Source organism: Lytechinus pictus, chromosome 10 (genome assembly GCF_037042905.1).
Source record: "Lytechinus pictus isolate F3 Inbred chromosome 10, Lp3.0, whole genome shotgun sequence".
Classification (NCBI taxonomy): domain Eukaryota; kingdom Metazoa; phylum Echinodermata; class Echinoidea; order Temnopleuroida; family Toxopneustidae; genus Lytechinus; species Lytechinus pictus.
The window spans coordinates 6,944,347-7,078,740 of record NC_087254.1 but is presented as its reverse complement, the minus strand read 5'-3'; the positions used below and the strand labels follow the sequence as shown (position 1 = coordinate 7,078,740).

Genomic DNA, 134,394 nt, shown 5'->3' with positions numbered 1-134,394 from the left:
CAATACAGCAAATATTGGTTCAAGGCTTGGCCGTCTTTCCCAGATTTTATGTTTTCCCACATACGTATTCGTATATATTAATCTCACAAACGTGACAAAACCGATTATGAATTTATCAAATATTGTGTTCGAGATTTTGTTTTTTGTATGAGGAGTGATATTGACTGTACGTTGTAATTCACTGGAAAAGATATGGTGCTGACATGTGCGTACTTATTAAAAATTGAAAACTTGTCAGATTATAACGCATTTGTCTACTGCTTATATATAGTATGAATATTAACATACATTATAGTCATTTTCTTTTCTTTTTAACCTATCATTTAAAATTACAATCGCTAAATTAACATACTTTCTCTTTTTCTTTCTTACACCCATTATTCTTTTTTCTTCTCATATCTCCTTGTTTTGTTTCTGACTTCGATGCTTTTTTTTGTCTTTTAAAAAGGGAATATTTTATCCGCGTATCTGCGTATTTGATTTAGTTTGATTTGTTATGTGAGCGACAAAGCTCTCTTCGGCTGCTAGACTTTTATGTTCGTGTAAAATAACCAAAAATAAGCTTACATGACACTAAAGCTATCATAGAAATTAAGAAAGAAGAATTACCGATAACTCGATGAGCAAAGAAAACCAATTTGTACATGAAAAAATAGATTTAGTAACGAGGGAGTTTTCACATCCAACACGCAGGACAAATCCAAGAACACAGTAAATACATTAAAAAATACCGGTCAAATGACAATGAACAGCTGGGAGGTCTTTGTCGAAAATTGGTGAACCGGAACAGCAGTTTCGTCCTAACTTTCGGAGCTGTCGAAGATGGCAAATATGTCGTTTATTCAGAGTCCAGGACGAAACTGCTGTATTATTTCACCAATATTCGGCAAAGACTCCTTGGCTGTTCATTATCATGAAGGGCATTTTTACAATACATTTTATATGTTCTTGAGTACGTCGTTCGCTGTGGAAGCGAAAAACTTCCTTTAAATCTCTATCGATCTCTGCATAACCCTTCCCCCTTTCGCTCATATCCCGCCTCTCTCTCTCTCTATTTCTTTGTCTTCATTGCCTCACTCATATTGCGTCACGATCCCCTCACTCCAGACAGACGAACAATAAACATCTATGATTTCCCATCCATGCCATCGTATACACCGCCATTTTCATAAACACCTTATACCTATAGCTACCTATCACTTTCATGCACGATTAAACTGTGCCCTTAATCGTGGCGTAACCGTATTCATCAGATCATATCAGATCAGTCGTGGCAATCATATTGATCGTAGTAAATTTTGAATGGTCAAAACAAAACTCGCGATCAGTTATACCCAGTTCCCACTGTCACGATTCGCGCCAAGATTGAAACGGTGGTCTCAATCGTGGGGTAACCGTAATGGTCGTATCAGAACGTGTAAGATCGTATCAGATCAGTCGAGGCAATCGTATTGATTTGTCATAGAAATATTTTGAATGGTTCACAAATTTTTGCGATTAGTTATGAAAGGCCAACCGTTGCTTTTCGTAAAGGATCGCATGACAGAGGGAACGAAGCCGATTCCAAACCTACCAATGAAATCACCTAATAACTCGGTCGGGAGTCCAGTGGCGTAACAGGCGGGGGGCAAGCTGCCCCCCTGGCGGAGCTCACCGGGAAAATAAAAAAAAAACGGGAAAAAGAAAAAAAGGGAGGGAGAAAGGGAAAGCGAAAGGAAAGAAAAGAAAAAGGGGGAAAGGGGATGGGGAAAGGAAAAGGGAAAAGAAAAGAAAACTAAGAAAAAACATAAAAAAGGGAAAATGGAAAGATAACGGGAAAAGGAAGGAAAAGAGAACAAGTGAGAAAGAACAATTCGCCCCGATATAATACATTAGCATGATTAGTAAGACAGGGAAATAAATTAAAGATGACAAAAAGGCAAACAAAAGCGGGAAATAAAGGCAGAATGGAATTAGCCAAAATCTAAGTTATTGGAAAATAAAGAATAGGGACAAGATATCGTACACTACCGGGCTGCCGAGGATTGAGATAACGAGCGGGAAGAAAAATGGATGGTATATAGCATAATGTCGTATGAAAGTCTATCATAAACTTGCTAAATCTCCAAAGGCTCTGTCCAAGAGTCAAGACGCCGTGCAGTGGGGGCTCTTCATCTGTAACCTTTAATGGGTTCTATAACGGGCCCCTATATGGACCCTTCCTGCATTAAGCTTTACGTTGAAGCACTGGCGTACCGGGGGGTGGTTCCACAGCCAAGGGGAAATAAAAGAAAATAAAGGAGGCAGCGAAATGAGATGAATGAAAAAACATATATGACACGATATTTGCTATAATGATGTAAAAATCTATCACATAATTAGAATTCCATTTTAACACGCCATTTTTTTCTGGCTCGCTTCGCTCGCTGGCGACTTTTTACAAATTTTCCCACATTTGCTATGGTGTGCCCCTCACAATATTTGGATGATTACGATACACAACTGCATTGAATTTATGTGTTGTGTTAAAGCTATATAAATATAGGCCTACACGCAATTTGATTAAAGTAAGTGGCCATATGTAAGGTTTAAAATGGCTTTGATATCAAGAGGTTCCGGGGCTCTGCCCTGGACCCCACCCATATGGATGAGTTAGACCATGGCCCCCCAAAAAAAATGAGGAAAGAAAGGAAAGTGTATTATATTTTTCTGAATATCACGTTAAAATCTATCTTCATGTTAGATTCTCATGAAAACGTGATTTTTTTATCTCGCTCGCTTCGCTCGCTCGGGACCTATATTAAGCTACTTCTTGCCAGAAGCGTCATACTCGGCCCCCTCGAGCATAAAGATCTTCGCCCTGTCCCAATCATAACAAAAATCCTGTTCACCGTGGCGTACAAAAAAAGGAAAGAGAGGAGGGTGAAATATGATATCATCTTTTTAACATTATGTCAAAATCTATCACAAAATTTGATTTTTGCAATAAAAATGTCAAAAAGTTTTGCTCGCTCGCTTCGCTCGCTTATATATATATTTGCCCGATACGCCATATCGCCCCCTCAAAATTTTTGCCTTATGACGCCATTGCCTGTTCCATTTTATATGACCGGGAAATTTTTGGCTCTTGCCCCACTGGCCACCGACCCCTGTTACGCCGCTGCGGGAGTCTAGTCATCACCAGTGTGAACGTTGCAGTCCCCCCCCCTCAATCCATCTTAGTCCATTTTCGAATGACAAGGAGGAGGAGTGGAATGCTGTACCTTAATTTGAATTAAATGTTTAAATGTTTGGAAAGAATGCGATGGAGTATAGCATGCGCATTCAGGAGGACAGGGGGCTAATTGCAGATAGATTTGTTTTAAAGCAGATACGAACGAGCAGCCTTGATAGCACCACCTCATGTCCTCAGCTACTCAAATCTGGCCAGATTTCTTACCCATAATGCAACATTGTGAGCAGTCTATTGTATCGGCCATCTGAATGATAACATGCTGATGTTAATTCATTCGATGTTTACCGCATTAGTTACGTCACCAAGTAGTAAAACAAGTGCTTACCTCTCAAATATATTCTAGTTTCTCCATATAAATAGAATTATAGGCACCCTCCCACCTATATTATATATGTCAGTGCTAGTGGTGATGGTGGTGGAGATGATGATGATGATGATGGTGATGGTGATGATAATAATAATAATAATATAGGGTATTTATATTGCGCACATATCCACCTTGTTAGGTGCTCAAGGCGCTTCTATATTACCCGGCTATATAAGCTAGGCGTTCACAGCGCACACATCTTCTTGAGGAATTACTATACCGGTACCCATTTACCTCACCTGGGTTGAGTGCAGCACATTGTGGATCAGTTTCTTGCTGAAGGAAATTATGCCATGGCTGGGATTCGAACCCACGACCCCCTGTTTCAAATTCCGGAGACTAATCCACTGGGCCACAACGCTCCACATGATGATAGTGATGATGAAAATACTATCTATAATACTACTAATAATATTTGTAATCAGGTTTAAAAAAAGACGAAATATGAAATGAGATCGCAGGTAAGGAGAGAACAAATCAGAAGAACAAAAAGGAGAGTAAAGATGGAAATTCAGTAAAATAAGTAACAAGTAAATTTAACTCATATAATACGTTTATATGTGACTTTCTGGTCACATTTTCTATAGAGTCGTAAAAATGACCATTCCTCTAAGCATTGTTGATAGAATCATGCAGGGTTGTTAAATCTTTCCAGTCTTCGAATCATTCATCTCGTGCTTTTATTTCTAAATGGGCCTACTAGAAGTACATCACTCGTTGCTTCAGGCCTATATCGGCCTTCCTGTCTCGGAGTGGTTGTTTTAACTCTATATGGATTATTACTAATCTTCTAATGTGGGATACTGACCAGTGATGAGAGAATGCTAACATAGTCAAAAGGTCCTTGTTCTCTCTATATATATTTCATATATTTCTATATTTTCATATTGTCCAAGTCCAACGATGAAAAAAATACTCGTATTATAGCAATTAGCAAATTCCAATATTTCGAAATTTCAAATTGTACATTGCCTACTTTGAATTGTTAAAAATATACAATTTTCTGATTGATCTTTATTAATAAATGGCTCATACAACGGAAGATTGTCAATGGATTTGCTGTAGAATAATAAACATTCGAAATAAGCGTAATTCGTGTCTTTGCTTTTATTGCTGCTTTGAAATAAGTGAATAAATCCTGTGTAAATAAATCTGCGCATGCAATATACATAAAAGATATAATTCATTACATTTACGATCAAACAAGGGTGTAAAATATATACTGTTCTTTGAAGAATATTATGTAATTAATGAAAGATGGAGAACGCACAGTTCACATTGATATCTTTTGAACAACGAAAAAAAGAATCAAGCATCGATATACAGGATACATTACTTTTTTGTATATAATTTCTATAAACCTGTTATGGTATTTATTGTATGCATGTTTCAACATTCAAAATCACATTTAACATAGGCAAGAACAAGAAAATCAATATCCAAATTATGTATGAGACATAAAGAAGGAAAAACTCACAGCACATTCATACGTTTTGATAGGTTGTGATACTGCCTCTCACTATTCATATCTTCTTTGGTTCTTTTACAAATTTCTTTTTCAATAATATAAATATGTTCCATTTGTATAGCGCAGCTACTACAATTGCATATCTGCGCTTGATACTCGGTATCATTATTATTACCCCGGCTGTAGCTGAGCCGCCAAATAGGCGCTATAAGCATTCAAGGAATAAATCCTACCGGGTACCCATTCATCTCACCTGGGTCGAGTGAAGCACGATGTGGGTAAATATCTTGCTGAAGGAAACACGCCATGGCTGGGAACCAACGTCCCTCTGATTAAAAGACGAGAGTCGTAACCACTAAACCACGACGCCCCCTAATATGACGCCCCCAAATAAGTATTCCAATTTGAATTTACGACAATCTTTTCCTGATTGATTTCTTAGTATATATTCTAAGTATATATCTATAAATAAACCAAAAGGCATTATGAAAATATCATATTTGTATTCATTTTTCATAAATTATGAATATAATTTTTTTTTCAAAGAAAAATACATTATGAATATATTAGAGTTTTCATCAAAGGCTTCAGTGTACAGGCAGATTTGATGGAAAACATAAAGGAAAACAAAATTTCTATGAGATCATTTACAAGAGGGTATTTAATGAAGATGGACTGAGCTCGTTAAATGACGTCATCAGTAAAGCCTTCATCAAGGACATTAATCCTCATCCGTTTCTTAGCAACAAGAGCTCCAACTTCTGATGCTATTTTGCAATCTAAGGCGTTAATCTCGAACATATTAACGGCTCTGCAGTCATTATTGTAAAGAGAGGGTCTTGCGCTTTCTGCTGTCCGTGTATTTGACAGAAGCGTCCCTGATATACGATGAATACATAATGCTCAGTGAATTGAGAGGGCGAAGGAAGAAAAGAGATGGGGGATCGACGGAGACAAAGAGGGAGGGAGAGAGAGAGAGAGAGAGGGGGGGGGTGAGATGGGGAGAGAGGGAGAATGATAAAAATGAGAAATAAAATGAGGGGAAATGAGACACAAATTAAGAAAAGATCAAGAAAAAGAAGAAAGCATATAACATAAAACCCCCAGATATAATGACATATATATATATATATATATATAGTGTGATGATAAGTTTACTTCTACCAATCGCTGTTGAGTTGTGAATATTAAACATAATGAGATGAGGCGAGGCCAACTCAACAGATGACGCAGGACACCATTATATATATAAATTGACTTGTATGCCAAATAATGAATAAATATATATGCATGATTGGTACTATAAAATTATCTCACCTTTTGTCAAATATTAATATAAATGTTTTCTTTGTTGAATGTATATAATACAACCTGTATTTGTGTTTTATAATATAAGGTATTCATGTTGCCATGCAGGCTAATATTGAATCATGATTGACGATATTTTGTTTTCGTCTATTTTCTTCATAATTATTATCACTCTCTTCATCCTCCTTCGCCATCCTCTCTCTAATGAATATTCATGATGACGTGCATATCTCTATTTTCACAAAATATTGCTATACTTTAGAATTCAATAACTTCGTTATTTGTGATCCGATTTCGATGAAATTTTCAGCATTTCGCTCGATGAATTTTACATTTAACCCCCCCTCCCCCAAAAAAAGGGAGAAAGAGAGAGAGATACAGAATGGAGGATGATATAAGATTTAAGCAGGGAAAAGAGAGATGCTAAGAAATAAGAGAGGTATATTATGTACTATTATATATTATCATAATATGTATCTGCTCAAGGTGACAAGGATGTAAATATATAAGAAAAGTGGGACAGAGAAAGAGAAAATAATAGGTAAGGAAAGGGATGAGGCAAGAGAGAACGAGAAATAGAAAGAGAAGAGAGCGAGAGAGAGAGGGGAGACTACGTTTGTATAGCGAGATGCGGAAAGAGGGTAATCAGGGGAAATGCAGATGCTAAGAACGAAAGGAGTATTATGGGTTTAAGATGACGAAGATGCTGAACAAATATATTGAAAAGTGGGATGGAAGCGAAAAGAATAGGGAAGGAAACAAAAAGGGGAAGAGAGAAATAGAAAGAGAGGAGGAAGGGGGAGAGAGGGGGGAGGAGGGGAAAGAAAATTCTAGTCCGTCAAGACTCATTTATCGGCTAATAACAGTCTGGCGGGAAAAAAAACAGACACTGAACTATGGAACTGAGAAGTGCAGCGGCGTAAGATGTGCGCACTTCGGCTAGTCTCTCGTCTTCTTTCGCTCATAATTTCACGTCTTTCTTTTGCTCATTGATTGATAACATGATGAGGGAGAAGGAGGTGCTTTCTCGCTCTTCCTTCTCGCTTGAACACGTCTCATTTCTTCCGATATAGAAGTTCTGCATTTTAATTATTGTTAATTCATTGTTACATCATTGATGACATGTATGATGTTTTGTAGAATTGAAAACTAACTTGAAACTCTCGAACCAGTCTTCCTTGGGGAGTTTATCGCATGCCAGAAGATTAATTATTGAGAATAATGACCGAGATGTACTCATTTTTTGTTTTGGAGTCAGATCGTTTTTCAATGAGCCTGGCGATAATGTGAGCATCATTACATAGGAAGGTTGCTTGATGGTGAATATGGATGACAAATCTCAAGCAAATCAGGAGGAAAAAAGTGGATGTGCTGTACCAGACCTTGCTTTTGACACAAAGGACAAAACGCTTGATGATGCTGGTCAAGAAACTCCTATGGAAGATGCAAAGCTTAGTGAGGAAATAGATGAAAGTGTTGGTGGGAACTTTCAAAGCAATTCTGTAACTAAAGATACAGAGTCTAACATCCAAAGGATAGCTGAGGAGGAGACTGAAAATAACGATCACGACGATGGCGAGAGTGAGCGAGGTGGTGGTGGTGGTGACGACGATGGCCATGGTGGCATTGACGGAGGCGCCGGGGATGAATCTACTGAAGATGCCAAGAACTCGAACAATTCAGGTGACTCGCCGTCATCAACTATGGACAACAACTATCAAGAAAGTAAAGAACAAGATCGTAATGATCATCTCGATGATCAAGATAAAGGGAAAGGTACCTCAAGCATATCGCAAATGAAAGCGGACAAGGATGAATATTCGACAGCCAATCTTTCTGATGATACTGCTGGTGAAAATGATAAATCAAACCAATCTAGGGTTTCGGTTCAATCAAACGAGGGAGGTTCTACCACCGACAACGACGTGAAACTTGTTGACAGTTTGGAAAATACAACAGATGATAGCAAGCATGTGCTTGCTGATCAATCCTTACCACCACCCATCCCCGAGGAGAATCCGGGAGATACAGGTGATGGAATCGCTGGTGGACACAAGGATGTTTTTTCTCTTTTTAAACAAACAAATGATCCGAAGAAGAAATTACAAGCCAGTGCGTCTCTAGATACAGGTCTAGGAGAAAATCCACCTTTACAGAAACCACTGTTTTATGATAAATCCAGGAGAATCGGCTTGGCTGAAAACTCGAATCCTGCATTCTACAGTCCAGGAAGCGTCCCAAACGGTGCGGTGCATTCTCTGAAAGAGATAGCAAAAGTCACCAAGCATGGCGTGAAAGACAGTACCATTCAAAACCGACAGGTGATGTCTGTGAAGACAAAGCATTACCCCGATAGATCGGCTCAGAAGCTACTCAGGGATCGCAGGGATCGTGTCATCGAATCTCTCATGAGGAAAGAGGGTCAGAGGAAAGATGCACCGTACGCGTATGGGAAATTTTCACCGATTAAAACGGACAAGCTACCAGAGTTCAGAAGTACCGCAGGGGCTCGGGGAGGACCTAAGAAGTCTCCACTGTTCAATCTGATGAATGAACCTTTCAACGTTGCCACCAATAAGAGAACACTGGAAAGGCGGCGTCTTAGGCTCTCTCGGGAAATTGCTGCACTTGATATGCTTCCCGAAGGCAACATCATCAAACCTGATGAACTTCTGAAACCTGTTGACAAGGATGCAACTCGCGGGGTAACTACAACAGCGAGGTCTTCGCTATTGGGGAAAGTTAGAGAGAGGAAGCTGAGGTCAGAGACCAAGAAAGAGTTGCTACTGCGGCGAAGAAAGATGCCACGGATCTCCGATTATAATAAGTATATACTCGAGCTGTCCTCCACGGGTTATCGTCCGAAGCGAACTGTGCCGAAAGTGTTGCCCAAGTTGGGGCATCACATTAAAAGGGACGGTTCCGACAAGAAGGACGAAAAAAGGACGGATGACAAGGAAGAAGACATTGAAAATAATCAACCAAATAAGAAAGAAGGTAAGCATGTGTCGTTTGGACCTATCTGTATTCTGAACATCGATGAAGAGTTCGCCATGTTTATCCAGGCCAACAGAACGCCATTTAAGAACGCCTATCGTGCCAAACTTCGTCGGCAGCAAGCCACTGACAATGGTTTCGCCGGTGGCAAGTACGGCCAGCTCTCCCCTGTCAGGAAACAAACCAAGTCTACCATTACTGATAAATCCTTCTCGACGGAAAAGAAAGAAGTGCCACAGTTCACGGCCAAACCAGTGTCAACGCTGCCTAAAATCGGACAATCAAAGCCCGACATCAAGGTCTCGGAAAGTAAGAACACCGAGAAGGAGGTGCCGATACCATCAGGGGATGATGTCAATGTGCCTAAAACACAAGCAATGCCTGAAAAGAAACCAAACAAGTCCATCTTGAAGATCGCGAAGTTCCAGCCACCGGATGTGACTTTGAATGCTAAATGCAGTCCGGAGTTCAGGGCCATTATGGACAGTCTACACGGAGTCAACCCGTCTCCGTTTCTTCTCAAGTAATTACATCACGTCAGCACACGAGATCAAAGAGCATTGAAACGGGTGATTAATCATTAAATAACACTATTTTTATCATGTTTACAACTAATGATCAGGGTATGCTTATGTGTTGAAGAATCAACGTTCCCTGTATATCGCTAACCATTTATGCATGCTTCATGCGGGGTATGCTCCTTTGTCTTTGAAAGGAACAGGGAGTATAAATGGCAAATTTTGCCTTTCTTTGGCATATGTAAGGTTGTGACGAGTGGATCTATCCGAGAAGCCATACGAGAGTTGCGTATGGTCATTTCTGGCATCATCAACAAAACAACTCAAAGGGAATCCCTCCATGCCCTTCTAACGCGTCTAATGAGCCTTAATCAACATGGAAAATAATAGGGGTTTTATCTTCAAAGGACAGTCAACCATCTGCAGAATTGATTGTATGGCAGACCCCCCCCCCCCTCCTCGGGTGCGGCTTCTCCGAAAGCGAAATTCTCGCTCTTTGTCCTGTCATCTGTCCCCTATCTTAAGAAACTTGTGATTTATCCAATCTTAAATTTTGCAAATATGTATGATGGATATCCATCAATATCTTAACGTGTATCTCCACTTTGTTTAAAACAAAAATTGAATTTGATTGGTCGGAACAATAATGCATTCATTTTTTTGAAATACAGATAATTTTAATAAAAATGTGCATTGTAGATGATGGTGTAGCTGGCTTTCTTGATGAATCACAGTTTTAAAATAAGATGTGGTCCCTTCTCCTCCCTCTCTCTCTCTTTCTCTCTCTCAATTTCCCTCTTTCTCCCTCCATCTCTTTCTTTCTCTATTATTGCTACATGTAATTCCTATTCGGACCCATTGCACAGGGTTTACATCTGTTGCACTTTAATTGTTTTTTTTAATCTTCACCATCTTTCGTATCCATAATTGACTTTAGAATACCAAACAGAGGCTAAATCGTTAAAGCTTCTCCCAAAAGAAACTGGTTTTGAAAGTGCATCAAGAAGGGTCTTTATTAATAAGTGAAAATTATATAAGAACAAAGACTTTAATAGCAAAAAAATGATGAAAGTGCAATTTTCATGATTCTGTGCAATATCGCTTTTTTTGTATAGAGGTCTATTATAGCTTTACCAAAGATTTATTCATACAGCAATCGCACAAACGTCAACACTTCTAGCATTTAGCGTGAATTTCACTTAGTTTTGTGTCACTCTGTTTGTGTATCTTCGCAATTACACTTGAGAATATTAATGTATTTTGTTTAGATTAAATAAGTCATACACCGTCATAACAATTTTCACATCGGAAAACATAAAAAGGTTCCATGTCTTGCTATGCTGCATAATTATGAAAGACTGCCATTGCCTTATAGCAATTTACCCTGATGAAGCCTTAAATTACTTCTAAAAACATATTTTTATTAAGTCCAGCTTATATTCAGATGAAAAAATACCACTGGGGTTTATCCTGATAAAATATTGTTGGAATATTAATTAACTTTTAATGAAACGCTTTTGTGTATAAACGTAATGCTGTACATAAACCCCTCGCGCTGCTTTCTCGATAATTTTGTATTGAATGAATATTGTAATTTACGAATTACTGGAACAGGTCATAATGAGTAAATCTATATAGACTGCAAATTTTGTTCATTTTATTATGTATTTAAATTATGTATGCATTTCATCTCAAGATGTACTACGGATTGATGCAGTTGTTTCAAAACATATTCGGATGGTACCTCATAAAACGTCAGGCTCTGTTACCAGTTTGGAAATTTTGTTTAATTTCGTATGTGCAGAATAACCTGTCAATTTGAATAGCATTTCCATACTGATTTAAACATTGTGTTTGGTTTACAATTGCGTTTTTATCAATTTTTAAGCAGCACAGACGTTAGAAAATATCTTCTTCAAACTATGTTTGATTTATGAGATATACTCTCATGTTTGGTTTATGTGTAATAGTAATACAGCACTGACATACATATACACATAATTGATATGATCAGAACAAAATTGTCTCATTTTTGCTGCGGTATTGAAGCATATTGTTTTCATCAGAATTAATCTCTAGAAAGTCTTCAGAGATATAACTTTTAGGGGCCATAATGGCCGCGCGATGGTCGTGATTAGAGGGCAAATATCAATTGCTCTTCTATTGGCTCGTCCACGGCTTGTTTATCATTACGATGATAGATCTACTCAGTATACTTCAGCGCAGTAATCACGACCAGGAGCGGTGCCAGGGGTATTTTATTAAGGGGGGGGGGGGGCAATACGACCCCAATTTGACGTCATTCTTTTCTCAACGGGGGTGACATAGAATTACACGACCCAAACTTCCCCTTTAAAACACTATTCTTTCTTTTTCCACATTCTCCTTTTTTGTTCATTTGTTTGTTAACTATTTGAAGTATCGTAGCCCATCGCCCCACCCCTTTGTAGCGCCGCGCCCCTGATCAGGCCAATCCCACGTACTGTTGATAAGTTTAATGTATAGTTAAATGACCCAAACATTTTTTATTAACACCCTCTTTTCTCCCTTCTTTTCGTTTCTTCTTCTCCTTTCCTCCTTCTTTCTCCTTGTTTGTTCACTACTTGCAAATCATAGGCCCTCACCCCCCTTTTGGCGTCACACTTTCCATTTTCTTCTTCTTTCTATTTATCCTCCTTTTTTCATTACTTGAAAGAATGGGAGGTCAACTGCCCCCACCCCCTGAATCACCGCCCCTGATCAAGCCTATCTCAGGTGGTCATTTGTCTTAGTGGCATTGGTCTCAAAATGTCAGGGTAATCGTGCTGATTGCCGCGGTCCGTGAAAGAATATCAAAGGTCGCGTTTAAAATGAAGAAGAATATTTATATGTTTCTTGTGATTGCCCCCTGTTTGTTCTTTCAATATGTAACTTACCAATTTTAAAAGATTTATGTTGCAACATTTAGCAGAAAGGTAATACAGTATAGCAAATATCCGATTTTAGAGCAAAATCATTTTATTCGAGAATCTAATTTTTAGGGCCATGTGCGCGACTACGCAAACAAATTCTGAACAACGCTGGCAAAGGAATATTGTTCGTGTATTATATAATAAATATTTTATAGCGATTAACTTCTAAGATAACAGATATAGATTTATCTTGTGCATGTAAAAATAGAAAATGAAAGATTGATAGATCTTCCACACAGGGTGCTGCTGATACAGATCTTTAAAAAAAATCTTAATTATTGTTATTTTTAGTGTTTTTATGGGGGGGGGGGGGTCGTCCACTTTTCAGAATATTTAAAAAGAAATCATGATCATAACAGTGTAAAACTTCGTATAGTACAATATTCCGCAGCTGAAAATAATCTTTGAATAGAAAATGCAATGGCACATTGCATAATTTCACCACAGAAATCGTTTTAATCCTGTTTCAGAATTCAATATTCACAAAATTGCACACCTAAAACATATTTTGGGTAATCTACAAATGATAAATTATAATGACAACAAGTGATTTGTAGATTATTCTGTATTTTCTATTAGGTGAATAATTATTTCGAATGTAAATATTACCATTTCTTTTATGTTCTTTGTGTTTTGTGTGATTTTTTTTTTACTCGAATACCGACCATGCTGTCTGACTGCTTTTCATACTTTCATTATATCATTTGAATATATATTTTTAGATTGGTACGCAATGAACCTATTTTTACTGTCGTGTTTACTTAATATAACTTTTTTCATATTCAAATTGAACCATTATTTATATTTACATTGTTATTGTTTTGTGAAATATAAGAGATAATATGATACGCAAATATAGTCTGCCAAACTAAATGCAAAGTGAATGAACAAGTGTTAAGTATACTGCAAAAAAAATCGGCATACGGGATTGATGCAATTTAACTTAGAAGTGTTCATGTCGAAAAAATTTAGTACGATGTCCATTTTACTGTTTTCCGAAAATGCAAAGTACTACACAAACAATTGTATTTTATGAAACAAGAACAAAATAATGATATATAGAACAATTAAGAGCCTTCATATCTTGCCTAGAATATAATGACTAGAGACGTGCCTAAGATGTTTATATAGACAATGATGAAATATTCAGGAATAAAATAAAGTATAAAGTAAGATTGTTGTCGTTTCCAAATTCATTTAAGATGTGTGTTGTGTGCTCTACATGTAAAATCTTTATGTTAGACAATTTAAAAATCATCCATAATCCGGACGATCCTTGTTTCCTTTATTAATTTATTGCCTACGATCTATCAACATTTTGCTGTTATACTTAAATGATATATAGGAGCATGCTATAAATGTCTTTTTATTGCAAAAAAGAGACAACATAACTATTTACCTTATTTTGCCTCGACCTTTTTATTCAAACACTGAAATTGCAAACCTGATATATGTTTTGATCACATTGCCAGGCAAATTATTTTACATTTTTTCATATCATCAGAAAACAGAATAAAAACTTTGAAGAATGAAAAAATTCTTCAGATTTACTAAAAAATTAATAAATCCCTGCTTTAATAACAGAGAAAAAAACTAAAAATAGACACATAAATAGTGTCGCAGGGGAGGAATAAAGATCGAGAGAGAGAATACATAATGATTGGTATTTGGTAAATTCACATGAGAATTTACATTTTCATGACTAATGTACATATTTGAAATGCAGACAGTTATGAAAGTCACTTGGAACATGGTGCAGAGAACATTACCGCCGGAGCAATTTTTATTTGCCAACTAAATTTGCAGTGCATTAGATTTGAGAACGGAGCATCATTTACTCAGTCGTCATGAAATATCGGCGTCCATTGTGGGGATGATTTGGACCATGTATGGAACAAATTTCTTGAAAGCTTGCTGGATGTATGTCGAGCAGGGCTATAATAGAAGACGCGAGAATGAGAGGGAAGACAGCCGATATGTCAAGGGCAATAAATATGTGTGCCTTAATAGAGAGAGTGTTTGCGCGTGGTCTCCATCACGAAGCGAGAGAATTAAGGGCGTAACCAGTGATGACGGCTTTCACATCTTGATCATTGGTGGGAGAGGAATATAGCCCCCCCCCCCCCGGTTCTCGCCCTTTCTGTGTCCCTCTCTCTTTATTTTAACTTGTTAATATTTCTATGTACTCTAGTAATTCTTATACACCACCACCCCTTTCTTTATCTAGCTCTTTCACCCTTTCTTTCATTCTATCTTCGTATCCCTTGCTTAACTAATTATTACTTATGTCTACTCTTATCGTTCTTGTGAACCACCACTACCACCATCATTAATATCATCATCATCATCATCATCATCATCATCATTATCATCATCATCATCATCATCATCATCATCATCACCACCACCACCACCACCACCATCATCATCACCATCATCGTCATTATCATCATTGCCATCATTTTCATCTACATCATCGTCATCATCATCATCACCACCACCACCACCATCATCATCATCACCACCACCACCACCACCACCACCACCATCATCATCACCATCATCATTATCATCATTATCATCATTGCCATCATTTTCATCAACATCATCGTCATCATCATCATCACCACCATGCATCACCACCACCACCACCATCATCATCATCATCATCACCACCACCACCACCATCATCATCACCATCATCATCCTCCTCCTCCTCCTGGTATCCTGATTGCAGATACTTTCAGAGGACACTGTCATGACAAGGTATATTTCAGGGTACATTGCACAAGGTTAATGTTAAAACTCTAATAATCCCCTAAATATTACAATATTAAGTATGGATCTAGACATCATCACTTTTTACACGTTATAGATTGTTGACATTTAACAAATTCCTCCGGATTTTGCAAACTTTTGATACCCCTTGTTACTCTTACGCGCGTAAACATTTCCCGGTCTTAAAAAAACACTTTTCACGTGCTTAAATGGTGTCCAACTTGTATTGGAAGTGCCCTCACCCCATGCTGCTGCTAACTGCTCTGCTTCAATACCCGCGCTCCGTGTTCTTCTTCTACCTCAGCAACTCCAATTCTACCAATGATAAAAGACTATACTAATTTCATATTACTTGAGGAAAGAAGCACATGTTCACTCAACTATGCGTTAGGCCTTCCTCACATTTTACATAATATCAGTTTATATCATTTTGACTTAATTATCAAGCCTGTTATTAAGCTACCACGAACAAGAAGCTTTTCTGAAAGCATTCAGTCTCGAGGGCCCTGTCTTACAAAGAGTTGTGATTGATCCGATCAATCACAACTATGGACGGCCAGCAACGTCAACATCTATAATAAATGTTTGTTCAAAATCTTCACTATGATGTATATTCATGCATTCATTGTTTTTTCTTGAAAATTCACTGTGCTTTTTGTTTACAAAGGACATTGTGCAATTTTTTTGTAGAAAAAATGATGACACTGATGGATTCCCATAGAGTTACGATGATTTGATCAATCGTAACTCTTTGTAAGACGGGGCCCTGGTTTCTTTCTTTAACTAGATTTCACTGCTTGAATACAGTGTATTACAACAGTATAATTCGTATAGGGTACATAGCCGGAAATACAGCATATTACATCTTGTCTTGAACAGAGACATGTCTGTTTAACTTAATTAGTAGGGTCCAATTCTATTAGTCTACTCCATAAAGCGAATTCTTATTCAAAGTGGAGTATGAGAGGTTTGTGTAGCCATCTTTCTCTTCCACTCTAGTCGGTTTATTTCCGATGCCTCGTATGGAGGATCGCTCTTCTATACAAACTTTCAGGGGCTTGAGATTGTAGGCCGACACTTGAAGGCCTAATTGTTCCTTCTCTGTCCTCATACCATACCCGAATCTTTCTGAGCGCATATATCAAAGACTCGAATGATTCTATTTCTTGTTTTGCCATTATATTCCATACTTGCTGCAGTAGATAAGAAGAGATATCATCATTATCATGACACGGTTGTTTGTGCATTTATTGATTAACAAAATAGGTCGCTCCACGCACAAACTTGAGGGAAAAAAAACGGTTTGATTCTGCACCTTAAATGCAACCTTTGCGCCACATTTCGGAATACACCTTGCAATTCAAGTGAAAAACCACCAATTTCCCCAGGACTTTTTGTTCTGGTCTACACCTGGGAATGCCCATTTGCATTCTAAAAAGGTGCATATTTGCACCTTATCTAAAGGGTAGAATTCTGTATCCTTTAGAGTGCAAAATATATGTAGCTATTAAAGTTTTAGATCATGGTGCAAGATGATTTTAAAATATAGAGTTGTAGCCAAAAAGAAAACTCACAATGTTTTTATTTAGGTGCAAAATTGAATGCCATGGTCAGGTAGATTTATATTCTCATCATTATTGTCTATGATCATTACAAAAAGTAGTTTCAAAACAAAATACATATATTAAAAAAAAATCAAGCTGTCAACTATAATAGTACGTTGTACCTTTTATTTATCAATTTCATTCTTTCTAGGAATCCTTTTACACCCCCCTCCTCATTTTACTTATAGTTGCGCTAATTCGGTATAAGTAGGGTACTTGGTAGATAATTATAATCCAATCTTGATCATTTACGTTCTTGGGAAAAGTACTTTCCATGTAGGCAATGATCATCGAAGTCAATATCCACATCAATAACGCGCAATAATACACTAAAATGTAATTTTGCACTAATTCATTTCTCATGGAAAAAAAGAATCTTGGAATGTAGGCAATGATTATCGAAGTCAATATCCACTTCAACATCGCGCAATAATACACTAAAATGTAATTTTGCACTAATTAATTTCTCATGGAAAAAAGAATCATGGAAAGCAGGCAATGATTATCGAAGTCAATATCCACATCAATATCACGCAATAATACCCTAAGATGTAATCTTGCACTAATTCATTTCTCATGGAATAGAATTATGGAGAGAAGGTTCTAAACTTCAGGGCAATACATTTAAGGCATAAGTCCTGGGCCCCGTCTTACAAAGAGCTACGATTGATCCGACCAATCGTAACTATATGGAAATCCATCAGTGTCATAATTTTGTCTACAGGAAATTTGCACAATGTCCTTTGAAAACAAAGAGAAGCATACTGAATTGTCAAAAAACAACAACAACCAGTTAATGTATGAACATACCTCAAAACAAGAAAATATTTTGAACAAACATGCATTTTTAGATGTTGACATTGCTGGCTTTCCATAGTTGCGATTGATTGGATCAATCGTCACTCTTTGTAAGATTGGACCCAGGTTGACGCTCCGAACCTTTCGAACACGGGGCTGTATCTGCCCGTATTCTCTGGAGACTTCGTAAAATGAAGCAGTCCATTGAACCACCCGACATCAACGCTGGCAATCAATTGGTTGCCAGTTCAATAAGCAGAATTTTAATTCATCACGAAAATTGTTCTTGTCTTTCATGACTTGTTTTGGATTTCGCTGAGATGTATTTCAATTCTCTCGAGTCATATTTGCCTCCATTTATCTTATTTTATCGTCCATTTGTTTAGATGACGTTACAAGTCTTTTTGCGGATCTGATTTTTCCATTCTGAAGTATTTATTTCCCTTAATATAAAACTAGGCTTATCAAAGCTACCCGAAAGGATTAATCAAAACGGAAACGATATTTTGCTAGCTTCTGCTCCGTGCTCTTTTTCAATTCAATTTCAATTAACAATTGAATTTAATGAGTGTGGTAAAACATTTGTGCATATATATATATATATATATATATATATATATATATATATATATATATATATATATATACAATGACGGTCGCGAATAAAAAAAGGAGCTAAAACAGTAACAACTACAAGGAAATTCAAGTTTTGATGTTTATCCTTATATATGAATAGAACCTTAAAATGCATGCATAAATCACATGCTAGCATCATTATCAACATTAACATTATCACCATCCATCATCTTCATCATCATCATCATCACCACCACCATCATCATCAACATCATCCTATAACCACCACCATCATCATCATTATCATCTTCCTCATCAATATCATCATAATCATCATCATCATCATCTTCGTCGTCGTCATCATCATTATCATCTTCATCATCAATATCATCATCATCATCATTACCACCTTCATCATCATTATCGTCGTCATCATCATCATCATTGGCATCTTCATTAACTTTATCATCACCATCATCGCCATCATCACCATTATCGTCACCATCATCCATCATCATCATCATTTATTTTATCATCACCCATGATCATGATGATGATGATCAGCATCATCATCTTCCACATCATCCTATGTAGTTTGCCATCTTCAACGTCGCTGTCGCTGCCGTCGTTGTTGTCACCATCACTATGATCACCATTATTAAGACAACGTAGTCTGTTTAATCATTAATGCACCATCTTATCTTTTACACGTTCCTTGTCTAATACGAAAAAAAAAACATGTATATCATGCATTATCATATCTTTTGCTTTTTAGTTACCTTGGCTATCACTTCACCATCATGGTTATGCGTGTTTTCCCGACATACAAGTTCCATTCTCGATTAAGCCAAAAACTTGATTTTGTTTGTGGTTTAAAATGCTTGTCATGTATTTTCTTTACACTTGTCTGCTTCTTGATGTGCATAATATTATTATAAATATAGCGTCACATCTTACGTAAGAATCCGATCTCGGAGCTATTTGTTGAAGAGTTACCATGGAAACACGAGCATGATGACTGCGCCAATATATCGAGGAAAAACTGATAAATGAAAATAATGCACAGCAAGAAAAGTGATCTACATCCAGTAAAAATGCCAAAGAATGTCTCATTTCTACTTGTATACTATACACACAAAATGACAAGAATGGATATGCGGTTTTATAACCGCGATGTGTACACTGTAAAAAATGATGTGCTAATTTAGCACTTACAGTGCTTGTACAGTGACTGCACTACGAGTGCTGATTTTCTAGTTTAAATTTGAACTTGAAAATCAGCACTCGTAGTGCAGTCACTATACAAGCACTGTAAGTGCTAAATTAGCACATCATTTTTTACAGTGTAGTGCAATGCTGACATATTGATGATAAGAGGAGTGTATGGAAATCATAGATAACGTATTTTCAATTTCATTTTCAACAAAACATCTGCTAGTATACTGCTTCTTTCTTCTTCACTTATGTCAATATGTTAAAGCAGTAAGAATATATGAATTTACATAGTAAATTGGTACCGAAATTTTCCTCTTAAAATTGAATTTTCTATTTAAACTTTATGTTATTATACTTTTTTTTACAGCATGTCAATATTACTAAAAAAGTTTCAAATTCTACCATCGAGTGGAGTATATATGAAAAATAAAAGAAAGATATATATAGTGCACATGACTAGTGACCTAGTCATTTTGACTAGATGATTTTTAGAATGTATATGCACTGATGATTATTGATGACGAGTTTCGTCAAGGAAACATCCATCTCTTGCATGTAGGCCTATATAATATTCTGTGGTCTCGCTTTGAAGAGATACATTACATTCACATGCATGTCACATGCATGATAGAACAATCTCAAACGACTGCGATCCTATATATAACACGCTTCAAAGAGTGAAAAGACCGCTTTTATTCAGTCGTGAAAAACCAAACTTGATTTAAAAGAAACCGGTTGCCATGGTAATATGATGTTGAACGCGTGGTTGCCTTCCGCTTCCTATATACGGTAAGCAGTGAAGAATATAGAACTTTGTATTTCGTGCGTCAAATCATAGCGCGCTTCACTTCATTCGTAGCCGCCAAGCTCTTTACTTTATTGGGTTTGAAATTTCCCCTTTTTCAATCTCGAATTTTTAATTCGATAATTCATCATTTGTACTTTTAGCTTGTAAACGGTATGACAATTACCTTCCCCTATTATTTTACTCTGTCTTATTGTTGTAATGTCTCCATCGAACGAAAATGCACTTTGAAACTTTTAATGTCTGTAAATGATAGTTGGGAAAGTTTTGAACTTTAAACCATGCAGGGAGCCGCCAAGGTGTTTTGATACTTAAACTATTTGTCTCCTTTAAACAAAACACATGTCTGATCTAGCCCTCTTTATATTCCTTTTCACCTTTTATCACTCTCTTCCCCCGGGTTTTATCTCCCTCGTTCGAAATCAAGTTTGGTTTTCTTGACTGATTGAATCCGATGACCGGGTTAATAATAAATCTGTAAAGCGCTTAGACACGTCGTTCCGATGTATTAAGCGATATATAAAAGCGGACTATTATTATTATTTTCTCGAAACACAATTAATAAAACGGACGCCCCTATCCCCGGGCACCGCCCCGGCCTGCTTTAAAATTTACATTCCAAACTAAAATTTGATCTAATATGCTTATAATACCAAATTCGTCTTTTGGAGTATACTTGTCCAAAATCTTCATCATTCTTTCCTCTTGACTATTCACCCTCTCCATCATTCTTTTCAACCACCGTTTCAATCATATTCCCCTATACACATCACTTCCGTGTAAAATTGCCTCGAATGAGATTGCGTGTCTTGGTCCCCGGTATAATGTTGGTTTACAAAGCATACGACAATACGCCGTGATCGGACCAATAATTTGCTGGTTTAGACAAGCACGAACACACGTCAAACTCACACACAAATAATTATATAGCCAAATTCAATCTTTAAGGAGTCGACTGCTCTGTATGAAATGAAAATCTGATCCTATTAATGATTTATGTAAACACATATGCCAATCAGACTGAAAGCTATGTACATGTAGTCAGCAAATCATATACAATATAAGCGAGCATAATAATATATGGGAGAATTAAAGCACCACGCACAAAACAAGTCCTTCTCCGAATGTCTATCTCCCTCCCTCGATCCTTACCCTTTCTCTCGCTCGATTCATATCTCTTTGTCGACTTTTATGAAAATTAATTACTTCACTCCAAAGAAGCAGAAGAAATAAGTATAGCGGTGCTTATAGCAAAGACGGTATTTTGTGAAAAGGAAGATTTCTTCCCGCTATAATTTAATTTCAACGATTTCACTCGCCAATGAACCACAATGAGAGAAAACACATTTAGCAAATTTCACGGGGGAACTATTTGCATCATTAAAGATGAAATATGGATATCAAACAAAACATGTCGAAAAGGGCATATCAATTAGGTCAGTAACATACTGCAAATAAAAAATATCATAATACTGGCTTGGGCAAAGGACAACAAAACCTATTTTTTTCTTGTCATTGTCAAGAAAGAGGATATGTTTATATATCACAGGAATAACCGTTTTTTCTGGGGATATATTTAATGTTTCTGGCATTTAACTCTAATATTACATGATTGTATGCACTTGTGAGTGTATAACCAACGAACTGAGTTCAGCTGAACAACCAATACAGAGACTGAAGCTTTTAATTGGTCTAGCCTATACATGCAAATCAGCTGATAACTAATAATAAAAGTTCAATTTATTCCACGATTATAAGCTTTATCATCATCATCATCATCATCGTCGTCATACATTACGTTCCATGACGCCATCATCAGCACCATCAGAGGTTGTGCTAAGTGGGGGGGGGGGGGGGGGGGGGCAGGAGGCGACTGCTCCCCCACGCCTTTTTAAGTAGTAGATGAAAGGGGAAATGCGGTTAAAAGAGAAAAAAGGTGCAGAAAAAAAGTACAAAACATTGGATATGAACGAACATAAATGCAGTGCTATTATTTTCGAAGATGTCGTCTCCCGTTTTCTCTATCTGCCTACGTACCCCCTCTCTCAACATCTAATATTAAAACAACAAGTTTCAAGTTTATTTTACTGATTTCCAATCCAAACATAGAGAATTGCAATAAAAGATAATTAACCATTTTTACAAATTATCGAACAAAAAGTTAACATGATAAATGAACATTTTTTTTTACAATAAACAGAGTCACGAATTAAACAAAACGAAAACAAAAAAACAACATTAAAAATACATGAACACCAACGCATTACGCACGTGTCTCAAATTAATATAGAGGAAAAAGTAAATCCTGCTTCGCTCAAGGAACGTTGGCTTTCTGTAATATGCTCCTGCTTGTTTATCGCAATATCCTAAATTTACTGTGACCCGCTGAGGGATTTCCCCCATTGTAGTTTAGGTAATGCAACCAATTTATTTGACCATATCTCTTCATTATCATTTGAGAACTAGGACATGATTTTCATGTTTAGTATGTGGGTTGAGGATTGAAGCGTGGTAAATTTCTATTTATCTTGTGTGGTGAATCCACCCCGTAAGGCCCGTATTCTGAAGTCGGGTTTAACTTAAACTCAGATTTCAAGTTGAGGTTTAAGTATGGATAGCCAATTGTTACATAAATCACTAACAGTAGGGAAATCATATTTCAGCTCATTTGGCTTTCAAATCATTCATAATTGTCTAGGAAGTATAAATAGATTAGTCTTCACCATTGAAGAATGAGGACAGAGCGCAGTAAATATAAGAAATATACAACTTAATAAAAATTGTGTCACTTTTGGCTTCCCATAATTTTAGCACAGTTAGACCATGGTCTAAGTTAAACCTGACTTCAGAATACGGGCCTAATATAAGTGTCTGTCATATACGAATCCGAATCATTACTCAGGTATAATGAATGTGCATATACCCTACAACAGCTGATGTGAAGGATATAACTTTAAGTGGGTTACATTAATTTAATGAACTCTGCGATTTTACAGTAAAATAATAACAAATAATAATAATTAAAACGATACCGTAGTAGGAACTGAATGACCATCATTGTCCCATTGTATATTCAATTCATTCAATTCAATTCTTTATTCCATTTCCATTCAAAACATAATACAAAGTAATATAAAGTAATACAAATCAAATACAATTTTACAGACAAGCATTCTTACTTCGTAAAACAAAAAACAGTATAATATTGAGCATAAATGGAAATGAGGAGGGTCCACTAAAAAGCAAAGCTTGTAAAGTGTGGATCCCCCTTGGAAATAGTACATAACTCTCATTATATTTGCTGTACATTTTTAAATTATATGCAATGACAGATTAATTCTACGTATATCTTCCATTCTAATTTAGAAATTTGATTAAGTGTTTTTTTTAAATATGATATAGTAATGACAGCTTTAACTGATTAATATCCTGCATTTATAGAACTCCAAATAACTTTCTGTATTTGTATGTGTTACATATTGTATTTACATTTGTTATATTGCTGTATTATTGATTTGTTTATTTCATATGAAATGGATGTAACCTGTGTAATGTCAATCGGAAGAAAATAAATGTTTACTTGAATTGAACATATTGTAAGACTGGAATGTTATATATTTTCGACCATTTACCAAAGGTTTAGATGGGCTTAACCAATATGAATATAATTAAAATCAATTCATGGCTTTTATTTTGAATAATATATCAAATTGATATCATATTCACGGTATCAGGGATGGGTTGATGACTGAAGGAAACATTCAATATTCCTTTCTGTTCCCAGCTAGATCAGGATCTCGTGTGAACTACACGTAAAATCTGGGGCCAGTTTCATAAAATCCATTATAATAACAAACTTGTAACATCAATCAAAAGCTACTGAAATCATACAATTTGATTGGCTGATAGTATACTCATAATAGGAATAGTGCATTTGATATAAAAAGTCTATATTTGAAACAGGATCCAAATGACAATCAGCTTTAATGAATACCAATACCCACATGTGTGTACGTAACTCTCGATTTTATCAAGTGATCAAAACATACCAGGGGCCCGTTTCATAAAGATTTACAACTGTTGTAACTTTGCCATTATGGCAACTATCATGGTAACCTTGATCCTGATTGGCTGCTATGCCCTGTTGCCACGGTAGCTGTCATAATGGCAAAGTTACCATAGTTGAAACTCTTTATGAAACGGGCCCCTGGGTCCCGTAACACAAAGGTTAGCGATTAATTGGATGCTTGATTTTTACGATTGATTGTACATTGTAGTCTATGGAATCAATCGTAGAAAAATGTTCTACGATCATTGCTAAGCTTTGTGTTACGGGCCCCAGATCATATGTTGGTGTAGTTTTTTTTACTCTACAAATACTCAAGTGCATAAACCAACAACCTGATAAAACACACCTGCACGTGGAATACAAATTCAGTCAGATAGAAGCATTTATGTTGACAATAATGGCAAGATGACGATTGATAATTAATAAACTAAGCCAGAGAAATTAAGGATGTTTCAAGAACACTTTTATTGAAATTTTTGATGTAATAAGCTACAAATTCTTTAACTTTGTAACATTTTAGTCAATGAAAAAAAAAAAAAATATATTCCAACATAAAATTGATTGTATTTAGGATCTAAAAAATGCAAAATATCATTGGATTTATAACTTTATGGACAATTATTTTGCATTTTAAATATCGCTTATGTAAAATATACACATTTATATGTTTATATAATATTATATATATATATTTATATGATCAGTCTTGAAAGTCAATTTTTTAGACTGAAAAAGAACCAATATCAAAGTAACATCATTGCAATTTTCAATAGTATATATTTATTCATAGATAATGTGTTTTTAAGCTATCATATATTAAAGTATTATTTTCCTATTTAATGCTTGATATATTAACATATGTATTGTATAAGTTTATATACGTATAGGTTATTCAAGTATGAATTATATTCTATGAGTTTATATAAATAGATAGATTGATAAAACAAATAAAAAAGTAAAATAGTTTGAAAGAAGAAATTATAAAATCAATTTGATCAGAGAAAATTATTTCTTTTGGAAATCTGAATTTGAAGAATACAATTTTGCAAATTCGCACTCGCACATACACAGACGCCATGGTACAAGTACTACTGCATAGTGTTACCAAATGAATAAAACACATTCAATGTTCACCAATTTCAACAACATTGACATATTCCATCCAGCTCCCTTCCCCTTCACTTAATGTCTTATTCCAATACAGGCGTGAAGGAAGCGGTCAGAGTATGTTCCATAAAAATAGGGGCTTGGCAAGTCAATATTTGTCAACGCTAAAATGGGTGGAAAAGATTCTCTGCATTTGTGTTCATGCCTGAATTGAGCACATTGTTTAATGTCAAGGAAATGCACAGTTCCTCACTCAACACGGCCACCGATCATGCTTCTGTGTTTGTTTGTATCAAGAGTGCGTCATGACTATTTTACATTCCTTTAGCACGCCTATTCCCGCCTTGTTCTGTATCATTTTTTGTTGATTTTCATCTGATTAATATCTACTCCTCTTCTCCAAGGGTCTGGCTATCAAACAAGAGGGTTCTCGGAGCGTAAATTTGCTTTTTTAATGCAGCATGCAAAACATTCATCCACTTCTGTATATAGACGTTCACGAGAAGCTACATTTGTTAGCCTTATTTGATTATAGAAATAATTTTCACCATTTCCATATTGTTGATGCAGTCATATTCAAGCTTTTTGCTATCTTTATAAGAAAATATATGTTTAGACAGTGAATTAAAACACCTTAAACACAAGTCACTTCCAATGCAACATATCCAAATTAAATACATATTTGAAGGAGGTCCCTCTATACACGAGACAACTTGGGCATTGAGGGTTTCATTAAAAAAAAATTATAAGCTACTGAAAATCCTTGCATCTGATTGGCTGAGAGCACATTAGTCAGTGAATATCACCGACAACGACAAAACTCTTCATGTAAAGCTCCCCAGAGCCATTTGAAGGAACACTCTTCCTCCATAGTTCCCAAATAATCAAGATGTGTAAATAGTCAATTTTTTGTATAGCGCTTTTCCCAGAACGGCTCAAAGCATTTTACAGCATATTATTACCCCGGTCATTGGATTCATTTTAATCCCGCACGAAAAGTGCACAATTTCCACTCCCTGGGGAGCATTCCTTGCATTCATTGCAGCCTAATTATGGCATTGGCAAATTCAAACATACAATATCTTTCGCATCCTACCTGGTACCCATATAGCACCTGGGTCGAGAGTAGCAAAGTGTGGATTAACGCCTTGCCAAAGACGCTAGACCGCGATGGGATTCGAACACAGGACCCTCTGTTTACAAGGCAAGAGTTAGAACCACTACACCACGGCTCTCGACATTGCAAATATTGATAATGATTGCTCTGTAAAGTTCTGCCTACGAGTGAATCTTGCATTGACCAAACAGATGGGAAATACACATTTTTAAGAAGAAACTCCTTTTGTTATATAAAAAAACATACGATGTGAAGAGTCCATATTTTGGCAGAAATCAAATTCTGTACGGAATTCGGGTTAAAATGTTATAAAAACACATATCTTTATTCTTAAGTATATATACTCTCTTCCCATAAAGAATACAAAATGTAGTCCTCCATATCATATACTTACATAAACATTTCTTAGAAAACATATTCACTGTGCATCAAGGTATTTACAAATAAAATGTTACATTGAAATTAAAAAGTAATTCTTTTATGAGGTTAGGAAACTTAGATTGTATTTAATATTTGAATATGTATTTTAATATTACATACAATTAACCACATTAAAAATGATTATAAAAAGCAGCATATTATTGATCATGTTTTAGTACATTGTTCCTTCTTTGGCATACAACATAGATAAAGCATTTCTTAAAATGTTATAAATACATACCTTTGGTTCAATATATTATACATTTTTAAATATGTTCAATAATAAATGAATCTAAGCCATTTCTGCAGGCTATAAGAAAATCAATATTGCCATTCATTCATGTATTGAAATTACTTTCAGATTGTTATTTAAATAGTGCAAAAATAACTTTACAAATTTCAAGATTGTCAAAAATGTCATCAAATCTTTTCAGCCAACTCTGAAAGGAAGAAATGGGATCACTTAAAGATATTCTCTTAAGGAATGGGGAAAATACCTACACCATACACAAGTGGTATATTCAGGAATTTTAAATAAAAGGGGCGCATAGCGCAAATTTAAGGTAGTGTAAATGACACTTTTGTTTGATTTAGTTACACTGTTTTTTTTAAATATGTATATATATGCTCAGTGGATGATTATCAAAACATAGAGGGTGCCCTCGCCTCCCCCCCTCCCCGGCATGGATCCTCCAACTGCCATTTAATGTTCAAAGTTACAATGACAATGATGGTGGAAATCATTAAATTCCCCTTTTCAGACAAAGTTGTACTGTCCTTATTTCATAAAGCAGAGGGAAGAAATGTTTCAGTCACTACAAAAATGACTCCAAACCGAACAATCGTATGTCATTTGAAATGATGGAATATCTTTGGTTGCTCTGGGTCCCGTAACACGATGGTTAGCGATCGATCATACGCTTGCTTTTCACGTCTGATTGTACACTGAAGTCAATGCAATCAATCGTAAAGAAATGTTCTACGATGATGGCTAAGCTTTGTGTTACGGACCCCTGGAGTCTGTTCAGTTAATGTGACTGAGGCACTACTGTACATGAGATGCCTGTGTCTGTCTAGACCTGATGTTCTTGAGTACCTCATCGGGTTCAGCTCTCTCGCAATGCAATATCTTGAGAAACGAAGAAGAGCCGTTGACGATCCCGGGTCTCTCCTGAATCTTGAAGTACACCTTGCACCTCTCGAGAAGCCGCTGCCATTTGATCCTCGTCAGCTCACCTTTGGAACACTTGGAGAAGTCCTCAGCCTGCCCGGATCAAGAGAAGTGCAAGGAGATTGTATATTACTTCTCGATTGATCAAAGGCATTACACAAACCATGTCAATGGTTCTCAGCAAGGTGAAGCATTCATGCAAATGCCCCCAACCCCCCCCCCAAAAAAAAAAGACTGGATATAACAAAATACATTTCTCTCCTTTTTTCAGTTACAAAGTATCTATTCAGACTAAGATATATACAAATAATTCTGTTGAAGGGCTAACACCTAAATTCTAGGTAGTAAAGGATTTGCTACTTATGTTGCCCCCAAACTCATATAGCTTACCGCTTGAAGTCAGGACCAACTTCAAATCAAAATTTAAAATACATTCACTTATATAGCGCAGTAGAATATATACTTTGTTGAATAGTTTCTGCTCTCTATGAATAGATACTATATCATTATTATTATGAAGTGAGACTTAATGTCCTAACTACCTGTTTACTTTTCATTTGGGGCTGATGTAAAAATTGGCCCAACACCAACAACATCCAACTTGAATCACCCAATCTCTTTTTCAATCTACCATCCATCATCTTAACCCTTCCTTTACAAAATCATAATAATGAAATAGATAATAATAATAACGGTATATTCACCCAGGGTAGCCACTTTAGTTCCGAAAACTGTTCTCCCAGCGGGCCCTGCTATTACTGCCCGGCTAAACTAGGCTACCTATTCAGGTGCACTCAGCTTTTTGAGGAATTACTTCCTGCCTGTACCCATTTACCTCACCTGGGTTGAGAGCAGCACACTGTGGATGAATTTGTTGCTGAAGGAAATTACGCCATGGCTAGGATTTGAACCCACAACCCTCTGTTTCAAAGTCCGGAGACTAATCCGCTGGGCCGCGACGCTCCATAAATTCCATTTCTACTTACCGATTTTCCAATGATTTGCTCTGCCACATATCCTCCGATAAAGACCCCACTGATAGTTCCGGACAGGTCAGACAGACTGACCCTGAGGTCATAGTTCAAAACGGCCTGGGATTGGTCAGTGAGGGCAGCAGAACAATTGCTATTCAAGCATGTCCCTGTCTCCTTATCTACTCTCCACCGACAGCTTGTACTGTAAGGAGACATTGAGATATGATTATAAAAATATGACTTACATCAAAATATAGATTCTCACAAGAAAAAAAAATTCTGAAAAAAAATCAATAAATTAATTTATAAATGAATGAATGAATGAATACCGTGATAAATAAATAAATAAATTAATTAGTTAATTAATTAATTATTAATCAATAATTAAAATGAAAAAAAAATGATAGTATTAACAAAAGCAACAATAATAGTTTCTGTAAAAGGGAGATTAAACAATCTTTCTTTGCACAGATTGGAGTAATGTATGGCTCTTTTAACAATATCTTACTAGTATTTCAATTCAGGGTTCTCAGTTTCTACTCTCCTGAATGAAATTTTAATTTTTTATAAGTTTTAAATATTTAATTCTGAAGCAAAAATGATCATCCCACACTATCATCCCCTCCAAAGATATGAATGAAAAGACACACCATGATACTATGCCCATGTGACCTAATATTAAATATAAGATAGGACGTTTGCCCTCTTATTAGAACAGGGGTCCATTGCAGAAAGAGTTGCGTTTAAACGCAAGTCAAAATATCAATCGCAAGTCCGAAATGCGCGCTGTTGATTGGTTGAAAATCAAGTTGCGCATGATTTTTAGAGTTGCGATTGATTGCAACTCTTTCTACAACAGGCCCTAGATCAGTTATCTTCACCACATCCCAAATGAATGAACTTATTTTCCTCATTAAAAAAATTGGAGATTATTCATATATGCAACATATCCAGAGGCAAATTACTAATAGAGCAAGGATAAGCCCTCTGAAAACAATTGAAGATTTGCGCATCCACTCATGTGCCCGGGATGAAGATGTTTATTGACGGGGTAAGAAGTATTTTCAAGGGGATAGCATACACGTCTGTCTTTCAAGCATCGAGTTCAAATGAATTAAGTTTCTGTCACACTTTAGTGTCTACCTATTAGTTTGACTGTTGGTGTTATGATTACTAAGATTATTATTACCAGCACTCTTAGTTATCATTGCGATAATTATGAACTGTATTAGCTCTTTCTCACCCTTTTAATTGTTATCATTATTATTACTATTATAGTTTTTTTTCTATTATCATTATCATCAACATGATCATTATAACTATAATTGTCACCACTACTTTTCACCATAATAATTAACTTGATCGTATAATGCCTTTTTCAGACATAAAAACGATGAAAGGAGAGGAGAATGAAAGGAGAAGAACGATAACAAGAAGTAGTAGAAGATGAAAAAGAAGAAGAGGACTGAGAAAGAAGAAGAAGTAGAAGGAAGAATAGAAAAAGAGGAAGAGGAGGAAGAAGAAGAGGAAGAAAGAAATAAAAGAAATAAAAGAAAGGAAGGAAGGAAGGAAGGAAGGAAGGAAGGAAGGAAGGAAGGAAGGAAGGAAGGAAGGAAGGAAGGAAGGAAGGAAGGAAGGAAGGAAGGAAGGAAGGAAGGAAGGAAGGAAGGAAGAAAGAAAGAAAGAAAGAAAGAAAGAAAGAAAGAAAGAAAGAAAGAAAGAAAGAAAGAAAGAAAGAAAGAAAGAAAGAAAGAAAGAAAGAAAGAAAGAAAGAAAGAAAGAAAGAAAGAAAGAAAGAAAGAAAGAAAGAAAGAAAGAAAGAAAGAAAGAAAGAAAGAATAAAAAGGAAAATAGCAAAAAAGAGGAGCAGGAGGAGGAAGAGAAAAGGGCATGACACCCGAGATGCAGATGATAACAATGGAATCTTCTTAACATCTCACCATATCATAGATAATACAGCAGAGGACGGTCCATCTAGATCATAGGATGAAAGAGAAAGAAGAGAGGAAGGAAAGGAGAAGAAGAAGGAGGGGGAAAAGAAGAAGAAGAAGTAGAAGAAAAAAAAGAAGAAAAAAGTAGAGAAAGGAATAAATACAGCAAACAAAATTGCAACAAACAAAAAATCAGCAAGAAATATGAACAAGAACAAGTGGAGGAGAAGGATGCAAAAGACAAAAAAGGTCATGTCACCCTTTCAAGGAGAGATGCAGATGATAGCAATAATCTTCTTTACCATCTCATAGATAACACAGCAGAAGACGGTCCATCCAGATCATAGAATGGAAGAGAAGGAAAGGAGGACAAAGAGAAGAAAAGGAACAATAAGAAGCAGAAAAGCAAGAATAAAAAACAAGAGAAACAACAACAACAAGAAAAACAAAGACCAAAGAAAGGAGAAGGAGAATTAAGGTGGAGGAAGAGAATAAGGTCATGCACTCTGTCAAGGAGAGATGGGGATGATAACAGTATAATCTTCTTAACATCTCACCATCTCATAGATAATACAGTAGAGGACGGTCCATCGAGATCATAGGATGAAAGAGAAAGAAGAGGGGAAAGGAAAAGGGGACAAAGAGAAGAAAAGGAACAATAAGTAACAGAAAAGCAAGAATAAAAACAAGAAGAGGACAACAACAACAAGAAAGACAAAGACCAAAATAGGAGAAGAATTAAGGTGATGGAAGAGAATAAGGTCATGTTGCTCTGTCAAGGAGAGATGCAGATGATAGCAATAATCTTCTTAACATCTCACCATCTCAGCAGAGGATGGTCCATCCAGATCATAGGATGAAAGAGAAAGAAGAGAGGGAAAGGACAAGGAGAAGAAAAGGATCAATAAGAACAATAAAGCAAGAATAAAACAAGAAGAGGAACAACAACAACAAGAAAAACAAGGACCAAAATAGGAGGAGAAGAAGGTGGAGGAAGAGAATAAGGTCATGTCACTCAAGGAGAGATAGGAATGATAACAGTATAATCTTCTTTACATCTCACCATCTCATAGATAACACAGCAGACGACGGTCCATCCAGATCATAGGATGAAAGGAACGCATAGACAATGCCATAAGGTGATTGCATCATCATCGGTTGCTTGTCATTCATCTTAGCCTTCAACTCGTCTATCATGTATACATCATGGATGGTTTGTACTGTCATGACGGGGGAAAATACCATTAAACAGCATGGGAAAGTGCATGGTTTCAAAATATCAGATTATTCACTCAATAGAAGTACATGTAGTATACCTTTTCTGACAAAGTACTCTTACAGACAAATACATTTGATGACATGTTTGCTTTCACTGTCAAGTCAAACTTTTTTTGGGGAACACAGTATTATGGGAAAAAAAGTTTTTTACTGAAATCTGAAAAGAAATGGTACAAATATCTTCCTGATAAATCCATTTGATGCATGTATTAGCATTTTTGTAATCAAATATACTGGATGAAGCAATATTAGGGGATGTTGCAAGTAATCTACGATTGGTCTTTAGTAAACTCCTGCATTTTAAGTGTATAGCCAATCTGCTTTGTACTGGTTGAAACTAATCTTTCCTCTTTTTATGTTAAACATGAATTTAGGAGAAAACTGAAGAACAGTTTGGACATTTCCAGGGACCTGGCCATGAAGGATTATTACATTGATACTGGGGGTGCCTACTGCTCAGAATCATCCCAACACCCCTAGTAACAAAAGATCATCCTCTATGGCAAGATCTGTGGAAAATTCAAAACAAATTCTAGATGCAAATTTTCAAATGAGCGATAAGCATATCAAGACAGCATTTTTGCATTTACTTTCCAAAAGTAAGTAAAACAGAAAGATTACACCAATTTTTAAATATTAATTTCAGTTAAATTACTTTTCTCTTGTTCCTGATTGCCTGGCACATGAAACATATGTCACTTCACCAAAATACTGAACATTTAATAATCCTTGCTATTCAAAACCGACCAACAAATAAACAAACAAAACAAAAACTATAGAATGGAATTGGGGCAGAAAAAAACATTGAAAATAATTTAATTTATAGAGGTGTTGTGGCTCAGTAGATGTCTCCGGACTTTAAACCACAAGGTCCGGAGTTCAAATCCCATCGCAGCACTCACATCCTTTGGCAAGGCGTTTATCTACACTTGCCACTCTCCACCCAGGTGTAGTAAATAGGTACACGGTAGGAAGGAATTCCTTGAATGTTCAAGCGTCCAATCAGGGTAGCCATGCTAAAGCTGGAGTAATAATATGCAGCACTTAGAAACGTTTGTATTAAGCACTGTACGTATAAATGTTGCATACTATTATTATTATCAATTAGAATTCAAGACAATTTCTTACAATCAATGCTCTCTCTTGTGTCTTCTGAACTCTCTTCATCAGCTGTACATGATTTACCAAACTTGTATAGAGAATGTGCCTCCCGGGTATCTGGAAAAAGTACAAAAGAATTGGAGTAAAAGCTTGAAGACACCATTCAATATTCAAACTAAAGTGAAAATGAACAATGTTATAGAGTAACTTTCTTACTATGTGTGTCTCGCAAATAATGGAAAAATTAATCAAATACTATTAGAACCTCTTTTTTTCCATGTTTTTTTTTATTATAGAAGAAAAAGTTTGCAATTTTATGTACATTCATTAAAGAAGAAAAACAATCTTCAATATTTTGACATTTTGACATTATCATTATTACTATTATAATTATTATAATTATTATTATTAATGATGATTATTATTATTATTATCAATATTGCTATTATCATCATTATTATCATTGTTGTTTTTATCATCATACATTTTTCTATTTGTTCATTTATTTTGCATTATTCATTTTTCCCTTTTTTTAGGGGAAATGGCACTGATATTGATTAATCGGGGGTTTTCAATTCAATCCACCAAACACATTGATGATATATATACATACCAGGATTGACTGTGAAGATGGATTTAGAGTCCACACTGGCTACCATCGTGTTCCGGAAATCATCATATTTTGCTACAATATCCACAGCAAATATCACTGCATTGAAATAAAATGAATTAGGCATTATGCTATGAGCATTGATAAACACTAAATACAACAAACTATATCTATGTAAAGTAATGACAATAATGATGATATTAATAGTAATAAACAATACACAGGGATGGTAATATACAAATAATGCACGTAAGCGGGTGCACGCAGGGCCAAATAATGAAAAATGTGCAAGAAGAGCCAATGGATATACTGCACCGAGGTTCTCTGGACCGAGTGCGGTATATCCATTTGGTGAGTCGAGCACAGAGATTTTAATTTAGGTCCTCTATGCACAAGAATGCGTGCATTGTTTGTTTTATACAACCCCCTCCTCCCCTATGTTACCGAGTTGCCCCGAATGCTATATTTGATCTAAATTCTAGATTATTCCAGACCTCGCACTATCCTGCACTCTGACATCAGAGTGCAGGGTGCCAGAGTGCAATTCGCTGAATATCATGTGATCCGATTTGGACCAATCAGATTACAGAACATTCTTGGGTGTTGTATAATAATGATTATTTAAATGAATGACTATGTAGTGCATTATCGTTAGCAGCAATCACAGCAAGGGGCGATGATGGGTCCCTTCACTACTCCCCCCCCAAAAAAAAAAAAATGTACAGCAACCAATGTAAGGTTTTCTAACCACCCTGGGAAATGATTTTTTCCATGCATGCTTGATTCAATGAAATTCAAGTACCTACATGTACTCATCATTTATTGTATTTTATTAAAGATTATTATCAAACATGAGTGCAAAATTTGTGAAACAACAGATCCTGTTGGGATGAGTTACCTGTTTCCTTGGGTTCCCATTGCTGCACCAGATCTATAACTTCTTCATCCCAGCTAGAGAGAGAGAGAGAGGGGGGGGGGGGAGAAGGGGAAGAGGAGAAAGGGAATGGAGAAATGCATACATGATACAGAAATATCAGAGATTGAAACACACAAAATTTGATCATTATGTTTGTAAATAAGGCAGATATTAATAATAACCTGGTTATTTATAATGTGCTTAAGAATGATTGTATTACAATGATGATTGATTTCACAATAACGTACTGTATGTATGTATGTATGTATGTATTATTTACCTCAGGCATGTGATTATTTTTTTGATGTATTTTGGAATTGTGTTATAAAATTCCCGTTTTTCATTATGTTGTAATTTTTATGTATATTTGTGTATTTGCTTTTATGTATGAAAATCCGTAATTCGGCCTTTGGACCGCAAATGATTTGTTTTGTTCAATAAACCATTTCTATTCTATTCTATACATTGCACATATCTAAGTGCTTACAGATTTATTAATTCCCCGGTCATCAGATTCAAACAGTCATTCACACAATATATGCACATCCTCTACTCCCCGGGAAGTACTGCACGGCATTAAGATAGCATTAAGACACAATGTGATATAGATATTCATGTAAAAGCGGAGATATATTCTCTTGCATCAAAGATTCTTAAATGATGGCCAATTGCTCAGCATAATAAACATGAAAAAAAAAACTCACCCCCCTATTCTATACACTTCGCCTTTTTATTGATATATATATTGCAAATACATGTATAGACCTGATATATTTTCATGATTTTAATGCAGAATGAAGAAGTAAAACGATGCTTCCCTACTTACATGACCATAGAAAAAGAGGAGCATGTCTCATCAAAGAGAGACACCTCGCATCTCTTTGTCTCCCGACCTCCTTTTGTTACAATGTCTTTTGGAGCACCAACCTGAATGGAAGAGAAAACACGAGGGCACTTAAGGAGGGATGGCTTAAGAAGACATGGATGACGATAGGATGCATGCAAAAGCAATACCCTTAAGAAAGAATGAAGAAAACAAGGCAACAAACCAGATAAAAAAAACACATAAGATTCTTACTAAATAGCAGTTTCTCTGTGCTTCCAGTGAACAAAAGAAAGAAGGAGAGAGGGAAAGAGTGAGTAAAAAAAATATCATGTTGTTCCTCACATGCAGTCTATCTGTACTTCCAATGAACAAGAAAAAAACACATGTATATAAATACTTTATTTGATGTGCATTAGTTTGTGATTATTGGCCTATATCCTGTTGTATTTTCACAAGTCATTTGCTCCAAATTAGTGTAATAAATATGAAAGCGCAAGCAAACAGGATTTGCTGCGTCATTCATTGATTTTTACTAGCTCCCACACATACATAACAAAACAAATCCAGTTAATTACTAGTATAAGATGTTCAACACAGAAAGAGGGAGAGAGAGAGAGAGAGAGAGAGAGGGAAGGGTATGAGTTAGGTAAAGAATGAACAGTATCCATAGATCTAGTTGCAACAGTATCCTCTTGTATAAAATTACTGAGAAATTAAACTTTAAAAAAAAATAGTTTCACATCGAACGTAGATCAATGTGACAATTCTAATATGTCATTTCTTTGAATTAAGAATTTCCTACATTTAAAGAACACTACCATAAACTGAACTACATAATTAATACAAATATTTGCAATGTAGTATTGAATATTTGTTTTTAAGATAGCAATGAACTTCAACTCAAAATACAAAACCTAATTTAGTCTAAGAAACAAGGTGTATCCCATTATCATAGTATACATGTATTTCTTCACACAACAGAATAAGCAAATATATTTTGTCAAAAGCTTTACATAGATAGATCTAAAATGTAAAAAAGTATAAATTGTCTTCGCATTAACATATAACTATTAGAAGTTTTCATTCTAAGAATGCCTATTGAGTATTGGGTGACGTGGTAAACTTAGAATGACACATACACAACTAGAGATGCTCGGCGGGTCAAGTGGCCGAGCACATGTATCCTCCGAACCCACCGCGTCATCCGTCATTGTAATATATAGAGCTCATACAAAAATTAGACAAATAAATACAATTATCATGGCGACAATGACCCTGCCCACATTTTGCCTGTGGGTTCCAAATTTGACAACAATAATATGACGTAGCAGCGTGACTCTGCAGAACCTAAAGTATTGTCCAGTATCACCTGTTGGGGAATACAATTATAGAGTAATCTGGATATATTTTGTAAACCTAACCCTAAGACCCCCCCACCAAAAATGATAGGCATCTTCGCTTTACCTTCTAATATTGCTTCTGTGTGCCAACTGTTATGACAAACTGGAAAAAAAGCAGTTACAGGTTTTACCAAATTTTCCACAAAAATATGGTTACCATGGCAACCATGTCTCCACCCACTCCAAAATCATTAGGCAGCTTTGCTTTACCATAATGGACCTTCATGACAAATTTGAAGATAATTGGAGAAGAAATGCAGCTGGTAGAGCGCTTACAAGGACATCTCTGCTATTCCACAAAAACACTTGTTACCATGGCAACGATGTCTCCGCCCACACCAAAATCAATAGGCGGCTTTGCTATACCATACTTAACCTTCATGTCAAATTTAGAGATGATCGAAGAAGAAATGCAGCTGATAGAGCGCTCACAACAAAATCTCTGCGGCGGACGTGGCGCGACGAGGCCACATTCATAGTATCCTCCGAACTCTGTTTGGGGGATACAATTATTTTACCTAGGAACTTCCATAAAAGTGAATATGATATACCGGTATTCTTATACCCTTTGTCAATTTGAATGAAATATATACTCACATATTGCACAGTTCTGGATTCAGAGGTATTTGACATACATTTTTTTTAGTGGTATATTCACATCTTCTTTAGATTGCTATAGTAGATAAAATTGTTTTTATCCACTTGGTCCAATAGAAGATGCTCTAATACTCAAATCGTCTAACTCCATCATGGCTAAACCTACTTGGTCTAACTAGCAGATGGTTTAATGCTCAAATCATCTAATTCCATGATGGCTATACCCACTTGGTCTAATAGCAGATGATCTACTAAGTAATACTCACAGCATCTAATGCCATCATGGCAAATCCACTTGGTCCAATAGTAGATGCTCTAATACTCAAATCATAAAACACTATCATTGCTAAACCCACTTGGTCTACTATAAGATGGTCTAATACTCACATCATCTAATGCTATAATGGCAAAACCCACTTGGTCTACCAGCAGATGGTCTAATGTTCACATCATTTAATGCCATCATGGCAAATCCACTTGGTTCAATAGAAAATGCTCTAATACTCAAATCAACTAACACCATCACGGCTAAACCCACTTGGTCTACTATAAGATTGACTCACATCATTTAATGCCATCATAGCAAATCCACTTGGTCCGATAGAATAGAAAATGCTCTAATACTCAAATCATCTAATACCATGATGGCTATACCCACTTGGTCTAACTAGCAAATGGTCTAATGCTAAAATCATCTAATGCCATCATGGTAAAGCAAATGGTGTAATCCTCAAATCATCTTATTCCATGATTGCTATACCCACTTGGTCTACTAGCAGATGGTCTAATGCTCAAATCATATCATACCATCACGGCTAAACTCACTATCTATTTGGTATAATTACAGTATGGTCCAACAGTCAATTGCTCACTTGGTACCATTTAGTCTAATGCCCAGATGGTCTAATTTCCAATTTGTCTATTCATTGTTTTCCACTTTGTAAAATGAAAGCTTGGTCCATAGACGAGTCACATTATCATATAGACTAAGTGGTACTGGACCTAGTGGATATTGTACATAGTGAAAGGTATAGCCAATAACTGAATATTAAACAAAATTGTGATTGGGCTAAATTATAGCAATGAGACCAAATGGTTTGTAGAGAGCAGTTTTAGACAAACAAGGGTCACATTGTGTGTGATGAGAATAAATGGAAAGTAGGCAAAGTGGGTATAGACCAAGTGGCAATTTACTCATAAAATACATGTACTTCTTTTTTTAATGCAATTCACTATCAGTAAATGTGGATAGCAGCTCTTTGGAAAACCTTATATATTATTCTTTAGCAATACATAGTTTTATTTTTCACTAACAAAATATCTTCCAGCCAAAAAACTGCTTGGTAATAAAACAGTGACTTTGAATATTCTTATGTAATCTATTATTAATGGCAGTTGCAAGAAATCGTGCAAATATTTATATCTAGATTTTTTGTGCCTCTTGATTAATTAAAGTTAACATCTTCTCAAAGATTATACAACCATCTTCCTCTTCTCCTTGTCCATTTCTTCTCCTCCTTATTCTTGTCTTCTCTTTCCCTCTCTTGCTCTCTCTCTTCTTCTTCTTTCCTTTTGTCTCCCCTTGTCCAGAGTTGCCAACCTGAACAAGAACATTTCAGTATTTTCAAGGCCGAAAATCAGTATTATGGTGAGGAATTAAGTATTGTCAAAGTAATAACATAGGACAGCATATTATGCTCAAATTTTAGAAATCAGCATTTTGCATGAAAATTGATGAAACCATCAGTATTCTTCTGACTTTTCAGTACTAAATAATGAAAATCAGTACTAATTGGCAGCCTTGCTTGTCCCTTTTTTCAATGAAATAACACATGTAGCAAAGATTGACTCCAATTTGAATGGTTTAACAGTCAACAGCATGACCTATAACAATTACATAAGCCCGGGCACCAGGTGTGTTTACACCGATACAGGGTAATTATACCTTCTTGACGAGTGTTAGGAGGTTGATGTGCTCTCCGTGAAGATTGCGCCCATTAGCCAGGACATCACCCAGGGTATAGTAATCAGTGCTCTCTCTAATTGGCATGTGCTGTAAGGCTCCGAACGGCTCAGCATGCCATCCGTCATACAGGTTCAGCTTGGAGTAGCGTTCGCTCACGTTCAGTTGGAAGGCGCTATCAAAGGATTTATGAGAAATGGGTTAGTGCAAACGGAGAAGCCGTCTTGAAAGGTTACTCCCGTCAGGTAACTTGACAGAAAATGCAGTGGGACCAAAAAATATGTCAAGAATACACAGTATGGTGAAAAAAAAGATTAAAACCATTTACACATATTGAGAATCTTTGCACTTTGGCTATTTTTGTTCAACCAAAGTGTGCTATGAATTAAGTTTAACAATGATAACAAATACACCTTTTATTTTTCATCAGAACCTTCAATAATTCATTCATGAATGTGATTTCGTCAGCAGTTTTGTGAATCTTTTTTTTTAAGTACTATAAGTGTCTGCTGTGGTCTGCTTGAGGTAGTTTAAAATTAAACTTTACCATGCATCTTGCAAAAGTTTGGAACAAGTAGGTTTTAAATAGCATTAACAACCTGATCAATGAGACCGTCATTAAAAAAAGCAGTGAACATGACTTGCTATATATTGAAAGTTCTATTGTACATCAAACAAAAAATCAGAGTACCGGTAGACTTGTTTAACTACATGTATGTACTATTATTTCAAATAGAATAGTAATTTCTTCTCCTGTGATTTGTAACACAAAGGTTTGCAATCAATCACTAAATACGAATGACCAATTAAGATCATCCTTGCATGAGCACTCTGTTTAAAATACTGACCAAGAACCAATCAGTGGGGTTCTTTCATATTTGCAATTCATCGCAAACCTTTGTGTTATGGAGCCCAGGTCACAATAAATGTTCTCTTCACACAAATTGCTAAATTGTTTAGTCATATATTTATACTAAACACAACTAAAATAAAGGGATCATGCTGACCTTGGAGTCCACGGTCTGCATCTCTCCTCTATTTCACTATTTGACTTAGTCTGAACTTGTGGGTTCTTCAGCTCAACTATATCAAAATGTCAGAAAAGAATACTTTTATCTTAGTTATTCATCTGATAAAAGACGGCACAATAATGATAATGATAATTATGATGATAAACATTATGATGGTGATGATAGCAATGAAAAAAATATAGAAACAATGCTAATTAAAACAATAATATCCATTGATCATAATAAGTATAATTTTGATAAATTAATGATAACAAATTTGTAGATTTAATGGCTAATAGAAAGTAGAATGTCGAGGAACATTAACGGTGATAGCCTATCAACGATCATTTCTCTTTACATCAATTGAAGTAAAATGTTTACTTCAGAGGGAATTAAACTACTGTCAGATATATCATTAAACTTGAGCACTCATAGGAAGTTTGTACTCTCCACAATAAACTCAAGCTCCACCAGTTGGGATCTTGAGCCACCATAGAAAGTGGGGGTAAAGTTGAGAAATGTTGAGTACTCTGTCATTATTATTGCACTATTTTCTCCCTCTGTGGCTACTTTTTTTTAAGAACATACTTCTATTGTTTGTTAATCTTAATACTTTTTATTCATCTATTCATAATCAAATGAAATATACACATTCATATTTCTGAGTCATTTCTCATTTTTACCTACATGTCTCACTTCTTTATCTATATAGTCAAAATATTGAATACATTATTTCATCAGAAATCATCTCTGATGATAAACATAACACTATGCCTGCTGAAATAATCTTGTTGAACAAGCTTTCATTTGTTATATAAATCCACTTGAGCAAATTTTGAATAAACTCAGTGACATGGAGTGGGTAAAATTCAATATCTTACCAATATCCCCAATTCTGAATTTATTGCTGAGTTCCAGCACATGTTCGCTTGAACCCCAGCAAGACGCATTGATGAAATCAACAGGAGAATCGCGGAGGGTGAAACCAAACACTGAACGATCAGTACCAGGATCTACAGAGACACAAAAATAATCAAATTGAGTATTAAGTTCAGTGTAATCAACTTGTCAATTAAATTATAATTGCTTTTATTGCTTTTGGTTTGTTTTGTGGAAGGGAGCACCTTGCTTGACAAACATGAACTTCATGAAATGATCATACCCATAAATTTTCTTTTTGTATATTCTTATATTGCAATATCTGAAAATACCTAAAGTAGGAGCATTTTGTTTCATAAAAGTGATCTAAATTTGACACTGTATGTGAAGTGCTATTAAATCTAACCTTCTATTCTTATGAAATAAGTATTCCTATTAAATCAAAGTAATCTAAGTCTTACTATAAATGCACCAGTTATTCATACATTGTAAGCTGTAGTCCATTTGATTATTTTTCATTACAACCATTAACAGCTGCTATGAATTATAAAATTCATAAAATAATTGATTATAAAAAGTATATATTAAAATAAGATGAAAATATTACAAAAATCCTCCAGTTATTCCAGCAGTGTGCACTTACTTGTTTTACTTTGCACTTGTCTTGGTTTCTGTTTTGCAATTACAATGCCAATGACAACCTGCAATTAAGAAATGGGTAAATCTATGCCGGCTGAAGTAATCTTATTGAACAAGCTTTAATTTGTTATATTAATCCATTTGAGTACATTTTGAACACACTCAATGACATGGAGTGAGTAAACTTCAATATCTTACCAATATCCCCAATTCTGAATTTATTGCTGAGTTCCAGCATGTGTTCGCTCAACCAACAGCAAGGTTAAAGTATTCATATGATGATGAAGATTTTCTGTGAAAGGTATTATTCAAATCAAAGACATTAAAAACAAAATCCCAACAATAACCAATCTCTCAGCTTACTTAAGAAAGAGGGAAAAGGGAAAAGTGTATTCTATTTTCAAATCAACCTAATAGGTGGATAATCATGATACACACTCAAAACAAAGAAGACAAAAACAAAAAAGTCATTGGTCTTGATCTCATTTAAAAAAGATAGATATGACATTAACATTTTCATAGAATGGGAATCTTTATCTAAGTTAGATGTTAACTTACCACATTGGATGCCTGTGCAGTCAAATCTTTGAGGTTCCCCTTCCTCTCTTCATCACCAGCACCGTATGCTTGGTTTGATGCTCTTTTTGATGGTCCAAGTCCAAGTCCATGCTTGATAGGTGTCCCATCTGGCCAGGTATTCTGGGAACCAAAGTCACCACCGATATTGCCTGCCCATGCCATCTATTTGAGCAATAATGAAAAATGGCAATTATTTTTAGGTAGGCCTAGGTTATACAACATACACTATAGCTAATGCAGCAAATTTACAAATTCTTTGATCTAGAGTATAGAGCTAAATTAATTTTGATCTACCAGCTTAAAACAGCCAAGGTGATCAAGTATTAACCTAACATTAGTGATACTGACAGCCCCACTGTCATGCATAGTTATTGATTCAAAAGTTAACATTATAACTTAGTGTTTAGAAAACTACTAAAGTTACTAGTTAGGGCCTAGGCTGAAGAAAATTATCAAGGCTCTGTTCTATAGTAACATTCCTTTATCTGTTAATTATAAGAAGATCCAAAAGTTATAGATCTAGTCTAGTCTGATCTCCATTTCCAGTTCTATTATCTAACTAAGTAACTGTGTAGGCCTAGTACCGTAGCGTAGGTAATGTCAGTGTTACACAAAAGTCATTAGAATTAAGACAAACTAAGTTTTAAAAAAGACTAAGTCTAGAGAATGACATAGGGTAATGAAAATAAAATTGATAATATTCAGTGACAGATTCAATATTAGATATACTTGATCTAACGTTAGACCTAACTTTGAGTTAGATTAGCATCCATAAAGACTTAAGTTAATACTATAGTACGGATAGTTTGGCCTAACGGTTTACGTTAGATCTCTATTATTAACTGTTTAGTGTATTAAACGTTATCTTCTATCGATTATTAACCCAGAGAGCTCCCGTCCGCGCAGCGGGCGGGAGCCCAGAAGCTCACAGTGTATTCTACCATTGCCACCGGACAAGGGTGATTTATGGTCTAAATATTTCTCCAAATGAATTGTGAAAACAAAAAGTGTACAATTACCACGATTATATGGATGAAGGTCTAGCGAGTGGCAGATTCCTGACATCTGAGCACAGTCTGGAACCTCAAAAAAACGAAAAGTTCTCTGCTTCTACCCCGTCTCGATCGGCCATTTTTGTTAAAAATCGTAACAAAACGGCCGATCGAGACTGGGTAGAAGGAGAGAACTTTTGGTTTTTTGAGGTTCCAGACTGTGCTCAGATGTCAGGAATCTGCCACTCGCTAGACCTTCATCCATATAATCGTGGTAATTGTACACTTTTTGTTTTCACAATTCATTTGGAGAAATATTTAGACCATAAATCACCCTTGTTCGGTGGCAATGGTAGAATACACTGTGAGCTTCTGGGCTCCCGCCCGCTGCGCGGGCGGGAGCTCTCTGGGTTAATCGATTATAAGACAATAACTAGTCTTAAGTTCAAGCTAAACTTCTTCTCAGTGAAACAGTCAACACACACGCCCCATCACAAAAAACCGAATATATAGCCTTTAATAGGCCAAGGTCTAACTGTTAATTTTTAATTTAGAATAGATCTACTGAATAGATCGTCGTATGTCGTAGGAGTCGGTTGGGAGGGACCCCGGGGTCGGGGAAGGATACCGGCACAAGCTGGTCTCCAACACCACAAGGCGGCGGCGCCGCCGCAGGACGGAGACCCACGCTAAACTAGCCGGGGCCAAGTCAAGAGAGAGGGGACCGACTGGAGTCAGAGAGAATGAGAGGGGGTCAAGAATTAAGTGACTTGTTAATCTATTTTTATTTATTACATTATCGTATATACATTTCGACCCTACCTGGTTTAATATGGATCCTAGTTACGTTGTCGAATTCTTCTCTGAAATTATAGATTGGTTATAACGTTTCTGGATGAAAGAAATTGTTTATTTATTTTTGTCGAGTCCACGTTCATCCTCAGCTGGTTTGTTATCGATTTTGCATTTGGATTGATCGATCATATCGATACCATTTCCCCTTTGTTATAAATTTCATTCAGTTTCATCAATGTTGAGCGATGAATTTTCTGCATAACTATTGTATGATTTTGTGAATTTATATTGGTTATAAATGGTTAATATTTACTTTTTTTGTTTCTGAATTTATCCATTTTATATGAATATGTTAATTCTATGACATTTTGTACGATTATTTGTATTATGGATAATTATTTGTCTTTTGTGAACAGTGTTTTGTTAATATTGATATTATAATATTTTGCAATGTACCATCACTTTTAGTTTGAACTGAATGATTTGATAAATATTATTACAAAACAAAACAAAAAATATCGACGAAAATGGGGAGGGCTGTAAGTGTGTCGGAGGGGTCCGAAGATTTATGAATATTAAATCTTCTCTCATAAATCTAGTTGAATTCTTTAATTTACAGGATTCAATATTTTGTGTGCCCGTGTGAAACAACTATCAAGAAATGGTGAATAATTTGTTTGATTTGTTTTTACGTTGTACTGCTTTTCAATGTAGATTTAATTACAAATATTTATTATGTATATTATGTTATGTGTATAAATGTAAGAGAATTAAATAATTATGGAATCAAAAAGTTATTTAAAAAAATGTACATCAGGTATTTTGAGCACAAATTGAACTGATTTAGAATTTATTCATGACATTGTTTTACTTCATTTTCGTTAAGAATTGTCAAAAAGTATGGATGTGTTGATCACAATAATTGTACGTTAAAACCAAGCTTTGTTATTTATGGTGTAATTTAATTTAACACCGTTTTGAATTGGATCATGAATGTAATATTTTGCTATATGTTCAAAGTTGTTTGATTAGAGAAGAGAATAAAAGACTATTAAAAATACAGCCTGAGATCGAGGAGGGAGGGGGGTGGGAGTGGTATGGTGGTTTTGATAGAGGGAGTAGTCAGGCGTGTAGCCAGGGGGCGGTCGCCCCCTCCCCCCCCCCAAAAAAAAAAAGGAAAAAAGAGAGGAGAAAAGGAAAATCGAAGAGAGGAATGGGAAGAAAGGTAGCTTTTTGGGTTTTTCTTTTTATTCTTTTTTTTTCTCAAAAGAAAAACTCCTTCACTCTTGCTCTAAATTTTTATATATGAATTTTGCTTCGGCGCTGTGCGCGGTTAAATGACAATTCTCCTTTGTTTCCCTCATCCTTTCTCTAACCCTGTTTTTCCACCTCAGCTATATGTGTTTCTTGCCAGTTAAAGTTCAAATGTATACATTAGGGCATGGAATTAGAGTAAGGTTAGGCCGAAGTGTATGAAGTTATCTTTTTTCCCCAAATTGATCGCACAACTTCTGGTCGGGTCGACTCCGGGCGGGGAAAATCTTTATATCAATTTCTGCCGTCACCTACATATAGGCAACTTCTCCCGCTTTTCAGCTCATTTCTAAACAACCATAATTTGGGGGAAAACAGGTTCCTAATTTAAAAAGAGGAGGGTATAAAATTCGTGTCGTATTAAATATATTAAACTTCATGTCATTTCCCTGCACATTCATCTCCTGTCCAGTTTGAAATTTTGAATGACACTTCAGTTTCCTTATCATTCAAAATGAAGCGCATCAGGATAAGTCAAAGAAATTGTACATCATCCTTTTTTATATAATTTCAATAAATCACAGAAGTTTCCACTTTTTGCGCACTATTTTCCTTATTTTCCTTTGATGAAGTTCAATAATCTTTAAAAAAAATCAATTGAATTAGAGCCAATGGGGTATTAGAGATCTAGATTTGATGAAACATCCGCCCTTTGAAATTTCAGAGTTTCATTGCTCTGCGCGGGGAGGAATAGCTTCCTCTCGGCATATACCCCTTTTCTCTGTTTAGCGAGTATATGCACTATCGCTAAATTGTTTGTAATCATATCTGATCTTTCCAATGAAAGCATCCAATATGACTAAGAGAATACCTAGCTTATCTCGGGACCCCTTTCTTTGGGAAAAAACTTGATAAAACGATTTAGCTTCTGGTCTTTGCGCAGAGTATTATTATTTTTATTTCCTCCATTTTATCCTTTTTTGTGCGTTCACAATATACTTTTGAAAACAAGGTTCCAAATCACAATATAGTCCACTGAATTGGAGCTGATATAGGTACTAGAGACAAGAGAGACAGTTCCTTTTTATTTTAATTTATGAAACACCGAAAGCTTCGCGCTTCGCGCAGGAGGGTGAAACTCCCTCCCCCTGCACCCACCCACTAGGGAGTGCGCTTCGCGTGCTCTGTATGTGTTGGCACGCTTCGCGAGCATTTACCGCCCCCTTCAAATTGAAATCGGTTGGGAGTAGTGTTCATTAATTATCATACCTTAATTTTGAAATTGAATTAGCTACATTTATTCATAATTTGTGTTTCTTTAATCCTTCCTTCCTTTTAATGCAGCGATTGTAAAGCCTTCTTCTGGGCCTATTCATGCCCGAACTTTCTTTCTTTTTATTCTTTTTCTATATTCTTTCCTGTCATTTTGAAAGTAAAACAAATATATAATTCAACATTTCTCCTGAGCAAAATTAGCCACTCAAATGCGATCATCATAAACACTACAATCAGTATAGTGGCGTACGCAGGGAGGGGGGGGGGGGCGGGGGTTACAGGGGTTCAATCCCCCTTAAAATTTGTTGATACACAAACCAATTTGTTGAAGTACGAAATGACTAAAAATGTGTGGCGAAGGCCTTTTTTCTATTTGCCTGTTAATTTTTGTTGGGTATAAAACGACCTACAATAATTGGTGGTGAAGACTTTTTTTTTTTGGGGGGGTGTCAACATTTCATTCAGCAAGACCCCCCTTTAAAAAATCCTGCGTACGGTACGCTACTGGTATTCCTTTTTTTTGGGGGGGGGGTGTTGTTGCTTTTTATTATAATTTCTGTCACTTTTATAATTTTGGACAAAATGACGATCTTTTATTTCAGTTTTTCCTTTACATGTATAAACTGAAAAAAACTGTTTTACTAAGTAAACAATCGTAAACAGTTTATGTATTTAATTTTGTACAAAGTTTTGGAAATTATTAAACAGCAATGTTCAATTTTGATTATTGATTGCTTAAAAACTGCATTTTCATAAAGTTTACCAGACAATTGTTTTTTTTTCTAAATTCAGTAGGTTCATAATGGTTGACAATGTAGACCCTATTATATACAAGTTGAGGCTGGATAAAATTCTCCAAAGGAGTGGGCCGGGGTAAACGGTAAAGTCCTCGTCAGTCTCAAGTCAAGTCAATTTGACGGCATGGAATAGCTCTAGCATATGCCATCTCGGTTTCCATGAACATAGAATGGTGAACAGGACATAGAAACACTTCCAGACCTGAGACCTCTCTCTATCCAGCATGGCTGTCCTCAGTCTATGAATGATATGCCTGAGTCTTCCTTCTTTGAGTTCTTTCAAAACATTGATCCCGACTTCTCCCTCTTCTTGCTGTGCCTAGGCCCCCAGAGGATAAGTACTAATCGTTATTGATGATTTTATAAGACTAAATTATATCTATCAACATTTTGAAGAAACTTTCCTAATTAATTACCTATTCAATCGCGTTTTCCCCCGGGAATATGATCGAAGTGGAGGCAATCTAGTAGCTAATCGCGTTCTTCCAATCGTATTTCTTCAATAATTCTATTTGAGATTTTATCTTCCCATTCACCATACTGTAACAAATTATTCTGCGACTCGAGCTTGACCGTCACTGATAAAATGTCTTTTACGAGAGTTCCATTGACCATTAAGAGGTAAATATGATGATCTTGTGATCGAATAATTTGTCCTTTATTTAAGAATCTGAAATTAAACTGTAATAGTGTTTGAATATGTTCATGTTCGAAGAAAACATTTACTAAACAGTATACTGGCGCAGTCTGCAAAGTGTAGTCCCACACGTGCTTTTCTGTGTAACGTGAATGCGTATTGCCTCAGGCTCTAGCTCGAGCCACTCTAACTAAGTTACACTTATTTTCCATGCTTAGTATCAGTCTCAAATTGGTGATTTAGAGCCAACATGAAGTTCCTCAAACGTATAAATAATTCGCTGCCGATTTCAAAACATCGCATGCGCAAGGCTTGGCAAGGGTCTCGGCATTCGCCACTCACACCACTGTCACTCATTCAATGAACAAGGTTATGATATTATTATAACCTAGACCAAAAGCTTCGGTCTCTGTTAATGTGTTATGTTGGTTGTTCAGCTGAACTCCGTTGGCTTCACTCACCAAATACAGAGACCGAAGTTCTAGCGCGATCTGTACAGGGGACTCAATGGCCATATATATGTTTATGTACTTAAGATCGGATAAAACGGGGAAGTGAATTTGCGCGACAGCCGAGGTAAGTCACTGTTTTTGTTCCTTTTAACTTGATTTTTCTCCATTTTTGGGCAATTAATGCCAAGAGGGAATATTAATTTGCATTTTGGTCGCGTTAATTTTCAAAATTTTTATTCATTAAAGACAAAAATTGAAGAGCCCCGACGGGGGGATTTCGCATTGCAAGTCCCCTAATGGTGGCTGCACGCTAGCGAGCCGTCTGTGTACGAGGAGAATAAAAAATTTAAAAAAATGTTAAAAAACTCCTCGAAACAGACGGCTGCCAGCTGTCTAGATATAACCTTGTTCTCAGTTGTATCTCCATGTGTGGCAAAATAAGGATGGCAATGTTTGGCTTATTTTCTCTTTTTCTTTGGGACAAATTTTTTTTACACTGACAGTTTAAAATACACCCATTTGTCATACAACTTGGTCCTTAAGTAAATTTGATTCTTTAAATTATTTTTTTCTTAATTAAAAATAGAGATAAAAAAATGAAAATTTTCTTGCCATATTATTTTCCACCAATAGAGGGCGTACACAAAAATATGCCCAAAATTAACGTTTTTGAGCGCTCTAGTGAATACAAAAATTATTCCCAAGTTTCTAATGAAAAATAAATTGCAACTGTATTGAAATTAGTAATATTGGTCACAAAAGTGATATTTTAATCATTTTTTAAAGTGTGTGCTCTGTACAGCATTGGCATGCCATAGTCCAACCTGTAGATTCCCCACAGGCAGGGTGGTTGCAGTGAACAAGTGACTCACACTAATATGAGGTTCGTATATATATTATATACGAACCTCGTACACCGGACCGCTTTTGACCGTAGATTTCGAAGTAGTCGGCAAACATTGCTTCATTGCTGAAGTAATATTTGCCGAAACTCCTTCTCGCTACGCACCGGGGCTCTTTCCGGTAAGTAGCAATACATAACAAAATTATACATATGATATTTAACTCATTTCATTTAAAAAGAGCAAATTTCGCTTACCTCGGCCTAGCAAGTGACTTCGTTTGTCTCTTCTATGGAAATACAAGGAAGCCCGTTGGTGGCGCTATTAAATTTCACAACCTTGATTCAGCTCCTCGGTAATTTTATAACTGTGTCTAAATTCTTTGAATGCGCAATTCTTATGATTAATTTACTAATTATGGGCACCAATAAATAAAATACCTTCAAAAACATAATTCAGGATTACTATTGGCGATGATAACACTTTTGTTGCAATTAATTTAAAACGATGACTAATATAATTTTTTTTTTTTAAATACACATGCCTGGAACGAAACCAGCAGTACAAGCAGTATTAACGAACGTCACGGTATACCAAAGTCTATACAATGAAAAGATTGGACACTTCACGGACTTCGCGTAATGCCTTGCGTCGATTTGCGTGTAAAATAGTGTAGGTTCCTAATCTTTCCCTTGTCGTGTCTTTGATATGAATATAAATCGCGCGCCCTCTTTAGGCGAAAATTGATATCTACGCTGACCAAATTTTATCTCCGTGAAATCTTCACTAAAGATCAAGAAAATATCCATTTTTTTAAGAAAAAACTTCAAGGAGAAGTCACGGAAGGATCTAAATGATTCGGTAAGTGTCATAGCAGAATGTGAAATACCAGATTATTGGTGATATTTTATGTGGGCAAAAGCCCACTATCTTTTTGACTTGTTGTGTGTGTCGCGTGCATATGACTGATATTCCTTCGCACGCGAGAAGATATGAACATGTGAGGAACTTCATGTTGGCTCTAAATCACCAATTTTGAGACTGATAGAAGCATTGAAAAGAGTAGACAGCTGGCAGCCGTCTGTTTCGAGGATTTTTTTAACTTTTTTTTATTTTTTATTTCTCCTCGTACACAGACGGCTCGCTAGCGTGCAGCCACCATTAGGGGACTTGCAATGCAAAATCCCCCCGTCGGGGCTCTTCAATTTTTGTCTTTAATGAATCAAACTTTTGAAAATTAATGCGACCGAAATGCAAATTAATATTCCCTCTTGGCATTAATTGCCAAAAAACGGTGAAAAATCAAGTTAAAAGGAACAAAAACAGTGACTTACCTCGGCTGTCGCGCAAATTCACTTCCCCGTTTTATCCGATCTTAAGTACATAAACATATTGCCATTGAGTCCCCTGTACAGATCGCGCTAGAACTTCGGTCTCTGTATTTGGTGAGTGAAGCCAACGGAGTTCAGCTGAACAACCAACATAACAGAGACCAAAGCTTTTGGTCTATGAAAAGAGGTGAAACTTTATGTAAAGTAAGAATATTAGTTTTAATTTTTTTTTTTTTTTTAAAGATCGTGATGTTGCATGAATTTTATATTTTCCCCCCATAAAAAAAATCCCACCTTTGTCACTCGGAATATCAGAACGAGTTCATGGTCTCGAAGTTCGGGCAGGTGGAGCGCACTCACACGTATTGCGAGGTTAGTATACTAACCTCGCACCATGAACCGCATTTGGCAGTGGATTTCTAACTAGTGGGTCGCGCGTGCTGCGATCCCACTTTTGGTGTCCACGATCCACAACACACGACTTCTATGACTATGGCTTGATTCTTCTGTGCGTGGTGGCATGTACTAATGAACCCTTGGGTGGGTGGAGCGTAGTGTAGCGGTAGTGAAGTGGAGTGGAGCCTGCACCACTCACACAACATGCGAGGTTAGTATACTAACCTCGCACAACGCATGTGATTTCATAGTGCATTTTGACGTTTTCATTCATCACACGAATGTGAGGGACTAAAACACGCCAAACCTTTCAATATTTTTCCACTATGTTAATCTTGATCGTATCATTTAAGTTCATTGTAAAAAGGAATTGGAAATTATTTATAAAAGTGTTTTTATTGCTTACCTCCAAATCTCAACCACGATACTTCGTTCGATCCGTCCTTAGTCATCCTTCATACTGCGGTGGAAATTACGCAAACAACAATCGAAATGCGAATTTTTCCTATCGAACAGTCTAGATTCAAGTCGCCGGCGCATAATAGGAAATTGTACCAAAAATCAACAGGTTGCATGTCACGTATAATCGCTGATGGCGCTACATCATAAAATAACGCTGAACAGCGAAAAAAATGCGGAGCGCCTAGAACGCAACCAGCAGTACAGCTGATCTGACGTAAACGACGTAAACAAGCAAATTTATTAAATAATATCGCGCGCCCTCTCTGTGCGTATAGAGAGAACCAGCGAATCGGCGCCATGCCTGCTTCGACATCAAGAAAAATCATTGATATAAAGTACCAGAAAGACAGAGAGGAATTGAAATTGGCTTCATATCGTTTTGTAAGTTTCATATCCAAAGCTTATCTGATCTTAAATCCATATATATTGCTAATTTAAAATATATAGCCCGAAAGGCATTGCAAGTGCCGTGCAAGTGGTTATCCTGTGGACGGCGGCGGTAATGTACCCTTGGGTGGCCTGCACGAACTTCACTTGAGGTACTCAGTCTCAAGCGATGTTCATGCAGGCTCCACTTCACTACCCCTACACTACGCTCCACCTACCCGAACATTGAGCCCGTGAACTCGCCCTGATATTCCGAGTGACAAAGGTGGGATTTTATGGGGGGAAATATAAAATTCATGCAACATCACAATCTTTACAAACAATTAAAACTAATACTAGGGTGATTGTATTTGTAGGCAGCGTAGCTCAGTCAGTTAGAGCGCATGTTTCGGATAAGATCGTAGATCTAAAACGTGAGGGGTTTGAGTCCCGCTCATGCCGAAACGGTCTAAAGGCGACCACACACCTTACGATTGATCTGCGACTCAATTTTGGAATAAAACGTAGTAGAATTTGATGCCAATATTGAGACTTGAAATATCTTAATGTTTAATGTTCGAAATCATCGTACGAATACCCTATGTTCAAATCTGTGACTATGCTATCATCGTTCTTAGAATAAGAGCAAATTTAATATCTAGTCGTAATGACGTCATAGCAGTCGTACGATTGGCTACGATTTGAAACTAATTTGGCTTTTACTCCAAAATAAAGGCTTGCAATCTTTCAAAATGGTTATACTAGTATTCTTTCAATTAATATCAACCTCAAATAAAATGATATGTTCCATTCACATTTTCAGAAATTGAGCAAAATGCGATTTGTTCCAAAATCGGATCGCGAACAGTCGTAAGGTGTGCGGTGGCCTTAACAAAAAATCTGATGCAGCTATTATATAGCGTTGTGTGTTAGCGTGCCTCACCACTGTATTCAGTGCAGGTGTGAATGCAGTTGGAAAACACTCTGTCCATCGGGAAAGGATGCAAATGTTGGTCCTGTGTATAGGAGAGTCATTACCTATGCACGTTAAACTTAAAACCAATACACTATTCGTCAAAGAGTAGGGTGTTCACCCGGTGTATTGCACCTGCCGGTCCCGGAAAAATTCAGGTCAAGTCAATCTTGACGTTCATATGCCATAATAATCAATATAATGATTGTGGGCATTAGCGGAAAGACAAGACAAGACTGCGCACAGAGCAAATAATTTCACCCTTTTCACTGCATTCACACAGCCAAAAATGGTCATGGTTTTGAGGGAAAAATCAACGTTCAACGCATTTCTGACATATGATCCCGTTATCCAAATTTAATGATTTTGGTATCAAATTAAAGCGAATAAAATGCTCCAAATAGCCTACTCAGTTTACATTTGGTTATTACCATAATTTTGATGTGGCATTAAAAAAGGAAGTTCAAAGTCTCGTATCTTGTGATTAAAAGTACCATATTTTTGTAAACTAGCGGGTTTTTGTAGTATTGATAATGGCAAATCCAATGGAAAAACAAATTTTTCACCTTTCCCTAAGGATCAAGTGTCAGAATTGCTTTAAAAATACCCTTACCCCAACTACTCCAGAAAGCCCAATGCAAAACTGCATACAAAATATCTGCACTCTGTGTGTGGCCGTGTGTTTCAGCTGTGTGTGTGTTGTGACAAATTATACTACAGAGCCTATTGGGAGCATTTGGTGGAATTTCATTCGAAATTCATTTGATTATTACTCAAAAACCAATTCATGGATTACTATGAAATTTGGTAGATTTCTATTTTGCACTATTTTTATCAAGATCTGAAAAAATCAGACAGTTTAATGAAGTGGTTGATGAAATAGAAAAATTTGCGGTCTCCCTAATTTACACAAATTTTCACTTTATATAGGCCTATTGTTTTTTGCAAATTCTTATGTATTTCTTTGGGTTTTTTTACCTATTGTTTTTCATTGTAAATGAAGGAGGACACCAGAATAGAAGGGTGTGTGTTGGAAGCTCAAGAAAAAGGGAAAGGGATTGGAGCCTGCACCACTCACACAACATGCGAGGTTAGTATACTAACCTCGCACAACGCATGTGATTTCATAGTGCATTTTGACGTTTTCATTCATCACACGAATGTGAGGGACTAAAACACGCCAAACCTTTCAATATTTTTCCACTATGTTAATCTTGATCGTATCATTTAAGTTCATTGTAAAAAGGAATTGGAAATTATTTATAAAAGTGTTTTTATTGCTTACCTCCAAATCTCAACCACGATACTTCGTTCGATCCGTCCTTAGTCATCCTTCATACTGCGGTGGAAATTACGCAAACAACAATCAAAATGCGAATTTTTCCTATCGAACAGTCTAGATTCAAGTCGCCGGCGCATAATAGGAAATTGTACCAAAAATCAACAGGTTGCATGTCACGTATAATCGCTGATGGCGCTACATCATAAAATAACGCTGAACAGCGAAAAAAATGCGGAGCGCCTAGAACGCAACCAGCAGTACAGCTGATCTGACGTAAACGACGTAAACAAGCAAATTTATTAAATAATATCGCGCGCCCTCTCTGTGCGTATAGAGAGAACCAGCGAATCGGCGCCATGCCTGCTTCGACATCAAGAAAAATCATTGATATAAAGTACCAGAAAGACAGAGAGGAATTGAAATTGGCTTCATATCGTTTTGTAAGTTTCATATCCAAAGCTTATCTGATCTTAAATCCATATATATTGCTAATTTAAAATATATAGCCCGAAAGGCATTGCAAGTGCCGTGCAAGTGGTTATCCTGTGGACGGCGGCGGTAATGTACCCTTGGGTGGCCTGCACGAACTTCACTTGAGGTACTCAGTCTCAAGCGATGTTCATGCAGGCTCCACTTCACTACCCCTACACTACGCTCCACCTACCCGAACATTGAGCCCGTGAACTCGCCCTGATATTCCGAGTGACAAAGGTGGGATTTTATGGGGGGAAATATAAAATTCATGCAACATCACAATCTTTACAAACAATTAAAACTAATACTAGGGTGATTGTATTTGTAGGCAGCGTAGCTCAGTCAGTTAGAGCGCATGTTTCGGATAAGATCGTAGATCTAAAACGTGAGGGGTTTGAGTCCCGCTCATGCCGAAACGGTCTAAAGGCGACCACACACCTTACGATTGATCTGCGACTCAATTTTGGAATAAAACGTAGTAGAATTTGATGCCAATATTGAGACTTGAAATATCTTAATGTTTAATGTTCGAAATCATCGTACGAATACCCTATGTTCAAATCTGTGACTATGCTATCATCCTTCTTAGAATAAGAGCAAATTTAATATCTAGTCGTAATGACGTCATAGCAGTCGTACGATTGGCTACGATTTGAAACTAATTTGGCTTTTACTCCAAAATAAAGGCTTGCAATCTTTCAAAATGGTTATACTAGTATTCTTTCAATTAATATCAACCTCAAATAAAATGATATGTTCCATTCACATTTTCAGAAATTGAGCAAAATGCGATTTGTTCCAAAATCGGATCGCGAACAGTCGTAAGGTGTGCGGTGGCCTTAACAAAAAATCTGATGCAGCTATTATATAGCGTTGTGTGTTAGCGTGCCTCACCACTGTATTCAGTGCAGGTGTGAATGCAGTTGGAAAACACTCTGTCCATCGGGAAAGGATGCAAATGTTGGTCCTGTGTATAGGAGAGTCATTACCTATGCACGTTAAACTTAAAACCAATACACTATTCGTCAAAGAGTAGGGTGTTCACCCGGTGTATTGCACCTGCCGGTCCCGGAAAAATTCAGGTCAAGTCAATCTTGACGTTCATATGCCATAATAATCAATATAATGATTGTGGGCATTAGCGGAAAGACAAGACAAGACTGCGCACAGAGCAAATAATTTCACCCTTTTCACTGCATTCACACAGCCAAAAATGGTCATGGTTTTGAGGGAAAAATCAACGTTCAACGCATTTCTGACATATGATCCCGTTATCCAAATTTAATGATTTTGGTATCAAATTAAAGCGAATAAAATGCTCCAAATAGCCTACTCAGTTTACATTTGGTTATTACCATAATTTTGATGTGGCATTAAAAAAGGAAGTTCAAAGTCTCGTATCTTGTGATTAAAAGTACCATATTTTTGTAAACTAGCGGGTTTTTGTAGTATTGATAATGGCAAATCCAATGGAAAAACAAATTTTTCACCTTTCCCTAAGGATCAAGTGTCAGAATTGCTTTAAAAATACCCTTACCCCAACTACTCCAGAAAGCCCAATGCAAAACTGCATACAAAATATCTGCACTCTGTGTGTGGCCGTGTGTTTCAGCTGTGTGTGTGTTGTGACAAATTATACTACAGAGCCTATTGGGAGCATTTGGTGGAATTTCATTCGAAATTCATTTGATTATTACTCAAAAACCAATTCATGGATTACTATGAAATTTGGTAGATTTCTATTTTGCACTATTTTTATCAAGATCTGAAAAAATCAGACAGTTTAATGAAGTGGTTGATGAAATAGAAAAATTTGCGGTCTCCCTAATTTACACAAATTTTCACTTAATATAGGCCTATTGTTTTTTGCAAATTCTTATGTATTTCTTTGGGTTTTTTTACCTATTGTTTTTCATTGTTTTTTGGATGAACTTTGTCGGGGACTCTTTTGAGATCATAAATAGCATAAAATGAATCCATTTAGACCAGCAAAACTAAAAATAATCATACAATTATGATTTTTGATTGAAAACACAATTTGCATTGACTTTGTGCATGAACTCACATTCTTGAGCAATTTTCTGTCTGACATGCATTTACAAAATGTCGCGTAATTTTGGAAACATGTACCCAGGCGCCTCAAATTTGCTGTCAAAAGATACGCAAGACTTTAAAGTAAAAAAATCAGTGAGCGGCGCCGTCAAAAAATGTCGCACGGCGAAAATATTGTGCGAATCGTTGAGGGGGGGGCTCCCGGCCCACATAGAATCTGAGGGGAAAATGCTGAGGTTTGACCTCATAATCTTGATATTGATGTTTTACAGTGCAGGACATTTGGTCTGGTATAATGCACGAGGTTAGGGGAGGATGCTTTTGATTTAAGTCAAAAAGGATAGGTGGCATTCTTCAAGATTAGTTTTACATTCCTCTAGTTATTCACATTTGAACTGTTTGGAAGTACTTGAGAAGAGAAGAATAAGTGTTTATTGGACATGTAAAATAGATAAACATACACTCAGAACTCAGAAGATTTAAATTCATTGCCAGATGAATATGAAAGCAATCTTTTGTTGTTTCACTGACAATATTAATATCTTGTTTGTTTGATTACAGACTATTAACGAGACACGTCCAATTACAGCTTGTTATTCAGAATGGAAGACGGTCATACTGCACTCACAGTAATGTATTGACTCTCCACCAAAGAGGGGTCTTCAATGATGTATTCCCACCTCAAAGGTAATGTCATTTCAACGAGATTTGATTGTAAAGGCCTTGTCACATTGTTCCGCGCAAGCCTTGCGGGTGATTGCCTGCAGCTCACCCGCAAAAATGTTTTGAGTATGTTCAAAACTTTTCTGCGTGCAAATCAGACTTGCGCGCAAGATACTGTCAATGCGGCTGACCTGCGGGTGCAAAAATAGTTACCCGCAAGTCACTCGCAAGGCTGGCACGGAACGATGTGAGAAAGAATTAAATGCAAAGGGAGGAATGAGAAAACAGAATGAAGAGGTTCGTTAATATTTTAGTTCCATCCAGGCCAGGTTCAAATTGAATGGAAAGATTCTTTGTAAGATAGTGAACTACGTGTATGACAGTATTATATTCTTGATTTTGGGTTTTAAAAGTTGAAAAAATTAAATTTCTTGAATACCTTTGTCACCTTTTCTGTAAATGTTGCATATATTACATTTTTGTTCTTAGTTGGTCAACTGTTTTAAGTCTAGCTTTTTTAACTTTCAGAGCCTTGTTGCATAAACAATATTTACTGTGTTAATAATAATTTTCATAGTAACTCTGTCCCTGCCCATCAGCCACTGGAAATCAAAGGTTTATAGCATGGATGGTTAGGTTACCATTAACATTAATGCTAAGTCGTGTATGGACCTGTATTCATTTGGTCTATTGGCAGGTGGTCTAATTCTCATACAATCTTACACCATTAGTCCACTTCTGCTACATGTATCAATTTTGTCCAACCATCACTTGGTATTTATAAAGACTCAGGGGTGTTGCAAGAAAACATTTGCAATCAGTTGCAAATATTCTACTGCTATTTTACAATTGATAGAATTTCAACTCTAGCAAATCGGATTACACTGCTTGTTTCAGGAAGCATATTAGAAATCAGTTACAAATTTGCAATTAATTTCAAAACTTGTGACTGATTTAGGGGCTGAAAATAGACTTGTAATTGATCACAAGTTTCTTGCAATGCCCCATTAGTGTGATGTCCAGATGGTCTAGTTTCCACTTTGTTTACTATTATTAATCACTATGTCAAATGAAAATTTGGTTCATAAACATTTAATTTAATCATATCGACTGGTGTTTGGCCAAGTGGATATTTGATTAAGTGGGTAAAGAGTAACTGGAAATGGGATGAAATGATAGATGGGTCGAATGTCAGTTTGACTTAAGGGTTAGTAGACAAAATGGGTTTATTTCCAATTGATCTAATGCCAATACGACCATTACCAATTCGTCTATCATTTGGGTAACCATCAAGTCGTCCACTTTCTACTTGGTCTAAATGCCATTTCGTCCACTCACCATTTCGTCTACTTATCAGTCGGTCCAAAAGCCTTTTACTCCATATACCATTTAGTATAATTGGACGAAATGAATGAAATGAAAATAGGTATTAGACCAACTGGTTATGAGACGAAATGGTCTTGGACGAACTGGTGATTAGGCAAAGTGATTATTAGACCAAATGGTTATTGGACCAAATGGCTATTAGACAAAATGGCATTAGACTATTGGAAGGTAGAGATGGATGAGATGGCAATAGACGAATTGGCAGTTTACCAACAAACTGATGGTGTACATACTCTGATTAGACCTTGTCAGATGGAACTACATAAAAAGTAGACAAGATGGGTGTCTAAGTGGCAATTTAGGCGTTTCATGAAGCTGTCCTTAAAATTGTGCACAACTGTATGCATCAGCAACTTAGATACATAGCACAAGAATAGATCACCAGGGCCCCGTCTTACAAAGACTTACAATTAATCCAATCAATTGATACATGGAAATCAATCAATGTCATGATTTTTTTCGACAGGAAGTTTGCTCAATGTCCTCTGAAAACAAAGAGAAGCAAACTGAATTGTCAAGAAAACAGCGAATGTGTGAATGTACATCATTTCTAGAAAATATTTTGAACAAACATGTATTTTAGATGTTGACGTTGCCGACTTTCCATAGTTGCGATTGAATGGATCAATTACAACTCTTTGTAAGACGGGCCCCAGTTATGTGTTAAGTCATTTGCAACTTACAAACAGCTTTATGAAACAACCACCAGTTGATGCATCAGTGCCATAAAGTCCCTGAGTAATAAATGAATGTTTGTTTGAATTTGGTGTATACAGTGATGAGTTGCCGAAGCTTCTGATGTCCAGCCCCCAGTGCATCTACTGTGGAGTAGATCCTACTGCCGATAGTCTTCACATTGGTAATCTTCTTGCCCTTGTAGCTCTCATTCACTGCCAAAGAGCTGGACACCAGTGTGTAGCTTTGGTAAGCATTACATTATTGTATACTAACCCCATCTACTGGAGGGGGGGGGGGGATGTTGCATCCACAAATGTAATATCACTTTACCCACAAATGTAATAATTTCACCCACAAATGTAATAACGCCTTTTAAAAAGGGAATATTTAACACCCCTGGAAAATTCATGCAACAAATCTGTATTGTTAAAAGTTTCTGCCTCAATGTTTCACGATTTTAAATAAACTATTTAATCCATGTTGCGCAATACATTCTGAATTTGCACATGCAGATCATAAAGACCAAAACAAACATTTCAATGCATGCTACAAGGCCTATGTGTGTGATAATGATTTATGTGTTATTGCAATTATTGACATTAGATTGGTGGAGCCACAGCGTTGATTGGTGACCCCAGTGGGAAGTCTACAGAAAGGGAGGCCCTACATCCAGACCTAGTAGAAAGGAACGCCGAATCCATTCACCAGTCTCTTCAGAGAATCTTTACCAACCACGAGAGACTTCTCTGGAAACGTGATAAGACACTGCCAGATATCAGGTACTATGCAAATAATGAATATCAGTTAGGGTATAAGTAAGAATTGCATGCTCGAGGTGGAATCTGTGGAACAGTTCCAAACATGCCCAAGGCATTGCCTAGGTTGTTTGGACTGTTTCAAAGGTAAAAAGGGTTTGTAATTATTCCAAAGCCCACGCAACATAATGTGTATTTTACTACGTAAGCCTCCGATTGAGACTACATGTCTCATCGGGAATAATATGAGATCCCGCTGATCACGTGCGTGTCAATTCGTTGGCGCGTGTTGTGATTGAGCGGAAAAGATTTTTCACAGCGTAGAAAAATCCATAGAATTTCGCAGAAATTCTAAAACTTGGAATAATCAAACTTATTATGAAGGATTTAAAGGATAAACGTTCCGCAGGCGTGGCCGTGGAAAAGGAAAAGGACAAGAATTCCGACCGCGTAGCGGCGGAAATTTCGAGTATGGAGTTGGAAAACGTGAGTCTGGCTGACCGTGCTGCGGCGGCCAAGGGGACGACAGGATCGGAGCGCACCCGGGGAGTTCCGGCGGTGCAGAAGTCTAGCGATCGCTCGGCGGTCGCGACGGCTCGGCCGAAAACGTCTAAGTCGAAGGATGAAATTGGAATGGTGAACAATCGTCTCGACAGACTCGAAGGCTTACTTTGCCAATTTATGGAGGCTCTTCCCAATAAACAAGATGATATGGCAGGCATGGGACATGCACAGCCAGAGCGACATTTTGATCTTGGTCGCAGTGAAACAGCCTCCACCGCAAGTCATACAGAGGGAATTATGGAAGTTGAAGATGAGAGCACAAGTGCAGAGTTGGAGTCTTGCACGGAGATGACTGAATCACTAAAAGTTCCAGCTTTTGCTGCTAAATTTGCGGTAGCATCAGACATTGGGCAACCTCTTGAGGAAGAATTGGCTAACTCTGTGAATTACTTAATGAGCCATCACTTGGAGGAAAAAGTGCTGGATGAGACCAGCAGCAAATATCCATGCCCGTCAAACTGCAGAGTCATTGACACTCCGAAAGTTAATCAGACAATTTGGGACAATTTGTCTGCCTCTGTCCGTACCAAGGATGTCAAACTTCAGAGGGTCCAAAAATCTCTTACGAGGGGCATCTCGGCTTACGTCAGTCTTCTTGATCCAAATAACATGTCCTCTGAACAACAGGACGTTTTGGCATTGTTATGCAATGCTAATTTTGAGATGAATGCCCTCCGCAAAGAACTGATAAAGCCAGATCTTAACACAAAGTTTACTCATCTTTGCAAGCCCACAAATCCAGTAACAAAGTACCTATTCGGAGATGATCTGGGCAAGCAGGTGAAAGACTTGCAAGACCAGCATAAAGCGGCAGCTGGAGTTATGAAAGGTGGTTATAAAAAACCGAAACCATCATATAGACCTTATCCAAGCCAAGGGCATGAACGTAGATATAAAGAAGCTGGTTGGACGTCGCGGACATCCTACTCTGACTCACCAGGCAGTGCGTCAAGACCTTTTTTAGGCCAGCGAACCCAGTGGAGGAGAAGAGCTCCACAGGTCCCTCACACATTCACACCGACAGCAGCTCGGGAGGGACATCAAGCCCCACAGTTCAGAAAGTCCAGCCAAGGGCAGGGCAGAAAGTAGAGAAACTACCAGATTTTGACAAGGTAGGAAAGACTTCCAATCTACCTAGATCTACACAGAATTATGATTTTCCAGTCGGAGGTCGACTGAAGCTTTATGCTCATAAATGGGGAGAGCTTACATCTGATTCATTTATTTTACAAGCTGTACAGGGTTACAAGCTTGAATTTGATCCACTAAAATTTCCCCCTAGAAGGGAAAAACCCCTTCATGAGTTTAAAAGAAATTCAGAGGAAACAGCAGTGATTACAGAAGAGATAAATAAACTGCTGGAGAAAAATGTTATAGAATCATGTGATCATATAAAAGGGGAATTTATATCGAATATTTTCACAAGGCCAAAGAAAAATGGCGGCCTGCGGATCATATTAGATCTGTCAGAATTGAACAAAAGCATTTCATATTGCCATTTTAAGATGGACAATATTAGAACAGCTCTACCCCTCATTTCTCAAGATGATTATTTAGCTTCAGTCGACCTTCGAGATGCATATTTCACGGTACCTATTCACCCTGAGTCTAGAAAATATCTGAGATTTGTATGGCAGGGAAAATTATGGCAATTTCAAGCATTACCCAATGGGCTTAGCTCAGCACCAAGGCTTTTTACAAAACTGCTTAAACCTGTCTTTGCGTCGCTCAGGGAGAAAGGCCATATTGTAATTGGATATCTAGATGACACTCTTATTATAGCCAAAACTGCTAAGAAATCAGAGGCAGCAGTTAAAGCAACTACTACATTGCTTTCAGAGTTGGGTTTTATTATTCACCCTGAAAAGTCTGTTTTAGATCCTACTTGTGAGATCACCTTTCTGGGGTTCAATCTGAACACCTGAGACATGAGTGTCAGGCTTCCAAGGGAGAAGCAAGAAAACATTAAACAATCTTGAATTGATGGGTAATCAGAATCCGCAAACTAGGAAAGTTGCAAGGGTAATTGGACAATTAGTAGCATCTTGTCCAGCTGTACAATATGGTCCTCTCTTTTACAGAGCGTTGGAGAAAGACAAGATATTTGCCCTTGCAAAGAACAAGGGACATTTTGATAGGCAAATGACACTATCAAGAGAAAGCATCTATGAATTGCAGTGGTGGATATTTAACATTGATTCGCAATTCAACCCCATGCAGAGGGCAAAACCAGATGTGGAAATTCATACAGATGCTAGTGGAAAAGGTTGGGGGGCAACAGATCTCTCCTTTTCAACAGGTGGTAGATGGAACAGTGAAGAAATGGCACTGGCCAATCAAAATAAAATTAATGTGCTAGAAACAATAGCTGTTAGCCATGGGCTGAAAGCCTTTTGCTCAGAGAAAAAGAACATTCATGTACTGGTAAGGACAGACAATACCACAGCTGTAGCATACTTGAATAATATGGGTGGCACAAAGTCGCCGGAATGTAATAGAGCAGCCATTAATATTTGGAAATGGTGTATCAATAATGACATCTGGCTTACAGCTGCTCATTTACCTGGAAGATTGAATATTGAGGCAGATCGTATGTCACGGAAATTCTCTGATAGTACAGAATGGATGTTGAATAAGAGGATATTCCAAAAAATAGTAGAGAGATTTGGCATACCAGAAATCGATTTGTTTGCCTCCCGCCTGAATAAACAGGTTAACAGGTACATTTCTTGGAGGCCTGATCCAGAGGCCTTGGCCGTAGATGCCTTCACTGTTGATTGGGGCCAATGGGAATTTTATGCTTTCCCTCCTTTTAGTATGATACCTTTGTGTTTGCAAAAGATTCAGAAGGATAAGGCATGTGGGATATTGGTTGTACCGAACTGGCCAACACAAGTTTGGTTCCCTGTTCTTAACAGTATGCTGGTAGAGGAACCCATGCTGGTCACAGGTACCCCACATCCTTTGAATAATCACTTATCACTTTTATGTTGCAGGCTTGGAGCGGACTCTATGCCAAACAAGGCCTCACACAAAGGACAATAGATGTTATAGCAGCTTCGTGGAAAGGATCCACCAAGTCACAGTACCAGGTGTACATAAGGAAATGGAAAAAGTTTTGTGCCAAGAGACACATTAATTATTTACAAGTCAAAGTTTGTGATGTTCTTGCCTTTCTCACATTTATGTTGGACGAAGAGAAGGTTGGTTATAGCAGCTTAAATACAGCTAGAAGTGCCCTATCCACATTTCTTATTGTGGATGATGGATGCCAACCTCTTGGGTCGCATCCTCTTGTTAACAGATTTATGAAAGGAGTTTTCCATCTGAGTCCGCCTGCACCCCGGTACTCTTCTATATGGGATGTCAAAGTGGTAATGAACTATCTCAGGAAGCTATCTCCAGCTAAGGCACTTAATCTGAAGCAACTAACGCAGAAATTGACTATGTTGATAGCACTTGTTTCTGCACAAAGAGTGCAGTCTCTACATGTCATTCACCTGGACAGGATGAGGTGGAATAAATCGTCAGTTGAGATTGCGTTTGAAAATACACTGAAGCAAAATAAGCCTGGAAATACAGGACTCAATGTAACACTTAAAGCTTACCCTCCAGATAGGAGATTGTGCATAATGAACTATATGAAAGAATATGTGCAACGGACAAAGAATCTGCGGGGCATGGAGAGACACTTGTTAGTAACATGTAAGAAGCCCCATCATCGTGCTACAAAGCAAACAATAGCACGTTGGATCAAGACTGTCATGCATGAGGCAGGTATCGACACAGAGTTATTTCATGCTCACTCTACGAGAGCAGCTTCTACTTCGGCAGCACAACGAAGTGAGGTACCTGTATCAGAGATTATGTCTAGAGCAGGTTGGGTGTCAGAGAAGACATTCCAAACTTTTTATTGCAAACCTTTGCAGAATACTGGTCAATTTTCGCAGGCAGTTTTGAAACATTGACTTCACAAGGTGAATTAGTCTTGAACTACATTTGTACAGGTACATGTAGGCCCATACTTTTGGGGAGTTTTTCTGTTGTTGGATGCCTTGATAGGCTTACAGAGGTATTACTACGTACAAGTCTACAGGGCTTTGAAATCTCATATTATTCCCGATGAGACATGTAGTCTCAATCGGAGGCTTACGTAGTAAAATAGGAAGATTAAATGAGAACTTACCTGTTTGAAATTTAATCTTTATTTTATAAGTAAGTCGTAGAGAAGAGACTACATCCCTCCTCTCCCACCCTGCGACTTACATAGTTTTATTTAGGCAAGTTCTCAACATCTTCATCTTCCTATAATTCACCTGTAGCCTTGTACTGCTTTAAAGATTGACACGCACGTGATCAGCGGGATCTCATATTATTCCCGATGAGACATGTAGTCTCTTCTCTACGACTTACTTATAAAATAAAGATTAAATTTCAAACAGGTAAGTTCTCATTTAATCTTCCTATTATTTGTTTTATAAGACAGTGATATGGATCCTTAGTTATTTGATAAACAATCATCTCACAACCATGACCGGTCATGATAAAATAACAAATAGCAAAAAATCATTGATAAGATAAGTTTTAAGAGGTAAGTTTTTAGCTTAATCTTAAGTGTTTCGACACACTTGCTCTCCCTGATCTCTCGTAGGAGGGAATGCCATAGCGAGGGACCCGCATGGATGAATGCCCTCCCCCTCACTTTGTTTTACATTTTGGAACTGTAAGAAGACCGGAGCGTAGAAACCTAGATGGTGTGTAGGTGTTAATGAGAGCAGTGTTGTACTGTGGAGCAGATCCATGACAGAGCCATCATGACCACTTACAGTATCACCAATCAGTAAATATGCAGTACAATCAAAGACTAGTCATATGCATTCTCGCAACCTATCATACCATTAGGATACTACGCATTGACAATTAGGATTGCCTTTGTCCAACAAAAAGAAATATCCCTTCCCATCTAAAGAAAAATTTCAGAACAAGTGGAGAAAATGTTTGCATTAAGGAAAAATATGAATCATATAGTCCAAGTGAACTCTTTATAATTATTGTGAACATGTTTTTCCCCTATATTAATTATGAGGGGCCATTAAGTGTCAAGATTCTAATTTCCTAAAAGTTTTATTTTTATTAAAAAGGATGATAAGTATACTCGGCTATTTGAGACCAGGTTTTTACTGGTGGAGGGTAAATTTGACCCTTCAGATGTGGTGTATTTTCAAAATATGCCCTGTGTAGAAAAGTGGCCTTGCTCTATTGAAATAATTTATCGAGATTAAAGGACTGATAAAAGAATAACAATCACAGATATTACTTAATCAACATATTGACTTCATTTTTCACAATTTTTTATATGAATATCACAAATATTTTGTCTTTGTTTTAATAGAATAATGAATAACCAGGAGTGGTATGAATCAGAAAACCTAGTGCAGTTCTTAGCGACGTATGGTCGCTTCTTCAGAATGGGCTCCATGCTTTCAAGACAGAGGTAAGCTTATCATCTAGATATGAAATTTGTGACATGTCAGTAAGAAATAAATAGATGATGTTTTTACCTCAATTTGTTGAAAACTATCATAATTTAATGGACATGAATTAAAAGTAAGGTACTTTACACCAATGGAATGTTCAGTCAATTGAGTATACCAGGGTTCCCACAGAAATTTGAAAACAGAATTCCATGACTTTTCCATGACTAAATTGCTGCTTTCCATGACTTCCTGTGACGTCTCAGGACTCGTGTAGAATTTGGGATGTCACAAAACCGGGAAAAATGGAAATCATGAACACCAATTATAATAGAGTATGATTACAGAGTATGAGAGTTGCAAGACACGACAAACTGGAAAGCTGCCATAGCCAAGAGGTAAATGCAATTCCATGACTTTTCCATGACTTTTCACAAATTTTCCAAATTCCCTGACTTTCCATGACCACAATTTTTTCCAGGATTTTCCATGACTGTGGGAACCCTGGTATACACAAGTCTACTCCTTTTTAGTGATCTATTTTTTTTTTTACATAATGTTAGTTTAACTTTGGGTTTTAACTAAAGTACTTATAAACAATTCATTTTATTTGACTTTTCTTATTGTTTATTGATAGTAGACAGTTTTTCAAAACTCAAGCTTAGTTGATAACCCATTCATTCTGTTCATTCATCAATTTATCATCAAATTGATAAAAATAAAGGATACTATTATTTACTATATATTATTGCTCTTAGTGATAATCCGTTATTACATGTATAATGTTTGATTTGATTTTGAGTGAGTGAAATTCAGTAATTGGTTACATTTAATTCATTTATTTTCACCTCACATAAAAACGAAAGCATATATTTTTAGAAATGTAGTGTACTTTTACTTCTAAAGTAATTGTCATGAAGGGTAACATAGTAAATCATTGTACAAACTAAGGCATATGCAAGCTTTTTGTCAAGACCCACAAAAATGTGACATCTCATACAAATGAAATTAGTGTCTGTGAAATGTGTTAGCATTATTAGGTGTACCTTAAAAAGGTTTAAGGATCTTGTGTTTGTAAAAATTATTTCTTATGTCAAATTTTACTTTTTACTTTTTTTTCAGTGTCCAGACGAGACTAAGCAGCCCAGAGGGTATGAGTTTCTCTGAGTTCACCTACCAAATATTTCAGGCCTATGACTTCTTACACTTACACGAACAATATGGATGTAATATACAGGTAAGTGGAATTTTGAATTAAGGAATTTTTGAACTCACATACTGAATATTCCAGGCTTATGACTTTTTACACACTCATTTATTAATCAAGGTTGAATTTATTTTGTGCAAAAAGATATTTAGGTCTTGCACTATATCCTTTTGATTTACTTGGTTTTTTTTGGTAGTGGAACAAGAATTTTGAATCCATTACACCCACACAGTTTCACGCTCTTGTTTAGTACACCCAATCAAACAAATCTTATATCTGCATTTGTTTAGAGAATATTTTGAAAAAACATTTCCATCTTGATTTATAGTTTCATTCAAATCTCTGAAACATTAATGAACTGATTTTTATATGTTTTACTTCTTATGTTATCAGATTGGAGGTACAGATCAGCTGGGTAATATGATGTCGGGTCATGATCTCATTAGAAGAACAACTGGCAATGACGTTTATGGTGAGTCACACGGATCGTTTTATCATGTTAAAAGACTCTAAGAGGTATGATGATTACTTTTGGAAAGTACACAATAAAGAACTGGACCTGTGGCGGAAAAAGTTGTCAGATTAAAAGAGTTGTCAGATCTGACAACTTTCCTTGATTCTGATTGGCTGAGAGGCACTGTTACAATGGTAACTATCGTATAAAACAGTACAAGTTTTATCCGACAGTTACCAAAGTAACATTGCATCTCAGCTAATCAAAATCAAGGAAAGTTGTCAGATCCGACAACTTTTCAGACAAAAATGTTGATGAAACGCACCCAAGATGACGTTTGAACTTCTGCAGCTGCCAAGGCAGTGCTTTCATTGGACCAGATCCTAGCTTGAGCAGGATGGCCATCAGAAAAAAACTTTCATAAAGTTTATAGAAAGCCTATTCAAAACAATATAAACTTTTCCCAGGCAGTGTTAGAAGATCATGCTCTACACTAGTGATACAGAACTTTTGAACTGGCATTAGGAAACCAGATGTCAATTAACTGAAATGAAACAGATATTAACAATGTCCTTGGGATTGTTATAATGCCGTATACATGGAATGAACATGTATGTGGAATAAGTTGTTCCTTGTGTAGAGAACATCTATTGCCACAAAGTATGGTGAGACATTGGTAATTGCATGTACATTTTAATGTTGTACAACGCCTACATAGCTTGTTGTACGCGAGCAAATGGGAGGCTGAATGTCAAACATTTGTACCGTTGCACACATGACGTACCATCCAAAATGTACCGTTGCACGGCTTTAGGAAGTGACGTCACAATATGATTTAATTTGTTGCGCTCAGTAAAAATGAAGGTGCAATACGTGTATAGCTTGCTGGCTAAATGCGCAATGCTGCCCAAGGTCACGTGCGCTTGTGGGATTTTGCTTTTCGCTTTCAATATTATGTTTGCTCCCTTTTCATAGATTATTGCAGGGAAAAACTCTTGTTTTTCCAATTTTCGCTAGATTCTGAGGCATTGTACAACACAAATGGCGAATATTCATATTCTGGCAATGGTGCAAGATTTCCCATTCGGTGAAAGAAAGAGATGCTCTATTCAACTCGGCTAACGCCTCGTTGAATAGAGCATCTTTCTTTAACCTCGTGCAAAATCTCACACCATAGCACTCATGTCTATTCGCTATTTGTGTATTGACATATATGCTGGTGTTTCCTACTGGGCTTCAAAATCTCATGAAATAACGACCAAGGAAATATGAAATAAAAGATTATATTATACAATAACTAACTGTTTGAAGTTTGATATTTGTTTTATGAATGTTTATGACGAAGTTATTACATTCTCTCCTTACCTACCAAACTTTCAGATTCTGGTGTAAGATCTCATGTTCTTACTCATTTAAAGGGGAGGTTCACCCTGACAAAAAGTTTATTGTAAAACTAGCAGAAAAAATAATAGAAAATATCGCTGAAGGTTTGAGGAAAATCCATCAAAGAACAAAAAAGTTATTAGAATTTTAATGATTTGATTTTTGATCTCATACACAAGGAGCTTTGCTACACATCGTGTGATAAAAAAAAAATGAAATGTCATTTTCTCAGAAAATTAAAAATGGTTCTTATTGTACCATCAGTATATCAATACACAAATAATTTCACACGTGCTCCTAAAAAGAAAATAAAAAATAAGTCATTATGAACCATTAAAAATTAAATGTATGCATTTTATATTTATATTACATATGGGGTAGCTGCTTGTTTATGACATCGGAAATCAAAAACTTCAAATTGTAATCAATTTCTTAGTATTTAATGGACTTTCGTCAAACCTTCACCAATATTTTTTATTATTTTTTCTGCTTTTTTTACAACAAAAGTTTCGTCAGGGTGAACTTCCCCTTTAAGTAGCCACATTTGAAGCTGTGATTATTGACTGCGCATGCGTGGGCAGGATAACTTCTTCAAAAATATACATAAAAATAAAGATAAAAATTCAAATGGTATGTAATAATAATAATATAGGATTTGTATAGCACACGTATCCACCTGGCTTGGTGTTCAAGGTGCTCCTATATTACCCCGGCATATATTCGTGTTTAATCTTACTGTTATGATGTAAATATAAAGCAAACCTTAGTCTGAGACTGAATTGCAAAAAAAAAAAAATCATCCTTTCATCACATTTATAAGATGATATGGTTCCTAATCATATGATTGGCTGAAATATATCACATGACCTCCTTTCTGCATTATTTCACAGGTCTGACTATTCCATTAGTCACAAGTTCAACTGGAGACAAATTAGGTAAAACAGCTGGTAATGCAGTATGGATTAACAGTGATAAAACGTCAGAGTTTGACCTCTATCAGGTAAAGATGCAACACATATAAAGCAGTCTAGGGTTTGTAAATATTTCATACATGGAACACAAGAACATGAATATAAGGCTTTGCACTTTCACCTTTCTATACCATATGCAGGCTTGCGTAACAATTTTGCACATCCATACATTTAAATTCAAGAATCATAATAACTAGTTTTCACCTTTACCTTTTAATATGCTACTTTCTTGGATTGAAGTGTATTTGATATTTTACATTTATCAGAGCCTTCTTAGATGTAGAGATTCAGAATTTGTTAAAACCAACTTCATTATTATGTAAACTATGTAACTTTTTTTCAGAGCCTGCTAGATGTAGAGATCTGGGATTTTGTCAAAACCAACTTTCAATTTCTAAAAGAGAAGTTTTAAGGAAATAGACTTTGATCCATTTAATGTTTTTAGGAGATGGAATAAGGTGATAATATCCATTTTCTGACCCATTAAAAACGTGTGTTATGTAAATAAAATGTGTTTCTGTGGGATATCATATCTGCACACTATCATTTCTGATATGATCAGGAAATAAGTGGTTGATAGCATTTTAACTTTTTTGACTTAATAAAAATCAATATGAGAAAACAAAACATCTCACAATTTGGTGGATTCACAATACGGTGTGCCATCTATCCGTTGCAGCAGACAGGTCAATGTTTAACTTCGGGGTCGACATCTCGCGCAGGCAGCGCACAGTGTAATGTGACCATGATGCTTTAAAAAGGAAAATACATATGGCAAATGGGGATGAAGAATTCACAGGAAATGGTTTAAATTTCCCAAATAAATATGTGGCAAATTTCTCTCCCACCTGGACCCTGGTAAACAGCATAATCTTATGCAAGCTGGCCAGCGCAGCATATTGTATTGGCGGCAGAAGCCAAACAATTTAGCGGGGGTCCTTTTGAAATTTTTGGATGGACACAGGTAAAAAATTGGACAAGCAAAAAAAAAAAAGGTCATCAACAAAAATTTAAGGGTGGACCACAAAAATTGGGGGGGGGGGGGTTCTACATGAATTTAGGGGGACGCAGGAAAAAAAAAAGAAAAAAAATGTTATCAACATAAATTTTAGGGTGGTCCCCCCCCCGCTTCCGCCACCTATGCATGCATGTACTAGCGCGCAGCAGATGTCGACTTCTCCCATAAGGCATTGCGAATATTGGCCTGTCCTCTGCAACTGATAGATGGCATACCGTATTGTGAATCCACCGAATTGCTTATACAATATAAAGCTTTCAGAACCACAGCTTTCCTGCAGGAAGCCCATCAACAGCTTTTCATTTCAATTCTCACATTTCATCATTGAAAATAACCGTGGGGATTGCGGAAAAGTCGCCATGAAAAACATATATAGCGCATTTAGCATGGGAATTCTTGTCAAAGATATGGACACATGTACTAAGAAAGAAACTCTTGATATGAAAGATTTATAGAGAATTTATTTTGTTTTTTTATTTTTCTAGTATTTCATCAGAATGCATGACAATGATGTGGAAAAATCCTTGAAGCTTTTTACCTTCCTTCCTCTTCAAGATATTGATGCAGTCATCAGAAAACATAAGGTGAGTGTAATATTATTATGAAACATCTAGCATATACCCAGTAAGTTATTATGCATTTAATCTTGTAATATTGAAATGTTAAACACAAGTTTTCAGACTGCTTGGAAGTTTTACAGGGATTGCACAGTATGCACGTTTTGTGCTTGAGTGAATCCAGAATGTCAAACTTCTCTTGAAGTTCTCACTGAATTTATTCTACATTCAGTCAAGTACAGGTTATTGGTAATCATTTTGTTTTTATTATACAGTGCGTCCCAGAAAAAACGAAACCGAGATTTAGCAATGATTTATCATAACTTAATCATAAATGAAATAGACAAATGACCTACCAATGTAAAGCGTAGAATCTCCTCTTTCATCTGGTATTACTTAGATTATTCCTCATTCACGCATGATTGAGCAAAAACAATTCGAAGAAAGGATGCCAAAAACTCATTTGGCGGGGGGTATCTGAATTTCAAAAAGATCATCACATGACTAAAAAGTTCAATATCTTCTCTTTTCTTTGATACCTAAATCACAGAAAATGGTCAAGTAGTAAAACAGTTATGATCCCTCGAAACAATGCTTGTATTTCCATAATTTCATTAATAAACGTGTTTTAACCGGTTTCCCACTGAAGCTATCGCATGGTAACAAAAGACTTGATGCATGGCTGATCGTCAACAAAACGGAGTGTCGAGTGAGTTTGAACGCTAGCCTGTAAAACCTCTTCATTTTATGAAATTATTGAAATTCAAGTCTTATTTCAAATAACCAGAACTTTGTTATTTCTTGACCATTTTCTGTAATTGAGGTATCAAATTAAAGAGCAGATATTGAACTTTTTAAAAATGTGGTTTTCTTTTTAAAACCCAGATACGGCCCGCCAAGTGACTTTTTGGTATCCCCTTTTCAAATTGTTTTTGCTCACTCATGCGTGAATGAGAAATAATCTTAGTAATTTCAGATGAAAGAGGAGATTCTAAGCTTTAAAATGGTAGGTCATTTGTCTATTGTATTTGTGATTAAGTTATGATAAATCATCGATAAATCTCGGTTTCGTTTTTTGTGGGACGCACTGTATATCATTTTCAAGCTTATGATGTTTTTTTTTCAATTTTTATTAAAATCGCAAAGTTAATTTTTGGTGACTTATTGTTGATTTTGGGGTGGTATTTGCTATATTATACCTAAATCAAACTGTGGTAATGACATCCTTAGTTTCAAAGGAAGTGCCAAATTTTAATTTCTCGCTTTTGACATCTTGTACCATGTTTGTGTTATTGTTAACAAAAATGGTAGTTAATCACTGATTCAGCTATGTTAAGTAGTATATCAGGGCCCATGGTTTCAATGCTTAATTACATGTATTTACTCTATTCAAGAGTGCAGAAGATTTAATAATTTTAAAAGTTTGCAGAAGATTTTATTTTTAAGAGGAAGATGTTACATGATTTATTTCTGATTGTCATTTATCAATATTCTTGTTTATCTAACTTTTAGGCCAAACCAGAGAAAAGAAAAGCCCAGAGGTTGCTTGCAGAACAAGTTCTTCTGCTAGTTCATGGGGGTGAGTCCTTTATCAGACAATACACAATTACATACATGTGTTTTCAAAGACCTTCATTGTTATTATTATTATTTTTGACATGCAGAATATTCCTCTTTGAATATCATCTCATGCCCTCGATCCAAATAAATGAAATAATGATCATAATAAAATCTCAACAGGTTTTTAGTCTCGCCTGCATAGCAGAGCGAGACTATAGGCGCCGCTTTTCCGACGGCGACGGCGGCGGCGTCAACATCAAATCTTAACCTAAGGTTAAGTTTTTAAAATTACATCATAACTTAGAAAGTATATGGACCTAGTTCATGAAACTTGAACATAAGGTTAATCAAGTATTACTTAATATCCTGCCTGAGTTTCAGGTCACATGACCAAGGTCAAAGGTCATTTAGGGTCAATGAACTTAGACCATGTTAGGAGAATTATTTTCAAAATCTTAACCGAAGGTTAAGTTTTTTAAATGACATCATAACTTAGAAAGTATATGGACCTAGTTCATGAAACTTGTGCATAGAGTTAATCAAGTATTAGTAAACATCCTGCTCGAGTTTCAGGTCACGTGACCAAGGTCAAAGTTCATTTAGGGTCAATGAACTTTGGTCAAGTTGGGGGTATTTGTTGAATTACTATCATAACTTTGAAAATTTATGGATCTAGTTCATGAAACTTGGACATAAGGTTAATCAAGTATTAGTGAACATCCTGCCTGAGTTTCAGGTCACATGACCAAGGTCAAAGGTCATTTAGGGTCATTGAACTTTGGCAAAGTTGGGGGTATTTGTTGAATTACCATCCTGACTCTGAAAGTTTATGGATCTAGTTCATAAAACTTGGACATAAGAGTAATCAAGTACCACTGAGCATCCTGTACGAGTTTCAGGTCACATGACCATGGTCAAAGGTCATTAAAGGTCAATGAACTTTGGCCGTGTTAGGGGTATTTGTTGAATTACCATCCTGACTCTGAAAGTTAATGGATCTAGTTCATAAAACTTGGGATATAAGAGTAATCTAGTATCACTGAACATCCCCTGTGAGTTTCAGGTCACAAAACCAAGGTCAAAGGTCAGTTAAGGTCAATAAACTTAGGCCATGTTGGGGTAATTGTTGAATTGCCATCATAACTTTGAAAGTTTATGGATAGAGTGAATGAAATGTGGACATGGGTGTAGTTGACAAGTCTTAAGTCACCGTTCAAATGTCATTTATGGTCAATGAACGTGGTATTATGTCATTATATGAATGGTGTTTTTGTGAATGATTATTTTATAGTAGTTTTCAAAGTTAGCACTGCTGCTATATTAAATCGCGTAATGCAGGCGAGACTGCCAGAGGCGTTCCACTTGTTTTTATATAGCTCTCTGTGAGCAACACACAATTGTGTGCATGACTGGTGACCCTATCTTGTGTGTTTAGACAGATTCTTTATCTTGATACCCATCACCTAAAGTTGAAGTACGATCTTTGTTGAATTAGAATTCTCATTTGTGACAAGCATCTGAGTGGTCAATTCAATATTTTCATTCTTTGGTTTAGGGGTTATAGGAAACGCATTCTCATAATGTTAAAACTTGGGGAGTATTTTGCATAAGATGGGCAGCTTTACAAATCAGTCCGAGGGTGAGATTTTCAGCCTGATATTGGCCTTTATCTCTTAGTGGGCCATATTTCTCATGGATTCTGTAATCTGATTGGTTGATTTGTTTGTGAGACAAACCCATATCAAACAGGTAATATGAGCCCATATTACCTGTTTGGTGTTGAGCTGTTGTTGTTTTAATGTTGTTTTCATTGTTACGCGCATGCCCAGTGCTGATTTCAACCACGTAATATGAGGCCGTATTACGTGCGTATGGCGTATTCAAGCAACGCGCTGCGCACTACTATTTGGGCATCAATTTCAATGGCAAAAACGCGCATTCTTTTTACTGTGATCATTGTGATATCGTGAATGACTTCCTTTTAAAATTCACTCTCAAAATACAGGGTTTTGCAATTCTTTTTAGCTCTATTCCATTGATTTTCCCTATTCTGCAATAATATAAAGAGACACTTAGAGAGATAAAATCGTTACATCCTGCTTGTTCTTACGAAATACAGGAAATATCTATGTTCTGGGGGGCGTTTTATGAAGGGACTTGTCGGACGTTTTATCCGACAAGTCCCATTTTATCCGACAGTTACCATAGGAACAGTGCCTCTCAGCCAATCAAAATCATGGAAAGATGTCAGATCTGACAACTTGTCGGATGAAAATATTGATGAAACGCTCCCCTGGTTCCATATTCCATTCAACCTCTGGCCTCATGGAATATGAAACCAGAACGTAGATATTTTCTGTATTAAGTGAACAAGCAGGGTGTAACTAATAGTATTCTCAAAAGAGGTTTCAATTGTACAAAGGTACATACGACATTAGCATTCTTAAGACTAGATTCAAAACCCACCTCTTTAATCAGTAATAAATCAGAGTATATTATGCTATTTGTTGCTTTATCCCATCTGTAATTTGTTAGATAATCCCTCCCCACGATTTCATCTATTTCTGGTATTCTTCTATCTTGCATAATATAACTTTGTGTAGGCTTACATCGATGTTATTTTATAAGCTGTAACCCTTTCCTGTAATTCACAGCAGTCTTATGATTCAACTCTTCAACTATTTGTTTATGTATCTATCACTTTTACATTCAACACTTTATGAATACTTCATATTTATTAAGCATCACATGCCTTTTACAGACATCATACTAATAATTCCATGCTATTATCTCCTTCTTTTTCTGTAGAGGAAGGCTTAAATAAGGCCAGAAGATTGACCGAGGCATTGTATAGCTCTGACCGTGGTGCCTTAGAGAAGTTGAGCTATGAGGAAGTGAGCCAGCTATTCCAAGGGGCAGGATTGGTGGAGATCATGCTGGAACCCGGTCTCACCGTCCATCAAGTTGCCGTCGCTTCAGGGGCTCTATCAAAAGGTGACTAACAGACAAACAATTAAACATGATAATTGCAAGGGGGGGGGTGATTATTTGAGCAATGAGAAGTTAGGTGTGACAGAGGTTTTTGGTCTGGCGGTGATGGAGGTGTATATCCCATCTTGTTGTCAAGAATCTATGTAGTCTTTAAAAGAGGAATCTTTCCTTTAAGACGAGTCCGACCATGTAATTTTTCATTGTGAAATTTGCCCAAGGATACCTCATTAAATCTTTTCCCTCTTTGTTCGACTAGAGTTAAATACAGCGGACTGCCAACTTTGACTCTAAGTCACATGTCATTCATGTTACGTTCAGATTGCATTATGAAGTCTGTTGTACATAAATGCATACACCATAGTGATGTGTGCATCGCATTGTATAGTGTACAGACAAAGCTTTTCTTTACACCAAATCAATCAAGTTATTGTGAATTGAATTAGCATTGTCCACCCAAAACCCCTCTAACGGTCGCACCCTAGAATTAGTGTAGCAGAGTTGGATCATGTCCATGGCGGGCAGAGTTAATATTGTTTGTGAAATATTTATTTTCTTGCAGATCGAGGTCTAGATATCATTGAAGATGGTGGACTCTATGTCAATCAACAGAGGATCACCAATCCCCATGAGGTACTTCAGAAAGGCCTTCACATCCTCAGCAATAATGTGACTCTTCTGAGAATAGGTAAGTCTTTCCATCTGCTTCAAACGAATGCTCTGAAATAATTGTTGGTTTGCACTTTGACTTTCATGAATGCTGTTTTGATAAAAAGAAAGATTGCATTGGGTTGGGTTGGGACCGGGGGGGGGGGGGGGGGGGGGGGGGGGTGCTACTCAACTTATAACATGATACCTATGTGCCGCACCAAAGTCGGGGGGTCGGGGGCTCTGGAACTAAATCTTAGTCTTCAAAATGGGGGTCCCAGTAATGGCTCTTGGATCAACCATTGCTAAAAATGCAATGCTCTGGAACTGACCACATCACAAAATTGAGTCTCCAGAACTCATTAGATCGTAGGCATAGTGTGGTAGCGGCTATGTAAAAACGTGCGCGCGTCTTGCTAGATTCATATCGGACTAGCACTAGCTAGCTGCGGGGAGCTTCGGTGGCCCGGCATTATGGCACTGTGTCGATCGAGCTTGCCGCTCCGATAAGCTGAGTATTTCATGATGGGTGCGCACTGGAACAAGAAATCGCAAATTTGAGGGTCTCCGGAACGGGAAAAAAGAGGAATTTCTATGGCTTTCAGAATTGGTGATGCTCTGGAACGGAAATTTTGGCTGAAAATGGGGGTCTCAACCGTGGCACATACGTATCATACTGTATGCTGATTGGTCTAAATAGCATTACACAATGTATTAAGTGCTATATAAATACAATTAATTATATTATACTATATATATATATATTATCATTTAATGCTTGTCAGAAAGAAAACCCTCAATGCTGAATGTCATGTCCTGAAATTCAATTCAATTCAATCATGGTTTATATCATATAAAAACAATACATGTTACACAGGCAGAAGGCTGAAATTAGCATGTTTACAATAAAATGTTCACAAGTCATACATGTACATGTACATGGGTAAAAGCAACAATTACAATATAATTTAAACAGGTACATGTAAGGATTTGTGATGTACATAGATAATAAATAATTTTTAAAGAGCAAGTGTACATAAAAATTCATTAAATGTAATAAAATAGAATGTAGAAAAAACTATGTAAATACAATATTAAAAAGTGATGAATATTGGACAATTAAAAATTCAAATATTAATTGGATTGAAATGGAGACTAAAACAATGGCAAAAATTTGAGTTGATTTCAAGGCTATGAAAGTAAAAATTTATTCAGAATTTAGTAAATCAATGAAATATGGTATTGCACTTTTTCTTAAACGATCTGAAATGTATTAATTCCTAGTCGTTTGATAACAATAAACCTTCATATAGTCACACTGAAGACCATAAAAATACAACTGAATTTCGAATGTCGACATATAATTTCTACTTCTAAAGATTTTTATTTTTGATTCTCTTTTATAAAACCGATCTTGTTCTTTTTCTTCTGCAGGCAAGAAGAACTATACCTTGATCAAGTGGGTCTGAGATCGCTAGACTATGACGCGTGTAAGAATGCGGCCCATCTTAGCATCTCATTGAAAATACATCTCCTCAAAGGATCATGGGAGGCAGAGGTCGGGAAGGACATAGACCGACCATAGAAAAACATCAAAACAGTGCAATGGCATACCGATAAATTAAATTGAGGGATTTTTTTCATGATATTGAAGGATCGTCTCATGAATAAAGTTTCTGATATTACAATGAAGTGACACCCAGTCATCACTTTTAGTGAGTTTCACTGACTAATTTGCCCTCAGCCAATCAGATGCAAGGATTTTCATTAGCTTGTAACAGCTGTCTTTGAAAATCACTGAAAACCCTTTTCATGCAACACTCCCTTGTGTTGAGAACCAGTGGGTTTATCTTAAACAAACTACATAGCAGTATTATGTATGATTTTTAAAATCAAAACTTTCAGAATTGTAATTTTCACAACTTGAACTATTATTCAAACGGAGGATGTATGAGGAATGTGTGTCTCATTTCATCTGTGCTAAAGTTATGCAGAATTTTAAAGCACCCTCTACATTTGGTTCTATTTGATGAGTGTATACATTATCTGTCATGTTTTTGGCGATAAGATAATCTGTGTGACATTTGCTCCTGCGACAATTGCTAAAGATTCCACATACTAATTGAATGGATAACTTCAACCCTGGATTTAACACTATCCCTCGCCATAAACCACAAACCTCACTCTACATCTTATACCAAAGGGAGCGACTTGGACATTTTATGTCCAACAAGTCTTGGGGGTCATGTGGGTCGCATTTAAATGCCGACACGTACATGATATGCAACGTGCAATCTTATTGATCAATACGCTGTAGTGCACGTCCTCTTGGCATGATCTGACCAATACGGTCATGTCTTTTATACCACGCGCAACTAGACATTTAAGTGCGACTCTAAGTCATACTTAAATCTTTGTGAAACACTCCCGTTTTATCTGATGGTTGCCACAGTAACGGTGCTCAGGCAATCAAAATCGTAGCCTCTTGTCGAGGCCCTGTCGGCTGCTTTCCGAGCGAACATGGCAAAGGAAGGGAGAGAGCGAAGCAGAGCGCCGCGAGACAGGGCCTCTTGACATCTGACCCGAATTTCACCGACTTTCTTTTGTTTTTTATTGTTTTTACCAATTCACCGACCAAAAACTGGTCGGTGAAAATCATCCAATGAGAGCGCGAGCTGCTATGACTTCATATTAAATATTCATGAGCTCATCTTGAATGGCGACCCTTGGATTCTTGGCGAAGAGTGACGACGAAATATCAAAGAGCGCTGAATATGACTCTAAAATGCTGAATATTGACCGATTTAAGGATTTGCAAGTCGATGAAATTAACTCTGCACTGAAAGGACGAGATGTCTTTGTAAATCTACGCACAGGATATGGAAAAAATTTAATATTTCATGCGATTCCATCGGTCGAACCGGGGCGTCGATTATTGATCTATCCTGTGCAGTGCAGTGAGGGAAGCTGGGGTGGAGTTGCTGGGAGTTGACTCGAGTCTGACCACCGGCTGAGCAGTATCTCCCGGGAAGTTTCGGGGCGGTGATGGGTCTGTTACGGCCAGTAGTAATAGTAGTGTCCCGCAATTAAATGAATCCCCTGCAGAATAATGGACTACTATACTATATAGTATTCCGAACCCAAAACGAAACAGCTCTGACATTTCATTGGTTTACTCGGTGACCGGTAATATCATGACTCATGTATATTCATTAGGAAGACGTTCCTCGTGAATATATAATTCAGTTCAGATGTCAAGAGGCCCTGGCTCGCGTCAGGCCTAATTCGCTTCGCGAATTAGGGAATCCCTCGCTTCGCTCGGGAAGCAGCCGCCAGGGCCTCGACAAGAGGCTATCAAAATCGAGGAAATTTGTCATTTGCTTGTCGAATGAAAAATGTTGATGAAATGCTCGAGCATTTGTCGAAGGAGCACATTTATTATGTTGTTTGAATATACTATTGCAAGGAGCATATGGAATTTACAGTACTTTCATATTGTGAGCTTGTCACTAAAGAAAGTCAAATCTAGTGTGAGATTTATATATGAAATACATTTTTATTCCTTAAATGAAATGAATATTTACAAAATTATTTTGCTTCATTAGCAAGAGGTGCTATTTTGTATTCAAATTCTATTTGCAGTTGATGAGAGTGTTGTTTTTTCGCAAATGAAATAACAAATTTCATGATTGTTGCATATTCTGTATTGTCCAAATTTCATGATTGTTGTATATTCTGTATTGTACACAAGCAAACGGGAGGGTGGATGTGCAATGGTTCCATGACAATTGCTCTGCTCTAAATTCCACACACTAATCGAATGACCAACTTCAACCCTGGGTTTAACACTATACCCTACCCAAAACCTAACAAAAACTCTATTGCAACCCTAACAAATAGGCCAGAGCAATTGTTGCAGGAGCTAATGTCGTGACACCATGTGCATCGTATGTACCTTCGCACACGTACCGTCCGAAATGTATTTTTACAGTTTGATATGTGATCTTTGTATACAAGTAGCATCACATATAATCAAGAAAATATATGTGAACTAGGAAGTCAGACACCCATTTTTTAATCTTGTCTATACAGTGGATGATTTCAAATCTGGTGTTGGCATTGGTGTTAGTGTTGGAATTTTGATTGCTTCCCCGAGCTCCAAACTCTTTTCTGAGTTTGTAAAACTGATCCAGATCACATTATTGACACCTCAAAAACTAGTCATTGACTTTTAGGACCCTCTTCATTTTATGTTTGGTGTTATACTCGTGTAAAAATTGACCCAACACCAAACACCAATAGGTCAACACTGAACTTGAAATCACACATTAAGCACACCATGACAACAAAACTGTAACAAATGGATCACTCTCATCTGTAAAGGGGCTTTCTTACAAGGGCCCTGTTGTACAAAAGTTACTATCATGGTAATGCTTAACAGCCAATCAGAATCAAGAATTCCACAAAAGTTACCATCGGATTGCAAAGTTACTCTTTCTTTTTAATATGCAACAGGCCCCAGAATGTTTTAGCCAGCATTTGCTGTTTTATTATTTAATCATTTTAAAAAAAAATCTAGAATTGCCTTTTCCAAATGACAATAATTATTTCATGACAATAACATTTTACTAACAGGATTAAAATTATAAAATGACTTGCCATACATACATCAGGGCCCTGTTGCCTAAAAGCTACCATTATGGTAACTTTGCCATGCAATGGTAACTTGCATGGAATCCTTGATTTTGATTGGCTGTTGATCAGCGTTACCATGGTAGTTGCCATTAGATGGCAAAGTTATTATACTAATAACTAATGCAGTCGGGTCCTGATGTTCTGCCCATTATTATTTCTGATGACCTCCCCTCAATTGCATGAATGGGAAGTGTCACTTTATTAAGGGGTGTAAGAAAATATTTGCAATCAATTGGTCTACGCAATTTTGATTAAAACAAATCTATTCTTATTCAAGAAGCAGACCACTGATCAGTTGTAAATTTGCACGACTTGTGATTGATTTGGACCTAAAATTGATTTGCAATCGATTACAATTTTCTTGCAACACCCCCTACATATAAACAACTACAAGGATGCATGAGTGGTTGATTTATTTCTATATTTTCAAGTAAACATCTTTATGGTCTTTAGTAGACCTTTCATTACACAGGGCCCAGTATCACAAAAGTTAATAGTGACCAGTCACTATGGTGTTTGTGATTGATTTATATGCAGTCAATTATACATACATGTATCCATTGTACTATCAATAGACCAGGGGTCTGTTGCAGAAAGAGTTGCATTTAAACGCAAGTCAAAAATCAATCGCAAGTCCCAAAGGCGTGCTGTTGATTGGTTGAAAATCAAGTTGCAAATGATTTTTAGAGTTGCAATTGATTTCAACTCTTTCTGCAAAGGGCCCCAGTTCGTAGTTAGCTAACAGGCAGGTTTGTTCAAATTCTTCCATTAAGATAGACAAAAACATAGCAGGATGCAGAAATTATATAGACCAGGTGATTAGAATTGCGCATCAATGAAATTGTATATGTTGCATTTGTACGTTGAATGCATTAGCATGTTGCAATGTACTCGGCCTACTATTAAATACCAGTTGCTAACGGACACAGTAACAATAACTTTCCAGTGGATTTACTGAAAAGCACAATTCAAAAGAATATTTGGATAATGGAGACCTCAAAGTTGGTGCTGATCTCATTGAGTATCAGACCACCATGCCATTTGAGTTCAAGTGGCCTTCCTTTGCTCATGCGCATGATGGAACAACGTACTGGCCTATAGCTGAGCTTTGTGTTAAGGGCCCAGAGGATCAAATGATCGGTAAGAGCTAATTTACAATATTGTTTATTCCACTTGTGACTCCTTTATGTAAACATGATTGATAAGGAGTGGTTTTCCTTGAAACAGAGATACTTCGCTGCTCGACAGTAAAATCTACTGAAGTGACAATAATTCTGGATTGTGAAGAAAAGGTCATGGATCTCACCAGGATCCACTCGCTCACAGAACCGTGTTTGGCAGTTGATTTCTATCTAGTGGGTCGCGCGTGCTGCGACGCCACTTCTGGCGTCCGTCCACAACACACGACTTCTATGGCTTGATTTTTCTGTGCGCGGCGGCAGGTAATGAACACTTTAGTGACCAGGATCATGACTGAAATGACAGTCAGGCTTTACAAGCTTGACAGTGTCCAGGTGGGTGTTTAATAAAGCTGTTTAAAGATACATATGACTTTACGCATGACTGGTGATCCTTTCTTGTGCTATGCGACATCCCTATGTAATTGAGTTATGACCCAAGAACAGGTTCCAGTCGTGCGTAAAGTCGTTCGTAACTTTACGAACAGCTTTATGAAACACCCATCAGAGCTATCTTGTCACCTTAACCTTCTTGAAATCGTATTTCATTCATCTTTTTTTAGAGAGATCCATCTTACATGCCATGGAATATTTTGTTGTATTATATCTGCCATAGCATATACTCTGTGTGTGCAATTTGAATAAAAGACACCAAGATTCAAAGCCTGACAAATTTAAAATGGATACATGCTCATTTTTGTGTCATTTCCGATTGTATGGTATTCCAATTTGAAAATCAATAATGAAATCTAGTATAATATCCATAGATACCATGCAATACAGTACCAATTTTTTGTGACAAATCACAATATAGAACTTTGATTTTATACAAAATGTACATTTTAAATCAGTACACCGAACATACAAGTGAATAATTCTCTATATATACATATAAACTTGCATTTCACACGTCTTACTAGGAACTCTAATGTTAGCACTATTATCAGCTCTCTTAAAACAAAGTAACAATTTCTGTTAGGGTATATATTATTTATATTAATATTATTTATTATTTAATATTATTTATACAAGTCTTATGTATTATTATAAATTTTATAATTTCCTAAAAAGCGCCTTGAGCACTCTACAGAGTGGATTTGGTGCGATATAAGTCTTATTATTATTATCATTAGTTAAATCGGACATAAAATTATTATGCATACAACTTCAGATGACTGGCGATAACTGTTATCTCAACTGAGAATATAAACAGTAATACTGAATAAAAACATAATATATCAAGAGCAACTAATAATTTGTGATCTCCATAATTTCTTTTGAATTGGCTTAAGAACTTCTCCCAAGTCCTCGTTCTAGTAAAATGAATGTCACAGATATCATTCATAATGAATCACAGTGATGCATTATTTTTTATATTGTAATCCATCTTAACAACCTACACAAATTTTGTTAATAAATTCTTTTAATCCGAGTATTGCATCTAACAAAAAAATATTTCTTTCTATTTATTAAAACCCCTGACCTTGGCAAGATGAAGTAAACAGTATCTTCGAAAAAGAGACCAGGGTCCCGTAACACAAAGGTTAGCAATTAATCGTACGCTTCATTTTTACAATCGATTGTACATTGCAGTCAATGAAATAAATCGTAGAAAAATGTTCTACGATCATTGCTAAGTTTTGTGAACGTGTCATGGACTGAGAAGAATAGATAAGCAGTTTCTAACACAACTATTGAGGTTACTCCAAAATGATGATGCTACATATTTTTTTAAGAACTGCCATTGATATTAAACACATCACACCGTAAAAGATTACGAAATAGTGACATTTTTTCATTCCTCGTAATGGTACCAATCATGGTGAACTTTTCAACAACAAAAAATTGTTGACTACACTGAGCTGTTATTTTCAGGATATTTCCCGAATTCGGAAAAATTATATCCAATCAATATAAAGTTCAGAATTCAAACCTGAAATGAAAATTGATATAATTTCAACTTTCTCATGTATATTTTGTTCCCCCATATTGCCCATACACCACACATCAGTGGCTTGCACTACAAAGAACTGCTGACTTTCATCAGTATGTTTCATTATTCATCCATAGCGTTAGTACATAGAAAGATTGTTAAAATAACCATAGGATGTTGAACATTGCACAAAAAAATTATTATACATACTTGTAATATGAAAACAATTACCGAACAAGTAATGATAACATAAACCAACTGATTGCTGAATTCTTGCTTGTTTGTTGAACAAAAAGGGAAAGTTCACCCTGACAAAAAGTTTGTTGTAAAAATGGCAAAAAAAAATAATAAAAAATATGGGTGAAGAGTTGAGGAAAATCCGTCAAAAATTAAGAATGTTATTAGAATTTAAAGTTTTTAATTTGTGAAGTCATTTGCGACCTGCTGCCCCATATGATATATAATATAAAATTATAAATTTCAAATCTCCAATGCTTTGAGATTTTACTCATTTTATTATTTCTTTCATGAGCTGGTGTGAAATGATTTGTAGATTGATATAGAGAAGACACAACAGAACGATTTTCAATTTTCTGAGAAAATGTTTCATTCATGTTTTTACCATACGATATGTGGGAAACCTGCTCGTATACCATGTTACAAATGTAAACAAGTGAATTATAACTTTTTTTATGCCTTGATAGACTTTCCTTAGACCTTCACCAGTGTTATTTTTTCTCTCCTATTTTTACAATAATTTTTTTTTGTCAGGGTGAATTTTCCCTTTAAAATACAGGGAAGAAATTTGTCAGACAATGGGGTGTTGCAAGAAACTTGCGATCAATTGCAAAGCCTATTTTCGGTCTCTAAATCAATCATACATTTTGCAATTAACTGCAAAATTGATTGCTTATCTGCTTCTTGAAACATGGAGTATAATCTGATTTGCTACAGTTAAAATTGCTTTATCAGTTGTAAAATTGCAACAGAATATTTGCAATCGATTGCAACACCCCCCTATGGTATAATTTAGTTTAGTCTTTCTCATAATGATCCTCCTGGTACTGTGGGGCTTCCTCATCTGCGTCATCCTGTCAAATAATCAAAATATATACGTCAAAATTAACACCTTACAAGACATCTAATGGAGGGACGAATCTGGCCAGGGCCCCGTCTTACAAAGAGTTACGATTGATCCGATCAACCTCAATTATATGGAAATCCATCAATGTCATAATTTTTCTTGAGGAAGTTTGCACACTCTCCTTTGTAAACAAAGAGAAGCACACCAAATTTTCAAGAAAAATACGAATATACGAATATATATATCATAACTAGAAAATATTCTAAGCAAACGTGCATTTTAGATGTCATTAATGGCTTTCCATATTTGTGGTTGATTGGATCAATCGTAACCCTTCGTAAGATGGGGCCCTGGTGTTGAGCTAAAAGTGCTTTCAACACCGACACCAAACTTGAAATCACCCATTATCTTGCAGTAAAATGTCTCAACTGCAACTTTTAATACATTTTATATTTGTTGTCATTTTAAAACATTATCATTACAGTATTTTTTTTTAAAACCATTAATTGCATTTTTAGCTATGATGAAATGGCTTCAAACAGTACAATTGATTTCTATGGGGCTAATAATTCCAGCCATGGCGTAATTGATATCATAGGGGCTACATAGGCATTTGTGCTTTTGGCCACCTGAACCTATTCATGTAAAATTTGGTGTGTTGATGTTTTTTTTATCATGAGCTCCCGAAATATGGTCATGAAAAAACAGAAATGCAAAAAATATATATTATAATAGCATGACTGTAAAATCAACATTGTTCATTTGATGATATAGCCAAAGGAATAATAAACTAGTAGAAAGTATATCTAAATATACTCACGTCATCTGATAATTCCGGGAAGATTTCTTTGATGACAATGTCCAAGAGAATATATGATAGCTGTGAGAAATAAAAATTATAGATCGAGAAATAATTGTAATCACTACAACAAACAATGATAATCTGATAATTCTGGGAAGATTTCTTTGATGACAATGTCCAAGAGAGTATATGATAGCTGTAAGTAATAAACAAGTATAGATCAAGAAATAATTGTTATCACTGCATCAAACTATGATCTACACTCAGGAGAAATTTTATCTCAATGAGATTTGCGGCAATGACGGGTCAAATACCTTCTACTTTGATTGTGTATGCAAACGATTTGGCCCGAATTCATGAAGGTGGTTTTGAAAACCCACGGTTGAGTCCATGGTTTATGCAGATTTCCTGTATAAATTACGCTTATTTCACTGCGTATATTAAAAAATATCCAATGCTGATGCACGCTTTTGTCAGTGCGCCAAATTGACGCCTGTTGCCGTGGTTATCCACGCTATTATATCCATGAGTCCACTGTTTTGAAGTAATGAGTCCACTCTTCGAACAGTGGACTCATGAATAAAATATTGTATCTAACCATGGTAACAGGCGTCAATTTGGTGCACTGTGACAAAAGCGTGCATCAGCATTGGACATTTTTTATACACGCGCCCGATACGCGCTAAATTAAGCGTAATTTATACAGGAAATCTGCATAAACCATGGATTCAACCGTGGGTTTTCAAAACCATCTTTGTCAATTCGGGCCATTATCTCTCATTATTGGATGAACTACTTACCTGTTTGTTTAGCTTGGGATACTGGAGAGAATCAAAGACAGTCTTACATCCATCATAGAACTTTTCTTCTCCAAGCACCTTCGGTACAATACCTAAATAAAACAAAATCATCAAGCAGTAATTACTTTATTATGATACAGTGATATTGTTGCAATGTTTAAAAGTGGAAGCGGAGTGGCCTAGTGGTTCCGACTCTCACCTTTTAATCAGAAGGTCATGAGTTTGAATTCTAGCCCATATCAATAATTCCTGTAAACCAACCAGGCCAGACTTTTTCAGCTGTTCTCTGGCACTTACACAATGTTGCGTAATTTTGCAACCATGTACCAGGGTGTCGCAATTTGGTCTCAAACGACAAGCAAGAGGAAAGTAAAAAATCAGCAAACCGCGTGGTCAAAACTTTTCGTGCAGCGGAATGGTTGTGGAAAAAATCTGCATTAGGGTTAAGCAAAGCATTTAACAATGTGCTGCACTCAAATATAAGTGAGAAAAATTATTAAATGGGGATCTTGCAGCATTCATCCCTTGAAATGCTAATATGCTGTTAAACGCTACAAGACTAAAATCAGGTCCTATAAAAGCGATTAGCATGATCTTGCCTATACAAGGTCTATTAATAATATCATTTTTATACATAATGTCATTCTTTTGTTTAATGATAAAGGTGAATTGAGGGAAAGTCAGGTGAAGCAGGTTAAGTAATAAAACAAAGGCATATTTTTGACCCATTCCATAAAAATAATATGATTTGATAGATGAAGTGAAATCAGACAATAAAACACTGAAAACACAAATATTGGACAGAGAATAACAAATTAATGATATTTCAAAGTTTTGTATTATTATGGTGAAACAATTCTATACATTATTAAATAGGCAATGAGCAAGATGATGATGTCATATCCCCATTTATTCATTTGTATTTTGTTATATGATATTTTCAAATTTTGTTCACAGGGTAAAAGAACTGGATTGACAACTTATTATCACTGCTGCAACTCATTTTGTTACAAGGGAGAAATATCATACATACATGTATGAAAATACGATATAATGATTTCATGTATATTTTGAGGAAGAAATATCAAATGCACATGTATGAAAATAGTAAAAAATAATGATTTCATGTAAATGAACCAAAAAAAAGAAAGTACGGACAAGATATCATCAGCCGAACTATTGGATATTCATGATGGTGTGCAGATAACTGTTTTTATGAAATATTGCTGAATGTTAAAATTCAATAAATTTGTTATATGTTATCAGATTTTACTGAAATTTCCAGTACATTTCTCAGTAAATCCACTCTATTTTATTTATTAGATATAATTATTTTTAGTCAGGACTCTCAGGCCACCGCACACCTTACGACTGTTCGCGATCCGATTTTGGAACAAATCGCATTTTGCTCATTTTCTGAAAATGCAAATGGAACATATCATTTTATTTGAGGTTAAAATTAATTGAAAGAATACTAATATAACCATTTTGAAAGATTGCAAGCCTTTATTTTAGAGTAAAGGCCAAATTAGTTTCAAATCGTAGCCAATCGTACAACTGCTATGACGTCATTACGACTAGATATTAAATTCGCTTTTATTCTATTAAAGAAGGATGATAGCATAGTCACAGATTTGAACATAGGTATTAGTACGATGATTTAGAACATTACAAAGTAAGATATTCCAAGTCTCAATTATAGCATCAAATTCTACTACATTTTATTCTGAAATTGGGTCGCAGACCAGTCGTAAGGTGTGCGGTCGCCTTAACTCCACTAATAGTACCACTGATCATGGTATATAGGTCTTACTTGGGAAGAATTTCAGCATCTGTTCAAAAGCAAACTCTTTCCTCTCAAGCTTCTGTGCGTCCGTCCTGGGTGGATCCTCGTCAAAGAAAAGTACATCTGAAATAGAAAAATTTCAAGAGAAAAAGTTCAGAATGTTCTAAATAGCTAGCAAAAAAAATGATTTAGACATGCAGTGCAGATTACTAGAAAATTCTTGTTGTTGGGATATTTCTATTAATATGATAGCAATCATATTTCATTTTTGTCTATGTGGAAGCACCGTGGTGTAGCGGTTCTGACTCTCGCCTTGCAATCAGAGGGTCGTGTGTTCGAATCCCACCATGGTCTAGCATCCTTTGGCAAGGCGTTAATCCACACTTTGCCACTCTCACCCAGGTGCTAATTGGGTACCAGTAGGAAACAACCATCATTGTGGTTGGTTTAGCAAGTGTGCGCCTAACAGGCTGCTTGAAATGCTATGAATCCAGTGACCGGGTAATAATAATTGTGAAGCGCTTTGAACAGTCGTAGATTGATAAAGCGCTATATAAATGCCAATTATTATTATTATTTCATACATTTACTTCCAATCAATGTGAAAATACAGTAAGATCATCATCTATATAATTATATCATGAGGTTATTAACAAATTGTGAGGGGGGAGAATTACATTGGGAAATCTCACTTTAGAAACCATGAAAGTGTAGATAATGTAGCTGGGGCTATAAAAAGCTTCATAAATAATTAACTGTCTCTAGCTGAAAAGATAAACATGTAAATAAAAGAAATAAAACAATGGACGGAAGAGGAAAATAAGCAAAAGGAAAACATATGAAGAACAGGAGTCAGAACAAATTAAAGGTGTACTCCAGATTGAAAATAACAGAATCTATAAATTAAAATATATTCAAATTCAACAAGTAAAAAGCTGAAAATGTCAACAAACTCTGACAAAAAAAATAATGTTAATGAATTTACAGTTCGTCTTACACAGTAAATCAGTAGGGCAAAATGTGAATAAAGACTAATCCATGGGATGAAATACAAAAGAATACATGGGGATATGACATCACCAGCTTGCCCATTTCATATTCATGAGGTCATGTATTAAACTGCATCACAAAAATAATGCAAGACTTTGAAATGTCATAAATTTGTTATTCCTTGTCGATTTTGAGATTTTCATATTTTTTTGTCTGAGTTTACTCTTTCTGTTCAATTCACACAATTTTAAGCCTGGAGTACCCCTTTGATATACTATTCATTATAAATAAACTATTTGATTATTGTAGAAGTGTTTGAATTTACCTCTGAGTAGATGGATGATATGCTCTACCATCTGCTCAGTCTTCAACAAATCTGTCTTGGTGTTGACAAAACTATCAATGAAAAAAGGTCAAAGGTCATTTTTTTGCGGAATTTTCAAATTCATACAAAGGTTCATAAAATTAAACACATCAGACAAATATAGGAGTAGTTAAATGAATACTTAACATGATCTTTGAAAATGCAAGATAAAAAAAATTGTTTACATAAATTATGATTCATTCAACATTAAGGCCCGTATTCTGAAGTCAGGTTTAACTTAAACCATGGTCTAAGTCTGTGATAAATTATGGGGAGCCCAAAATTCTAACATTCTGTTTATATTGCATACTTCTTATGTTTATTATTTTATTTCCTTTTGCTTTCATAATGATGAAAAGTACTTCAAAATACTTCAGTTATCATTCCCAGACAATTTGGGTGTCATATGAGTTAATAAATTGGATGTGTACTGTTAGGAATTTGTGCCCAATTGGCTCTCCATAGTTAAACCACAACTTTAAACCATGGTTTAATTTAAACCCGAGTTCAGAATACAGGCCTAAATATTTTAATAAGGACTGTCATGAGAAGAAAAGGTGTGCTTAAAGACATGGCAGACCCCAACAAAGTTCATTGAAAAATTATGAGGACAAGTTTTATATTGCAGAATGGGTATGCATATTCCTTATTTCAAGATATAAGAAATGACAATGGATTATTATTATTTTTAAGTTAATTCTTTTTGTATACAAATCACTCTATAACCTAGCCCCAAAATACTTGTCTGATTGTTTAGAAATTCATGTCCCAGGTGGAACTAGATCCTCTGAAGACCCACTTAAATTAACATATCCAACTAAAAGAAAACAGACCCGAGATAGAACATTCACCGTTGCATCCTCAATGGAATGGAACAAACTCCCTCTCACAATCCCCAACAATTGAGTCATTTAAGAAGTCCCTTAAACATTTTTTGTTCTAGGCAACTGCCTTCATTTAATATGTCATTCTGATTTTTTGTTTGTATTAATAGGTTTACTGAAATTGTGAGCGCTTTGGGCCATGTGGGAAAAGCGCGTTATAAATATTGAGTATTATGATCACTAAAGTGAGCTTTACTCACTAATCTACATATGTTTCCAATGAGTTTCCAAATATCTTGGCAAAGGTCACGGTCATCTGATGCATCCAGACAGGCACATCTAGAACAGAACGAGCTGCAATAAACAACAACAAATTCATAATGAATAAGAAATGAATCCTATCCAATAGGAAAAGTACTTTGAACTACATGTAGATTTCCCTGCTGGGGTCAGTTTTATGGTAGCGATTGATCATGGGATGATTTTTACGATTTTACAAACATTCACAACAACTGCAATCATCGTAGAAATCAGTCCCACAACAAAGTCTGACTGATTACCATGCTTTCGACTTTGGGGCCGATCAAAATTCCCTGATTTTTTTTCCTTCATTTGAGGCATTTTCCCCTGATTTGAGGTATTTTTAAAATCAAATTTGCTGATTTTTCCCTGACTGGAAAAAAAGTAAAATAATATTCCCTGGTTTCCCTGATGGGTTGGTAACCCTGAGTTACATAACATTGGTAATTTTTGATGAATGGTAATGATAAACCTTGAGATCTTCTAAACCTAATAACAAGTTCAAGTTTTGACAGACTTCTTGTGGATTAGTATGAACTACATGTAGATGATCCTATATAGACTCACCCAAATACAAGATATATTGAATGATTCCAGTCAGCTTAAGTAGTTAGCATAAAACATATAACTTGATTGCAGAATATTATTTATATTTGTACGAGCTACATGTAGATGATCCTATATAGACTCACCCAAGTACAAGATATATTGAATGATTCCAGTCAGCTTAAGTAGTTAGCATAAAACATATAACTTGATTGCAGAATATTATTTATATTTGTATCAGCTACATGTAGATGATCCTATATAGACTCACCCAAATACAAGATATATTGAATGATTCCAGTGAGCTTACGTAGTTAGCATAAAAAAATATAACTTGGTTGCAGAATATCATTTAAATTTGTATGAGCTACATGTAAAGGATCACATAAAGACTCACCCAAATACAAGATATATTGAATGTTTCCAGTCAGCTTACGTCGTTAGCATACAGAATATGACTTGATTGCAGAATATTATCTATATTTGTACGAGCTACATGTAGATGATCCTATATCGACTCACCCAAATACAAGATCTATTGAATGATTCCAGTCAGCTTAAGTAGTTAGCATAAAACATATACCTTGATTGCAGAATATTATCTATATTTGTACGAGCTACATGTAGATGATCCTATATCGACTCACCCAAATACAAGATCTATTGAATGATTCCAGTCAGCTTAAGTAGTTAGCATAAAACATATAACTTGATTGCAGAATATTATCTATATTTGTATGAGCTACATGTACATGTAAAGGATCAAATATAGACTCACCCAAGTACAAGATATATTGAATGATTCCAGTGAGTTGTAGGTAGTTGGCCTTGGGATTGGCCCATGGTTCCTTGAGACTAGACCTGTCTAACACCTGGTCAGCATTGTTCTCAAAATGGACATTGGAAAGCTGATGGAAAATAAAAACATGTAAGGAATTTTGTACATTTGGGTAGTTTATCGATTCAATCTAAAAAGCAGACAAAATCCTAATACTCAGACTCGGAGATACAACAGAACACAATAATACAAAGTAAAAATGGCTTGAAGGTATGTAGAGCTGTAGGTAAGAAATGACTATTATTAAAAGCGAGAGCGAAGTTGGCTCAGTCGGTAAAGTGTCTGCACGTCGAACCAAAGATCATGGGTTTGAGTCCACCCCGGGCGGATGACTGAAGCCAGTGCGTTGTGTGTAAACGTCTCTCCCCTGTTTCACAGATGCAGGCTATGTTACAGTGGAAAATGCTCCGTCCCTCGGATAGGATGTTAAATGGAGGCCCCTTGTAGAGGAGAGTCACCACCTTTGCATGTTAAGAACCCACTGCACTATTCGAATAAGAGTAGGGGGAAACCCCGGTGTAGTGGTCCACCTGCATTCCCCCAACCACAATGATACATGTATGTCCCTTCATAATGTTGTTTCTAAGTGAACAATTTTATTTGTCTACAGACCAATACCCGGACTCAAACACAAAAAAATTAATCAATTTATTAATCATTTCTTTGCACATGGTCTTTCTCTATTGTCTATCTTTTTGTTGTTTCAATGTCATCCTTCAATCTTGACATAGGTAGCAATAATATCCTTACTTACCATAATCTGTCAGGTTAATGTCAGATTAATACCAGGGCCACGTCTTACAAAGAGTTACGATTGATCCAATCAATTGTAACTCTATGGAAATCCATCAGTGTCATAATTTTTTCTACAGGAAATTTGCACAATGTGCTTGTAAACAAAGAAAAGCACAGTGGAATTTTCAAGAAAAGAATGAATGTATAAAATATTCATCATAGTTAGAAAATATTTTGAACAAACATGTATCATAGATGTTGACGTTGCTGGCTATCCATAGTTGCGATTGATTGGATAAATCGCAACTCTTTGTAAGACGGGGCCCAGGACTCAAATATAAATTTCAGTCAATTGATTAACTATTTCTCAGCAGATGATCTTTCTTCATTCTTGAAATAGGTAGCAATAGAATCCTTACCATTTCTTTATCTGTTAGGTTGGGATCTACTTCAAATTCATCAGTCCTAAAAAAAAAAAACAGAATAACCATGTTGTAAATAAATGTCATGGGTAATTTTACAAGTCCTTGTAAAATAGTCTCGAGTCCCAAAGTAAGTATGTATACCATTATTTAAAGGCCTAGCATTGTGATTCCTGGAGAGTATATCATCAGCATTCCTCCTCCTCCTTCTTCCTCCTCCTCCTACTCCTTCTTCTTCTCCTTCTTCTTTTACTCCTCCTCCCTCCTTCTTCTTCATCTTTTATTATTATTATTATCATTATTTCATCATCATTATCATTCACTTTCACTGGTGATACATACCTTGCTTTAGGTTTAGCAGCTTCCACTGAAGCTAAGAAAGTTACCAGGAAAGGCTCAAGATGCTGTCCTCTCTATAACATAAAACCAAACATTAAAAAGGTCGAAAAACAAAGAAATACACAACAAATTCATAAAACAGATAAGCGATTGGTTTTCAAACACAATTGTTAGGAATGCTACGAAAAATATTCACACAGAAAATAAGCAATCTAGGAGCTTTATAGCGAAGAAGAGCAAAAATATGATTTATGCATGAATTCGCATAAGCAAAATCTTAACATTTTGGAAAATTTGAATTTAACCATACAGCCTTGTAGATAACATCGCAGACTACCATTGGTCTCAATTTCAAGGTGCTTGTGCGATCGATGGTCAACATCCTAAGGGGAGATTGATTCGATCCTGGCTGGTCTTTGTCGGATTCACTCAATGATGAAGAATCTTAATTAGAGAAAATTCTCCCTGATCTCGCACAGGTATACATTGAACAGATTTTAACTCCATAGTATCTCATTTCTAGTTATGCGTACATGTTCTTATTTTGAAACATTTATCTCACCTCCTTGATGACCTTGGTTGAGACTGAACGAACAAATTTTCCTGAAAAAAAAATCAAAATAAATATCAACTGGCACAATACAACTTAAGCATCTTCACTTAATAGTCAACACTTTTTCAAGTATCAAAATAATTTTCAATATCAATTACAGATTCAAACATGCAAAAGTTTTTCTAACCTCTTAAAATTAAAACAAAACCCCTTTATACCTCACATAAAATATACAAATATCAGAAAACAGAAATTTATTATTTGAGTAACAAGTTTTATTTTCATTATGTAAATTACTACCATTCCATAGTTTGTACACAAGACTTAATGCAGACCAGTGCCTACCCTAATTTTGAAAGAAATGTATGTGCAATAGAATTATTGCGCTCTGTGCTAGCAGTGAAAGAAATGTGGCTCGAGTTGAAGTTGGTAGTCCACCATATGTTACTCTAAAGTGGGCAAAGAATTAACTCTACAAATAAATAATAATAATAATAATAATCCGCTTTTATATAGCGCTTAATACATCGGAGTGATGTGTCTAAGCGCTTTACAGATTTATCATTACCCCGGTCTTCGGATTCAATCAGTCATTCCGGCACACAATGTGTGCACATCCTCCACTCCCTGGGGAGTATTCCAGTCAGTCACCTGTGAGGCGCACACAGTACTGGACAAGCTACAATGACTTTCACATCCTACTGGGTACCCATTTAGCACCTAGATATCTTACCTAGATTGACATCTCCAAAGATCTTATTAACAAACTCTTCATTGGTTGTCAGGAATGTATAGAGGAGCTGGCTTCCCCTCAGGATGGGCTTGGTGAGAAGAACCTACAGATTCAATAGATTTAGGGATGACGATGATGATGATGATAAACAGCATTTGTATAGCGTCATTTATTGGTAAAACCCATTCAAAGGTGCCGGCTCCCCAATCTGTCACACATTATTCGCACAGTTGCTGGAAAAGATGGGTCTTTAGTTCATATTTGAAGGTCCCAATGTCTTAAGGTTGTTACAATGATTACAATAAACAATTATTAAAAATACCTACCAGTAGATTCAGCTATCCATCCCCTTATGAAATATGTTGTATGTCTTCAAATAATTTTCACTTCAATTTCACTGATAAATTCAGTTTTAGAAGCTATAGTCAGTATATTTACTTTTTCAAATGTAATCATTATCATTCACTGTTATTTTCCAGACAACAAAAACCAAAAGCCTGTAAGAATGTGAGCAATACACAGGAGGTTGCTATTCACATGTAAAGTTGGACCCTTAAAGGCGAACGCACACCTTACGATTAGTCTGCGACCCGATTTCAGAATAAAATGTAGAATTTGATGCTAATATTGAGACTTGGAATATCTTACTGTGTCATGTTCTAAATCATCGTACGAATACCTATGTTCAAATCTGTGACTATGCTATCATCCTTCTTAGAATAAAAGCGAATTTAATATCTAGTCGTAATGACGTCATAGCAGTCTTACGATTGGCTACGATTTGAAACTAATTAGGCCTTTACTCCAAAATACAGGCTTGCAATCTTTCAAAATGGTTATATTAGTATTCTTTCGATTAATTTTAACCTCAAATAAAATGATATGTTCCATTCACATTTTCAGAAAATGAGCAAAATCGCGAACAGTCGTAAGGTGTGCGGTGGCCTTTATGCAACAGAAACCTGGTTAGTGGTTGCAGTGGATGGCGATATTCCAGGGCCCTTAAATGGGTGTTTCAAAATGCTTAATTGGGTCTACTCCTCTTAAAACTATGCCTACACTCCCACTACAGGTGCAACGAAAGATAGCTGAATTACTTACCCTTAGATATTTCTCTAAGCCGGGTCTCTTTTTCTCCATGAAGTCATGTGACTTGCTTCCAAACGGCCGTCTAACAGGCAGCTGGGCATCTTCAAACACACCTAATTAAATTTATAAAATATAAATCTATATGAAAGTAAGTAAATGTGGGGCACGGATAATAACTATCATCAGCATATTCTAGTAAACAATATTGGTTTGTGTAACTTTACGTCACACCCTCGTTGGGGAGACGACCACAGTTAAGGCCCTGAATTGCGGTTTTATACCCCTGTTACAAAAACCTCGTTAGAGGAACCAAGATATTTCATTTCGAAGCTTTTTCAACGCTGCATGACCAATTTAATCCCTCTTATCTAACTTTTCACCTCTGAGCGTCGAGCTTGGGTTTGACCATTAACAGCAGCTGTAAGAGCAGCTCTAATCAAGTTTTCAAAGGCATATTGTATTCAGAAATCTAATGTTAATTTGTTTTCAATTTCGAAAGAAAATCGGCACCGAAATAAGGAAACTACTAAACAGAATAAAAATGACTGCATGCGCTGGCGAGCGAGTTTACTGGAATCGTCACGCTGCATATGCAATTGCGGTTTAGTACTTTTTGGACCCAACGAGGTCTAGAAACACATGTTCAAATACTTAACCCTAAGAAGACAAGGGAGGGGGCTGATTCAGCCATCCCCTCTCAACATTTTTGCTATATATCTCCCGCGCAATTTTTTTTTACCGCGTTGCTTGCTGACTTCTTACTTTCAAGTCTCGTGCAACTTTTGAGACCAAATTTGTGACCATTTCGTAAGTGCATGCAAGTGTACAAATCCAATGCAAATAGTGTTTTTAGCCAAAATTCATGAATGTATCATTTTTTCTTTTACTGATTAAAATCCATTTATGCCATTTCGTATTTGATCAAAATGGTCCCCGACAATTTCCATTGAAAAACAATAAAAAGTAAAAAACTAAGAAATTTAGAAACAATAAAATACATAAGAAAATAAATGTGATGTTGAATTTTTTTAAAGTACATATGATCAGATCCCTATAAAGAGTCTACGAACCAAAATTAGCATTTTAGGGGCATTATTTCGTTAATTACAGCAAACATTATTTTACGCATAAATTTATAGCATAAGTAATTAGCAATGAGATTTTTCACAGAATTTGATCTTATAGTTTTGTAGATTATGCCATGGGTAACGCGCATGGAAACTTTTGTCGCGATTGCGCGATCGACGGCAGAGATCATAAGGAGGAGGGGAGGGCTGAATCAGCCCTCCCCCCGTCTTCTTAGGCGTCGAAATAGCCCAGCCTATTTAGGTTTAGATAACTGGCTCAGGGTGATTGAGGTTTTTCATGGTTCAAAAATAGGGTTTGTCTTCTCTAACAATAGTTTTGCCTCATGAAAATCAATGACTTGGATACTCAAACACAGGCAATGTGTGTTTGGATTTTAAGTGTAATTGTGCTATATCTTAGGGAAAGAGGGGGTGGGGGGGGGGCAACCAGTGCCACGTATTTTTTATTTAGCCTTAATCCTTCTCCATTCTAAATTCAAAACCCTGTCAAAACACTATAAACCCCAACATCATTTGCCAATTGTCATCCTGTTTCTCAATCTGGTAGTTTATGAAATATAGATATCTCAAAACAATCAAGCCAGGTCTTCACTTACCATGAAATTCTCTCAACTTCTGTTCCAGTGCATAGAACTCATGGTACCTCCTGTGAAGAAAATATGAATTATAAAGAAACAAAAAAACACTTTCCATTAATCACCCCCACATACTTCAAATAATCTAATTCCAATAGCCAAAAAGGAACATGCACGTAGAATGTGGAATATGATAAGGTACATGTAGAGTGAGGTATAACTTAAATGAAAATGAAATCCTTGGAAAAGTTATTGTACAAAAACAGATAATAAAATCAATAAAATTTGAGTATAGGATGAATAAAATTATGAGGATTTGAATGTTGAGATCATTCATTTGGAGATCCTTCCATTGGCAATGCGACTGAGGTTTGTGATGGCTTTTATGCACTGAAATATTGATTATATCGTAACTATTGGCTCAAAGTCCACATATGAAGCTCTTGCAAGGGTTAGGCCCAGGGTGCAATGCCCCTTGAAGATAATTCTAAAGAACTTTATATTTCCCTTAAAAAAAAATACTTTCTTGAACTATAAGTACTTTGCTGGAAATGAAATTATCGAATCAGATAAAACCCCCCAAAGCAGCATGGGCGTGGGTGGGGGGGGGGGGGGGTCAAGAGAACATTAAAGCATCCATGTACCTTTCAACCTGCCATGAGTTCTTTTCTCCATCTCCTTCTCGGACATCAATCCTCTGAATGCCGATGATGAAAACAAATCCTTCTTTTCCTCCTTCTAACTTCATCTCGACGCTCGGTATGCTAACCCTCCAAGCGCTAAGGTCATGTTGGGGTGATGATATGCCAGTATGGTGTGTGTCCTCGTCGTCAGAGGCTAGATCTACATCAGACTGGTAGAAAAACACAATATCGTGTTAAACACGAACTCTCCAAGGCAGTCCAAGCAATCAGGTCATGTTGGGGTGATGATATGCCAGTATGGTGTGTGTCCTCATCGTCAGAGGCTAGATCTACATCAGGAGCCCGTTTCATAAAGAGTTGCAACTGTTGTAACTTTGCCATCGGGGCAACCACCATGGTAACCTTGATTTTGATTGGTTGCCATGGTAGTTGCCATAATGGCAAAGTTACAGCAGTTGCAACTCTCTATGAAACAGGCCCCAGACCTTTGAACAAACATAATATCATGTTAAACACTCACTCTCCAAGCTATATGTACATTGAAATCAGACTGGTAAACAAACACAATATTCAATTCAATTCAATTTTATTTGGCAAATTAAAACAATCAAGAAGTTACAAAGTAAACAAATACATATGAATGAGCCCGGACCTCTGAAAAAGCATCCTGTGCTTATATTTGAGGCCCTAAATAACAATTTAGAAATTAAGAATATACATAGGGCCGTTAAGTGGTCCACTATAATATGCCTTTGCAATGTCAGCGGGTACTTACCGATGGTTGACTCGATTCTTCATAGAGATCAAGATTGAACAGGCTGTCTCCATCTATCAAAAAAAATAAAATAAGAATTATCCTAATCATTATAATAATGACAATGATATTGATAATAATGATGACAATGATATTGATAATAGTGATGATACTACTACTGCTACTACTACTACTACTACTACTACTACTACTACTACTACTACTACTACTACTACTGCTACTACTACTACTACTACTACTACTACTACTACTACTACTACTACTACTACTACTATTGCTACTACTACTACTACTACTACTACTGCTACTACTACTACTACTACTACTACTACTACTACTGCTACTACTACTACTACTACTACTACTACTACTACTGCTACTACTACTACTACTACTACTACTACTACTACTACTACTACTACTACTACTGCTACTACTACTACTACTACTACTACTACTACTGCTACTACTACTACTTCTACTACTACTACTACTACTACTACTACTACTACTACTACTACTACTACTACTTCTACTACTTCTACTACTTATACTACTACTACTACTAGTACTACCACTACTACTTATACTACTACTACTACTACTACTACTACTTATACTACTTATACTACTACTACTACTACTACTACTACTACTACTACTCCTACTACTAATACTACTAATAATAATAAAATGATAATAATTCAAACTTATTTATTTTAACATCTCTAAAAAAACATGTAAGATATAGGACATCGGGATAAAAACAATCAAATGATTCCATAATGATAGAGTAAAATGACAAAGAAAATTGCAAAATTTGGACAAAATAACAAAATATATAAAGTAATGAATGGGATGTGAGGGAATAGCAAAAAGTGAATAATAATAATAATTATAATAATGATAATAATAATAATAATAATAAACAAAGATAATAAAGAAATATATTATAACAATGATAATGAAAATAATTAAATTAACAAATTGGGAAAAAGGGTCAATGCTTTTTTAATGATATCACTAGAGTTCTAGTAAATTCTATTTCCTCACCTGACTGTCCTTTAAAGACACCTTTGATTTTACTTCCCAGCTTGCTCATAGCAGCAAATGTATCACTCGGTCTCTTGCTTGCCACTCTGTCAGATGGATCATGAAATAAGAATAAAGTAATTAAATATTGATATGAGTGCAAGCATTAATCAATTCATCATCAACATAAAGATCCACCAAAGAGTTTACAGTGCTTTACGTGCTATGAGGTATTGAGATTAAAACAAAATAAAAATTAATGTTATTTTGTATTACCCAGGCTTGTCAATAATATCTATTGCATAACATATCATCGCGGAGAATAGTTTTCTTAGTATCACAATATGCAAGGCATGTTTGTATGATTGCTATACAAAATGTACTGGATAACAATTTTGTATAATGCTGTACAGAATTATATATTTTTTTCCTAACAACTATACTGCTCATCAAATTTTAAAAGTAAAATTATACTCTTATAGGATATTCATAGAGATACACAGGTATATTTCTTACATGCAGCATAGTTCTAGTGATGACAGTACTCCTACATTTGTAAATTCAGTAATTCACCCATGTCTGTTTGTACTGAAATTTGCTTGCATTTAAATTTGCTTGCACCAAAATTTGTTTGCACAGAAGTGACTTGCTTGTTTTTCTACTTTCGCAGTGAATAATTAAGATGTAGGCCTACTAGCAAAGTAGTTAATAATTCTATACATCACTTCATGTATTCAAACCGCAGGTATATGTGATCCCTTTATCTTTGGGTTTCACTTTTGTAGAATTTTGTTGGAATCTCAAATCAAACGTGAAACGATGTTATGATTCACTCCATGATTCAATAAAACCAGCGCTTATTCCCCTAACGACTTTTGTTATTGTTTTTTGTCTTTTGTCGACCTCACAGCAGCCATATGCATACTGGAAAAGTTTATCTAACCTAAATCTTAATACTTCATACTGTATTCCTGCAAATTTGAAGCTTAAGCCCGTTTACTTTTTTTTCTACCTTTAATTTGACAGGTGGTTGATGTTATGATTGCTGCTATACATACTGGTGTTATATACAGGTAAGTGAAATATACTTTATCTATACTGTCATTGGATGATTTCATTCAATCAATGAAACAACCTACAGGTATGCTCTTTAACTTATTTTATGCAGCTGTATATTCAATTTTGAAATACGTTTTATATCTGTGCTTGAATGATGTATTTTACAATGCAAAATGGTACAACTGAACTTTATTCCCATGGATAAATAAAACAACTAACCATTCACAAAGTCAGGTACTAACTTGAAAATCTAGGAAATCTACATAAAGATGTTGTAATAATTCAGGAATCTATAGATCTTCCTCCAATTACACAACTAGACACTGATGAATCAATGTGAGATCATCCATACATTGAGAAATACAAATGAAATCAAAGTCACCCACATACACTTGATATATCATACTGTACTTTACATGACAAGCATATTACTTGAAGGTGAAGGACAACTAATACATCAATCTAACAAAGACTTTTGCATGATAATTGCAAATAATTAAACACTTAAACATGGGCATTCTTGGTCCGCTCAAAGACATGTATCATAATTCTTTGGGTTGAGAATAGTATCTTGGAATTTTGAATATAGCTAGATATTGCCCATTTGAAATTTGCAGCTCAAACTGGAAAGATGCCGCTACAAAAGTATTCACTAAAGGCTGGCTGTTGCATCGTGGGTAAGAATTCTATGACAGCTGGGTCTACATAAAGGTTGAGTGTTTTGAGGTAAATGATAATATTAAACTACAAATGACAATTCCAATTGAGATAAGGGATGAGTTATGCTGACCAACTCCCTGAAAATCAGTCTATGCAAAAAAAAAAGATTTTAACTTTTTAGCATAAAATTTTTTTTTTATAACTTTTTAGCATAAAAGCTCTACTCTATAAATGGACTAGATAATGTATTCTACTAATTACTGACAAGCATCACTGATAAAAGATTTACTGCAAAGTTCTTAAACTATAAATCTATACATTCATGTAATTTTGAATTTCAAGCTAATTCATTCAATCAGAATTGGCTTCCTTTGAAAAGTGAAAACATTGTCAGCTGATTATGAAATTTCAAATTTAGTCTTCACTACTACCGTACGAGTTCAATCTTTAGTGAATAACCTTAGAACCAACTACCGGTATCTAAAACCAAAGACTTCGGATAAACATACAAGTACATTGCCAAACTTTGTAGGACTACAGGCGGGTGTTTCATAAAGCTGTTCGTAAGGTAAGAGCGACTTTAAGAACGACTGGTGATCCTTTCTTATGGTAAATGATATTCACCATTGATGTTCATTGGTGACTATTTAGCGCGTAAGAAAGGTTCACCAGTCGTTCTTAAAGTCGCTCTTAACTTACGAACAGCTTTATGAAACGGCCCCCAGGTATGCATTGTTAAGCGAATATGGATATGTAGCTCTTCTATTACAGTGATAACAGCTACTAAAATGCTAAGCTAGTGATCACAAACACCACACTACTACATGTATGTATCCTAATCAATATGCAATTGAATGGTCAGATGAATAAAACCCTTTCTCATACCGCAATATTGCATGAATCAATGACAATTTCACCAAAACGAAACTACTTCTAAATCCTTTATCATCAACATAATAAAGAACAGTCAAGCAAACCCCAAAAAGAGCTGGAGAAATATTTCCTTTTTAATTAAATAGCAAAATATATTATTTTTTAAGCTTTGTCGAGCACCAACTCCCATTCACCTCTCATTCCATCTTTTCTTGCAATGCACTGCAGCAGCTGTGTTCACTTAAATGATACCCGTACAAAAACAATTGCATATCTCAACAGTTATTTGAGTCGTGGTGAGGGCCCCTCCCTGCAGTAGCCAGGGAATGCCGCCTAGTTTGTCCATATTCCCATCAGATAATTTTCAAATCAACTGAATGACACAACGCAACTTATATCGAAAATCATGTATTATAGGTGAAGGCAACATTCAGCCCCCCAGTTTCCCTACTACATTTACCCCTCCAAGACAATTGCATTGTAACAGAAGTCCCTTTGAATTTGTAAAAAATAACCAATAAAAAACGATGTCTCTCATGGCAATCCATACATTGATAATATAAAAAAAACATTTGGATACCAATGAAACCCCGTACATGAATGAACATCTAATAGACAAGTGAGAAAAGGACATCTATACACATGCATGGTAACTATGAACCAATTGCTAAGGCTACACTCAAGTGAACCCCAGTAAAAAACCCACGAAAAGGCAAAATATTTCTATGATAAAACCACACTTTCCATCATTAGCATAGGTTTCAATTTCTACAGGACAAAGAGGTTATATGATAATATACATTGATATATATATACATGTATATACCAATACGAGACATGCCACAGTCACGGCAAAGGTTCCGACTCCAAACAGACCGATGGTACGTCACCAACCCTACGGCCCGAATTCACCAAGGTGGTTATTAAAACCATCGGTTGAACCCATGATTTATGCAGATTTCCTGTATAAATTACCGGTACGCTTATTTACCGCGTATATTAACAAATTTCCAATGCCGATGCACGCTTTTGTCACAGTGCGCCAACTTGACGCGTGTTGCCATGGTTAAGTACGCTATTTTATTCAGGAGTCCACTGTTTTGAACTTAACCATGGCAACAGGCACCAATTTGGTGCATTGTGACAAAAGCGTGCATCAGCATTGGACATTTTTTTTTATTTTTTTATATCAGCATAATTTATACAGGAAATCTGCATAAACCATGGGTTCAAATGAGGGTTTTAAAAACCACCTTTGTGAATTCGGGCCTATAAGTTGCCAGGGAAGGCCCTCTGTCAATAGCCAAAATAGTAATTTGGTCTTCAAAAAGCAAAAAATTAGTTTATCCAAAAGAGTAAATCTTCTACTTAATACTGTCAAAATTTCAAGTTGTAAAGCTGAATAGAAAAACATGGCACATGTTTTTGTGGACTGCCTTGGAAGTTTCACTAAGATTGCAGTTTGCTTATCTCATGCTCGTGTAAACCAAAAATTCTAATGTCATTTTCTCATTTTTCGAAGCACTCACTGAATTTTTTTATCTGCATTCAATCAAATACTTGTGCAGGTTGTTGTTGATCAATTTGGACAAGTTATATATCATTTTAAAGCTTAGGAAGTGCTTTTTCAAACTCAATTTAAAAATCTCGAAATTCATTGTGGGTGACTTATTGTTGGTTTTGGGGAGGCTGGTAACATATAGCTTTGGTCGGTTTAGAGTCGGTTCTCTGGTGTGACTGGTCCTTTGAATAGAGCATGAATACTGACCGTTGGAGGACCGAGAGGGGTGGGGGAGTGGAGTTTATGGGGGAGGGTACAGGTTCGGGTGTAGAACAACTATAAAGGGAGCAATATTGGGGTTAATAACAGTTATATCAGTGCAATTAGGTCGGGTTGTGTATGGATGGAATCAATACAGTTGAAGGGAATGAATAGTTGCCAAATCAAGTGAGTAGCAACACAGGAAATGACAATAGAGGAAGTATAAATGAAGTTTTCTCAAATCAATGATTCAAGGATGATAATTGTACATCAATGTAAAATTAAAATTTGGCATAAAGTTAAAAGAGTGGGAAAGTAAGACGAAAGATACAAGGTGTAAGTTGGGTAGAAGGGTGAAAAGGGGGGAATTATACAAGAGAAAAGGTGTAAAAAAAAAGTTTACCAAGAAATTGATAAGTCAGGAGAGGAGAGGTGAGGGGAAAGAGATCCAGTGAAGCAATAACATAAAAGGAAAACACAAAAGAGGAAAGGTTTGTTAAACAATCTTTAGGTGATATTTAGTATTGTTTATTGACTGTTAAAGATAAATGAAAATAGTTGCAGTTAGCATCGATTTCATGAGAAGGTCTGTAAAAACAAATATTGAAGCAAATTGTCACTTTATCATAGCGGATCTTAATCTGGTACAGTTATATAAATTGAACTTTGTGAAATCATGAAATCTAAGCTGACAAACTATCAACTGTAGATCATCAACACAGATTACCACATGTGGGACAATGTATTATTATTGCTTAGAAAGAGACCATACATTTGCCTTGAATCCCATGCTTCTATTGCTTATAATTTCTCGGCAACTACACATTTTTTTTCCATAATCCTTTGGAACACATTTTTTATTTATGCAAACAGACACATGAGTGGTCATTTTATTGGATTCTGTTTCGTTTTGAAATCATTACCACAACTGTCATTTACCTTTAATTGTTATTGTGTGGGGACAATCTGGGACGTGGCTCAATAAATATTGTGCAACATGTGAGTATAGTTAGTGAAATTTACATACATTAGATATGAAGATAATGAATCATTAGATTATAAATGTTAGTAGAACATGCACATTAGCATTAATTCTTCGTAAATAATACAGGATATAAATGCAGTGCATTATAGGGTAGAGGCTTGTTAAGCTATGGTCTTAATAATTAGAACATAATTTTTTTTTAAGTATAAAAGTCCGATGACAACGGACTTTATACCTCAGTCACATTTGCTAAGGCTGCCGTAGATTCTAGAATTTCTACAGCGAGTAGCAATTCTACGTTCGACGCAGAATTTTCATGGTCACAATACTGTGGCAGTCACATATGTTAGGGGCTTCGCATGGCTTTTTTTTAATTCATGGAGACAGAAAAACTGCAGCTGTCGTATGTCCTTGAAATGATGACGCACGGTCATAGGTTTTATAGGCAAACACAAGGTGGAAGCAAGGCACACTCATGGCTGTCGTAGACCGTTCTAAGCCATTGCTACGGCTAGTCTAATTACTTTACTACGGCTAGCGTAGAAATGAAAAAATTTCAAACTCCGCGCTATAATTCTACAGCCACCCCTACTGCCTGTAAAAAATAGGAATCCGCCGTACGTCAACCCTGCAACCACCGCAGAAATCTCTCGAATTAAGGTATTTACGGCCGCCATACGCATGCTGTAGAGCAAAGGTGACTGAGGTTTTACAAATATTAAGCTAAGCATATTTATATCAGTGCCAATGTTCGATATTGAAACTAGACAGTTAAGTACTAGATGTGAAGATCTTTGAAATAATGATTGTGATAGATAACTTACTTGCTTGATCCCCTTGCTAATGCAAGTCTTCTCTTTCCACATAACAAGGTGTAATACTATGAAAAAACAAAGAGCGCAAGGTTCATTACTTAGGGATTGGGTAAATGTCATTCAAAAATTTTAGTTTATTAAACTTTGAAGAACATATCTGTTGGACAATTATTCAAGATGACAGATTTTATGAAAGTCATGATTCAAGAAAAATTCAAGATTTATTTATTCCTTTGAATAAAAACACATACTTAGATATACAATTAAATAATTTGACAAACAACGCAAGTTATACAGACACAAAGAGGTCATTGATTTTTGCATACAAAGGAAAACTAATAAAATGATTTTTTTTTTGATAATTGCAAATTACAAATGTTAAGAAAATTAATTTGTGAGGCTGTGACTCACAATGGAGTAAATGTTTTCTTTGAAATGAAATGTGAACAATTGTTCACTTTATAACCTAAGAGGAGTGATTTAGCCTTCTCGAGCCTGTAGGGCATCTTTCATATATAAATGTGCATCTAATGGGTGATCCAAAACGGTCTTTTGAACTTGCAATCATCAATCAAAACGAGTCTGATTTTATGATTTATATGTAATGTAGGAAATTCATTTCATCTTTGAATAATCCTTTGTTGCATACAGACATTGGAAATCCCTTGGATATAAAAGTGTTTGATAAAAAGTAATTCATTTCATAATTCAACATCAAATATCTAGCTTAGCGTGGGTGTACAATCATCATTATCATATACAGTACAACAAGTATGATAATGCTCACAGTCTATAATTGCAAAAATTGCAAAAGTGATAAAACATTGTTCTAAATATATTTTCTTGGAAGATTACATGTACTATCCATATTCCACATGTGAGATTAAAGTGACATTAACTCTTACATGTAAGTAGACATAATGGGACTACATTAGGAGTATAAAAATAATGAAAGCATGTTCTTTACCTCTTCTGAATGATGAAACAGGGGGCAGTATGTACTCTCTAGCAGACTGAACACATATTCATAAGCTCTACAGAAAAAAAGACATCCATCACATTCAAAGGGGATATACATGTATTACGTTTGATGTTTATCACTCGAAATTGGGAACATGAAGAAAACAACAAAATCAGTGTTAATAAATGCAACTTTGTTACTTTTCATTATTTCATATTATTATTATATTCATATTTCACTTTGACTAATGTTTAATCTATATTCCATTCTGAAGAAAACAAATAATAATAATACAGTTCTTGTATAGCGCATTACACCTTACATAGGTCTCAGTGCACGTTAGGAAAAGAAAGAAAAAAATGAAGGAAAACTGCTGGTAATGCTATGATATTGTCATCAGTTAAATAAATTTGTTATATAAATCTAACAAGTGGAACGCCTCTGGCAGTCTCACCTGCATTACGCGATTTAATATAGCAGCAGTGCTAACTTTGAAAACTACTATAAAATAATCATTCACAAAAACACAATTCATATAATGACATAATACCACATTCATTGACCATAAATGACATTTGAACGGTGACTTAAGACTTGTCAACTACACCCATGTCCATATTTCATTCACTCTATCCATAAACTTTCGAAGTTATGATGGCGATTCAAAAATTACCCCATCATGGCCTAAGTTTATTGACCTTTGACCTTGGTTTTGTGACCTGAAACTCACAGGGGATGTTCAGTGATACTTGATTACTCTTATATCCCAAGTTTTATGAACTAGATCCATAAACTTTCAGAGTTAGGATGGTAATTCAACAAATACCCCCAACACGGCCAAAGTTCATTGACCTTTAATGACCTTTGACCATGGTCATGTGACCTGAAACTCGCACATGATGTTCAGTGATACTTGATTACTCTTATGTCCAAGTTTCATGAGTCAGATCCATAAATTTTCAAAGTTATGATGGTAATTCAACAGATACCCCCATTATGGCCAAAGTTCATTGACCTTTGACCTTGGTCATGTGACCTGAAATGTGCACAGGATGTTCAGTGATACTTGATTAACCTAATGTCCAAGTTTCCTGAACTAGATCCATAAACTTTCAAAGTTATGATGGTAATTCAACAAATACCCCCAACTTGGCCAAAGTTCATTGACCCTAAATGACCTTTGACCTCGGTCATGTGACCTGAAACTCAGGCAGGATGTTCACTAATACTTGATCAACCTTATGTCCAAGTTTCATGAACTAGATCCATAAATTTTCAAAGTTATGATAGTAATTCAACAAATACCCCCAACTTTACCAAAGTTCATTGACCCTAAATGACCTTTGACCTTGGTCACATGACCTGAAACTCGAGCAGGATGTTCACTAATACTTGATTAACCTTATGCCCAAGTTTCATAAACTAGGTTCATATACTTTCTAAGTTATGATGTCATTTCAAAAACTTAACCTTCGGTTAAGATTTTGAAAATAATTCTCCCAACATGGTCTAAGTTCATTGACCCTAAATGACCTTTGACCTTGGTCATGTGACCTGAAACTCAGGCAGGATGTTCAGTAATACTTGATTAATCTTATGTCCAAGTTTCATGAACTAGGTCCATATACTTTTTAAGTTATGATGTCATTTCAAAAACTTAACCTTAGGTTAAGATTTGATGTTGACGCCGCCGCCGCCGCCGTCGGAAAAGCGGCGCCTATAGTCTCGCTCTGCTATGCAGGCGAGACAAAAATATTTATTGTTACCGAGTATAATTGCAATAGCAGATTCATTTTACTTTATAAAAGCTGTGAACAACTATGTGGGTTTGCCATTGTCACAATCTGAATTACATTAAAGAGTTAATGAAAGCAGACTTACTCAAAGAGGGTCAATGTCTTCCTCATCCTAATAATTCCTTCAGGAGGTCCTGTAACAACTAAAAAATAATAAAAAATATTGTTCATGTATTAGAAGCTTAATAATAATAATAGTTATATATATACATGTATAGCGCTTATTACACCTTGTTGCTAAGCGCTTTACCTTGCAATTATCATTACCCCAGTCATCGGATCCTGGCTTGCCCGCATATAATGTATGCACTTTCTCCACTCCCTGTGGAGCATTCCAACAATAGTTCCAATTGCTAGGCATAATACATAGACATTCACATCCTACCGGGTAACCATTTAACACCTGGGTGGAGAGTGGCAAATTGTGGATTGATGCCTTGCCAAAGGATGCTAGGCCATGGTGGGATTCAAACACACGACCCTCTGATTGCAAGGCAAGAGTCAGAAACGCACAAATTAAGCACAAATTTCAAACATTTTCATTTCTTAGTTTATTAGAAGAAGAAAAGTCTTTTCAAGATGGGGCTCCATTATACTGCATATTTGGATAGTCAATGATCATCAGCTGTAAAAGCTACAATATGGCAATAAATCATCCCAATAAACAAATTTCAAACTTTTTATAGTCTCCTGGAGGGAAGCTAGATAGTAAATGTCAATTTTAAATGCCAGTTTATCAATAAATCTATTTCTACATGTACCCTACTTTTCAGCATTCTCTGACTCACAATGTCTAGGTGGAGGCACAGAGCATCAGATTTGGTTCACTACCGACCTGGTGCTCTGTTCTTCTCCTGTGATAGAGTTGGCTAGAGAGTGCTGAATATTATTTCATATATATATGTATATATATATATATATCTTGTTTAGGTTTTGAATATTTTCTAATGCTCTGTACATATGTCAATTTATTCCTTGAATGCTTTAGCACCTATACGGTGGCTCAGCTACTGCCGGGGTAATAATATGATACCAAGTATCAAGCGCAGTAGCGTCTACTGTATGCATATAGTAACTGCGCTATATAAAAGGACCATGTATATATTGCCAGTAGAGGCTGGATTTCTGTTTTAACAGACAATAAAATATTTTGAATCTATGAATCTTAAAGACTTACTGTCTTGGAATGCCGAGGTGACATCTTCTTGAAAATTGATCCTATCCACAGCGTCGGAAGCAAAGTAGAGATTGTAGAGCTCCTTCGCTTCTAGATGAAGGTCTCGTTTCTGCTGGTCTGTCATGTCGGGGACCAGGCTTCGTCTGTTAAAATCCTCTGTCATAAATTGGAAGAAAAAAATGATGAAATATGGATATGGGTTTCACTGAAACTGTTAAGATACAACATGAAGATATGGAACTGAAGTATGGAACAGAAAGGGTGGTGCCAAACATTGTCTATTATTTTTTATTATTTTATTATTTTGTTTTGGCGTCACCTGTGCCTGGGAGGCGAAAAGCGAACTGAATCACTATGACCCGCAGGTCTCTCCTCCCGATATAACTGATTGGGGGGAATGCAGGTGGACCACTACACCGGGGTTTCCCCCTACTCTTATACGAATAGTGCAGTGGGTTCTTTACGTGCAAAGGTGGTGACTCTCCTCTACACGGGGCCTCCATTTAACGTCCTATCCGAGGGACGGAGTGTTTTCCATTGTAACATAGCCTGCATCTATGAAACATGGGAGAGACGTTTACACACAACGCAAGGAAGGTTGTCTCAAGGTTCTACAAGACAACATCCAAGGTATCACGAAGCTTGCTTGGAAAACTCTAATTAGCACAAACAAAATCAGTGGGAAATTGGGAAATCTGCTCATGCTAATGCAGAAGCATACTGCTTGTCTGCATAAAGTCAATACCCTTCTGTTTAAAACTCAAGATCATTTAAATCATCAACATTTGTTGTCTGAAAAGTTGTTGGATCTGAAAACTTTCCTTGAGTTTAACTGACCCAGAAGCAAAGATTTCTTATTGCTATTGTGGTAGCTATCGGATAAGACAGAGTTTATTGGAAAAAATTCCATAAACCTGCAATTAAATCCTACCCTGGATTAATTACCTTCCAAGCTCAACAACCTGCTCAAAATTTAGCTTTGAGAAAGATCACCCGACCAAAAGGGTCCTTTGCCGATTTGTGGTCCACGTAGCTTGTAGGGCTAATATTCATGCTTCATTGCATTAATCATATCAATCAAGCATAAAAATGAACTGTATTATCAGCTGGGCGCCATAACACAAATCTTAGTGATGAATTTCAAATATGAAAGAACACTTCTGATTGGTTCCTGGTCTGTATTTGAAACCAAATGCATGTGTAACATTGATCTTGATTGGTCAGTCCATTTAGCGATCGATTGCCAATCTTAGTGTTACGGAGCCCAGGGGGCCGTTTCATAAAGCAGTTCGTAACTTAAGAGCGATTTTAGGAATGACTGGTGATCCTTTTATGTGCAAAACCATCACCACTGAACGTTTTGGTGAATACCGTTTACCACAAGAAAGGATCACCAGTCTTGCTTAAAGTCGCTCTTACCTTACGAACAGCTTTATGAAACAACCACCTGGTTCGCTCTGTGTTACATGCTCCGAGTGTGGATTAATCATCCTTATTGCAACAAGATACAAATAAAGACATCCAAGATATTAAACCTGGAGGGGGGGGTTCACAACGAGCATGCTTGATGATGACACGGAAACGATGTGTAACGCGCAGTCTTTTTTATTTATACACAGTAGGGTGTGTCCTCTCACCACGATTTGTCCACTGCGGTGATGCCTTTTATTCGGCACGCAACTGGACAATTTAAGTCTGACTCTAAGTCCTACTTAACTATTTGTGAAACAACCCCTGAAACTGTCATGTGCTCCTTTATGAATGCAACAATTGCCATTCATAACCGATAACAAGAACTGCTCAAGATTTTTCTTCGATCAATATAATTGCCACAACTGGGACCTGTCTTACAAAGAGCTGCGATTGATCCGATCAACCACAACTATGGAAAGCCAGTAACGTCAACATCTAAAATGCATGTTTGCTCAAATTTTTTTTCTAGATATGATGTATATTCATACATTCGTTTTCTTAACAATTTGGTGTGTTCGCCTTTGTTAACAAAGGACAGTTTGCATATTTCTTGCAGAAAAAATTATGACGCCAATGATTTCCACAGAGTTACGATTGATTGGATCAATCGTAACTCTTTGTAAGACAGGGCCCTGATCTGGAGGATCCTTATGATAACTACACAATTAAGACCATGACAAGACAGTGGGAACCAGGGCCCCGTCTTACAAAGAGTTATGATTGATCCAATCAATTGTAACTCTATGGAAATCCATCAGTGTCATAATTTTTTTCTTTAAGAAATTTGCACAATGTCCTTTGTAAACAAAGAGAAGCACAGTAAATTTTCAAGAAAACAATGAATACATGAATATATATCATAGTAAGAAAATATTTTGAACAAACATAAATAATACATGTTGATGTTGCTGGGCGTCCATAGTTGCGATTGATCGGATCAATCATAACTCATTGAAAGATGGGGCCCAGATATAAAGTATAACACAAGTTTCATGAACGTTTCTATCATTAGCATACAGTACAACAAGCCACTGTAAAATTCTGCGATCTGATTGGCCACAAGAAAACTTGGCAAAAGGCGGGATTTATAGGTGATTACCGACTGTCAGGCAGAACTGGAGAAGGTTTAGAGCGCCCTCTCTCCGCATAAACTGAAGGAACGGGAAGAGCAGGGTACTGTTGCTGAGAATCTCTGATGTTTCATAATGCAGGGCCTACAACAAAACAATACAAAAGATTACATTGCACCCATCAATGATATGTTTTCATTATATAACAAGTTGGTTGATTACATGTACATGTATGTAAGCATCAGTATATTAAAAAAATCTTTTTAGTAATTCATAGTTTTCATAATTGTGCACAAGTCAATTCATTGTAAGTGTTTTGGGCCTAATGGGAAAAGCTAAATATAAGTTATGATAATAATATTAATCATATCACAGCAAATATCCAATATATAAAAATAAAAAATGAAATTAAAAGCTTGAGAATACATGTAAATGAGTGAAATAATCAAAATGTTTCAGATGCTTTGTACAAACAAAAATATCAATACAGCATTAAAACCAATACTACAGCTTGGCCCTCAAACCAAAATTGAAACAAATTACATCATAATTCCTTTAACTTGAATAGAATAAATGATAAATTTGAAATTCAATTTATTACCACATTGTAAGAGTTGTGATGTAATTTTGAAATAGTGCAATGACAAAAACAGTGAAGATGCTGTCTCTGTCACACTTGTGGCTAATGGTTAGGACTTAAATATGAAATGTCAAATTAATAAATAATAAATTCACTTGAGTTTGGGCAAGTTTCAGACAAATTTCTGTGTCATACAAAGACCTTTAGTTATTCAGTTTTATGACTGAAAGGGGTACACCTGTGAAAAATATAACTGAGTTAAATGAGAAATAAATTATCCTTCAGCAATAAATTACCTGCCAACCCGAAACCGACATACGTCATGCAAAACAATTTTTTTCATTTTCTTTGAGCTTTAAAATAATGTATAACTTGCCCAAATTGACCTGAAATAACCATCACAAATACTTGATTGAATGTAGAAGGAATTTAGAGAGATTTAAAGAATAGAGAGAAAAGCAAAGCTTGGGGTTCACTCAAGCTGGAGATTAGTCCAGATTGGACCTTGGTGTTTGGAAGTTCCCTTTCCCAAAGCTAACATAGAGGGCACATGTCTCCCAATCTCTAATCAGTGCCAATCCACTCATCTTCCCTGAGATTAGTGGATTGGCGCTGATTTGAAGACATGTGCCCTCTATGTTAGCTTTGGGAAAGGGAACTTCCAAACACCAAGGTCCAATCTGGACTAGCTGGAGATATGCACACTGCACAATCTCAATGAAACTTTCATGCAGTCAAGATAAAATGTTGTCAAAGAAACTCTTGTATCTCATCTTTGTTTTCACTTAGTGATCAACTTCGGATTTTAACAGTAAAAAGGAGAAAGTTACCATTTCAGAAAAGCTAATTTTCTTATTTTTATATATTTCATTCATTTATTTACTTATTTATTTTTTACTCATTTATTTATTTATTCATTCATTTATTTCTATTTATTTTATTATTTTATTATTTAATTTATTTATTCATTTAATAAATATTATTTATATTTATTCATTTGTTTACTTATTTCGTCTTTATTTCACAGGGTAGCCCCATCAGTAGTTACAATACTGTTCTACTAGGAGGCCCTGTATAACATAAAATACATATACATAAATATAAATATACATGAAAAACATCCAATGGTGATACGAAAGATCAGTACAAAATAATATTGGAAGCTACTTATCTACGAGTAATAATAGAGAACAAATATTTACAATATAATTTATGCTGAAGACCAAATTACTATTTTGGCTTTTACAGATGACCCTTCTTGGTGACTTATTGTTGCTTTGGTGGTTGCAGGTCACAAGGGGCATATCCTTTTGATAATAGATGCACTGTTTACTTACATTAGAAATATGACATGGTTTGGCTTCACAAAACGCTTTCAAGATGTTAACAGGTTCTGTCGGTGGGTCTGTTGATTTTGCCATCTAAAAAAAATATGAAAGAAAAAAATATATTTACAAATATGATGGTTATGCCGGAATAAGGTCAAAGAAATATCTTATAAATTCTTGCTAAATTCATCAATATTGATCATCCAATCTTCCTTTAATTTGACAATTTAAATAATAATGACAGTCAGTAAGCATTAAAATCACTGCAGGTAGCTCCTAAAGCTTATTGTCACTGTGGAAGTGTTCAATCAAACCCGATTCAGAATAATGTCAAATTCAAAGCACTCACAGGTTCTTCATCGAAAAAGACTTCAAGCATCTTGTTGACAACATCCTGTAAACAAGAAGCAGAAAAGCAGAGATAAATGCCATATCATATGCATGTATCATTGAATTGTAATTTTAAACCAAAATAACAATATTAATACATATCGAACACATCAATCAAGCTACCTGTTACTAATAAAGCAGTAACAAAAAAAAACAAAGCTGGAAGCTGAATCAATATAGCATTCTACTTTTCATACTTTGAAAAAATGTTGAAATAGTCTTATCTGTTCTGTTTGATGTCTCATTTTTTTGCACTAATTATACTGAAATTTTACACCATAAGAGAGAAAACATCTCCTGGATAATTTCAGTATTGGCAAGTTTTCTTTCTCTGTCATGTAACAGCAAGAGACCAACCAGAGGGGTGTATTCACAAAGAGCTGAGTGTGACTTACAGTCATGTTGAAAGGGGTTCACCTTGAAGAAAGGTTTGATGTAAAAATAGCAGAAGAAAAAAAAAAAATATTGGTGAAGGTTTGAGGAAAATCCATATAAAGATTAAGAAAATTATTAGAATCTAAAGTTTTGGGTTTGTGACGTCATAAATGAGCAGCTGCCCCATTTGTTATGTAATATCATTTTTTTGCATTCTTTTCAGGGACAGTTGCAAAATGATTTGTCTAATGTTAAACTGAAGGCACAATAAAAAAACATTTTAAATTTTCTGAATGAATAATATTTCTATTGATTTTTTACCATACAATATGTAGTAAAGCTGCGCGCATATGACGGCACAAATCAAATTATCAAAATACTATTAACTCTTTTATTCTTTGATCGATTTTTCTTCAACCTTCGGCAATGTTTTTTTATTATTTCATATGCTATTTTTATAATAAACTTTTTGTCAGGGTGAACTTCCCCTTTAAATGCTGACGCACACATAATCTGATTGGTGGATAGGTGGAAGTGCGGCAATGACCTCACCAATACAGTGATGCATTTATACCGTTCGCAACTAAAATTTAAGTGCAACTCTCTCTAAGTCATTCATAAATCTTTGTGAAATACTTCTAGAATAACAGTGCTTCTTTATAGACAAAAAAATAAGGATCAATGAATGATACCTTGTCTGTGATACTACTTCCACACTCTTGATACAATATGAAAAGAAGTACAGACAACATATAAGGCACACAAAAGTTTTGCCTATGTATCATGGCTATTCAATGTAAAATAAATCTATATTCAAACCATAGTAATTATATCACTCACTGGGTTTGCAATAACGTCCATAGCAGGCATGATGAGAGACCTAGATAGTAACTCTCTCAGGAATGATATTGTACATCTACAAAAACAAATAACAAATACCTAGGTATATTTATATTTCAATGCTGACACATATTTTAACCATAACAAATAAAAATATACCTGACATTACCATGCGTCTTTGAACTCAGAAGATGTGCAAGACTTGAAAGTCGAAAAGTCAGCGAGCCGTGCAGTTGAAAAATTTCACAGGGCAAAATGGTTGCGAAAAATGTCAAGGAAGAGGGGGGAGGGGGGAATTCAACTCCCTCCCCATGGCTATTTCAGGGTTAATTGATCAAATTTATAATAATAAAATCATGATAGTGGTATTATTTTGTCCATAATAATAATAATAACAATGGTATCATTTAGTTTAAGATCTTTTTGCAGCATGTGCGGAACTGTACAAATCTTTTACAAACTAAAAAATAAGAAATGCATAAAGACAGCAAATCTTAATAACACTACACGTATACATATAAAATACATTTTCAAGCGTGACGTACTATACAAATACTACTAATAATAAAATTGTTACTGTTTATTCCTTACTTGCTCTGTTGGTGCTCATTCGAGACGATGAATGGAAAGAGAATTTCGCAGAGGTTCCTAACATACTCCAGCTCAGTATGTCTGTTCCTAACGGCAACATGGAGATGACTTCCATACATCTTAATGGTCAAATCCTGAATGTCTTCTCCCCATCGAGCTAAAATAAAAAAGAGTGACTATTATGTAGAACAAAGCATTGGTCAGATTAATTGATTCAATTATTTATCTATTTTATTTCATTTCCAGGAACACAATTACACTCATAACAATAGTAAATTTCAGTACATAAGATAATAATCACTAAATAATCATCATACAATATTCAAAATACAATATCAAAATGAAAGAAAGAAAAAAGACTAAAAAGGAACAGTAGAGGGCGACAAACAGTGACACAAAATACATGTACAAGTACGCTCCTGTGACGTTTGCTCCCATCTTATTATCTCAGAGGGCATAGGAATAGAGATAGATTTGTAATTGCATAGAGTTTTTGGTTCAGAATAATGTAAAGATTAGGAATAGGGTTTATTTAGTTTTGGAGGTTAGGTTTTATGTTTGGCTTAAGGTGCAAATTTTCGCCCGAGCAAATGTCGTGGAACCGGACAAAGATCTGCTGCTATTACTTCTAATACTACTACGACTACTACTACTACTACTACTACTACTACTTCTACTATGACTACTACTACTAATACTACTACTATTACTACTAATACTACTACTACTACTATTACTACTACTACTACTACTACTACTACTACTACTACTACTACTACTACAACTACTACTTCTACTACTATAATTACTATTGCTTCTCCTATAACAACAACAAATATTGTTACTACTAATTATAATAATTACAATTAATTATTCCTGTTTCTTCTATTACTAAAAATATTGTGTCATTATAACCAATGTATGTAGCACCACTACCACTACTACTACTACCACCACCACTACCATTACTACTACCACCACTATAACCACTACACCACCACCACCACTATAACCACTACACCACCACCATCACTACCACCACCACTATAACCACTACACCCCCACAAGCACTACAACTACTTCTTTCATACTACTACTGCTAGTGGTACTACTTTTGCATAGTACAACCAATCATTGACAGAAATTTGACCATGATCAGAAACTTCCATAACAACACTGATTATCATTGGCTGTTAGATGATGTTGAGGAGGTAATATTGATATCGATGGTAAAGCAACTACTGGTCAGTATTTTATGGCAAAGATCATAAGTCACTGGACTTACCTTTTTTCTTTGCTCTAAGGTAAACATCAAGATGGCTTAATTCCGCTTTGACCAGTTTGTGAAGGATAAGTGTAGGGAGGTCAATCTAAAGAGGTAAAATTTGACAAATTTAACAATTTTTACAAATCTTTAAAACAAAAAACCCATTCAATTTATTTACATTTTCATGAAGATAGAGGATAGAGATTGGATTAAAACATATTCAAACTGACAATGTTCAAATAAAATGGCATATTTTTGTTGAGGACTCCTCATACATTATACACAAAAACCATTCATATTTTCTGTTGTGCAGATCTCTCGAGCAAGGCCTTCACTGTCTGAGGCCAAGAACAAGTACTCACTGCCCAAGGCCAAGGCTAAAGACTTCAGAATTCTGAGGCAAAGGGATAGACCAAGGATTACACTGTCTGAGGCAAGGCCAAGTCTAAGCCCTGACTGCCCAAGGCCAATGGCTTAAGAACTCTGTGGACAAATCCAAGGCCACACTGTCTGACAAGGCCAAGACTACATTGTCTGACATCAAAGACAAGGCTAAGTCCTGACTGCCTAAAGCCAAGGCAAGGACTTCAGAACTCTGAGGCAAAGGGATAGACCAAGGATTACACTGTCTGAGGCAAGGCCAAGTCTAAGCCCTGACTGCCCAAGGCCAATGGCTTAAGAACTCTGTGGACAAATCCAAGGCCACACTGTCTGACAAGGCCAAGACTACATTGTCTGACATCAAAGACAAGGCTAAGTCCTGACTGCCTAAAGCCAAGGCAAGGACTTCAGAACTCTGAGGACAAGACCAAGGTCATACCATCTGATGCCAAGGTCTAGGTCACACTGTCTGACACCAAGGACAATGTCAAGTCTTGCCTAACCAAGGCCAAGAACTTCAGAGCTCTGAGGACAAGGCCAAGTCCTGACTGCCAAAGGCCAAAGTCTCTAAAGCAAAGGCCTAGCCTAAGGACTAGACATCCGAGGCCAAGAACTAGATGTCCATGGTCTGGTCAAGGCCAATGCAACATGCACGTAATTGTCCTTGGCAGGGAATTTTTTTTTGCAGGAGCCATTTTTCTAACTGGTCACAAATTTATGGGAGCCGTTTTTCAATTTCCGAGAGCCATTTCTGAATTTGCTAGAGCCATTTTTTAAATTAAAAAAAATCATTTTACACATGTTGAATCTGAAGTATTGTTTGTTGTGTTAGATTGCCATAATGCCATAATGCCATTTGTCTAATGTGCCATCTGTACTATTTCTTTTACTATTAAAAGTGTCTAGTCTACATCTATACTCATTATAGTACAGTCCCAATTAACAGGGAAATTGTTCCTCATATTCCTACCTGAACTTATGTGTTCGTCTAGCTGACAGGTTTTCACTCATGGTTCATTATTTTTTCACAGAATTGCTCAAGCAAACAATTCAGAAATCACGAACCAACTCCGAGAAATATCCGGTGACCGATGCGATGTGCAACTCAAATGCATTCGCCTATGCAGCTACACACATGCACGCGCACGCGGTGTCTATTTCACTACACGTATCGCTATACGTGGGCCTACACAAACAACGAGGGTAAACAAAAAAGGACCCGAGTTCGGACTGACATTGTGATCAAAATAAAAATAGCAATGCAATTCCAGAACTATGAAAATGAATATCGATATTTGAATAACGGAAAAATATCCACTGGTAATTCATCGAAACTTTTGCAAAGATTGGACAGGGTTCTTACCAACAGTAATTACTTTGGGACTAAGGATAAATGGCGTTCGAGCTAAAGCCGGTTCGCAACAGCAGCAGCAGCGCCCGCAGGTCCCGAACTGCCAATATGGCGCTGTACATGAAGCTGACGTTAGAGTACGGCGATTGCATTGTATTGCACATAGTGCAATACAACACGCGCGGTCGTTATCCACCTCTATGTACGCTGCACAAGGGAAGAGAGTGGACGTACGAGCCATTTTTTTTTAAGGAGCAATTTTTTCCCCCCGATCGCTCTCTCTAATGGGTTTGCGAGCACGATTTCAAAGCTTACGGGAGCGATATCGCTCAGCGCCCCCATGTATTTTTTTTGCTGGTCCTTGGAGAGCACAACCCTGCTTCACAGACATGTTAAGACCTCAACTTAAGTATAAACCTTAATTCTACATACCTGTTTGAGTCTTCGGAGTATTACCGATATGGCGTACCTAAGAGATGTCCTAAGCTCCCTCACAAACTCCTCATCTTTGCTGACGGACTCACTGTAAAAGAACATCGATACCTTGCATGAGCACTAACAAAAAAATCAGGATTTCATACTCTTCATCTTTGCTGACACTCATTGTAAAACAACATCAGTATCTTTCATTGGCATAAACAGCAATCCCAATATAAGGAGTCATGCCATTTTTAATTATATTCAATTTTCAATCTCATCAGAAATAAAGCATGTACATACATTCCTATCAAGAATTCTGCTGCGCATTTGAATGCAAAACAGGATAGAATATTATTTGACAGTTAAAATAGAAAACCTTGAAGTGATGTCAAGTATATTTGATAACAAACATTATCGAAACATTAAAAAAAGAAAAAAAAGATAAGTGGTATATGATGAGGATAGCCTCAATATATTCGATTTTATGTGAGAATGGCTGTACACATCTTCTATTACACTATTCAGCTATTCATCGTTGACCTTGCACTCTCTTTATTTTGTACTTATCTAATTATGTCTAATTCTATTATCTATCGCTATTATCATCTCAAATTTCACATTTGTAATTAGATCAATTATTTAGTATGTTTCTAATCATTTAAATGAAATTGTATTTTTGACTAAACAATAACTGCACTGTGCAGAAACTCTTGCTACAATAAAAAGACATTTATAAAGATTCAATTCCATTTATTTTCTCAGTATAAAAACAACAATATAAATAGTACAAACATGAAATAAATCAGATATAGACATAAATAAAGTACTATACTGAAAGGGTAGCAGCCAAAAAGAAATTAACCTTATGTACGGCCGACCCAAATAAAATAACATATTATTTGAACAATTAAAGTACAATAAGGGAAAAAATTACAACATATCCAAACAAATAAACAAACAAAATAATAATTAAGTAAAAAATGAATAAGTAGTGATGATTTGGTATTTACAATTCCTCCTAAAAACGTTAAGTTCCTTTTGATAAAGTATTCCAAATTAATGGTCCCCTATAAAAAATTGAATTTTGAAATAATTTTTTTCTTACTTTATGTATATGAAAATCATTATTGCCCCTGGTTGTATAATTATGATCAAGAAGCCTAATGGAATGATTTTGTGGGAGAATCAAGCAGAGATGAAATACATCTTACTCACCTGTACCAGGAGTATACATAATCTCTGAAAACCAACTCGAAGAACTGTAAAAAAAAAATCAAAATGGAAAAAAATAAACAATAGAATACACATCAAATTGGAGGCCATACCAAGGCAATTTTCCATTTAACAGAAATACAGATCTATGCAGCAATTGCACATTCATGAAATTCATATTCTGCTTCGCATGAAAGGGTAATTGATGTCAATTATTTTGCATGACAACATTCAGCTTCATAGAGATCTTGGATTAACTCCCATATTGACTTATCATACTGTACCTGGGGTCTGTTGTAAAAAGAGTTGCGTTTAAACGCAAGTCAAAAAATCAATCGCAAGTCCCAAATGTGCGCTGTTGTTTGGTTGAAAATCAAGTTGCACATGATTTTTAGAGTTGTGATTGATTGCAACTCTTTCTGCAAAGGGCCCCTGGATGTCCCTGTAGTGACATGGGATGTCTCGTTCCCACTGCCGTGCGATCCGTTACGAATGCCACGATTGACCTTCCGTAACTGATCGCGAGAATCTTTGAACCATTCATATTTTTTTCTGCGATCAGTACGATTTCCACGACCGATCTGATGCGATCTGATACGATTATTACACGGTTAAGATCACCAATTCAATCGTGGCGCAAATCGTAAAAGTGGGAACTGGCCTAGGTATTACATTTATAATAAAAACCAGGCCCCCTTATACAAAACTTTATAGCAATTGATCGTAAAGTTGATTTGTATGCTTGACTGCACACAGTGATCATCATTGTAATCAAGTTATAAGCTTTGTGTTACAAATGCTCCTTTGGCATCTGAGTGAACAGACAGTATCTTCTAGCAAAACTTTTTGGGGGAGAGGGGGAGGGGGGGTCACACAACAGTTTAATTCTTATTAAACCCCCATTCCACAGAGAGCAAGACCTCTGAAAGACTGCTGTACGACCATGAAACTTGCTTGATCTATTAAGGGTCCTTCAACGAACTTTCAAAGATCTCTGAGGTATTCACGATTCCTGATGGATCTTTCAATGGTCTTTGTGGTCCTCAAAACTTTTTGAAACGGTTCAAAACAGTCTTTCAAGAAAATGGTCTTTTGGTGGTCTTTCAGCAGTCTTTCGAGAAAATGGTCTTTTGGTGGTCTTTCGATGAACTTTCAAAGTTCTTATTAGTCTTTCCATGATCTTTCGACAGTCACTCAAGATTTTTACGGAGATCACCTCAGCGGGAGGGTGCACGTGCACCTAGTAAACCCCCCCCCCCCTGCACCCCAGATAAAATAAATCAGAAGACTCTGCAACGACTACAAATATACTGTGATTTGATCAAATTAGATGAAAGGTTGGCATTACCTCTGACAAGGCATTGTCTACTCTCTTTGGAATGCTCAGATCTATCCATGGTTGGTAATTGGTATGGTACAGCTCCCCTCTACAGTACAAACAGAATATTTTTCACAAAAAATACAAAAATACATTTGCTGTATATCCACATCAACCCTACATGTGTGAATACATAAATTTGTAAGTCACATTACATATACATTGTGTTTTAAATGCCTTGTTATGGCTTTTTAATAGTGTAAGCCTTATTTCTATTAATTACAGTACTTTCAAGTTTTAAGTTCAACCCTATTGTTATACTGTGCTTGCTCTAATTCTATCATTGCTCTTGTTTGTTTTGATGATGTTCCATTGATATGTTCTGATTTTTCATGTTTCTTTAATTTCCTTGTATAATTTTGTTCTCAATTCTTTTAATGAACTGGAAATAAATACTGGACTGAATTGAATTGAACAGTCTTTGGACAGGGAATATCCAGTTCCAGTAGCAGTAGGCATTGTGTTAATACCCTAATTAAAATCTGAAGCACCATTTTTCTACTCTATCGCATGGACATTGTGTATAACAGGGGCCTTTGCACCTCATCAAAACAATATAATAGCAGGAAATTTCTTATTTCTGGTTTTAAAGCTCCAGAATGTTCTCATACTGTAAAGTTGTATTATCTATTATTAACTTTGAATTGCTAAAATAAAATGGAGTTGGGAGACATAGATAATTCTTATCAATATAGGTTTAGACTTTCAAGGTAGCAAATGGAGTGGAGCTCTTGCATCCAAAAGTTACTGTATTAAAACATTCAGAGTTGAGGACCTTACATTGTGAATCTTAAGAGATGTTTTTAAAATACGCTCTAAAATGCAACTTTTATCCACCTTCTTTTTACAAAAAGTCCGTAGGCAAATCCATGGGGGGGGGGGGCAGCTGATTATTTTCTTTTTTTGCATTTAAGACTTATAAATGGGACATTCTGAACAATTAATGCTGCCCATAAATGCAAATGCATGAACAACCACACTATCCAAAACATACATTTATTTTCTTCTATCATTAAAGAATATATATACTTTCATTTGGGTATATTGCCGATTCGTCCGCTTATCTAATGGTCTACCTTAATTTAGTCTAATGCCATTCCGTCCATCAACATTTGGTCTAACATCCATTTGGTCCAATCATCACTTCTTCTAATCACCAGTTGGTCTATGACCATTTTGTCGCATAACCAGCTGGTCTAACTCGTTTTTATTTTCAATCATTTTGCCTAATTAACACTTAGTCTAATTAGACCAAATGATATATGGACTAAATGGCTAATGGACCAACTGGTTATTTGATACTGTAGGCAAAATGGTGAGTGGACAAAAAGGCAATTAGACCATGTGGACATTGGACAAACCAATGGTAGACCAAATGAAAGTAGACGAGTTGGCAATTGGACGAATTGGAATTGGACCAAATGAAAATAGACCATACTAGTTCTTGCCTGTGTCTGTTACAGTTATCGTTGCCACAGACTGGACATCGTCCGTGGTAAGCCTCTTTCAGGGTGGACTTTCGGACACCAGGCAGTTTCTCTCTCTCAAACATTCCAAAGAGATTGGGCAACGAGGTCACTCTCTGGAAGAGGACGTGGAATGTGGCCATCCCGGCTAGACATGACCAGATGATCAGAAATACTGGTAGGTATCTAAAGTGAAAACAAAAATAATGCCATTGTAAATGGATGGAAAAAAAATGTCTATATTGCATCAATTCTGAAATATATGAAAAAAAAATGAAAACGAAAATCCATATTTTATTGTTTGAAATAGGAGATGAAATACTCCGAAAATTTGCTTTGCCCAATAGATCGTGCGCCCGGCAGCCGTTGTGTAGCGCCAGACCGACGAGGCTCTATCCCTTTAATTGTTGAACGCCAAACAGGTTAGCAGCAAATCCAATCTTTTAACGTCTTTTGGTCTGACGCGGCCGGGGTACGAACTTCCGACCTCAGGTTGTGAGACAGACGCTCTACCAACAGAGCCAACAGACTTATTATTTAAAAAAAAAATATGCTTCTAATTTTCTAAATGAAAATAATAACAAGAATTCAGAAAGCGTATTGTGCTGCAAAATTTCTGAGTTACTGTGACATATTTCATCATATATGTAAAGGAAACACTGAAAATTACAATTGAGGGAGTTCACATAATGCTATAGTCACAAATTTACACCTTTACAAACGCTGTGCGAACAATTTCATACTATTTATTGCTATGAATAAAAATTGTTTGTACGGCGTCCATTAAGGTATTTGTGACCATGATGACCACACTATTAGACATGACCGGATTGAACGTATTAGCAAATTTATATACACGTAAACTAGCAATCCTCAAGTTGGTAAGAATCCTACCTTCATTGTACATATAGGATATTTAAAAAAATGTATAGAAAAGGAAGCAGTGAAATAGAATTTAGATATAGAGCAGAGGTATAAAGACAACACTTGATTTTGCCATCAATTGATTGTAGTCTTCTTGGTAAAAGCAACAGATTAAAGCTCTTTGAATACAGGTCTTGTTGTCTAGTGGTTAGAGCATTGGACTTATGATTGCAAGGTTGCGAACTCAAATTCCACCTGTACGTACCATTACGTCCATTTTAACCAAAAAAGGCCTGCGAGTAATTCTGTCGTCTATAACAGTCAGCCACAATAACTGAAGAGACGTAAAACCTTTCATAATGTAATTGATATCAGCTTGGTGTTCATGCACAGCAGAAAGCTGCTTTGCAAGGTTCCTACTGGATTTACCTCAACAGAAACAGAAATCCTGCTCTTAATGGCTGAACTACATGTAGGTCTTCCTTTATGACTTTACTTTAGTTAAAGGAAAATGAAACCTTTGAACAGAGATAGCTTGTGTGAAAACAGAAAAATCAAAGAAACAGATCAACAAAGGTTTGAGAAAAATCAGACAAATAATGAGAATTTATGAGCATTTGAATATTGTGATCACTAATGCTATGGAGATCCTGACATTGGCAATGCGACAAAGATGTGTGATGTCACTTGTGAACAACTCTCCATTACTTTATTATATATTTCACTAAAACTGCCTCTTTTATCACATCTATAAAGATCATGTGTTCTTTCTATAGGAGAGCATGCAATACAGATTTTTAAAGAATACATCATGGATAAAGAGTTTGTATCACCATAAGAAAAGGCGAAAGGAGACATTATGGGGGTATTTTATAGTCCATCAAAGGGAAAGTTGTTCACATGTGACATCACACATCCTTGTCGCATTGCCAATGGGATGATCTCCATGGCATTAGTGATTGCAACATTCACATGCTCATAACTTTCTATTTGTCCGATTTTTCTCAAACTTTCTTTGTTCTTATTCTTTGATTTTTCTGTTTTGACACAAGTCCACTTGTTCCAAAGGTTTCATTCCCCTTTAAATGTGTTTATTCTGTTTAACTTTGAATAAAACCTGACATTAGTGAATTTCAACAATCAAAAACATGAACTCGACTAAATATTCACTTGGTCTGGCAGATCTAATGGTGGCCCAGTGGCTGGGCATACAAACAGATTTGGCCACATGACCTAGATCTAAACTGACTCAACCAAACCAAGGATTTTTAGAAGAAATCTTCGGGTTTGTCTTTTTTTTTTGCTTGTTTAAAAGTTAAAACCAAGACAAGTCTTATTGATATATTGAATTTCAGGCATTTTGTAGAAGTCTCAAAATTCCATCTCCCTCATCAGTATTTCAGCAAATAGTAGCAGCTCATCAACCTTGTGACAGATACACTGAGAGTATACCGAGCCAAGGAGATCATTTGGGCATGGAAACGTCCCACAACAAACAACAAAAACTCCCTCATCAAAAACCCCCAAAATCTTCAAAATGTTTGCTCAGTCAGACATGGCATGGGGAACAATTGTGGTGTTTTTTTTTCAATGTAAATTAACATTTAAAAGATCATATAACAGGCTGAACCTGATCGATGATGATGAGCCTGAGCTTGTCTTGACTTTTGTCTTTCCGTTGATGCCCACAAAGTGTTGATTATTATGAGCTGATAGTAGTTTTATACTTTAATTTTAAATGCGTAGACAATATGTCGCTCAAAAATCAGGGGCAGTATTCTGAAAATTGTCTTAAAAGAAATATTGTTCATCTTCAGAGTTACATTAACATCCGTATTCTGAAAATTCTTGTAAATTTTCTTGTAGCTTTCGCTGAGCGCATATGATGTCCGAACAAGAATTATGCATAAAGTTAAAAACAGCACATAAATATCTCTGTGCGCAACATAATACCGTATAGCCTATCGAGATAAAGGTATTCTGAAAATTCTCTTTTCGGTCTGTTAACTTCCTTGCAAAATACAGGAAAATTTAAAAAAGAGGTATACCCAGTTGTTGTGTGTCCGGACAGGTTGTGTGTCCGGACGATCAATTTTAGAAAGTCATCCGGAAAAAGTGACAAGCGAAGTTTCATCAATTTTTAGTACAAAATGTTAGGAAATATTATAGAGAACAAAATAGTAGATGATTACAACTATTGAATTCACATTTTTAGTGTAATCCAAAGACAAAGAAGAAGGCCTTAAAAAATATAAAGTGTCCGGACACCCGACCCCCCATCCTATGAGGCTATTGTTTGTAACTTAATGTTGCATGCGATATTTGTCTGTCTGCATTCTGCAATGATAATTTGCTGCAAGAACATCATGTTTTACAAAAGGAGATATTTCAAAGACATTTATATAGACGGATCTTTGAGATGATAAATCTTTTCAGAGAAAATATGTCTAACTTTTATGACTGAAAACAATTGTGAGTTGTCCTTGGGTATTTTTAGCACAGAAGTGCACAAGCATAAACGTTGGGGGCACAATGAAATAACGCCTCATATCAACAATGCACTTAATTATTTTTCAGAAGATATGCTTCTATTGGTTGGCCTATCTGTTATTATTGTTATGCATGTAACTTTGTAAAAAGACAAGTTTATTGATTGGTTGATGATATTAAAATCTTGGGCGTGTCAAAATAGGGGACCTCCTACAAAAATAAGACAATTTTCAAAATACCGATTTGACAATTATAGCGAGCTGTTATCTTGCTGAGTTACTAGGACGAGAAAAATTACAGGAATATTGAAGACAATTTTCAGAATACCAACCCAGATCAGCGCAACTAACAGACCAGCGCAAGGCCCAGGCCCAGGGCACCGGGAGCGGCCGGGGAGAGGTGTCGGTGGAGTATTGAAGGCTTTCTCGCTGCAATTGACATGATTGACAAGAAATTTACCTGAAGAAAATAATGCTGAACGTCAAAAGTACACCGAATACTGTTGAATACGTAGTGTTTTGTCGAACTAGAAGAACCAAGTCGTTTAACACAGTTTGAAAATCAGCCATCGTGACACTCCAAATTCTCTCATTTCTAGGATTTCCGAGACTTGTCTATTCTTCATCAATTTATTTCAGCTCAAGTAATGTGTGCATGCGCGCATGTGTCGAGTATGGCACGCTCATAGGGAAACAATTAAATATATGTTTCACTTGAAAAAAATATGTTTCTCTTCCACTAAACCATTTCACTCAAAGAAATTTATATTTCACTTATCAAAAAAATATGTTTCACTTTAAAAAAAATATATATATTTCACTTTTCAAATAAATATTTTTCACTTTTCAAAAAAAATATATTTCACTTTTCAAAAAAATATTTCACTTTTCAAAAAAATATATTTCACTTTCCAAACAAAATATATTTCACTTTTCCAAAAAATATATTTCACTTTTCAAAAAAAATATATTTCACTTTAAAAAAAAAATATATTTCACTTTTCAAAAAAAATATATTTCACTTTTAAAAAAATATATATTTCACTTTTCAAAAAAATATATTTCACTTTCCAAAAAAAATATATTTCACTTTTCAAATAAATATATTTCACTTTTCAAAAAATATATATTTCACTTTTCAAAAAAATATATTTCACTTTTCAAAAAAATATATTTCACTTTCCAAACAAAATATATTTCACTTTTCCAAAAAATATATTTCACTTTTCAAAAAAAATATATTTCACTTTAAAAAAAAAATATATTTCACTTTTCAAAAAAATATATTTCACTTTTCAAAAAATATATATTTCACTTTTCAAAAAAATATATTTCACTTTTCAAAAAAAATATATTTCACTTTAAAAAAAAAATATATTTCACTTTTCAAAAAAATATATTTCACTTTTCAAAAAATATATATTTCACTTTTCAAAAAAATATATTTCACTTTTCCAAAAAAATATATTTCACTTTTGAAAAAAATATATTTCACTTTTCAACAATTTTTTTTTTAATTTTGAGAGAAAACAAATCCTTTCACTTTTGTTGGATAACACATGCGGCTGCCGTATTCGACCGTACGTAGAATTCATCTATCTACCTACATGATATATCTATCTATCTATCTATCTATCACTCTGCCTAATATATATCTATCTGTTTAAATATGTCTATCTATCCATCTATCTGTCTGTCTGTTTATCTATCTATCTCTCAAACTATTCGACAGATTCTGAGCTAAATATCTACAACGAAGCACTATGGTGTGATATCACTAGCCAAGGCACAGAACTAGATTTGTTAATTGGTATTGTGTACAGAAGCCCCAACAATACAAATGAAGAGAACGACAACTTAAACAAAGCCTTATGCCTGCTAAATAAAGTACAGAAAGACATCTTGATCATGGGCGACTTCAATTATCGTGATATTAATTGGGAAACGATGCAAGCAGGCTCAGGCAAGTCAGAAGCTTTTTTGGATGTTATTATGGACAACCTGTGGACTCAACATGTGTCCGCACCGACGAGACAAGAATCACTCCTGGACCTTGTGATTACATCAAACCCTTGTGCAATCGATGAAGTAGAAATCATAGCACACTTGGGAAATAGTGACCATAATATGCTACGATGGGATACAAACTACTACGTAAATCAGAATGACACTGTACCTAAACGAGACTTCAAATCTGCCAACTTTGATGCAATCAGATGTGAATTAGAAGAAATTGATTGGAATAACAAACTAAACAACAAATCAGCTGATCAGGCATGGAATGAAACTAAGGCTGTGCTTCATCGGCTAATATATGACTATGTACCTACAAAACAACAACGCAAAAAGAAGAAGACGCTGTGGCTCACGAGGAGAGCACAGAAATCGATTCGTCGCAAACACAGAGCATGGAAGCGATATAAATCCCAGAAGACAACTCAAAGATTTGAGCACTATAAGCAGTGCCAGAAAGAGGCAAAGCATGAAGTAGAAGTAGCCAAAAAAAGCTTTGAGAAAAGACTAGCTGAGAATATAAAGGAAGATACTAAAAGCTTCTATGCATATGTGAGAACGAAACAGAAGGTAAAGGATTCCGTCGGGCCTCTTAAGAATGAAGCTGGCGAAACAATTAACCCAGGAGTTGATACAGCTAACGCCCTCAACAACTATTTTGTGACGGTGTTTGCAGATGAGAAAAATGAAGCACCCATTCCTCAAACAATATTTCAAGGACCAAATGACATGTTTCTCAAAGACTTCTCGATAACCGATGAATGTGTCAGAAAGAAATTGGAAGCGCTTGATCCAACAAAGGCTGCTGGACCAGATGAGATACCTCCAGTCGTTCTCACGACTATGGCAAGCCAACTATGTGCACCCCTAGCCTACATATTCAACAAATCCTTAGAAGAAGGAATAGTGCCTCCAGATTGGAAACTTGCCCATGTTATCCCAATCTTTAAAAAAGGATCAAGGTCAAAGCCTAACAACTATAGACCAATCAGCCTAACTTCAACAGCTGGGAAAGTTATGGAAAGCATAGTTAGAGACAAGATTACTGAGCACGTTGAGAAACACAACCTTATCTATGACACTCAACATGGCTTCACCAAAGGAAGGTCAACAACAACGAATTTGCTGGAGTATCTCGAAATCATCACAAAGAGAGTCGACGAGGGTACGCCAGTTGATGTCGTATACCTCGATCTAGCAAAAGCGTTTGACACCGTACCACACAAAAGACTAATCAGGAAAATTGAAGCACATGGGATCGGTGGTAAGTTACTACAATGGATCAAAAGTTGGCTCAGTGATCGTAAACAAAGAGTTAGTACACAGCGAGCAGAATCTGACTGGAGGGAAGTTACCAGCTCCGTTGTTCAAGGCTCTGTGCTGGGCCCACTCTGTTTTTTGATGTATGTAAATGATATGGATATTGGAATCAACAATGACTCAAAAATCAGCAAATTTGCAGATGATACCAAGCTTATACATGCCGTACAAACTGACGAAGACATACAAGGTATGCAACAGTCGATCAATCACCTCGATAGATGGGCAGCAAAATGGCTGATGAGATTCAACATAGACAAGTGTGCAGTTATGCATTTTGGATCCAACAACCCTCACCAAGTGTATTCACTGAATGGCTCTGCACTAAAAGAAACGGTCGAAGAAAAAGATCTCGGGATTCTTGTCAATAAATCACTAAAAGTTGCTTCCCAATGTGCAGCAGCGGCCAAGAGAGGCAATATGGTACTAGGGATGATCAAACGCAACTTTACATTTAAAAATAGACAAGTGATCCTGAAACTGTACAAATCGCTGGTACGTCCACACTTGGACTATGCAATGCAGACTTGGAATCCATACCTAGCAAAGGACAAACAAATACTGGAGAAGGTCCAAGCAAGAGCTACAAAAATGATCCCTGATATCCATGATCTATCCTATGAAGACAGGCTTGCCAGATTAAACCTCACTACGTTAGAAAGGAGGAGAGAAAGGGGAGACCTCATTCAAACATACCGGATCATGACACAAATGGACAAATCAAACCCAGACAATTATTTCCAGAGAGTAGAGTGTGCCAGAACAAGAGGACACTCTCTTAAATTTTCCAAGCAACGATCTAGACTGGATATACGGAAACACTTCTTTAGCCAAAGGGTTGTCAATAAATGGAATAAACTCCCACAGTCCACAGTTGACGCACCAACACTCCTGCAATTTAAGATACAATTATCAAAATTGGGTTTTTAAATGGGCTCTAAGAGCCTCCTTAACCCTGCCACACTCATCTGTACACCCTCGTCATGAAGACAGTGAGATGTGGCCATCAAGGTAATTTCAAGGTAATATTTATTTTTCTATCTATCTGTCTAATAATTATCTGATTAAATATGTCTGTCTATCTATCTACGAATCTATCTATCTGTCTGTCTGTCTCTTTATCTATATATCTATCTAATATTTTTTAATATGTCTGTATATCTGTTTATTTATCAATCAGTCAATCTATCTATCTATCTATCTATCTTAGCCGAGAATGTCCACCGAAAGCGATGACGTCTTCACCCATTCAGTCATGTATGCTTTACCGCCTATGTCTGGTTTGAAGAAGCACTGCCCGTGACAAAATGGTGAGAATTTTGTTTTGCAACGGAAGTACAAGCGAGTTGACCAGTGAAATGTAGCCTTTTGTAAGCTTCATTTCATCAATCATCGCGATTATCGTATGTCAATGAAGTAAAAGACAGACGGAATGGAGAAAAGGGAAATTTCAACACCTTGTCCATTTAGCTCCAGAGATAGTGTAGTGCCATGCGTGGAG

The 134,394-nt window shown here is 36.1% G+C and overlaps 4 protein-coding genes across 8 annotated transcripts; 2 read left to right on the top strand and 2 right to left on the bottom strand.

Moving 5' to 3' along the window:
* Positions 1-25,545: 25,545 nt before the first annotated feature.
* LOC129269680 (meiosis-specific with OB domain-containing protein-like) lies at positions 25,546-45,135 on the bottom strand. Its single transcript, XM_064106116.1, has 13 exons — positions 45,001-45,135; positions 43,166-43,348; positions 42,612-42,669; positions 41,971-42,102; positions 41,087-41,162; positions 40,062-40,254; positions 36,120-36,220; positions 35,276-35,328; positions 34,381-34,476; positions 33,795-33,884; positions 32,452-32,608; positions 29,470-29,659; positions 25,546-28,576 (listed from the first exon to the last, which is right to left on the bottom strand). Exons 2-13 carry the CDS (start codon positions 43,346-43,348, stop codon positions 28,358-28,360), a joined length of 1,548 nt encoding a protein of 515 aa, XP_063962186.1. The 5' UTR covers positions 45,001-45,135; the 3' UTR covers positions 25,546-28,357.
* Positions 45,136-48,832: 3,697 nt separating this feature from the next.
* Positions 48,833-84,408, top strand: LOC129269797 (tyrosine--tRNA ligase, mitochondrial-like). Of its 5 annotated transcripts, none has more exons than XR_010294766.1 (14): positions 48,833-48,920; positions 58,128-58,253; positions 60,392-60,539; positions 60,897-61,072; positions 67,005-67,106; positions 68,209-68,323; positions 68,687-68,765; positions 71,021-71,130; positions 72,605-72,703; positions 74,189-74,255; positions 77,045-77,230; positions 77,787-77,912; positions 79,307-79,964; positions 81,209-84,408. XR_010294766.1 is itself a non-coding variant. In XM_064105220.1 (13 exons), the coding sequence occupies exons 1-13, from the start codon at positions 48,886-48,888 to the stop codon at positions 79,339-79,341; spliced, it is 1,404 nt and encodes a 467-aa protein (XP_063961290.1). In that variant the 5' UTR covers positions 48,835-48,885; the 3' UTR covers positions 79,342-84,408. The 5 variants fall into 5 exon arrangements, 1 of the variants encoding a protein (XP_063961290.1); XR_010294765.1 differs by having other exon boundaries at positions 48,834-48,920; positions 79,307-80,337; positions 81,223-84,408; XR_010294767.1 differs by having other exon boundaries at positions 48,834-48,920; positions 79,307-80,349.
* LOC135155627 (uncharacterized) lies at positions 61,322-66,082 on the top strand. The gene is made up of 2 exons (XM_064105221.1): positions 61,322-62,724; positions 64,609-66,082. The coding sequence occupies exon 1, from the start codon at positions 61,427-61,429 to the stop codon at positions 62,699-62,701; it is 1,275 nt and encodes a 424-aa protein (XP_063961291.1). The 5' UTR covers positions 61,322-61,426; the 3' UTR covers positions 62,702-62,724; positions 64,609-66,082.
* A 392-nt stretch (positions 84,409-84,800) lies between the features above and the next one.
* On the bottom strand, positions 84,801-130,230 carry LOC129269038 (sorting nexin-14-like). The gene is made up of 31 exons (XM_064105219.1): positions 130,021-130,230; positions 126,190-126,393; positions 124,712-124,790; positions 123,367-123,410; positions 122,164-122,254; positions 120,018-120,102; positions 118,733-118,889; positions 118,142-118,217; positions 116,886-116,930; positions 116,546-116,629; positions 114,658-114,772; positions 112,086-112,241; positions 110,994-111,051; positions 109,119-109,185; positions 108,161-108,216; positions 102,019-102,104; positions 100,966-101,018; positions 100,191-100,399; positions 99,568-99,617; positions 97,896-97,996; positions 96,795-96,897; positions 96,071-96,111; positions 95,512-95,582; positions 95,167-95,212; positions 93,953-94,082; positions 92,589-92,682; positions 91,466-91,536; positions 90,178-90,273; positions 88,365-88,456; positions 87,583-87,642; positions 84,801-86,769 (listed from the first exon to the last, which is right to left on the bottom strand). The coding sequence occupies exons 1-31, from the start codon at positions 130,128-130,130 to the stop codon at positions 86,713-86,715; spliced, it is 2,787 nt and encodes a 928-aa protein (XP_063961289.1). The 5' UTR covers positions 130,131-130,230; the 3' UTR covers positions 84,801-86,712.
* Between the last annotated feature and the right edge of the window lie 4,164 nt (positions 130,231-134,394).

Excerpts from the sequence above, each read along its gene's own strand:
- LOC135155627 (XM_064105221.1), top strand. The coding sequence starts at position 61,427 with ATGAAGGATTTAAAGGATAAACGTTCCGCAGGCGTGGCCGTGGAAAAG.
- LOC129269680 (XM_064106116.1), bottom strand. The coding sequence starts at position 43,348 with ATGGCATGGGCAGGCAATATCGGTGGTGACTTTGGTTCCCAGAATACC. Across the intron at positions 42,103-42,611 it reads ACAAGTGCAAAGTAAAACAA|ATCCTGGTACTGATCGTTCA; the intron begins GTAAGTGCACAC and ends GTGTCTCTGTAG. Across the intron at positions 29,660-32,451 it reads GCTGTGTTATCTATGAGATG|TACAAGCTGTCGGTGGAGAG; the intron begins GTGAGATGTAAA and ends GTCTCCTTACAG.
- LOC129269797 (XM_064105220.1), top strand. The coding sequence starts at position 48,886 with ATGTCTTTTACGAGAGTTCCATTGACCATTAAGAG. Across the intron at positions 68,324-68,686 it reads AATATGGATGTAATATACAG|ATTGGAGGTACAGATCAGCT; the intron begins GTAAGTGGAATT and ends TTATGTTATCAG. Across the intron at positions 77,231-77,786 it reads TTCAGGGGCTCTATCAAAAG|ATCGAGGTCTAGATATCATT; the intron begins GTGACTAACAGA and ends ATTTTCTTGCAG.
- LOC129269038 (XM_064105219.1), bottom strand. The coding sequence starts at position 130,130 with ATGGCTGATTTTCAAACTGTGTTAAACGACTTGGTTCTTCTAGTTCGA. Across the intron at positions 96,898-97,895 it reads GCTTAGAGAAATATCTAAGG|GTTCTTCTCACCAAGCCCAT; the intron begins GTAAGTAATTCA and ends TTGAATCTGTAG. Across the intron at positions 91,537-92,588 it reads TTGGAAACATATGTAGATTA|TTTTGTCAACACCAAGACAG; the intron begins GTGAGTAAAGCT and ends TTTCATTGATAG.